The sequence below is a fragment of the Petromyzon marinus genome, chromosome 9, assembly GCF_048934315.1.
Source record: "Petromyzon marinus isolate PM22_M1 ecotype Great Lakes invasive population chromosome 9, UKy_Petmar_22M1.pri1.0, whole genome shotgun sequence".
Classification (NCBI taxonomy): domain Eukaryota; kingdom Metazoa; phylum Chordata; class Hyperoartia; order Petromyzontiformes; family Petromyzontidae; genus Petromyzon; species Petromyzon marinus.
Window position 1 is genome coordinate 12,665,097 of NC_133675.1, and position 144,179 is coordinate 12,809,275.

Here is a 144,179-nt window from a genome sequence, read left to right on the forward strand (position 1 = left end):
CAGGACAGATCATGAAATAACAACACGTGCAAGATTAAGATGGATCATCCACAAGGGACTGGAGAGGCGGCGGTGCCAAAACCGGGTGGGGGTGGGACGGATATGTCCCTATGCAGCAGTAGATAGAGCAATACAACACCATCACCGTATTTAAGACAGAGGTAGGGGAAGAGACAAAATAAACACACGCACGAAGCTTATGCGTATGGGATGACTTATATTTATAAAATCAGCTGACCACAGCGTGGGAAATCGAACTCATGGCATTTTTACATAAACAGTGGGATGTGAGTCCATGTCCCGTGACCCAGCCGCCCCTCGATATTCTCGGCCAAGCGCTCGCAGCAACAGCAGCTTGGCCCATGCTGTGTCGTAACATCCCGGCACGCACGCACACACGCACACACGTGGCCCCTCGCATTCGGTTAAAAAGAAAAACATTCACTTTGCTTATCACTCGCACACGGAGTAACCCCCAAGCAAACTTGTCCATATCGCACAGCAGCCGAGCCGCGTGCGAAGAATACCTTTGAATTTTTTTGCGTAAAAATTGCGCAGGATTGAAAAAGTGCCGTCTGCGCGAAATACATTTCTCCACCCGAGTTTAACGTTTTTTTCTGCTTTGTATCGTGCGTCGTCCGTAACGGTTCTGAATATTACATTTACAACATTAGATTCCTTAATTGTCCGTTCGTTCCACGGAGGATGATCTCGTGGGGTGCGGTAGCTGGGTGGCCCCTCCTGGTGCCGCCGCCGCTGCCGCCGCCGCCGCTGCTGCTGCTGCTCGTGTCGCTGGTGCCGTGCCTCCTCATCTCGGCGCAGGAGGCCGACCCGCGCCCGGGAGCGCAGGAGGGGGAGCCGTGCCTGCGAGCCGCCTCGCCTCGCTCGCCTCGCCGCTGCGCGGCGGGCCTCGAGTGCGAGCCCCTGGACGCAGAGGAGCCGAGGACCGGGGCCAGGCTCTGGGGCAGCAGGGGCAAGGGGTTGTGCGTGTGCGCGGCTCTGCGCGGCGTGGCCGTGTGCGCCAGCGACGGACGCACCTACGGCTCCGTGTGCCGTCTGCGGAGCGAGCAGAGGCGGCTCGGCGCCGGGGCGGGAGGCTCACTCTTCCCGATATTCAACGGCTCCTGTGAGACAGGTCAGCCACACACCCCCGCCACACAACACAATCACGCCGCACTGCTGACGATGATGTGATGGCATCTCGCTGAGTCAGCGGTGCGGTGTGGGTGGTGGGTTGGCTGATTTGGTGATGGTCGTATGCGCGAGTTTTAAAAGCGGCTGTCGAGCGGGGGTGGGGGGCTTGGTTGCGTGCCCATTGTCATCGTTACAGGTGGAGCGATTGATATTTTATCACCCGCACATCCGTCGCACTACGATTAGACTCAAGGATCGATGTTGTTTCATGAACGTGGCGGCCGCTAGTGGCTTTACAGGAGTTACGTGAACCCACTTGGTAGTACAACGTAAGGACTGATTGACGGGTGCCGAGATGTGACAGGGCACCGGAACACCCCGAGAAAACCCCACGGGGTGTGAGCGCGGTAATACTCGCTCCAGTCCAGACACACCGATGTGAGATCCACCTTTGCTGTACTGGCCTCTCTCCTGGCAAGCCAGGGTATGTCACGGCCATGGGAGTGTCACGACATTTGTGTGATCCACCAACCCTAGTCTCCACAGTGGTGGATTACAGCCGCGCGCCTCTCGGCATTGAAACAATATTTCAATGTTTTCTTCCACAGGAAATCTCTAAAACTACAATATAACGTGTTCAATCGCTTTTTTTAACGGCTCTCCGAACATCTCTATGTACATGTTCAAAGATACGGTGACGCCACCGTTAGTTGAACTCTTTCCAAGTTTCAACGTTATACGGTCGGCGGATGTGTGGAAATGAATCTTTAAGATGTGTGTGTATTTTGAAATCACGCGAGTGGTCTATGTGCGGCCGTGCAACGTTTGTAAACAAGAACTTAGTTTTTTTTAAACGTGGCAGGCAAATCCATTCTCGAGCATGTGCCTCTCATCACCATTGTACGTGTACAAATATGACATAGTCCGGTACTTCGAAACTTCGAAGTGTCACACTGCCGCATCGAAAGTTTTGCGAATGACAGAACAGGGCTTCATTGACTCACTTTTGGCGTGTCGTAACGTTACGTATCCTGCACTGAAGTTCCGTGGTGTGGGTAACTGAAAAATAACGGGCTAACAGGGTTCTAGTTGCCCGCTGGTTTAATAAACGTTGTTTCTGTGTTTTTTTCTTTCATATCCCATAATTAAATGTGTTTCAGCAACCCTGGTGTGTGTGTGTATATGAGGGCCCTTATGCTTGCAACATACTCGCACTGTAAAAAAACCGATCCCTTTTTCCACTATTTGATACTGACCGGAAATATTTTCAGCAAACCTCAAGATAAATCATTGTGCGTGTGAAAATTTTGCTTAATTTTTTTAAGTGAACTGCACTTGGTCCTTTAAGGAACATAACAACAACATCTACTACAGCATAAACATTCTTAAATTCCTCTACCGAGAGAGTGAAAACATGTAACTCGTTCCTTTTGAGCTTGTGCACGTTATTTGTCTCCTACCGCTAAGCCCCCACACTTAAGTCCACAAAAAACGCAGCCCACGTTCGTACCGTTCCATGGAGAATCTTATTTGACGTAGTCCCAGTTTGTATTGGAGCACATCTTCTCAAGGCACCGTGCTGCACTTTGTAATGGTTCGCTAAAGTTGGCATCGGACGTAATATTCTTATTCTGTTTTCCGTTTATAAATGGGAATGCTGTAAAAAAACTATTTGAGTAAATTTCGCCGTGTTGTTCTACTGAGACATCTGTGGAACCGTATCGCATTTTCGAGAGCCAAACAACACTTGGAGGGGGTCACAGTGACTGCGGTCAAAGCAATGAAGTGCCCAACCGGAGCCATCTGTGCATGGTAACCCCACCCCATCTCTGGGCATCCTTCCCGTCCAATTTTCCCTGCGTCTGGGGGTCTCTGCTTTAAGGCCCCTTTTCCATGAACGCACCGCCGCCTTCTTTGCTCGGTAAGCCAGGCAGCTATTTGCCAAGGCTTTAAGTGGCCTCCTCGCAGGCCGCCGCAGTGCAAGCTCGCATGTGTTCATACGCCCATGGAAATGCGTAAAGTATGATAGGAATCCGCGTTTAAATGGCTGTGAATGAAGTTGGTGAAAAATGAAAGGATGTGATGTATTTACGCTCGTGTTTATTCTTCGCGTTGTGTGCTGGGGACGGGCATTCCTTGGCTGACCTGGAGATCACTCTGCGACAAGCCGCCTCGTGGCAATGTTACTTGGCTTATGGAGTAGCTAACTGTGCTCTTTGCCAATGTCCAAGGGATTCATGCTGTTTATTGGCATTTAAACAGTAAATTCCTGTCTAATTGTTTCTCAGACAGTCAAAAGAGTGAAACCGCATTTAGATTCAGCACTAGTATTCGTTCTTCCATGTAATTGTTAGGCAAATTCATCCTTTTATCCACATTCATCTGAAAATAATATTGTGGGCAGGTGGAATTATTTTTGTCAATAGTCATTGCTAATAGGATCCACCAAAAGTGTCCACAATATCATCATGGATAAGCAAAAGAGTGTCCTGTCATCACATTTTTGTGTCTGTTAGACACAAAAATGTTAACTTATTAATCTTGTTGACTTTGCGAAGAAATACAAAAGCTATCTCATTATATATTTTAATGTAATTTAAAATAATCACACATTAGCAAAAAGTGCACTAATGAACGAAATGATACATGTTCCAGAATATTCCGTAATCCGTGCCATGTTTATAAAGTAACTCATCGCATTGTTACAGATATTGTTGAGTGAGCTCAACAATAATTCCTGGCCTGGACTTTGATAACCGTGGTTTGGATCTTTTTGTGCCCTTGCAGGAGCGCCCAACCCGGACAGCGTGCGGGAGAGGCTCAACTTCATCGCGAACGTGACGGAGCGGGCCCGGCGAGCCGTGGTGCACGTCGAGCTGCTCGCAAGGTGACGCCGTCACCGCCGCGCACTGCGCGAATAACCCGAACCTCCCGAAGCTACCAAAACTCTCCGATGCGTGTGTGTGTGTTTCTGGGTCCGGCACTGCCTGTTGTTGAGCTTTACACTGCGCAGAGTGGTAGCGTGCCGCGCCAGGAACCTGGCAAACCCGGGTTCGATTCACATTCATGGCGAACACCCAACAGTCTGTTCAGGTTATACTGGGGATCTTTGTCTTTGTGCTGCCTGTTGTTGTTGTTGTTCGGCACGATATATATCATCGGCCCACCTGCTGGAAGCTTCTTCAGGAACTGCGTCGTTGAAGTTTCCAGCGTGTGCAGCAACACTGGATGGTGGACGTCTGGCCCAATTACACAGTGCACGAAAACGCAGCAAAAACTTTCCAGTACAACCACAAATACCTACATATTAGCGAAGCAATTCATTTTCCTGGTTTAGTCAGGACAGTACTGGTGGTTTCACAATGGATGTCCCAGAGAATTTGCTCAAATTTGTATTTTGTCCTGGTATAAGACCGATTTGCCTCATACCTGAGTCATAATGCGTGCGAAGGGCGAGACTCACTGCTCAATAGCCACGTTATTGGGTGATTCTGCATTGGAAGTGGTGCATAAGCACAACAAGAATAACTTAACAAATGTTGGTGGGGCTAACAGAGGAAGGGGTTGGCACTTTACCATGTATCCTGGTTGAGCCGACCAGAATCATGGTGGCGTTAGGCCAGTGTTTCTTAACTCCATTCCTCTCGATCCACCACGGCCCATTTTTTCATGATTACCAATATGTTCCGTTCCTTTGCAAAGTAAAATGTTCTATTCCCGTTTACACTGCACGCACCTGATGGGTGGTCATCACAAAAGATGTGCCGTGTAGGGAGTCGCAAGGACTCGAGCTAAGAAACAAACCGCCCGCCACAATGTCGGTGAAATGACGCGTGGATTCATTGACTCGTATCGATTGTTAATCAAACAGCTAGAGGCATTGAATCGCGCGCGTGTAAGAAGACTCAATGTTTTTAGATTGGTATTTGTCACGTAGAAATAACTCACGCGAACCCAACACAGGATATGAGTCACAACACCAGAACGAGTAGGTTTATATTAAAGTTCTATTTTACTAACACAATTACCATGATACCATTGTTAGCTAATAATACCTACCATTTATCCAGGAATGTGTTTGTATTGTGCCAATACTTAATTTTAAGATGTTCTTTTTTATTAAAAAAAAATAAAAGTGCAAAGTTAATACCCCACTCAAATAATTAATTAAAAAACAACAATGTATAGCCCTTTGTCAATACACTTCTTGATGAAGGCCTCTCAATGCTATATCATTCATGAGGATGTACAGAATATCTAGATCTAACTTGAACACAACTGTTACGAATCTTTCAAATACATTTAGATTTGTTTTATTTCTGGGGCAAGTAAAAGTGCGTGCGTGCTGAAATGCACGTTTAGTCCACACGCGGTTTCGAAGACAATGCGTATATTACCAGATATTCCTTGTTTGGATGTTTTGACACAAGTATGTGTGATTCATGCAGACATGTTGGCTTTGCAATAGGTGCGTCTATTTAGTGTTCGAACATCTTAACATCTCCCGTGTTATTCCCATAAATGGCAAAGCCTATTCTTATTCGTTCATATTTTTATACCGTCCAAAAAGTTTCCACAGATATCCACGTTTATTCCGATCGAGCCAAAGGGCATTGAGATGCCACAGGGTTTTCGTAATATCATACCAAGGACTTTAAACACCTGGAATAATATGGATCACATATTGTTGCGCTTCGTGTGGTGCAGCACAAATCTGTGTAACTTCAGTCAACACCATCATCACAGAGGCCCCTTCTCGGAAGTTTTAGTTAGGATTCGTTGCTCTGTGATCTTGGCAGCCGCAAGCCCCCTGGTGGACTTTCCGCCTCCAATCAAAACACTTTACATCGTATTCCTAAAAACACGCACACATTTAGAGCATTACGACTGCAGATCTCATAATTCTATAAATACTACTTATTCAGTTGTATTTACTGACTGGAATTGTTTTTCTCTCTCACTCGGCCAAATGTTGAGGCACGTGTTCAGCATTAAGGAGGTATTTACTTTGTTCAGAGAAAAAAACTATGAATGTAGCCAAATATAATGTCTAATTATGTTTGTAGAGGTGTCACAAGCATAGACCTAAAAGTAAATTGCCGCCATCCTGATTAGCTCTGCCTGATGATATACAAGCATTTTATCATCATCATGGTCAGTCCACTGCTGGATGAAGGCAATTCTAAGCCACCGTCATTATCCACGATCTTATTATGTAACAATTCACTAAGCACCAACACAGAGAAGCAGAATTCATTGCTCCATCTCTGGGCGAACAATCGCTTGGACGCGGTCTATATCTTGGCTACCAGTTCGTCACGATTCTTCACCTTCGGTCATTAACCCCTTGTAGCGAGGTGTCCTTACTTTTATTAACAATTCGAAGCTGTCATTAATTTGCGTCGTTCTTAATCTGCTACTTCAGCAATTGTTTCTTGCTGTGGTTGTCCCACCTGATGACGAGTGCTTGTGTTGCGATCGAAACGTCGTGATATATTAATTTTCTACCTACTACGTGACTTTACCGAAGAACCAAAGAGTATGGATTCCTGCAGTCACGAAAGCTTCAAATCAAGATTGTTGTTAATCTGTTTTAAATAAACGTCATTAATCTGCGTACGTTCTCCAATCAATGTGTTCCTTCTTCATGTCTCTCAAAGAAATTCCATGCACGCTTCTCTCCCTGCTTCGTCGAGCACTTTTCACTTTTAGTTTAAAAAAATTGTAAATGACCGTATTTCTGAACCATATGTCATAGAGGGTCGTGCATACTGATTTAAAATGTATTCTTTCTGCACATTGCTACGTTACTTCTCATTGCCAAGTTCAGTTTTCCAAAGCACTCCAACCTACTCTGGTCTATCTCTTTATTTCATATTTTAGATTTATCTCCGCCTTAAATCGCTGTCCGAGGTATCCATATTCTGCTGTTTTTTTCCTAGTTGCGTCCCTCTGAGAGATATTTACAAATCGTTTATATAAACTGTTGCACGTGAACGTTGTATTTCTCATACCTATTCTGAGCCCAACAGTGCAGGCTTCATCATTAAATTCTTCTCACATTTCCATCGGGTGCAAACAGTGACTATGCCGCCAGGAAATTTGAGATGATTAATGTTGCCTCCTTTAATAGTTATCCCTTTGGCTCTCAATCAATCACAGTTTCAGAAAATGTATTATAGTCTCCAACTGCAAATCTGAATATTCTAACTCATAATCGTCTTCACTTTCAAAAAAGAGCTATTAACTAAGACAAATACCACCTCCGTGTTTGTACACGCGAATTATTATGAAGCGGCCTAGACCTTGGCACTTCCAGCAATCTTCGGCTAGCTATAGGTTTAACCTGGGTCCATTCGCCCAGACCTTGAGTGATGATCGAACACCTCCGATTAGCGCGGTTTGGCGACGTAGATGTCCAACGTACATACGTACGAACAAACATGGATGAGACACCCCACCCCCCGCCCCGCCCCCGATCTCCCGCAGGCACCTGCTGTTCGACCGCAACGTGTCGGTGTCCAGCGGCTCGGGCTTCCTGGTGTCCGAGGACGGCCTCATCCTCACCAACGCGCACGTGGTCACCCACAAGCGCGACTTGGTGGCCGTCAAGGTGCAGCTCACGAACGGCGACACGTACGAGGCGTGGCCGCTGCACGTCGACATGCACGCCAACATCGCCGTCATCAAGATCAACGCCAAGGTGGGATTTTTGGTTATTTTTGTCACACCGCCGAGTTTCTGCTGCACCTCCTTGGACGGACGTCGCGTTGCATGCTCTGCATCGGCCTCGTGTTGAAATACAACGAAAACATTTTTAACACGTAGGCTTTCGCGACCAATATCATCCATAATATAGGTTTTTTTGGAGGGTTGAGGGGGGGTTAGATAGCATAAATATAAATGTGTCGTTAAACCCGCCACCACCCGACACGGCCAATTAGTAAGGTTTGTCACGTTAACAGAACCCGCCAATTCGTTTCGAGTGCAGCGCACCCGGTGTGTTGGAGAACAAATCCACAACGTTTACAATCAGAGTACAACGACGGGTGGTGGCGGGTTTAACGACACATTCGCATTTACGCGATATAACCGATAACCCCCCCCCTATATTATGTAAAACCTATGAAAAAAAGACCAACGCCCAGGTGCCCGCAAGCTCGTGCGACGGCGCGCTCCACTCTCCGTGAAACTGGGGGGCTTCTGGGAGACCACTCTCGCATTCCGCTTCGCCGCAAGCGCGGGAGAGGTGTGGCCCCTTACTGTGAGCAGGCAGACAGGATCTCTGTAAACTTTGGTGATGGTTGCTTAGCCGAGATCTCTCGTTTGAGTTCTCTGCCCAGATGCAGGGCCCCGGTTTAAGCTCCGTCTATCCCATCGGATCCCAGAACCACCCCACTCCCTTTGCAATTTGCAACACCAGACAGTTTGAGGTGGTTTCCTGTTGCCTTCATCAGCAGTGTTTTTGTAGGTGACACTATCGCAATATTTGGTTTCTTGTTTGTTACGTGTTACCCCGACTTTATGCGATTTGGGCTATTGGTGGCATTCCATGAGGCAGAAATCAATTCAGAACGTTTGCAGAGCAGTCCATCAACCTCTGTGAGAGATTTATCCATGAAAGGAGATATCATGCAAATATTTCTGAAATCTCAAGTGGTCCCTTATTCATGCACAAGGGAAGAATTTTCCACTAACCCTGCTGAAGAGAAATGCTTCTTGAAAAATAGTTAAACCAATATTTTCATTCCCAGAACTTAAATTCAGCCCAATTAAGCACATGACCAAATTTTATACGGTCCTATTAATTGTGCAGTCATTGGTGCCCGGACCGAGACAATCAACTTCACCACAATCGCCGCTTGCAGTTTAACATCGTGCGCAGGACGAGTTGAGCTGCCCTGTAAACAGAAAAGACTGAAATGGTGACGACGCAAACATAATAAGAATGATAAGTGAGTGCATTTATAAATACATTAAAATATGAATGTATTAATGAATGACATGGGGGGCGGGGGGGGCCGAGCGAACGGCCACGTGGTGGTTCGTGCGGCCGCTTGAGTCTTTAAGAGCTCGGCCGACGTCGCTGCCGCCCCTCTCCCGTCACAGCAAAAGCTGCCGGTGCTGCGGCTCGCTCGCTCGGCCGAGCTGCGCCCTGGCGAGTTCGTCGTGGCCATCGGCAGCCCCTTCAAGCTGCAGAACACGGTGACGACCGGCATCGTGAGCACGGCACAGCGCGGCGGCCAGGAGCTGGGCCTCGACGACTCGGACCACGACTACATCCAGACCGACGCCATGGTCAACGTGAGGCCGGCCAGCCACACGCATACGCGCGCAAACGCGCACACGCACATCAGATAATAATCAGAGTTGCATTTGGTGTTCGCGCCGAAGGCACTGTGCGACGCGGGCGAACGTCGTCTGCCAGTAGGGACGACGACTTGGCGACGTAGCTTTACCCAAACGAAATCATTTGCATGCATTTTTCAAGTTTTGATTGTGGTGCGAATAACGTCACGGGATCTTTCACGTCCGCTGTCAAGCAGGCAGCACGTGTTGATCGGTAACGCACAGCCTGCAGTATTCGCCAGGGTGGCCAGTGGGGTCGAACCGTGGCACCTCCGCATCAAGCGGCGAATGCCCCTACCGTTCTGCTATGTCACCGCCACAGGCATCGCGTGACGCTCATTTGAAGTGAGTGAGGCCCTTTGACCTGAAATGAAGTGTTCAGTCCTGGGATTAATTCCAACCGGATATTTTTCCGCTCGTTGGTTACCTGGAGTCGGCGGCACTTAACTCGTTGCCACAGCCAGAGCGAGAATATTCTGGATGTGATTTTCCAGATCCGGAATATATTTCCCTGGTCATTGACCCGGACACATTTATTAAGTTAAGCCCCACCTTTAGCTCAATATGTGACATGAATGATCTCGCGAATTAGAAATGATAATCATTTAAACGAGTAACACGCACGGTATTTGTTATTATAATTTATAATAATAATATATTTTGTTTTCCATGTAACTGCTGCTCCTTGTTCTGTCACATTGGGACATCAAGTATGGGAGTGCTGGAGGGCCCCTCGTGAATCTGGTAAGAACCGCTTGTGAATTCCATCACACTTTCAGGTGGCATTTTAAAATAAAACCATCATGTGAGGCGAGTGAGTAGATCACAGGTTGGTGTGTTGCTGAGCTGGCACCACTGGGGCCTGGGTTCGAATGCAGGTAGCCGCTTGTGATCAAACTGGGTTCCTTATATTTTGATTTAAAGCTTTCGTGACTGCAGTAATTCATATTCTTAGTTTTTTCGGTAAAGTCACGTTGAAGAGAAACAACAAAATAACAAAATATATATAAAACAATAAAAAAAATTCTCACGACGTTTCTCACGTCGTGAGAATTTTTTTCTCACGACGTTTCTCACGTCGTGAGAATTTTTTTTATTGTTTTATATATATTTTGTTATTTTGTTGTTTCTCTTCAACGTGACTTTACCGAAAAAACTAAGAATATGGGTTCCTTATCTTAGCTTAGAGTTCTCAAGTGTAGCGAGTAGATGGTCTTAGCCTGCTCGTCAATTTGGCGATTATGCCGGCGCTGAGAATAAACACATTGATGTCGGTCAGTGTTTAGTAAAGTGCTGCTCCCTCCTGTGTGCACCAATGGTCACTTGAAGGGGGTTCCCAGAAGTAGCTCTGCGACATCTACTTAACATGGGCTCATCTCGAACACAAATGGTTTCACGGGTCTGTGGGAAATTCTAATGGATACTTCACCTCATGTCATCACAATTGGAAATAACATTTAGGACCCAAACAAAAGTATTCAAAAGTTGTCATACGATGGTAGTGGTGGAGAACTTCATCGTGAAATGCCACTTTCTCTACAATAATTATCCAATAAACATCCCTTACCTTGGCTTTTTCTTCAAATTGTCATACTGCATTTATTCAATGCTTCGTTGGTTTTGCCGCTGGAACTGGGGCGCGTGCTGGCGTTCATCTCCCGTTTATGGCCCTGAGCCAAGCGCGGCAATCCCTGAGTCGCGTAGTGGATGCACACCTCACTCCAAACAGCAGCCAATGTTGGGTCTCCACACGGGATATACTCATAGGCTATCCACTTCAGAGGGATACATCAGTCAGTGGAGTCACACTCTGCAATCACAGTGCTGCCCGGAACCAGCGTTGCTCACAGACCGCTGTTTGATTTTACGAGTAGCAAAAGTTTTGGTTTGAACAACACACCGGCGTGCTGTACTAGTGACGAATTGGCATGTTCTGTTTACGTGACAACGCTTACTAGTTGGCTGTGTCGGGTGGTGGCGGGTTTAACGACACATTTTTATATTTACGCGATCTAACCCAAAAAAAACCCTCTATTATGGAGCACAAGTTTTAACCGTCAACTGCATAAAAAAAATCTGCAATCACCGTAAGTAATCTGAAACCGCCTGACCCCACCGTTGGCAGGCTCCTCCACTGACATAAGCATCGTGCCCTGTGTGGAGAGGCCCGCTGTGGTAGTGATTTAATAACGGGGCGGTAATTCAAATCAAACCACGAGTACATTTGGTGTACGCGTCATTCTTACAGTGCAAGGCCATCGTGGAGGTGCTGTGTTTCACACACGAGTGCTGTACCAGCTGTGGTAATTTCACAGTAAGGGAAGGGGGGACGATGTTGCTTTGTGGCTTTACCCTCGAGTCATTTGCGAATTATTCCCAATTTTGGGGGGGGAAATTTGGACTGTGAGACGCCTGCACACATGGCCGACTGTTTTTTTTCGAGAAAAAAACCTCCCACAGGACCTTTACTGTCCATCTTTGAAGCAGATGGCGCTTTTGTTGTTGTTGTTTCGTTGATGCGCCCACAGTATTAACACAGGGCAGCCGCCGGGCTCGAACTGAAAATCGCTGCAGAGCGTGGCAAAACGCGCGGCCACTCGGCCGCTCGGCCGTGTCGTCGCCACCGAACGGAGTGGCGTGCTGTTCACCCGCAGGATGGCGAGGTGGTTGGCATCAACACCCTCAAGGTGACAGCAGGGATCTCCTTCGCCATTCCAAGCGACCGCATCCGAGAGCTCCTCCTCCAGCGACCAGACACAGGTACGGACATGGCCAGTTTGACACTGTAGGCTTTCGCGAACAATATTATTCATAATAAAGGCGGGGGGTGGGGGGGTGGTGGTTGGGTTAGATCGTGTGAATGCGTCGTTAACTAGCCGCCACCCGACACAGCCAACCGGTGAGGTTTGTGGCGTAAACAAAATGTGTCAATTAGTTACAACTTCAGCCCACCCGGCGTGTTGGAGAGTAAATCCACAACATGTTTAATTTGAGTACGACTTTTGGCTGGTAATTACATCCAGTATCATCGGGCGACTTTTGCTCTAATTGTGAAGAGATTCACGAGATTCACCTACTTCTGGTCTTATATAGACACGGTCACTAACCTGTACCCTTGATGCCCCCCTCCCCTACACATTGGCTGGCTGGCTGACCGTTCTCCTTTTCCCAAACTTTTTTGGGATGGGCCAAATGCTTTGGATGGAAGCTGGTGGGACACCAATGGTTATTGTGCAATTGGCAAGCGTGGCTGTGGTGTGCTGCTGAATGTTGTTTTGCAAAAATATATTTACCGAACTCACTTGAAGTGGCGTTAATCATGCCACGTGCTGCCTTAAACATTTACTGGCATTCAGGTTCTTTGAAAATAATAGGAAGACCCTTTGTATTGTTGTCAATAAATTCATATTTAGAACAGCATTTTTGTAGACAAGCTGCACGTGATAGATTCTAACCAACACTGGAGAGCTATAATCTGAATCGGACCATAAAACACCGTGTAAATCACCATCACATGGCACCAGTGTTGGCCGTTAAACAACAACAGCTCCAAAATGGAAAGCGGCACGTTTTGTGTTGCTATGAGTGCCCTCACCACGTGCATCACAACCGGTCATGCCACGTGGGACCACCGTGCACCAATTCCGATTAAAAAGAAAAAAAGTAACAAATTAATGGGGATCTGCACAAAGGTCACAGACAATATTTTGAAAAACATGAATTATAACTTTCGTGCGGTGACCAGATTAGATACTGGGAAAACTTTTTCCTCCTTATCTGTTTTACGCCTCGCTGCTTCTCTTTGTAAACACGCTAAAATGCCAATATTATTTCTACGAAAAAAACTATTCATATTCATAAGTTCAAGTTAATGTGGCTGAGCCCCCAACGGAGGGCACCGATTGGTTGTAACTAATAAACAGGCCAAGGTTGAACTAAAAAATAATATGGGTAAAATAATACACAGTCGAGGGGGGGCCTCATAAATCAACGCCCATTAGCGGCGCAAGTGGACGGGGAGGTCAGCATGCGCTGCTTCAAAGGTTCATATTTGAGAGGAAACCGCTGTAACTCATTAAATGTATTACATTTCCAGTGCTGTCTTATGCTGACCATGGATACATGGGTGTCTGGTCTCTGGTGAGGATTATTTTTGTACTGGACCAGCATATTTTTAGGCACTCCGAATCTACTACGGTGTGGACAGTTATAGCCGTTTGCTTACTAAACGACTTCGCGAAAATAAGGGAGTTTTGCATTTAGAATATCGTATGACCTTCAAATTGACCAAACTGGTGATTGTGCCCTGCGTATAAAACAGTAAACAGGATACGGTTGGAAATGTGAACACTTGGGGCTCTTTAAAAACGTTTATTTACGTGCGGCTGCGTGCGTGCGTGTGCGTGCGTGTGCGTGCGTGCGTGTGCAACATGCCTGTGACGTACGTGTTATTGGAAGGATGTATTCACCAACATTTCCATGGATCATGAGAAAATGTTTAGCGACAGTTTTCGCGCGGCGGCATGTGCATTGACTCCGTCGCACCAGCTTGCAAAAACAAGGCCGTACTGCTGTTGCAATTAACCTCACCCACATGGCATCGGGAGCTGTTTGCCAACGTTCCGATGTAACGTTAAGCATCGTGACCTTCATTGCTCGGTTTCGGAATTCATTTAGCTCCGATTCCCCGTTTGGTAAATGTCACACACGTGTTTGCGGAATTCGTATTGAGTAACGAACAGACGTCGGGCAAACCCCAGGCGAGTTGTGATGTTGTTGCAAAGTGCTTTTGTGGATTTGTCTTGTGGGCTGCGATGACTCGCTCATTGGACACGACTTTTTATAAATATAAAAAAATAGCCGCTTAAAAATAGATCCAGATTGAACACCTAAAGTATGACAGTGCTCTTCTGCTCCGTTATGAACAAGGAATTGTAACGTATTTATCCAGTAGGTGGCATGTGGTACGCGTTTGAGCAAGCTTCCAGGCCACTGGTTTAAAACAAAAATTATAATGAATTGCAGCCCTTTCGTCAACGCACTGCTGGATTAATGCCTTCTCAAATTGTGTCGGTCACGGGGGGGTGGTTTGACCAAACTTCGAACTCAGGCCACGGGGCTTCAAGAGTGCGGACCACAAGGCACTGGCAGTGCCCGCTTGTTTTCACGAGCAGTAATGTTTAACAATTACAAGCTGAGTCATCGGCCTGGTCATGGGAAAGAGGGGGGTCGGGGAGAGGAAGCAAAATGTATCTTCCCCCCTAACTTAATTAAATTGTCCCCCAGGCGGTTGTTTAAATTGGTCAACAACAGTGGCTGGCACTGTGGGGCGTTGTGGTTCGAAGTCTTGAGATATTCCACTGCCCACGAATGGGGAGAGCCTCCTCGTGTTTAAGAATCCCCAAGTAATCCACTGGTGCACGTTGCCTCCCCCTCCGATGGGACGGTCGCCCCTTGCTGAACAAGCCCTGCAAATAGGGTGACTAGTGGAGACACTCTCTGTTTAAGAATTCGTAGATTTGACCACTGCTGGCCTCTCCCTCCCCGCAAATACTTTATAAAAAATACTTCTTGCGATCCACCCCCATCTCCTGTTTAATATAATCCCTTGATACAATGCTGGTGTGAGCCCTCCCACACCGAACTCACGCAATCCTCCTCTTAATAAAGTGGAACTGATTTGCGTCCGCTGCTGTTTACTCATCTCAGGATGAACCTATGGGCTGCGCTGACCCGGATACCGCCTGTGAAACAACAGGGCCAAACGGATGGCCGGCTATTGCACTTGACATTTAACATTTCGGCCACTCTGTATTATGAATGAATGAATGATTTGTGTTGAAACACGACGATTCAAACAATGTTCTCGCTGTCTCACATGGCGCAGCGATGACGTGTGAGCATTCACTGCCCTGTACTCGAGCAATCCTAGTTCCTGTGCTGCATGCGGATCAACGAGACGACTATCAACGCTCATCGCCGCAAATACTCTCAGCGGCATTAAAAAGGGCAGGAAGGCGAGTCAGACGGTATTTCATTCCGCGTGTGAAAATGAGGGAAGGGGAGAGGTGGTGGGAAACTAGACCTTTTTTACGATATATTTTTTAAATGTTTAAAATGGATTTCATTAAAGAAGCTTCGGCATAAAGTAAAAAAAATATATATATAAAACTGAAACTCTACCCCTTGGAGTAGTTGGAAAATGTTGCGTTGACTTCTTATGTTGGTCTTGGCCCAAAAGCGTGGCACTGTCAAAATTAATCAATAGAGTGTTCGTACGGCTCAGTGTGAGGACAAATCCGTCCAAGTTTTTTTTTTGCTACAACGAGGGAGAGGTGTTTTTTGACCCCATACGAACGGTAGCCATTTGACGACATTCATTGCTTTTTTCGGTAAGATCGCGTAAGTATAAATGTGTCGTTAAGCCCCGCCACCACCCGACGCATCCAAATAAGTAAGGTTTGTCACGTAAACAGAAGATGCCAATTCGTTACTAGTGCAGCACACCGGTTGTGTGTTGGAGAGTAAACCCACGACATTTACCACAGAAAAAAATTGTAAATGTCGTGGGTTTACTCTGCTGTAGTAGTAACGAATTCGGTACGTTTTGTGTACGTGGCAGACCTCGCAAATTGGCTGCGTCGGGTGGTGGCGCGTTCAACGACCCATTTATATTTACGCGATCTAACCCAAACTCATCTATTATGCGTAACGACATTGGTCGCCAAAGCCCCACTACTGCTACTGCTAGGTGTTACATCCATTGCGTTGTCTGACTGCGTTGCTCAGATCCACACAGATAGGCGTACCACCGACATTGTCTCTGCAACTGACGTCAATCATTCAATCGCCAGATGTGGTATTTTGTACCATTCTCGTAGCATAGGGCTATGAAGAGGGTGCTGTGTTTCACGGTCGAGGATGCTCTGCCAATAACATGGGGCCACATCGCGACGCGGTTTCACTAAAGTAATTTGGCAGCATTTGTTTTCTTTCCAATTTGGACCGTCACGTCGGCACACGTGACCCACTCTTCGCATGCCATTGCTATACTGTAATAACTATGAAATATTGTTGCGTCTTTTGAAAGCCTCGGCTTAATTGCATTCACCAGCTTGATCAGACTGTTATATGTGGAACGATGGTGGGTTACTATCATCTTATGACCACGCGTGGGCAATTGTTTACCTCGGCATGAACCACGTTGCACTAAGCATTTAATTCAGCCACGAGCCCTCCATGTGAAAGAGCATGTGTTCATTTCAACTCGGTAAATATCAAGATTAGATCTTCAGGGGAATCAGGAAGGCATATTCCCCCCCCCCCCCCCGCCCAGCAGTTGATGTCTCCCAACTATTTTCTATTTGATGTATGACCTGGAACGTGACACGAAACGACCATGTTCAGGTCACAGAGGTCACACTTAAAATAAGTCCCGACATGTGTACTTTCAATGACGGAAAAGCCCGTGTGGCTTCTTCAGCATCAAACAATAATTCAAGCATGTGAATACAAATGTTGGACGTTAATGCAAATTAGTAAGATGGTAACTCGAGAAGTGATCATCTAGGACCCAGAACCTGGAGATTAAACACCAATGTACACATTAATTTAGTATTTGTACACGTTAAGTACACAGCTGAGCTCTCTAATGCTTTGATCCTGAATCATTATCACCCATGATCTATTCACTGCTAGATGAAAACCTCACCAAGCCATCACAATTTGCTCACGGTCTTGCAATGCAAAAATACATCGAGCGCCTCTGGGGAGTGTTCCATCCTTCAACTGACACGACTTCTTTAGTCTCAACCACCTACCACCATCCCTTCTCGCGACGTATCCCGTCACTACCTACTTACGACAATTCACAAATGGAAACCCATCAAAATGAACCACGTGATCCCTAACACAATTTTTTTCTTTTACCAGGTAAGGCTCACTGAGCTATATAGCTTATTTTTCAGAAGCGACCTGGACACAAGCTAAACGAAGTGGCTTATCACGTGGTAATGCATAGAAGCCAAATACTCTAAATGCGTGTTTCTAAATGTGGAGAGAAAAACCGGAGGAAAATGCACACGACCACGGAAAGAACATGCAAACTCCAAATATACAGGCGTCAGGGTCGGAATCGAACCCACGACCTCAGGCATGGGAATTAATCTCACCACCACAGCACCCCCAGTTCCCAGCATGGAATGGGCTTACAAAACCTTATATACAGATCACTGCAGACGAAGCACTATATCCGTGCACATTGTGTAAATATTATTTTACTTAACTTGACAGCAGACAAGCTGTCAGGCTTCCCATGTAATTCACTCTTTGTTGGTGTAACGTCAGTGTTTGATAGTTTATTAAATCGGGTCATGTAGATGGAGGAAATGACAAAGGGAAAAGACCACAATAATTATGCCATTACAAGGAGGTGCTCGATGTTTTTCCGGGCATATTTAAATCACACAAGTTCGGAATGTGGCGAGTTCATTCACGCATTCCCAGAAAGCAAAATTCCCTAAATCTAGCAGACTTATTGCACAAACATGTTCTTTAACACAATTCGTCGTAAAGGGAAATTACCGGTAATCAAACATTACAAGAAGTGTATTGAGAATAGAACAATGTAGGCAGCCTCCCTCTTTCTTCCCTGCCAGCCTGCAGGCTGGGGTGTATTTTGGGAGGTGTTTTTTTTCCAAGTAAGACGAGGCAATTTGTCCGATTGGAGCTGGTTCACCTGCCCCATTGAATCGCGCCCCATGGCTCTCGTGGCACTTTGCGGGCTGATCCGTGCCAGCAGAGAGCGAGGCAGGGAGGGAGGGATGGAGGCAGGGAGGGAGGGATGGAGGCAGGGAGGGAGGGATGGAGGCAGGGAGGGAGGGATGGAGGCAGGGAGGGAGGGATGGAGGCAGGGAGGGAGGGATGGAGGCAGGGAGGGAGGGATGGAGGCAGGGAGGGAGGAATGGAGGCAGGGAGGGAGGGATGGAGGCAGGGAGGGAGGGATGGAGGCAGGGAGGGAGGGATGGAGGCAGGGAGGGAGGGATGGAGGCAGGGAGGGAGGGATGGAGGCAGGGAGGGAGGGATGGAGGCAGGGAGGGAGGGATGGAGGCAGGGAGGGAGGGATGGAGGCAGGGAGGGGACAACGGCGCACCGTGCCAAGAGGGCTGCACAGAGGCAGATGGGCACTCGTCCAGACACAACACTCCTCTACTGTGGTGGTGGTGGTGGCAAGCTGTGGGATAAGGGGAGGGGGTGCGGGGGTAGTCCATGGGACGGGAGTCTTGGGACTGGCTTGGGTTGATCGGGTGGGGTTGGTGGTGGTGGTGGTGGGGGTAAGAACGCTCGGTGGCGGTGGTTGGAAGTTGGTGCTGGTGGTGGTGGTGCTGCTGCTGCTGTGCAGGAGGAGTTTTGGGGCGGGCTGCTGGGAGTGGGGTGTGTAGTTAACAGCGCGTGTCACTCAACGCTGACGCTCACAGCGCCGTGCGCCGAGTGACTTCCCATTCGCCTAAATAGCGGCGTCGGCGGGGCGTGAAAGCGCATTTGAGTCCTGGGGCGCGCGTACTCCCGCACGCACCTCGCAGGTCCATCCCAGAGCAGACGGAGGGGGCAACAGGGAGGCAGCAGCAGCAGCCGCAGCCGCAGTAGACTTCATACCAGGGCGCATTCATAGCGCTGCCATGGGCTCGCCAGGGCTCCACAAGGCGCTGTTGCCCGTCGCTTTTCTGCTGCTGGCCTTGGCCGGAGAGCGGGGCGGGTGCGCGGAGCGCGCAGGGGAGGGCGAGCCGTGCGTCTCCGTGATGGCTCTCGGGGGCCCCGGCCCGGCTCCCCGCGTGTGCCGGGCGGGACTCGTTTGCCGGCCCGTGGTGGGGGTAGCCGGGGCTCAGCAGCAGCAGCATCAGCATCAGCACGGCGGCAAGCGGCGTGCCAAGGGCGTGTGCGAGTGCAAGCACCCGGGGCCCGTGTGCAGCAGCGAGGGGCGCACGTTCTCCAGCGTGTGCGCGCTACGCGCTCACGGGGCCAAGGCGCTCCACGCGGGGCCCTGCCCCAACGGTATGGCGTGGCGTGGTGGGGGGACAGCGCACAGCAGTGGCTTGTGATTGGCGTTGTTTTCGTTGTTGTCGTGGACAATTATGTGGTTTGACTGGGTGGAAATAATAGCGATGGTTCACGCGGTGAGATGATGGAGATGTGTGGTGATGCGGTGAGATGAAGATACGTTGAGATTGTGGTGATGATGGTCCGGTGTGATAGCGATCCGGTGAAATGATGATGTAGTTGCGAAAGAAGTTCAACATACAGTACAAACATGCACTCATGGTGCTGTGTTGCAATAATTATAATTAGTATGAATGCATGATGATGCATTATTTGTTTATTCACATCCATTCTTAAGTACCATACGTATTGTAACAGCGGAACAATCACAATCTACATGTAAAAAATAATGAGCTCTTCTTTTTTACAAGAAAAAACAACCCTTAAACGGTAGTGTCATCGTGAGCCTACGGTAGGACAAATACCCTGGGATATAAACGAGCTCGTGTATGTGCAGAGTGGGTACCCGGTGTCACTTTTTTTCCGCAATTCCAGAGCGCGTGTTGTGAAAGTTAATATTTGGCGCCTTGGTCAACAGCAACTGCAATCATACCCCGGCTTTCCATTGTTTACCCACGAAAAGCCACACCGAGTCTCTAAAAACGTGTGGTTCTTTTTTTCAAGAGGGATATGTAACTGGGATGTTTGGCCAAATTTTATTAATTTGTCTTAGACTTCATGCGGGATACGCACAGATGGATGCAAGCATTCATTGCTGTTATGTCATCTTCCAGTCGCCACGAAGCCCCAGCGCACACAACAGCTGTTTTTTTTCTTCCAGGCAATCTCACACCAAAAATACTAAACAGGATCAAAATCTACTTAACTCTGCAATCCAACGGGATCAGGCGAAGGAGATCGAGTGATTCGTTCAACAGCTTCAGGTGTCGCCGTAACGCAGACGAGTGTGGCATTTTTCATTCCTCGATGGCGGCGGTTCGCGTGCATCTCGTTTTGTCAACAGAATAAAACCGTAACTCCGTCCTGCAAAGCGGGGTATAGAATATGCGTTGCGGTCTCGTGGCCATTAATGGGTTGTTGTTGAATCTAGCTGTGCGCAGTGTTACTCTCACGTACCTCAGTTTCTACCCCACACGCAAACACACCATCACCTGCAAACATAAAAAGGGCTCAATATGGACTTGACCGAGGACCCTCCTGAAAAAGATTTCTGGGACTCACAGACGATTACCTGGGTGAACAAAGTGCATTAATAGTAATACAATTATTGAAATTCCACGTGCAGAAACCTCGGAAGCGGCTGTAATCGACGCACAACACAGCCAGCCGTACACGGATGGGCGACCACCGGGCAAAAAACACATGATTTGGTTAAGCGTCCCAATTGGGGCATCGGCCCTCCTGAGAAAGCGGTGTCGAGATTCGCCGATAGGCTTTTCCTGGATAAGTGCACGGGCATCGGTCGCGTTGCTTCGTCACGGACACTGGGAGATAAAATTATATTCGGAGGCAGATTGAGGGAATTTAAGTGTGATGATATCTCACGCCTCCCCTTGATGTTCACGTGTCACGCAGCGTGCGATTACAAAAAAACAACAATGTGTGCTCCTTGCAAGCATGTGAGTCTTAAGCAGGCAACCTTTGTCTCTGTCTAATGCCACACGAGACGCACTAAAGTTAATAGCTAACGGAACCCCCCCCCCCGCAGCTGAGCAATATAATCCCATCTTGACCAATTGTGTGAGGTGCAGCAAGCAATAGCCTCAATGGTTAGTGCACTGTGCTATGGACCCGACGGCCTGCGTTCGGATTCAACGGCCACGGCTAACATCAATGTAATGTGTCAACCGGTCCTGGGTCTCCCCCCCCCCCTCCCACCCCCCCTTTCCTTCGCCAACCTACACTGACCAGCGTGGTGAAGTATGGTCGAAGCAACCTCCCACGACTGACATGTCGTCGGGAGGCCTTCATCCAGCAGTGGCTTTGTGAAATAACGAACGGCATCGAGCCCCAAAAAAATCTAATTACACCTCCTTTACCGACAATGCACACGCTCCACTGTGCTGAGATTCTATTCTACTCTATGGGGGCAATATGTTCAGGAGTTTGATGCCAATGTCGAGGTCTGCTCGCCATGAGAGGGCTTCAGGAGAGAGTTCGTGTACTTTTGCTCTTCCTCCGTTGGAATGTGGTTTCAATCATCTATTTTTTTTAAATTTCTTTTTATTATACTAAAGCACCAATGCCACGCCACCCGCGCCTCACAACCACATCACCCGAAATGTGCCAGGTCTCGTCACATCTCGCAAGCGATGCAGGATTTTGGGGCTTGAACAGCGCTTGGATTGGCAACAGCCATACCGTATCCCCTCGTTATTCGCGAGGGATACGTTCCGTAGATGCTCGCGAATAGCAAATTTCGCGGATAATGATATTGGCCGACGAACATCGAACGCACAACGTCCTCAGATGCTTCTAAAGCTTCGAGAAGTTATCTCTCTATCTCTTTATCTCATCACTTTCTGTCTCATCACTTTATCTCATCACTTGATCTTGTTACTTTCTCGCATCACATTCTCATAATTGTATCTCATAACCCTCTCTCTTTCGATGCAGTCGTGTAGAGTTCCATATGCGATTCGCAGATAGCCAAAATCGCGGATAGCAAGCTCGTGAATAACGAGGAAATACTGTTCATGAGACAGATTGCAATCGGCCGTCGCAGGGCGGAGTGGTGGGCAGCAGAGGGCAATGTAGCAAAATCGATTGTTGTTTAAAGAATGGCATAAATCATGGACCACATAGTGGACCACTGCCCGCTTCAATCATTCACTGGCAGCATGTCAGATGTCCGTCATCAGACTCGACCTAAAGACGTTCACTTGTTCACCAACATGGGTATATGAAGGACTTAGATACGTAGCGTGCTTCTTCTATAGAAGGATGGCTCTGCAGAAGTTTCGAGAAGTGCGCGTGTGAACGTTGTGTATGTAGTACCACTAAACGCAGTCAGTCCGGTGACAGGGCGAACATTTGCTGCCAACCCACACACGCAAGAATCTCATTATTTTCCCAGCCAGATTTGCGAGCCAGATAAGAGAGCCGGAGAGCCACCAATTTTCAGAGTTTCCAGCGCATTTGTTGCGTTTGCCAATCCGTTTTTGGACATGAAACCAAATTTGGCTACAGACGTGTGCCATTGATATCAGATGCGAAGTTTCTCTTATTTTCCTCTAGAATATCATCCCCATTGCGCTATCGGTGTTGTGTGTTCGCCCCCACTATAACCCATTCGGAAAACTCTCTGCATAGCAGTCGGTACTAGTGCAACACGTGGTGTAAGAGTAAAAACCACGGAACCAGATATGACGTAACTACTTCTGGGATCTCTCCAAGTGACCTGTGAACCACAGAGTTGGGGGGGGGGGGCAGCACTTTCCCACCACCAGATGGTTTTAAATATTATTATTTTTCCTGCGCAGAGTAGCGCCAACTTGGTCCGCACCGCCCTGCCACCACGTAGTCCCAAGCCCCTCTGTGTGATGCCATTGTCGGTACGTTACGGATACTCGGTATACAGTATTGCCTTGCACATGCTTAGGCTTTGCATGTCTATGTTGCCCACAAATCACGAATACAGTACTATTTGTGTTAGGCTTGAAGTTTATTTTGTTTAACCAGGTCAAAGCTCAAGAGACCAGGGTACTCTCATTTGCGAGAGTGGCATGGGTCACCAAAATGACAAAGCAAATAAAATAAAATAAATTACGGCAATAAAGTAAATAGAAAGCAGTAGACAGCAGACTGCAAAATATTAAGACATCAACAAGGTGACACAGACTTAAACATTGGTATAAAGTCCAATCTGTGGCTTTTAATGATTTACTCTGAGTTTATATAATGGACAAAAGTTTACCCTGAAAAGCCACCGGGGTCTTGAGACTTGAGTCAAGCAATCCAGACTCTGCTGATGAGATACTAGGTGTCAAAACCGGTCCAGAGTTTTGCTTGTCTTGAAACAATGCTGGTGAAATTGTATGCTCCCAGAAGACCGTGTGGCTGACGGCTTTGTAAAAATAATACTTTTGCATTTTTTTCTGTGGAGGCAAAGATATGTGGGGACATTGTTTATTTATTTTTCGTTATTTATATTCTCAGCAACGACGCTCGTGATTATTTTTAGTCTCGAGATGCTGTTTTATTTCCCCTCGAGACATTGGGACGTTTGGGCCATTTTCAATTACTGATTTTTATTTTGTTTCACGTGGAAGGAAACCGTGGGGCTCAGCTGATGGCTCTATCATCGTGGTGCCACGGTGGTGAGATGTTAACTGCCCCTTCTAGTATACAGGAGGTCGTGGGTTCGATCCCGACCCTGACGTCTGCTGGTCGTGTGGATTATTCTCCGGGTCCTCCCGTTTTTGCCTCCACATTTAAAAAACGTACTCTTCAAATTATTTGAACATACTCAGTATCCTATGTACATGTTCACGCATTCAACACAAGTTCAAGCATGACCTCAAATCTCTTTAGGAATGTATACACAGTACAGGTCATTGACTTTGAGACCAATTGTTACTGCTAAATATACACAAGCACATATATATATATAATTATGCTTCAAAGGGAAATCCATTGAATGGAATGTATATCCCTTGTTGGTGCCTAGGTTCTGCAACACGAAGATGCCAACGTAATTGTGTTTCCTTTATACAGTTACTACACAAAACGTCCCGGGGTGATAACACCAAGCAGAGGAATGCAAGGTGCCTGCCGAGGCCGAGATCCATGTTGGGGGGGGGGGGGGGGTGTGAGGGGGTGGAGGGTGGAAAGTCTCAAGCCAAGATTCCGTTTGAATAAGCAAACTGGCTGAGCAGGTCATGGTCACGGCAGCGCGAGTCGTCTGTGTGTGTGTGCGCGCCCGCGGCGTGGCCACACGGTTGAGCTTGTGGGTTGGGTGGCCCATGAGCAAGTTATACTGCCGAGAGATACGACCGGGCAATCGGACACGGGCGTTATTTTAAGGATCAGCTGATGGCTCCGTCATAGCCATATGAAGAGGATTTGGTTGGAAATAATTGAAGAGCGCCTTTTGTTTAATGCGAGCTGGGGGGCAAAGCATAGGCAGACGCATGGATTTGTAAGGCGGTTTTATTTATTTATTGTTAATGGCACTAAGTAAAGGGATTTGAGAGTATGTTTAATTCTGCAGCAGTGGCGGCTGCAGCTAAGATCAGTGGAGAGTAAAATCTGAATCCCTTCTGGTGTCCCCCAACACTCCAGTCAAGCCCCCTGTGGCCAACCGAGGCTGATGCGGTCGTTATGGTCAAAAAGGGCTGTACATGATTACTCTATGCCGGGGATGTAAACCGTTACTTGAAACTGAGTATGGATTCGTGTGAATTATGACATTTTAGTGAGTTCGTGCATGGACAAAGATAAAATGGGTAATTCAAGATGAGAAGTGGTGAAATCATGATTGAGGACATCAGCACTAAATAGGTATTTTAACTGGGCTGTATACTTAGTGGACGCTATAATGCGCCACCACGACGGGTGTCAATGAATCACACCAAGAATAATGTCAGCAATTATGTGCTAAGATTAGCTACTGCTTTGCCACATTCATTTTAGTGCCCTCCTGTTGGTTGCTTTGTTCCAGTTGCTTGTCGGCGCAACTGCCCCGATTTCAGCGGAACAGAATGGTTCGTGAAAATGGTTTGGTCATTCCGTTGTTGCAGAAATTCCACAATGAGGGGGCTGATTAATTAATTATTTGTCAATCAGGAAACTCGGTTCAGTCCCAGTCTTTAGGAGCAGTATAAGGTTACCACAATACATCAGTAAAATTACGGATAATTACACGCAACTGACATAATACCAGCAGAGCAACAAAAGAGGCTTGCTTTATTTGAGCTGGTGTGATGCCAGGACCTAATACTGTACGGGGCTTGCATACGCCCGTGGAAGCGATTAAAATAAAAGGGACATCATCTCAAGGAAAATTAAAGATTACTGTTTCACAGAATGGTAGTGGAACTAGTTGATGGGGGGGGGGGGGGGGATTCAGTGGAGTGTATTGGCTGTCTGTATGGTGGATTGTTGTTGCTCATAGTTTAAGCCCAGGGCTTTAGTATACAATGCAATGTGGAATTACTTAACGTCTAAATGCGACTGCCGTGCAGATCAGTGGGGTGTATTTATTCATGGAGAGATAGAGACGGCCTGGCATTGTTGGCAAACAAAGGGAAGTCTTCAATATGGGCAGGGAATGCACAGCACGGACGGCTGGGAAATGTGCTCACGATGCGGTAATGATTTGTTGCGGCAACAGGTTATTTATTGATTGAGCAACGCAGACAAAAATCCAATTCCGAGCTGCGATGTAAGTGAAATGAAATAAACATAAAGACAAAAGTGCGAAATATATCTACAATTGACCACATGCCAACAGATAAACGGGATGGGCAGATGCACACAAACGTAAATCATTGTGAGTATCATGAATAATAATTGTAATGTGCATCGTTCATCCAAAGAGTAGCAACTACCGAGGCTCTACTGATCCCGAGTTATTGCTAAGTCGCTCCATATAGTGTTTTTGGGGAAGGCTTTTTCCAGTAGTGAATAAATCATGGCCGTATGTATTATTAAATTATTTTACACGGTACGTATCCAACTGTGCTCATCGGAGGTGCGTTCATCACGGCTGATGATGACAACAATAATAGAGTACGTATATAATATTCTTTATATATAGTGGAAACCAGCGCCACAGCTCCAAATATTTTGCGAATTCATTAATCAATACACTATATTGCATTGGCAATGTTACACAGGGAGCGCATTAATGTAAGGCGATTTCCATTTGCCTGTATCCCAATGCAGCCTAAATGTCCGCAGTCTCACCGGATCTCAAAAGTTGAGCAAGGTCGAGCCCGCTTCGTGCTTATATTGGCAACCAGCAGGGGCTTGCCAGGTGTCGTAGGTGTGGGCCTACAAGGTGGCCAGGAGATGGCAGTGCTGATGGGGTGATCCCAGAGGAGTATTTATGCGCGGTGGAGTTTCTTGAACCATCGCGGTGCCGCCCGCATGATGCCAAATGCTCATTCGTGGTACTGGTCAAGCGTCTCAGTTACAGGGCCTTCCTGAGTGTTGAGACTTGGTGAGCCCCCCTTTTATGAATATAGCAAAATAAGAATTATGTATTAAAGCACTGGCTGCAAGTCTTCCTCCGCACCACCGATTTCTTTCCCCCGCACCTCCGATGAGCACGGTTGCCTACGTACGGCGCGAAAGAAGTCTAACGTCCAAACATATTAACACACACAACAGAATCCCAGTCCAAATAGACATGCTGGCGCCGCCGATTTCAGGCGCCCTTCGGTACTAATTGCATTCGTGCCCTGCGCTGCGCGCAGCATCGCCACACAATTGTCATCGAGACTACACCCTGTCAATGCGACGTTAAATCATCGCTGACAAACCTGGCATTAGCGCTTTGACGAACGCTCGACGTTCCTCCAACAACAACAACGAAACAACACATGTTGTGTATGAAAAACAGATGTTGCAGTGCCATGGGGTCCGGGTTAAAATTCTAAGTGTGTTTTAAGTTAATAAATAAATAAATGTGAACGCGTTGCTGCGTTAACGAGTTAATGTCACTAATACATTGCTATGCTTGAAGGGTAATGTATTCCCACTCGTGCACGGTTGTTGTTACAAGTGTGATTGACAGTGTGTTCACTCACGCACGTTGTGTGTGTGAGCAGATTGGCTTACGTAGTAGTTAGTGCACTTGCAGCACACAAACTGAATTATTTAATCGTTCGTAGTTTGTGTGTCGAACAGTCTGTGAGGCTTAATGGAAGCGGGAGGCATCTTTGCCCATGATCGGTGAATGTGCATGCCATTTTCTCTATGTGTGTGTGTGTGAATGTGCCTACGTATGTTCAAATGTGTGCACATGTTGTGTGTATGTGTTGATGTGCATTTATGTGGATGTTCCTTCATGTGATGTGCACACGTTCACACGTGTGTGTCTCGTGCAGTGTGTGAATCTGAACGTGCATGTGTGTATACGTGCCCAGATGCAATATATTCCACGTGTGTGCACGTGCTGTGTGTGTGTACGTGAATGTTTGCGTTTCGATATGCCTACATCATTCGCGTGCGACTGTGCGTTTTCTCGTGGGGAGCGGTTGCGTAGATTCCGACTCAGTCTCAAATGTAGTACCTGCTGTGATGCGTAAACACTTTGGAGACAAAGGCGGCTGATGCTGGCCACCCACCCCCTCGTGTGCCGTGCCGGCCTTCACATGCGCTCGCGAAGTCACTGGAATGATGCGCTCTCAAATCTAAATCGAAAACTCATTTATATTAGAACTGCCACTTCTGTCTAGTTTGTTGTCATTACCCCCGCACCTGCGATTTCATCACGGTTGGCTACGTACGGTGCGAAAGAAGTTCAACAAGCATACATACACTCCCACCTGAAGACGGTTGCTTGTGTGGCGATCGAAACATCGTGATCTGTTATTATTTTTCTTCTACCTACGTGACTTTACCGGAAGAACCAAAGAGTAAGCATGCATACATGCAACAGAATCCCATTCCAAAATGAACGTGTTGGCTCAGCCTATTTTCAGTCCCCTTCAATTGTATTCGTGTCCTGCGTTGTGCGCACCACCACCAACAACAGCCACCACGACGCTGTCATACATACGAACAGCACTCGCCCCAAGAGTCCCATTCAAAGGCTACAACGCTGGGGGATCTTTGTCTTTGTGTGTGGATGCAGCGTCCCCGTTCCCTCCGGAGCTGACGGCTCTGCAGGCGCGCCCTCTCGCCAGCATCACGGCCAGTGACGCACAGAGCGGTGAGGACCCCCCCCCCACCCCCAGCGCCGCGCCTGAACGCCGCACTGATTATTTAATTTACTTATTCATTAGCGGCCAGAGGTTCTCGTTTCACCCGTGATAGAGTTCGCGAGCTCGGGACGCCTCCGCCGTGAGTCGATACCGTCTTGGCACAGCCTTAGGGGGGGGGGGTGCAGGGAACGACTTAATGAGTCCTCTTGACAAAGGGAGCACCCTGCTATTGCTGTTACCTTGCTACCACAATCTGTCAAGGTTCCCACCTGCAGACACGGTCCACGTGGAGTTGTTGTTCTTTGTTTACTGTGACTCCGCCCCCAAGCAACTGATGTTGGCTAATCGGGGCGCCCCCCGTGTTGTCCCTCCCCCTATCTCTCTCTCTCTCGATAAGGCTCGCAGCCGCACAAGAGCCTTCGCGACAGGTTCAACTTCATCGCGGACGTGGTGGAGAAGATCGTGCCCGCGGTGGTGCACATTGAGCTCTATTCCCGGTGAGGCACAGCTGCGTGAGAGACCGCGGCGGTGATCTCCGAGGTGTGGTGGAGAGGGGCGTGTGCGGTGCGCCTCTCTCTGGAGAGGTGCCGGTGTTTGCATTGGCGGATCGTTTTCAAGTCAAAACGAGCCCCCTGCTCCCGAACGTGCGCTGGAGTGGCGTTCATATCCAGTAGTGGATCCTAAATCAGTGATGGGATTTCCATGTTGACTTTTAATTACCCTAGAGGCATGATGGGCTGAGTCGACTTCGATCAGGACTTCCATTCACAAACTTCCAAATGAGAGTCAACGTGGCCAGATTACCCCGAATACACTCAATCTTCACAGATCTTGAAAGCTTAACTCCCAGCATGGAAATAGATTGAATATAAGTGTGAGAAGCTTAAGATGTTATCTCCTTGTGTCCGTGGGTTTTCTCTGAGTAATCTGATTTCCTTCCACAAGCCAAACACCCATTAATTGAATGATCAAATGCCCCAATGCAGGACCCTCTTGACAAATATTATTGATACTTAGTGAAGCCTTCCTGCATAGTACATAACAAGCATTATTATTGGTACCATTACTTTTATTACGTCACTTTCCAGGGGAATATATTTATGTATGTTGAACTTTTATTCACTGTACATAACCACCCGTGCTAATCGGAGGCTCGGGGGAAGGACAACAAGCTAAACACAAAACGCAGTTCTAAAGAAATCAGTTTTCAATCTAGATTATTTAAAAATGCATCGCTTCAGTGGCTTCCTAATATCAGACGGAAGAGTGTTCCAGGACGGCCGCAGAAGCGCATCTGAAAGCGCGCGATGCTGCGACCGTCTTTGTTCGATGGCCAGCCAAAAGCCGCTAATGCAGTCTTCTTACGCGGCCAGGCACCCGTTCTTCAACCGGAACATCTCCGTGGCGAGTGGCTCGGGCTTCATGGTGTCGGAAGACGGCGTGATCGTGACCAACGCGCACGTGGTGGTGAACAAGCGCTACGTGAAGGTGCAGCTGCACGACGGCGAGTCCTACGAAGCCTCGGTGGTGGACGCCGACGAGAAGGCCGATATCGCTACCATCCGCATCAAGGCCAAGGTGACTTGCCGGCTTAGGGTTTGCCGCCTGTCCCGATATTCCTGTGACCACCTTACATTCCATGCAGCTGTCCTGGCAAATTTGTAGGTCTTCATTTGGACATTTAAAGTCCCCAACCTTGTGAGTTGTGAATAACACTCTGCTCAAGATAACGCATTCATATGGAGTTCTCCCCTCTTCCAGTAGATTCTTCCCTCCAACACTGGTCGTGGTTTTTTGTACGCTGGAGTTGGCAAGCCTCGTACAGGGCCTGTGCTGCTGCAACTGCCTCCTGGCATTGTTCTTTGCTGTCCCCATGTGGTCCTCACACCACTATGAATTGGCTGAAAGATGTTTGTCATTCTGCTGACAACTCGAGAAACTAAAGTCATACCATGATGAGTGGCACACCAAAAGGAAGCAAACATCATTTTTTTTTTATTTCAAGACAGTTTATTGTTTTACAGGACATTACATGACTTGGAAAACTGGGGGGGAAAAAAACACTTTATCGAAAATTAATTGGATGAGAAAATAATATATGAATGTATTAATGAATGACATGGGGGGCGGGGGGGGGGGCCGAGCGAACGGCCACGTGGTGGTTCGTGCGGCCGCTTGAGTCTTTAAGAGCTCGGCCGACGTCGCTGCCGCCCCTCTCCCGTCACAGCAAAAGCTGCCGGTGCTGCGGCTCGCTCGCTCGGCCGAGCTGCGCCCTGGCGAGTTCGTCGTGGCCATCGGCAGCCCCTTCAAGCTGCAGAACACGGTGACGACCGGCATCGTGAGCACGGCGCAGCGCGGCGGCCAGGAGCTGGGCCTCGAGGACTCGGACGCCGACTACATCCAGACCGACGCCATCATCAACGTGAGCGCGAGCGGAGAACCGGCTGGCCCGGGCGGCTTCGTCGTCGGTGATGACGGAGCTCGACTGCCGCCTAGGGCTTACGTTTCGGTTGCATCTTGGGTCTGTCCCGGTCAGCAACCCCGGAAAAATATATATGGGACTGGTACACCGCGAAAAAGAATACTAATTCATTATTTATTATTATCTATTGCACCTTCAATAGCGCTGTTTGTTGATGGTTGTTTGGCATTTTGGCCCTCTGAGCCTGTGGTCGGCAACGTTGATGTAAAATAAAAAATAAACTAATCATATGAGCTCATCTAATTCACCACAGCAATAATAATGAAAATCCCGTCCACCTCTGGCTATGTCTGCAGCTACTAATCCTGTGCCACCGACTGCAGGCTACCAGCGAACCCAGAGAGTACGCAGTGAGAGATTCAGGCCCCGAGTGTAACGCATTCACTGATGTTACTCCTTACCGGTTATTTTTTTTCCATTCTTGTTTTAGATCCAATGTGCACTAAATTAAAGTTGATTGTAAATGTGGGCATAATGGCAGTATAATGTATGGACTGATATACATATATGTAAAAATGTATATAAGTTGGGCAGTCTAACTTGAAACAGATATAAACAATTATAAACATTACAGATTTGCATTTATTACATATACATATTGCTACCGTTTTTTTCTTCGGGAGAGGACATTATTTTCCAACGTTGAGTTAATCGGAATCCAAACTATGACACTAAATGGCATGTGCATTGTGGGAATGAGAATGTTACATTCAGATTCATCGGTTGATGAGAAACTAATCAAGGACATACAATCGACGTTCAACAGCAATTACAGGTCTAGCTCACTCAAAGGCAGGAGAGGTCGCAGAGTAGACTCGGTAGAGTGAAGCTTGGTGTGGCTGTAGTTACTGTGGAGGCAATTATTCCTCCAGTATAAATAAAGATTCTGCTTCTGGATGAAGACTTTTATATAGAAGGTATAGTGAAACGCTTCAAGCGTGGAACGTGAACAGTATGCACTCGTGTTAATGCCATCCTTCACCATCACCTCTATTATTAAACATTCCGGGTCTTTAATAATATCGAGACTAAAGTGATTTATGGCAGCTTTATTTTCGAGTACCTCCATTCGCCCAAAATGTTTTGACCGCCTATCCGGCGTGCCTGAATGGTAACGTCGGTCTGTTACACTGTGCCCTTTGGTTTATCGATGTTACCGTTTCGGGGTGAGCGTGCTTCGACTCAATACTTTGTGTCAGTTCAAGTCTATTTATTTATTTATTTCCGTTTCATTTATTTGGTATAGCCCTGTGAGCCATTCGGCTCTTGAATCGAGTGCAACCGCAACAAACAAAAAAACAAAAACATGAACAAGAAAACATCTTAAAGTGACTAATGTGACTGTGCAAACAGAAAATCCAGGAAAAAAACATTATTCCTGAAACAGCAAAATGTTCCTGTCACCGGTATTAACCTGTGCGATTGTGTCTCTCGTTGCGTGTGGCTGGCCCCGTGGCGTTGGGACAGTACGGCAACTCTGGCGGGCCCCTGGTCAACTTGGTAAGTGGATTTAAAAAAAAAAATCATAATTTTCACGCCAGTGACATTTGCACGTACGTATGTTGAACTTCGTCCGCACCGGGAACGGAGGTAACGTAGCCAAACCGTGCTAATCTGGTTGCCACCTCCGACGGGGAAAAAGGATTATTCTCGTCAAAATAAGATTTGTCAAAAAAGGCGATTTAATTCACCCCTGGGAACAGTGAGCTGTCAGATACACACGTTTGTCAAGAGATCAGTCGTTGAAATTCAAGTCTCCAGTCAAACAAAGGTCTCAATCTCCTTCTATCTGCCAAGTTAGCCTAAATATTTAGGACTCTTACAGTTTTAATGACTCGTGCATTCTGAGCATCCACTTTTTTTTTAATCCATAAGCTTGTTTGCCAATGATAATGCTGATCACAATCTAACTTTGCTTAGCTTAATCATTGGAAGGAATGTGCTTGTCCTTGCTTCACTGGCTGGAGAAAGCAGATACATGTGAAACAATTACCTCACCACACTGGTCAGTGTCGATGGGTGAAGGTGGGGAGCATTGACGCGGGAACATAGAAGTGCAGTACAATAGATGTAGCTGCACTCTCCCCTGCTGCTCACTACGTCGCTCCACAGCCAACAACAATCAGTTGTGCAAAGTGGGTGACCCACTGCACACCTTATCACAGTTAGCTTCTGAGATATGATGGGATTGGGTACATTCCGGGTGATTTGATCGTACTCTTGATGACCTATACAGTGTACAACATAGTGATGTTTTTGTATTCATGATACATCGAGATGGAAAACAACTTTTCCCAAAAATCCGGAGTGCATGCAAAGCACTTGCATGTATGCGGCCTTAATTGCGATATGTAGAGATCATGCAGATTAGTGGCGTCTTGTGAAATCCTTGAGTGTGCATGTGGTAGGCATGGAATGCACTGCACGTGATTATGTCAGAGAGGAGATTGAACAGAACACAGCTTGTATTAAAAACAAAACTAAGAGGGTAATTCAGTGCTGCGGAACTTAAATCTTTACAGAAATGCACTACTCAAATGTAGTACTTTTCACGTTCTGTTCCTATAAATTTTTTTGTAAAGGAATGCTTGTAAAGTTTAAAGCTTCAACAGCCTATGCATTGCTTTTAATGTCTAGCTCAGATTGTTTTGCCTTAAATCTGGAAGTTGTTTTCCCCATGGGCTTGGCCCCGCTGCCAAAACGTTACACTGCTACTCAAGGCAATGTCTGCTGACATCACGCTAACGAGGTGGTGACAGTGCCCAGATAGCAGCAGCATCTAGGACATAACCTACCCCTCACTTACGTTGTAATTGTGCGAAAGTGCCCTCTGAGCTTCGCCACGTATCGCTGGAGTAAGAGCAGCAACCAGATAAACCTGAAAAATGTATACCGAATGTCAATTGTGGCTCCTTGTCAGTCCACTGCCAGTTAAATGCCTCCCCCACGCTGCGTCCGTCATTGAGGTTGTTATTGACCATACTTCATAACGCAGGTTCAGTGTGGGTTGATGAAGTGGACACCCAGGACAGGTTCAGATATCACTTGCCACTGATGATAGCCGTGGCTGGGATTGAAACTCAGATCGACGGGTTTGTTTCTCAATGAGATAACCACCGCATCGCGCCCTCAATGTATTATTGCGCCGCATTTAATCTAATTAGCCTTACCAAATTTCTTCGTGTTTAAATTTGGTTTGCGATAAGAATTAGTACCACTCACGTGTGCGTCACATATCTATGGTGATTTAGTGCTATCTGGCCGTTTGTGTTGCTCACAATATGAACCTCCATTTCCACGTGTTATTTGAATAATTCCTTCTTCACACGAATAGCCACGGGACCAGATGGCATCGGTCGTCTCGTTAAAGTCATCGCAAAGCCACACACGACAGCACAGCAGCTGAATAATCACAACTCGAAGCGACGTTGCAGAGCCAGCGGAATATTGTTAATTGGCATTGGACTTGCAACGCAGAGCAGCTGATAAGCAGGCTGGGAGATTACAGCAATTTAACCATACAGGGTGGTTGCTCCCTTTTAAAAACATGCTTTCATCATTGTGTTAAGTTTGGACCCCAATACATTTTTTTTAATGCCATGTTTTAAAGAAAGTGGTTTACAAAGCTTTATCTGTTCTTGATTTCAGTTTTAGGATTGATAAGCTAACCCCATTCATCTCACGAGAAAATGTTGTTTTCAAATGGTAAAAACGTTTGGGGAATATTAGCATATTCACAATTAAATACTGGATATGTTGAAATATTTTTGAATGGGAAAATACGAAATAATAAAGAACATCAAGTGTGTTTTATTTCCTTATTGCACCAGAATAGAGAGTAACTAATGGGAATTTGAGCAGAATTCAGCATATTACCAATTAGGACGTTGTAAAAATATATCCACTTTTGTATGTTGATTCACAGCATCGTCTGCAACCTTTGGTGACAGATGCTTTGATGAGAACCCTCATTACAACATTGATGTAATAATATTTTTCAACCCTTTGTAAATCCTTTCGGTTGTGGGAGTTGTTTTGGCCATACTTCCCCACCGTGGTCAGTGCAGGTTGGTTCAGATATCACTCGCCACTGATACAGCCATGGCTGAGAATCAAACTCAGGTCACGGAGCACATAGTTTCAGTGCACCAACCACTATTATATAATACAATCGAAAATAATACTGTCATCATAAATTGTCAAATACTGTAAGAACAATTTAAATCATAAATGTGTACTCTGTTTCTTTTAGAAAACATTCTGATACGATATGGAGCTGAGTATCCAGGCTCTCGGGTGTTGTGACCTAGAATAATACAATATGGGTGTTCCTCGTATAGTCCATATCTCTTTACGAGCGCAATCTTTGTAAGGATATCTGTGCGTTTCACATTCTGTGAGTTCCCAGCGAGGGAGTGCCGTGGTATTTCCTCACAATGTCCGATGGGCTGTTTGCATTGGCTTAGCAGACAAAGCGCCGCGAGATGCACGGGGGTCCTCGCGACAACTTCACGAGCAGGGTGCACGGGTCAGGGATGGTCTTTAAGCAGGCATGGCATAGCGTCGTGGAGCGAGTGGAGCCCAAGAGATGTACCGATATTGTGGGACGGTGAGCGCGCCGAATTCATCTCCCAGCGTTGAAGATTCTTGAAACCACCCCCCCCCCCCCAATCCTGCCCCTGTCCACCCAACAGCATAAATCTTTACAACGCGGTATGAAAAATAAGAGAAGGTTTTACCTATTTCTGGCAATAAAACAGGCGTTGGGATTTTAATTTAAAGTTTTCGTGACTGCAGGGATTCATATTCTTGGATCTTTCGGTAAAGTCACGTAGAAGGGAAACAATAAAATAATAAAAATACAACACAGGCAGTCATCATCTGATTGCTTGTGTTGCAGTCGAAACGTCGTGAGAATTTTATTGTTTTATATTTTTATTATTTTATTGTTTCCCTTCTACGTGACTTTACCGAAAGAACCAAGAATAGACGTTGAGATGTTCAAACACCAAACTGAAACCTTTTGCAAGGAATCAAGTTTACTGCATTAATCACACACAGTGCTTGTGGAGAACATGCAAACAAACAAACATTACTAGAGCATAATAATAGGGTTTTTCCCTTTTTTCTGGGTACAAAACTGAAACCTTTTTACAAGGATTCATGTCTGCATTAACCACAATACCTGCAGTAAAAATGCAAACAAAAACATACTATGATAATATATGCATTGTCCTCAAGTACAACAATAATATATTGCATTGTCCTCAAGGACAATGTATATATTATCATAGTATGTTTTTTGTTTGTATTTTGACTGCAGGTATTGTGGTTAATGCAGACATGAATCCTTGTAAAAAGGTTTCAGTTTTGTTGCCAGAAAAAAGGGGAAAAACCCCACTATTACATTTTGGTACTGGCAAAGGAGGTCTAATGATTACTAGAGCATGTTTGCAAAGGGTATCTCTTTGCCGTTTGAACATCTCAACATCTGTTTTATAAACAGAAAGGGTTAAACCGATTCTTATTTTCCATACTTTGATACTGGCAAAAAGGTCCCATGACATAACTCCTGTACACCACAGTTCGTCAGTCGGCAGGGTCACGCATGCTGGGGTAACACGTGGGTGCGCCCACCCAATCTGAGACACGTTTGGTTAGCATGGAAGAGTGGGCCAAAATACCACCTAGAGGGGCTCTTCAGAGTTCCCTCTCGTGGATGTCTTTTACGTCAGAGGTGCATCGGCAAGTAATTGCAGTGCTGCACCTTTACCCTTTTTTAAGGTAATGAATGTAGCATGATACGTATGTTCTCTGCAGCCAATATTGTGATTATAAATATATGTGTGGGTTAGGCCGTGTAATGGTCGGACCAGATCTCTGTCTTTAAGCGCCCTCCACCACTTGAAACAGCCTAACATTTTTTGTCACGTGATCCTTATGGCATTACCCCGGGGTACCAAATAATACAAACTGGCCGAGGCAATTAAATACTTTATTTCTGGGACACTATTTTTGTCCAGGGGTGTTACTCAACTCCGCGACTGGGGTAACCAATCAATCCGAAATCAGTGCCACACTCTGCGATGTCGAAACGCAGCGAGGGCGATTGCGCCGAAACCCTGAACGCTCGCACGCACCGCGGTGGTGCATCGTGTACAGCTCGTCGAGATGAGTCGATTGCCGCATCGCCGGCCATCAAAAGACTCAAAATGACTGCATCACGGACATTATGCGAGAGTCGGCGTACTGTGGTACTGCCATAAGGTTCACATGTATAAGCATTTAACGAGCCTATTATTATTATTCAGCTCACCGGGGTGAGTTGAGCAACAATACTCATAACAGAATTTAGGCAAGCGATACGAATAAATGTGTCTAATTTATTTAAAGGCAGGTGAGACCCAAATAGGACTATTTATTTTGCAAGTGAGACCTGCACAAAATAAATCAGTGCAGTAAACACGGGATGACAGGTCCATAGCAACATTGCACAACACGGTGATACGTGAATATTACGAATTAATAAAATGTTAATCATCATCAGCCATTGCGTATCCACTGCTGGATGAAGACCTCCTTGCACCCTGTATCGTATTCTCACGACCCGTGGTGTAAACGCTTTTCAGGACGGCGAGGTGGTCGGCATTAACACATAACAGAATTTAGGCAAGCGATACGAATAAATGTGTCTAATTTATTTAAAGGCAGGTGAGACCCAAATAGGACTATTTATTTTGCAAGTGAGACCTGCACAAAATAAATCAGTGCAGTAAACACGGGATGACAGGTCCATAGCAACATTGCACAACACGGTGATACGTGAATATTACGAATTAATAAAATGTTAATCATCATCAGCCATTGCGTATCCACTGCTGGATGAAGACCTCCTTGCACCCTGTATCGTATTCTCACGACCCGTGGTGTAAACGCTTTTCAGGACGGCGAGGTGGTCGGCATTAACACCCTGAAAGTGACGGCAGGGATCTCCTTCGCCATCCCGTCCGACCGCATCAGAGAGTTCCTCCAGCAGGCGCACGAGCGCCGCCTTCGAGGTAACCACGCACCTCTCAACGCCACATGCTGCAGTGGCAGCAGTACCACCAGCACCACCACCAACACCACCACCAGCATCACCACCAGCATCATCACCAGCATCATCACCAGCATCACCACCAGCATCACCACCAGCATCATCACCAGCATCATCACCAGCATCACCACCAGCATCCCCACCAACATCACCACCAGCATCACCACCAGCATCATCACCAGCATCACCACCAGCATCACCACCAGCATCACCACCAGCATCACCACCAGCATCACCACCAACACCACCACCAGCATCACCACCAGCATCACCACCAGCATCCCCACCAGCATCACCACCAGCATCACCACCAGCATCACCACCAGCATCATCACCAGCATCACCACCAGCATCACCACCAGCATCACCACCAGCATCACCACCAACACCACCACCAGCATCACCACCAGCATCACCACCAGCATCCCCACCAGCATCACCACCAGCATCACCACCAGCATCACCACCAGCATCACCACCAACACCACCACCAGCATCACCACCAGCATCACCACCAGCATCCCCACCAGCATCACCACCAGCATCACCACCAGCATCACCACCAGCATCATCACCAGCATCACCACCAGCATCACCACCAGCATCACCACCAGCATCACCACCAACACCACCACCAGCATCACCCCCAGCATCACCACCAGCATCCCCACCAGCATCACCACCAGCATCACCACCAGCATCACCACCAGCATCACCACCAGCATCACCACCAGCATCACCACCAACATCACCACCAGCATCAACACCAACATCATCACCACCAGCATCCCCACCAGCATCACCACCAGCATCCCCACCAGCATCCCCACCAGCATCACCACCAGCATCATCACCAGCATCACCACCAGCATCATCACCAGCATCACCACCAGCATCACCACCAGCATCACCACCAGCATCACCACCAACACCACCACCAGCATCACCACCAGCATCACCACCAGCATCCCCACCAGCATCACCACCAGCATCACCACCAGCATCACCACCAGCATCACCACCAACACCACCACCAGCATCACCACCAGCATCACCACCAGCATCCCCACCAGCATCACCACCAGCATCACCACCAGCATCACCACCAGCATCATCACCAGCATCACCACCAGCATCACCACCAGCATCACCACCAGCATCACCACCAACACCACCACCAGCATCACCACCAGCATCACCACCAGCATCCCCACCAGCATCACCACCAGCATCACCACCAGCATCACCACCAGCATCACCACCAGCATCACCACCAGCATCACCACCAACATCACCACCAGCATCAACACCAACATCATCACCACCAGCATCCCCACCAGCATCACCACCAGCATCCCCACCAGCATCCCCACCAGCATCATCACCAGCATCACCACCAGCATCATCACCAGCATCACCACCAGCATCATCACCAGCATCACCACCAGCATCACCACCAACACCACCACCAGCATCCCCACCAGCATCCCCACCAGCATCACCACCAGCATCACCACCAACACCACCACCAACACCACCACCAGCATCACCACCAGCATCACCACCAGCATCACCACCAACACCACCACCAGCATCACCACCAGCATCACCACCAGCATCCCCACCAGCATCACCACCAGCATCACCACCAACACCACCACCAGCATCCCCACCAGCATCACCACCAGCATCACCACCAGCATCACCACCAGCATCCCCACCAGCATCCCCACCAGCATCACCACCAGCATCACCACCAACATCACCACCAGCATCACCACCAGCATCCCCACCAGCATCCCCACCAGCATCACCACCAACATCACCACCAGCATCACTACCAGCATCACCACCAGCATCCCCACCAGCATCACCACCAGCATCACCACCAACACCACCACCAGCATCACCACCAGCATCACCACCAACACCACCACCAGCATCACCACCAACATCACCACCAACATCACCACCAGCATCCCCACCAGCATCACCACCAGCATCACCACCAACATCACCACCAGCATCACCACCAGCATCCCCACCAGCATCCCCACCAGCATCACCACCAACATCACCACCAGCATCACCACCAACACCACCACCAGCATCATCACCAGCATCACCACCACCAGCATCACCACCAGCATCACTACCAGCATCACCACCAGCATCATCACCAGCATCACCACCACCAGCATCCCCACCAGCATCACCACCAGCATCACCACCAACACCACCACCAGCATCAACACCAGCATCACCACCACCAGCATCACCACCAGCATCACCACCAACACCACCACCAGCATCATCACCAGCATCACCACCACCAGCATCACCACCAGCATCACTACCAGCATCACCACCAGCATCATCACCAGCATCACCACCACCAGCATCACTACCAGCATCATCACCAGCATCACCACCAGCATCATCACCAGCATCACCACCACCAGCATCACCACCAGGATCACCACCAACACCACCACCAGCATCATCACCAGCATCACCACCAGCACCAGCATCACCACCAGCATCACCACCAGCATCCCCACCAGCATCACCACCAGCATCCCCACCAGCATCCCCACCACCAGCATCCCCACCAGCATCACCACCAGCATCACCACCAACACCACCACCAGCATCACCACCAGCATCACCACCAACACCACCACCAGCATCACCACCAACATCACCACCAACATCACCACCAGCATCCCCACCAGCATCACCACCAGCATCACCACCAACATCACCACCAGCATCACCACCAGCATCCCCACCAGCATCCCCACCAGCATCACCACCAACATCACCACCAGCATCACCACCAACACCACCACCAGCATCATCACCAGCATCACCACCACCAGCATCACCACCAGCATCACTACCAGCATCACCACCAGCATCATCACCAGCATCACCACCACCAGCATCCCCACCAGCATCACCACCAGCATCACCACCAACACCACCACCAGCATCAACACCAGCATCACCACCACCAGCATCACCACCAGCATCACCACCAACACCACCACCAGCATCATCACCAGCATCACCACCACCAGCATCACCACCAGCATCACTACCAGCATCACCACCAGCATCATCACCAGCATCACCACCACCAGCATCACTACCAGCATCATCACCAGCATCACCACCAGCATCATCACCAGCATCACCACCACCAGCATCACCACCAGGATCACCACCAACACCACCACCAGCATCATCACCAGCATCACCACCAGCACCAGCATCACCACCAGCATCACTACCAGCATCACCACCAGCATCACCACCAACACCACCACCGGCATCACCACCACCAGCATCCCCACCAGCATCACCACCAGCATCACCACCAACACCACCACCAGCATCACCACCAGCATCACTACCAGCATCACCACCAACACCACCACCAGCATCACCACCAGCATCATCACCACCAGCATCACCACCAACACCACCACCAGCATCATCACCAGCATCACCACCACCAGCATCACTACCAGCATCACTACCAACACCACCACCAGCATCATCACCAGCATCACCACCAGCATCACCACCAACACCACCACCAGCATCATCACCAGCATCACTACCACCAGCATCACCACCAGCATCACCACCAGCATCACTACCAGCACCGCCAGCGCTGCCAATAGTACAACAAGAATCAGAATCAAAAGTGCATTTCCCGAGTAAAGCCCATTAGGCGAAGAAGCTCTTTTTCAAGGGCACTTCAGCCGGTAGACAACCTCCAATCGAGTCTGACTACCACCACCAATACTGGCAGCACCACTAGCACCATTATCACCACGATCACCAACAGCAACATTGTTACCACCAGGGGAATCAGCACCATCACCAATGGCACCACCAGCATCGCCATAACCACCAACACTAATAGAATTGCCAGCATAATTCTACGCCGCCACCACCACCAACACAAGCCACGGTTTTGAAATGAATTAGAAACCCACAGACAACCCAAGTCAAACTAAGTTGCTTAAAACATTCCAATGGAGATCTTTCTGCATAAAACATTTTTTAATGCCATTTCAGGAATTGAGGTACATACCTAACATATCAGTGGTGCAAAGATAATGTATTTATCATACTCTATGCTTAACGTAGAGTTTAATTTCTTTCTTTATTTTTATTGACTGGAATAGACTGTTTACCTGAAAGGCACCTGTGTTTACCCCAATGTAAAATGTTTAAACTAAGCTCAAAACTTTTCAAAGTGCCTCGATGTTCACTCGAGCGATGTTTCGAATCTCTCAAGACATGCCCGCACACCTGGATGACACCCTCACTCTTATCTTACTTCACCTTTGCTGTCCTCAATGGGCATCTGACACCTACAGCACTCCGCCGGCTTATAAATCAGGCGCTATTTCAGCAAAACTAATACTTTAGGGTACATTGAAATGTTAAATTGTTGCGGGGCTGTTTTTTGTTGTTGCAGGAGAAACCAAGCCAAAAAAGAAATACATTGGGATCAGAATGTCTACACTCACATCTCGGTGAGATCACCAGGACTTTTATTATCATACTATTGCTGTCACGTAGTGTGGCGTGTTATTGTATATTTTTACTCGGTGGTGCAGTGTCGCAGTAGTTAGTGGATTGCCCTACTAACTACAGGTGACCCAAATCTGGCCACAGCACCGCCAACACTGGCTCCATCATTGCCAATCAGCGACGAGTGATATCTGATGATCTGATCATTCTTAAAACCATGCGAACCAGCGTGGTGAGGTATGGTCAAACAACCCCTATGACTGACACAACGTGATACCTTCATCCAGCAGTAAACTGACAAAAGCTTCTCAATTATTAATCATACAAAGTCTATCACTTACTGTAATTACAAATGTATGATCGCAATGCATTACATATTGGCATATTATTCGTGTATCTCAGTTGATAGATACATATAAAATCGTTTTAATATCAAGGTGCCTGAGAGCTGAGATCCGAATCTGGATGTCATTTACCCCTGATCAACTCATACCTGTCAACCGATACGGTTTACCCCGTCTTCTTGTACAGGGAAATTGAGTTTTTAGCTCCATACGGCATACAGCCGTTTCAATACGGGCAAAATAAGTTGTCTATTTGTTTGCGTTTCTCCCTTGCGATGAGACTTTGTAGGACGAACGTTGAGATTTATAAGGGCACGGGGTGACCAATGAGGTCTGAATTGGTCTGTAATAAGGTAGGGCACTGATAAGGGGCTGACTGGTACATCAACTGAGTTCTCAAGTATAGCAAGTTGATGGTCTCAGCCAAGTTACCAACGAACGTTACAAAACATATCTCGTCAAATTTGGCTGTGGACTTAATTTGACTAAAACTCAACTCTAACAATCAAATACATCAATCTCATAGCAGTCTGTGGGGAAGCGTGAGCCCTTCTGTGCGAAGGATAACAATGCCACTTGAAGGATACTCCTGGAGAAGTCCTGTGTGAGATCACCCCCGCCGCCGCTGCTGTTCCCTGACATGCACACAGGGTTGAGCCCTGCTCGGTGAGATTTCCAAATGGATTCTGTGCCTCAACACATGCCGTCGAACAGCACAAACGAAATCAATTGGAGGAACAACTTAATGAATGCAGCGCTTTTCCAAAATCCTATTCGATTTGCGAAAAATCCCTACAGCAGTGGGAGAAGTTCAACATACATACATATATCACTCCTCCGCTGTGCACTCATTTCTGTTCGACAAATGTTCTTTTAGACGTTCGGTATACTGCTGCAATTACAGGTTGAGCACCCGGCACAGTCTGGCTATGATTAATCTTCGGTAAGCTTCACAACTTATCGAATTACCTGCTAGTGTCAAAGCAGCGTAGTTGCGCATTCATCTCATCTCCAACCCTAATGCCCACACCTGTGCGGAATTGTTGACAGCAGCGATTTTTAAATCACCGGACCGAACAGATTTGGAATGTTCATGATGTCACGCTTAGCACGAACAAACGCTGCGGGTTAAAACCTCGGCTGCCGTTTAATCCTCCTCGGCTCATCCTGCGCTTATAAAAGTGCAAACATTTCGTGGTGCCGCCATTCTGCACGTGTAAAACGCCACCCATGGGCTTCAAAACAAACTCGAAGAAGAAGAAGAAGAAGAACAACAAGAAGAAGAAGAACAAGAAGAACAAGAAGAAGAAGAAGAAGAGGAAGAAGAAGAAGATGAAGAAGATGAAGAAGAAGATGAAGAAGAAGAGGAAGAAGAAGATGAAGAGGAAGATGAAGAAGAAGATGAAGAAGAAGAAGATGAAGAAGAAGAAGATGAAGAAGAAGAAGATGAAGAAGAAGAAGAAGAACAAGAAGAAGAAGAGGAAGAAGATGAAGAAGAAGAAGAGGAAGAAGAAGATGAAAAGGAAGATGAAGAGGAAGAAGAAGATGAAGAAGAAGATGAAGAAGAAGAAGATGAAGAAGATGATGAAGAAGAAGATGAAGAAGAGGAAGAAGAAGATGAAGACGAAGAAGAAGATGAAGAAGAGGAAGAAGAAGAGGAAGAGGAAGATGAAGAGGAAGAAGAAGATGAAGAAGAAGAAGATGAAGAAGAAGACGAAGAAGAGGAAGAAGAAGAAGATGAAGAAGAGGAAGAAGAAGAGGAAGAAGAAGATGAAGAAGAAGAGGAAGAAGATGATGAAGAGGAAGATGAAGAAGAAGATGAAGAAGAAGATGAAGAAGAAGAAGAAGAGGAAGAAGAAGAGGAAGAAGAGGACAGAGATAAAAGACTGTACAGCTTGCAGTTAGAGCCGTGCGTCAAAGCGTCGCAGCGAGGTTTCAAAACGCGAGCCCCACAAGGGCAGCCAGCAAAGTGTTGGCACCTCATGGGGGGGGGGGGGGGGGCTGGGGCTGCCCTTGCGTCCGGGGGCAGCAGCGTAATAAGTAAAAACAAAGTTGGTTGTTTTCAACAACTGTAAGTGGGCGCGACAAATTGTTGCACCCTGCTCGGCCTGCACACGTGGAGGCCGGCCGTCCTACGGTGGCGGTGGTGGTGGTGGTGCGGTGGCAGTGGTGGTGGTGCTGTGGCAGTGGTGGCGGTGCGGTGGTGGTGGTGGTGGCAGTGGTGGTGGTGGTGGTGGTGCGGTGGCAGTGGTGGCGGTGGTGGTGGTGCCGTGGCAGTGGTGGTGGTGGTGCGGTGGCAGTGGTGGTGGTGGCAGTGGTGGTGGTGGCGCCTTCCAAGTCGACACGTGTGACAGGCTCGACCACGTCGCTGCCAATCCGCCGCCAGTGCACAGTCCTCGAGGCACTGTGCAGGGTGCTTTAAAAAAATGTTAACACTTACATGGGACTATCGTATTTTTTTGAATGGCAAAAGAACGGATAACAAACACACTGTAACGTGATAACAGATGTATGTTAATAGCTTCAGAAAGTCAAAGAGTCTGCACTTGTTCGCCATCATCGTCAACACATGGCCTAGACTCTACTCCAGGAGGTCTCCAGAGCCTGGAGACACATTTCTTGCGGTATTGTTACAAATTCTCGGAAGTGTTAACATTTTTTTGAAGCGCCCTGTTTTATGCGACGCTGTATGAACTTGGCATTGGTTTTGATCTTCGAAAGTTCGTCACAGAATAATAAGGATAATTTTTGTTTTCTGGCAAATGCCAATCCACTGCTGGAAGAATGCTTTGTTGGTCACGTGGGTTGTTTGACCATACTTCATGAGGAGCGGTCGTCTCGTGCTAAGTGCACTGCGCCACAAACCTGGCAACCTGAACTCAATTCCCGCTCGCAACCAATAATCACAGTGGCGAATATTTGAACTGGTACTGGGCCTCCTCTAGGTCGACTCAGCCTTACACGAGTACCTGACGCGGTGTGTAAACATCAGCACCGGGGAGACAAAGGCGGACGGGCCACCAACCCCCGTCGTTGGCCTTAATAGGTGCTTGTTAACAACACTTGCTCCAGCGGTGTGTTCTGGGCTTTGTAAAGGATCCGTATCTTTGACCACAGGTCACACAGGTCACCGTGCGTTGGTGAAGAGGGGGAGAGGGTGTCCAGTGCTCGTTCAGATATCACTCGCCACGGACGTTAGCCGGGGCCGGAAGCGAAAGTCAGGTCACCGGGTTTTGCCGATCACTGCGCCGCCATCGCCGCATCCCATAACGTTTCTTCTTAGTGTATGCAATTAAGCGCCATCGAATGTGCAACGTGATTGCTTCTGTGAGATCGCAAGAGTCATGCAAGTAAGTGTATGCGCAGGGGATCTCAAAAGGGAGTGCAGTCGTCTCAAGTTCAGCTTTTCGTTTTGCTTTTTCATGTTTGCCTCTGTATGTGTGCTGTCTACAGTATGCTGCTTTGTTTTTGCATATTGTGTGTGGTCTGCAACCACTTCCTTGCTGAGTAATCTCTTATTGTTATTATTATTTCAAATACCCCTTTGTTTTGGTACCTCGAGATGTACTGCTAGAGTTTCCACTTCTGAGGTACAAAAAAAGTGGGGCATTGTGGGAAGAAGAGTATTTTCTACTGGAAGAGAGAAAGAACACATGTACATGCTTTGTCTTGAGTGCTGTATAATTACGCAATTGACAAAAACCAGTACACCTAATGTCCTGGGAAGCTTTCAGGATAGGATTTTCTTGGATATCTACCTCAAAAAGAAGATGATCCTGGAAAACCAGAACAGGTGACAACCATATGTATTGCGCGGGAGGCTTGATACAAATGATAGCCGATGATGACGACGATAATGTCCGAATTTATCAGTAATGGCGGGCACCTGTCAGGGAAACGCGCCTCCCTTAGCACAAGCGTGGGCACCAGCTCAAAACGACACGTGTGGAAGCAGAAAGCAGCAGCAGCAGCAGCGGCAGCAGCGGCAGCATCAGCCCCGGAGATTAGGCTAATCCTCGTGGACCTCTCTCACCCAGGCTGATTAAGGAGCTGCGTCGCTACGGGGACATGCCCACTGTCAGCACGGGCGTCTACATCCACGAAGTCATCAGGGACTCGCCCGCTTACGCGTGAGTGATCGGCGGCAGGGGAGGCGACAAGCGGTGGGAGCGTGGCACGTTTTGCACAGCGCACCCTTCTGTCGCCTCTATCACTTCGATTTCCCGCACCTCTTGATTGGCACGGTTGGCTACGTACGGTGTGGAAGAAGTTCAACATACATATACATGTCACTCCACCGTTGTGACGGCCATGTCTCGTGCTCTTGTGAACTTCACTCGTTGATTCCCCGACCCCTGATGAGGACTCGGTTATCTCACCTGTACTGCGTTCAACCACCATACTGCATCTTACCTCGCACTGCTTGACTCTGGATTCCCCTCTCAGAATCTCTTTTCCCACGTTTTTTATAATCTTGTTCAAGTCGAGAAGCATTTTAACACGTCTCTATTGACTACGACTTTGATAGTGCCGTTTCCTCCTGGCCAATGGACGTTTTGGTCCTTTGGGTCTACTCCGGCTCTGTAGCTTCACGCTGAAATTCAGCAGAATGCAAGCGAACTCCCTTCATAACTCTCTTGTCGTTTTTGTTGATATTACCTTGACACGTTTCTCTTTACTCCATTCCCCCCCCCCCCCCCACCAGCGCGGGCATGCGGGACGGCGACGTCATCATCAGCATCAACGGGCAGGAGGTGCGCGACACGCAGAGCGTCACGGACGCGGTGCGGCGCGACGACACGCTCTCCATCGCGGTGCGCCGTGCCTCCGAGGACCACAAGTTCACCGTGCTGCCCATGCCCATGGACTGAGCCACGTGCCGCTGAGCGAGGACGGGGGGGGAGGGGGGGGGTCAGGTTTTCCATGCCCCCCCCCCCCCCCCGCCAGAGTCGGCACAGAGGAGGGGCGCAAATAGCTGAAACCTCTCACCATTTTTTTTGGCCTCGTTTCAGTGGAAACGGTGAGATCGACGCCTAACGACGGGGCGGCGTTGAAATTCACGTTTCCGGTATCTGCTCGGGTTTCTCTGCGTCCGCCCGCGTCAAAAAACGTCGGCCCGGGATCGTCCTCTGGCTGCTCTGTCCAATGCCCGTCTTCCCACCCTCAATCAAACAGCACCGTCGTACGGCTACGTACGGTGCAAAAGAAATCCATGCATACGTGCAACCCTTAGATCCCTCCCGACCACGCAAAACCCGGTTCGACCGTCTTCACTCCGGCAGGGGGATGGCAGTCAGGGCGGCACGCTCGTTTTCTTGGAGGAATCGCCAAGACGTGCACGTGGCTCTGAGTTGCGTGACCAATTTTTTTGTTCGAGTTGTGCGGTTGGTGGAGTTTGGCATCGCGGTTCAATGTTGATTCGTCTGTGCCTCACGTTTTGTGCTGATTCAACAAGCCCTCTTCTCCCCTCGTTATCCTTCCACCGCCATCCCATCCCTCTGGCCATTTGAGCGGATTTTTTTCTAAGAAGAGACGACCCTCAACTATGCACACAGCTATGCACCGCACACGTGTACGAATACAGAAGCACGTGCACAGGTGCACACGTGGAAAAAAAAAACGCACCCACAACACGCCAATTTTCACGATTTTGTTTCCATCTGAGACCTTTGCACAAATTATTGGAATATTTAGCTTGTGTGTTTCTAGAAAGGCAGACTACGTGATACTTTGCTACAGGCCAACCATGCACCCTTCTGTGCGTGTTTGCAAGGAGTTGTTTCAAACGACAAACTTGCCTTGTAGTTTTGACCATACAATCGCATTATCCAGCTACCAGAGCAAATATTTTGCATTTTTCACAGCGTAAGAACTATTATACACACTCAGTTCTTTGCATTTACTTTTAATATTGTTTTTTTTTTAAACAAACCCGATTGTTTTTGCATTCATTATTGAGTGTCAGACGATAAACCGTTAACCACTGGTGACTTGTAGGTAGTTGCACATTTACTTTGACGTGTATGCAATAGTAATACAAATCTTTATAAGCTAATGAGTAAAACTAAGCCTGAAAACCCTTTAGGATCGTAAATTTACACCTTTGAGCTCCAAAGGGCTTCTGAAAATTAAAAAAGTGCCTAACATTTGTGATTTATTGAAGCTGTTTCCAAAAGCAACCCAGAAGCACTGTGTAAACATTGCTGTGTATTTCCCTTATCGAGGGGCTCAAGCTTATATTTGTAGGGAAATTAAAATCTGCGAAATGATGAGCTTTATCGATCACAAGAGAAGAAAAGTGCAGTCTGGAAAATCACAAGTTTTAAAGAAGATGCCAAAATTTGACCAAAGCACACATCTGCTATGCGTTATATAAAATCCATTCAGCTTTTCCTGAAAAAGTGCATTGTGGTCTTCTTGTCTTACTTAGATCACTGCTCCACAGTCATCTATCACTGAATCACTGCTGCTGTCATTTGGTCACATTTTTAAAAATGTATTTTGGTGGTAATCCAAGACTAAGGGACCACAATGTACTTTTTCAAGTAAAGCTGTTTGTTATTTCTCATAATGCACAAAAGCCGTGTGCTTTTTACATATTTGTAGGGAGCGAAATAGGAGTGGGGTGTTGTGGAATTATTGATGTAGGTGCCGCACAAGATATGCATGTGAAAATTAAACTCTGGCAAGCACTGTGCAATACCCATGTCGTATGGGCTGCTCAATGTACTCTATTAGCATCTGTGAAATACCATCTGTAGGTGCTACAATAATGCATTTGCTGTATAGAGTCTGAGAACAGGGTCTTTATGAGCAAGGAGAAAGAAAAACACTTGAATCAATCAAATATGATGAACACAAAGTATGCTGTTTCCCTGCCAGTGCTTTGTGATTGAGTTTGGTTTATGTTTACCAATAAGTTCGGAAAGATTATTTTGGACATGCGTGAGTCTCTTTCCCTTCACCCGCTCTTTTCCTGTCAATCACGATGGGACTCGGTTATGCGTCTTGAAACGATGTTTGATCGACTTCTGGATGATTGTTCTTGCAGTCCATTGGAATTTTGCCTAAGCTCTTCTTAGCATTATAAAAACAATGGTTGTCCCAGGAAAACGTTGATGGTGGTGGTAGAGGTATGAATCATGAAGTGGACTGGCTGGATGGTTGCTGAGGTTCCATAACAATCAATATGTTCAGTTTCTGATCAATGCCTCACAGGCAACGAGCAGAATTAGGCCACCAAGATGGGATTAGACATGTCGTGCTTTTGGCCCTGATGGAGACAGCCTCCCCATGCCGCTCATATAAATGTATTTTTACACTGATTTTTTATATACTTGCAGTTCAGTGTTTTAATCCTAGAAATGTGCACAAATTCAGTTTAGATGATTATTTTTATTGCATTAAATAAGCACAATTTTGCTTCGTGTTTTCCACGCTAAGGAAATACGGTATATGTCAAAGTATTGTGCTCTCTAAAAAGAAAAAAAGTACAAAAGAAACGAAAACAATAAAAATGTAAGAAAAATACTTGTTTTTTTTTTTAAACACACATTTAGGAGTTAAACACGTACAAGTTGCTGAAGCGTTGTTGTTTTTTTCTATTGTTTTTTTTGCATAATTTTGTAAATAGTTACCGTTAAACATTTCAAATGTACATGACCCTGTATGGAAGCGTGCAAGAGCCCTTGTACAGAAAGGCCGATAATGCAGGCGCCGCAGACTTTGTTTTTTTAGAGTTAATGAACAAACCGAGCCGCGAGCCCAGCTGAATCAAGCATCGTTGTCGGCCACATGTGTGACTTCTAAGCTGTGGTGGGCATGTGGAACCCACGGCAATTGGATCGATCGGAGCGTAGCAAATGCGCTTTTGCTTTTAGTTTACTTGTAACAATTTAACACCCAATTTGCCCGGATGTTTTGGAATGCCAGATGCAGCGGACGGCTCGCGCTGTCGAGTGATGTGTTTCAATGGACCAGTAACAAAGGCTGAAGTTGGGGGGTGGGGAGTACCGAATGCCCCCTCGTGCGAGTGAAAGAACTGGCAATAGTTGTTTAATTCCCCTGCCGTTAATGTCTTGTGTTTGCATTCGCTTTTGTTCCGCGTGACTCCCATGCAATGCCAGGGGTAAACTAAAGTGCAAACGATTGTTATCAGGTCTCTCCGGCTTATTGTCATTTGGGCCACATTTAATGAATGCCACCTAGCCGTCGCTCACTGATCGCGTGATTCCGATGCGCTGCGAGACAGGTGCGAGGTGTCAGCTGAAGCCGGGACAAGCCATAAAACTCGCGGGATCTCCTTTTTATACCCCCTGTGCGGCAGTGACCACTTGTAAACAAAACGAGAAGCTGAGCAATAAAGTGCAAAAATGTCACCGAAATGCGTCGAATTATTCGTGTGGGCAAAAAAAATTGCGTGTGACAAACTTGTACGCCTTTCACAAGGCACACGTTTGCTGGAGTTGTGTTCTTCGCCTGTTTGTGGATTCATGCCCCAGCTTCTTAGTCGTCTACTCCACGTCAATCGTCCACGTGAAAGTTGGTTTGATGCCATGGAAAGAAGCATGTGGTTTGTGCTCGTTTTTTCTCTCTCCCTCCAACCCTCAGTAGCCACACTGTACTTTCCTGCTCCTGTATTGCATGCCTTCTACCCTGCAAGGGGAATGTTCATGAGGAAAGCGAGTATGCTGGGTAATGTCAAGCACGATCTAAATTCTGGACCGGGAAGCGCATTCTTAGAGGTATACTCGAATAAATGATCTTACAGTACTCGATTTAATCGCATCAGTGTGGCCACGAAGCATGAATTTTGTTTAACTTTGTTTCCAAGGGAAATGGCAACATTTTTATAAAACATGACAATAATTTTCTATTTAGTTAAATCAAGTACAATACAAGCAAAGTTAACTCATTTTCAAACCACAGAAGAGGCGAGCCACTTATTGGGAACACAAGGTTATATTATAGACAGGGATATACACCTAAAGACATTGATATACACCTAAAGACAGGGATATACACCTGATATAAGGAAACCTGTAGCTACAGTGAGGGAAAAAAGTATTTGATCCCCTGCTGATTGTGTACGTTTGCCCACTGACAAAGAGACGATCAGTCTATAATTTTAATGGTCGGTTTATTTGAACAGTGAGAGACAGCATAACAACAAAAAAATCCAGAAAAACGCATGTCAAAAATGTTATAAATTGATTTGCATTTTAATGAGGGAAATAAGTATTTGACCCCTCTGCAAAACATGACTTAGTACTTGGTGGCAAAACCCTTGTTGGCAATCACAGAGGTCAGACGTTTCTTGTAGTTGACCACCAGGTTTCCATACATCTCAGGAGGGATTTTGTCCCACTCCTCTTTGCAGATTTTCTCCAAGTCATTAAGGTTTCGAGGCTGACGTTTGGCAACTCGAACCTTCAGCTCCCTCCACAGATTTTCTATGGGATTAAGGTCTGGAGACTGGCTAGGCCACTCCAGGACCTTAATGTGCTTCTTCTTGAGCCACTCCTTTGTTGCCTTGGCCGTGTGTTTTGGGTCATTGTCATGCTGGAATTTTCAATGCCCTGGCTGAGGGAAGGAGGTTCTCACCCAAGATTTGACGGTACATGGCCCCGTCCATCGTCCATTTTATGCGGTGAAGTTGTCCTGTCCCCTTAGCAGAAAAACACCCCCAAAGCATGTTTCCACCTCCATGTTTGACGGTGGGGGTGGTGTTATTGGGGTCACAGGCAGCATTCCTCCTCCAAACACGGCGAGTTGAGTTGATGCCAAAGAGCTCCATTTTGGTCTCATCTGACCACAACACTTTCACCCAGTTGTCCTCTGAATCATTAAGATGTTCATTGGCAAGCTTCAGACGGGCATGTATATGTGCTTTCTTGAGCAGGGGGACCTTGCGGGCGCTGCAGGATTTCAGTCCTTCACGGAGTAGTGTGTTATCAATTGTTTTCTTGGTGACTATGGTCCCAGCTGCCTTGAGATCATTGACAAGATCCTCCCGTGTAGTTCTGGGCTGATTCCTCACCGTTCTCATGATCATTGCAACTCCACGAGGTGAGATATTGCATGGAGCCCCAGGCCGAGGGAGATTAACAGTTATTTTGTGTTTCTTCCATTTGCGAAAAATCGCACCAACTGTTGTCACCTTCTCACCAAGCTGCTTGGCAATGGTCTTGTAGCCCATTCCAGCCTTGTGTAGGTCTACAATCTTGTCCCTGACATCCTTGGAGAGCTCTTTGGTCTTGACCATGGTGGAGAGTTTGGAATCTGATTGATTGATTGCTTCTGTGGACAGGTGTCTTTTATACAGGTAACAAGCTGCGATTAGGAGCACTCCCTTTAAGAGTGTGCTCCCAATCTCAGCTCGTTACCTGTATAAAAGACACCTGGGAGCCAGAAATCTTTCAGATTGAGTGGGGGTCAAATACTTATTACCCTCATTAAAATGCAAATCAATTTATAACATTTTTGACATGCGTTTTTCTGGATTTTTTGTTGTTGTTATTCTGTCTCTCACTGTTCAAATAAACCTACCATTAAAATTATAGACTGATCATTTCTTCGTCAGTGGGCAAACGTACAAAATCAGCAGGGGACCAAACACTTTTTTCCCTCACTGTAAATCACATTTTTAAAAGTAAATCTTTATCTCACTCAAAGAAGCACCCGGTAATTTAATATTCCGACAGATCATTTTAATAGTTATTTTATGAAGTCATCTCATATGCTTGAGATATCTTAGGGGAAATAATACAATGCTCCCGCTTGTCATTCAGCGTATTGAAGACTTTCACTGTGTTCATACATTTGAAACACTGGACCATTCATTCAACATGCATTGGTATTTTGACCCATCGTTAGTTGGCATTTGCGTACAGATGCCCTCACTATAAAGAGCACCCTCCACAAAAAAACATCCGACATTCACAGAGCTCTCGAAAGACGTCCAGTGGCGATTTCGTTCCAGAGCCCTTTGTGTTTCCGTGCTGCAGGGGCTCATTCTAACGTCATACAACACAAGCGTGGGTTTAAGTAGCGTCTCAAGGCACTGGACAGAAACAGCGTGCATACTTATTTTGTTTTTACATAGACGCATGCAGCTGGTCAAAAGCATATAAAAAATATTTAATTGTTGAGAGTACTTTAAGTAACACCAATATGCGCATTTTTGATTTATATTTGGCTTTTGGAGTACAAAAAAAGGCCCGAGTGTAAGTTGACTACCAGAGCTCGGTAGAGAGAATAGGCTTCCCCTGGGTGGCATGGGTGTTTCTTCTTATTTGCTCACAGCTGCTATCCCAGACGTGATGCACTTAAGCTGTTTTGCTTGAGATGTCAGAAAGCCACAGAAACTTCCTCTGGAAAAAATATATATTTAACCTATTTGCTTTAACGCACGAAGGCCATAGGATGAAACCAAACCAGTCCCCCACGGCCTTCCACCACCCTGTAACAATGGTTAACAACAAAACCAATATAAGCCAATTTACTCCAGTCAGTTATAATCTACAAAACGGAGGAGTTGCAATCACTGGCGAAACGTCGTTTGGGGCGCTTGCGATTTCCAGCCACTGTCTGGGGTCGTTCATCTCCTGTTTGGGGCAGTTTTTTTTTTAAAAGTGTCCATTGAAGTTATGAGTCACAAGTTCAAAACCCCACGACAGCCTGTATTCACGTCAATGGATATTTCACGTGAACAATACATTCAATTCAGTCTTCGCTTCATCAAATAAAGATCATGCGCAAGACTCTTGGTGTCACATATTTAGTCAAAGGTGGGTTTCGTGCGATTCTGTGGTTCACCGGGCGTAATTTTTCCCGTCTGCGTGTGATCACAAGCCCTGCCCAGTGGCGCAAGGTAGCCACTCCTGCCTGGCACGTGTCTCCCTGGGAAACCCATTAAAATTGTTGCTGGAACCGCGCACGACCGTGATTCCCACGGCACTCTCTGCGAATGTATGTCATTGTTTGAAAGGTCCCCTGCCAAATCAAACACCCATTATTCGACAGACAATGCAGACCGATGCAGTGCTTCTTTTTTTCTTTGTGTATTTTCTAAACACAAGCGGTGCTAATTTGTCAGCAAGTTGTACATAGGTTAAACAACTATTAATTTATATTCACGTATTTATAACTTTACTATATGATTTACCCATTAAAGCCTCACTGAGACTCAAGGTTATTCTCCCCGGAGGATCCTGCGTGAGGATGTTTGACCGGCTCCACAATTAGTGTTTGGCACGTGGGGGTGGAAATCTGAGTACACGGAGAAACACGGAATGGACCCACGTGGACGAGGGGATGACACTCCACGCGGCTTCCTCCAGGTCATCCTGAAGCCGAATGTCTACACGCACGTGGTAAGCCCCGGTGGTGTACCCATGCAAACGGTAAACAAGCTCAAACCTGCTTAGCTGTTGAGCCCAGAAAATATCGGAGTGCATTTCGGGTGATTTGTAGGAATTCGCTGAACGACGGAGTCCCATTGTAAGCTGACTGTCAGAAGCGCATTGCCTCGCACCGTTTTGTTATTGGTAATGTAATAGCCCACTTTACTAAGACTTGCTTGTAATGTGTTATGCTTTAACGGAGGCGTACTTGCTTATACTGACGTGTAATTAGTGTAATAAAACTGAACCTTTAATAAGAAGCTGTGTTGATATACTCTGCGTAATCATAAATTACTCGAGCAAACGGTTAAGTATATGTAAATGTAGGTTTATGTGAAATGCATTACAACTTATATCGCGGAAGGTAGATCAGATCCTCGTGCTTACTTTAGCTGAATAAAAATCCCAAAGCACAGAAAATGCAGACTTGCGATGGCTGTAAAGGTACATGTATAACGTTACTTCATTATCTAACGCTTTTACTGAACTCTCAGAGGGATCGTCGCAAGCAAGCGGAAGCGAATTAAAATATATATAATCATCCCGATCACGAAAGCCTCCGACTGTTTTGGTCTCAGCAACCCAGAGCAAGGGACAAGAGTCTATCAGTGTCCCGACAGATTTCCTGTGCGCACCAGCAGATTTTCGTCTTAACGGCACCGCGCGTTTGTCCCATGCCACTTTGCTGCTTGTGCGATGGACTTCGGAAGTGATTTAAACCCCGACTCGGCCTCCCCCCCCCCCCCCAGGGTCAGCGAGGGGAAGCCGCTAAGTGTTTTGAGAAGGAAGGAACCGCATACGCCGCCTTCAACGCCTATCCATGTAGTTTTTATTCTTAGGGTGCAAGTCATCTTGAGCTGGCTGCTGAAGCGTATCCTTCCCCACGGTAGTTCTTACATACCTGTAACTAATTTGATGAATGAAAAAAAAATGTCCATTTTTAATTCACGAGCCCACCTACGGAATGTCGCACCCATCGCGAGTATCATCTTCGCAGATTTTAATTCGGTCACATTGAGCCTCGAATGTAGAAACGAACGCGAAACTTCACGTGCCTTTGTCAATCCGCTGCCTCAGGTGAGGTAGCTGAAACGTTGTTGTTGACCGAGAGTGTGTGGTGGTGCACGACTGTTGCATAATTGTTGGTGAATTACATTTTTGAAGAATTCACTGTAGCAGTCCCCTTGTCCACAACCGTGGTAATTATAATAAATGAGGGATGCACTCGGAAAGAATAAAAAAAAACATGAAAAAAATTATACAGCCCATCGTCAATTCAATGCTCTACTGTATGAGGCCTCCCGATGCCCTGTCAATTATGGGAATTGTTAAACCATACTTCACCATGATGGTCGTTTTAGACTGCTGAAGGAAGGTGCAGAAGCATTTCGGATAACTCTCTGCGGATGTTAGCAAAGGCCGGGAGTTGCGCAGGGGTCGCCAGGTTCATATCTTAGTGCGCTAATCACTGCACCACCGTTCCCCCCTAAATGTCTTGAGGCTCAGTGAGGCTTTTACGGGTAAATAATTGGCGTTACTAAACCAAATTAGCCTACACAGAGAAAAATACACATTTTGATTCACCTTCAAATCAATCCGTGTTGTTGCTTTTTAGGAGTTTTAAATGCGCTTAATAGATTTGAACTCAGGGTATTTATGAGGATGTTTTAGCAGTAAACCTCTTACAAACTAGATTATATGACAATAAAATTTGACATTTGTAGATATCATAAAATTGTGTTATCGTTCTGAAACGCGTACATAGAGTAATCACTTTTCATGTTGTCATACTTGTGCACAAAGACAAAGATCCCCGATATAGCCTGTAACATATTTTTGGGACAAGTGCTGTTCGCGAGCACCTATGAAGGCCGGAACGGCACACAAGGGGGTGGGTGGCCAGTACTACGCCCGGCCGCCTTTGTCTCCCCAGTGGCGCTGTTTACATTTGAGGCTGAGTCGACCCAGGGGAGACCCAGGACCGATTCAAATACTCGTCACTGGTGATGGCCGTGAGCGGGAATCGAACTCGGGTTGCAGGATTTGTAGCGCAGTGTGCTCACCACTACACTACTACTGCTCCCCACATTCTCACACGCACACACACAGTCATACGCACTCGCACAATGAAAACACACGAATTCATTTGGGCCTTTGGCAGGAGAGGTGTGAAACGTTTCGGAAAACTGTTAAATGTCAGTCGGCTCCAATGAATGATCCCGGAATAACGCGTGGAAATGCACTCTCACGCGTCGCAGCAGCACGGAGGTCATTAACGTAGCTCACCAACCGGGTTGCCCCCCCTCTGCCACTCTCTGTCAGCCTCAGGAGAACAATTCCCAAATTTGCGTCGGATTTGGTGGTTGTGCTCTGTAAAGCTTTCCGGCGTGTATAGGTACAATGTGAAGAGACGCGGCGCGAGAGTCTTCCAAACGTATTCGTGTGCGTGATTTTCGAGGCTTCGGTCGCCTGGTATTTGGGCGTTGGCACGTGTTTATACCACCCATAACCTCACTCGATTCGGTTGCAAAAACTCATGAGAATGATTCTGCAAGGTGAGGCCACTGGCGGTAATAGCGTTTGAGTGAATTTTTTCCCGTGAAGTTTCACCGTAAGTAAACTGCGTTGGTTCTACTCAATGTACACACTGATATTCATGATTTCTGCCACAAGGGTTGGCAGTGGGGTGTGTGACTAGGATGAAGGGATCCACCCACTCAGCGCCCCTTGTCATTTTTTGTTGTTGTGTTGTTGTTGTTGTCAATCTGTAGCATCCCACTTCAAGAAAAATGCCCCCTCCTCCCATGTTTCTTCCATTCCTTCCATTCCCTAAGTTGGTCTTGGTCCAGTGACGGCCTCCGAATTATTTGATTTCATCTCGCCACCCTCTTCCGCTGTCGTCTTCCTCTGCTACGTTTGTCTTCTCTCGGTATCCGCACCGTGGTTAATTCTGACCATCTCACTACACGGACTGGTGGCCTGGTGAAGATACTTGATCTTTTACTGAACTCAACGTCTCGGTTACACCAACATGCCGATGCGTGTTGTCAGCTGACCCATGGTCAACTTCCAACTGTGTCTGCGTCTGCCTTACAGCCTATCTGCGTATTGGGAGTGTGATTCCCAGTTCCAGACAATGATTCTAACCTGTTTATCACATAGGCTTTCGCGACCAATATCATCCATAATAGAGGATTTTTTTTTTGGGGGGGGGGGGGTAGATTCCGTAAATTGTTCTACCCTATCCACTCCCGTGAGTCCGATTCCCAATTTCAGAAAATTTTCTTCGAAGCTATCGGCCCATTTATTTTTTCCCTCCCACGTCCTCTGGGTCCCCGTTCCACCGATGCCGCCAATTCCAGGAAGATTGTTGGGAAATATTTGTTTTCCACCCTGACTGACCACGTCACGAGAACACGCCCACAATGTAACGTGTCAGGACAGTGGTGGGTGAAGGGGGCAACCGGCTCAGTGCCCCATGCCAGGGGGAACGGAGGGGGGGGAGGTGAGCGGGGAAGATTGGTGGGAAGGCAGAGCGATAGAAATAGCGGCGAGCACTATTAAAAGGACCCGCAGCTGCCATTTTCAGTTGCAATTCCGTTGGCCATGAGTATATCTTTGCGTTGTCGCCTTAGCTACGGCGACAACCGCGCGCGTTCCTCCTGCGTTGGCATTTGACCGCGCAAGTGCTGCCCGCATCTCCTCGCCCTGCCTCTCTCCCTCCCCTGTCGCTCTCTCCTCACCCCCGGGACCCTTTGCACAACACTTCACACCCTGCAGACGTGCAGGGGGGGGGGAGGGGAGGGTTATCGGCTGGGGTAAGCATCCAAATACTGAGCCGCCTCACGCGTCCACTCCGTTCCGACTTCCTTCCCGGGGGCAAATTCCCGTCCCTTTTTAATGTTTGGGAAAGATTCGTATCTGGCTCTGAGAGAGGCTTGCGACCTGTCTCAAGCGAAGTCCCCCCCCCTCTCCCCCCCTTTTCATTGTTAATGCGTCGAACGCATGCCTACCTATGTATATTATTTTCTGCCTCAAGGATAATAATCTTTTTGCCGTGGTAACTGCAATCTGTCGCAGCGGGCTTTCACGAAGCGTGACTTATTTACGCATCCTGTGTGTTTTTTTTTTGTATTAGGTATTTAGATGGTTATTTAGATGGTGAGGGGGGGGGGGAGTGGGTTCTTTAGATGGTGAGAGGGTGGATGGTGGGGCGTCGCCACCTCCCAAGTCGTGTGTGCGTCTGTCTGTCTGTCCAAGAGGTGGCCTCACAGCGGCAGTGGCCGGGGACTCTGTGAAATAACGATGGCGGAGTAGAAAACACGCGTCCTGTCTCTGCTTCACGGGGAGCAGCTGCTGGGCTTGGCTCAGCAATCGCCGCACCCATCCGCGAGCAGACGCCTGCCTCTTGTGGTTTTGGGACCTCTCTTCACTCGACGTGACCAGACTGTTTGCCTTGTGATGTTTCACCGCCCCCGCCTCACAACCCAGATGAGTCAGTCACGTTACTTTTTTTTTGTCAGCGTTTGTAACTCCTCTGTGCTATATCTGATCACACATTTGTGGCGCATTTAATTAAACGTCTGCGTGAGTCATGCTTTATCCCGCTGCTTCATTCGTATGGCAAACAAAGCATTTCATTAAGTTTTCAGTATGGGAGGATGACCGTGAGATATATCGTAAAGCAAAGAGATTAATAGACAAATATTTAGCAATGTCACATCGTAAATAGATTAAACCCGTTGCTGTGCCCAGGTCTGCTTCGTCCTATTGACATGGCAAATAATGCCTATGTAGATGTACAGCCGCTGCTGGATTGACAAGGGCTGTAATGGTCTTTAAAAGTATCTTATACTTTATACTGCACACACATGCATGGGAATTATAGGTCAGGGAATCTGGTTTACTTCCACGTGGGCGTTCACAATTTAGAATAACTTCAAGTGGAAAGGTCAGAGTTACATTTTAAATGCCTGCCTGATGTTTTACACAAAGTTGCAACTTTCTATAGCTTCTTCCTGGCCCACCGCACTGGGGATTCTTTAACGACATTGAGGTCACAAGAAAAAAAATAATTGCGTTTTTTTGTTGAAGGCCAAACTGTAGTCTATTGCAAGCAGGGGGGGGGGAGGTATAAGCACTGCCGTCTGTCATCGTCGTGCAGGATTGGTTCTGCCTGTATGGGTCACGGTTAAGTCTGGTCAACTGACAGCAAAACATAGCGGTTGATATTGTACACCAGGTCAGAGTCAAATGTATTTTTCTTGCCACGTAAAGGCATGCTGCTGGCATCTAACGGTTAGAGAAAAAAACCTGCCTCTTGCCATCCAGATGTCGCCAGTTCGATTTGACCTTCCGGCGTGGCAGTTGAAACAAAGGTGCACGTTTCTTGAAAAAAAAAGCCTGGGCCTCCGTCCGCCCAGCAGTATAAATGGGTGCGCCACAATCAATCGGCAGGGTTTGCGTCTGGTGAGGTAAAGTGCGGGTACCCCGACCTCTTCCAAGATGTCCTTCCAGGGTGGGACAAGTAGGCCAAATGCCCCCTTCACACGGGCTTTCTGACAGCTCCCTCTCAGCGAGGCCCCTTCGCCAGGAGTGGCGTGAGCACGCAATTGCAGGGCTGCGCCTTTAGCTAAAGGTAATGCATCGCACATCAGCGAGACTGGCACGGAGAGCAGTCTCCCTCACTCCGGGGACTCTTCATCTATCAAACGGAGCGTGGATGTGCGAGTGAAATTAAGTAAATGACAGCATCCTAGCCCTCATGAGTCACGGCTCAGCTGATCGGAGCCCTCGTGAGGTCAACTCAGAAGCCCATTGTGATCTGCAGGGTCAGCTGCGTGAGTGTGATTTATGCATTAACAGGAAGCGTCTCGCCAACCGCTCGCGTGTGTCACGCGTCTGTGCACATATTTACTTAAATGAATTCAAACTTTCATGCACCGTTTATGAAAGGAGCCTCCGTTTACATTTGCACAAACCCACAATGACATGCAACAACAAAAATCCTGCTCAAAATCGTATGTTAAATGATCCGATGGAAGTTAACCTTTGGGACATCTGTCGACTACTTTTGATCTTTTGTATAATTTGTCCCACAGCATGGGAATATAGTGTAGCTGGTTCTTGTCCAAAGATGACACCTCAGGGCCTTGGAATACCCCACATCCAGGCCATAATTTTGAATCGTAGGTGCTTGCTAAATGCATTTGTGAGTTGACAGGACCAAGATCACAAAAACAGGCGATTTTTTCAGGTTCTTTGAAAACCTGCACCTGGGAAATAATGTATAAAAGCTTCGACATTTTTCAATGGTTATCCATATTGGCTAATGCGTTTTTTATATGCACAAATATGAAAGGTATAGCTGGATCTAAGGCTTTATGAGACGTAATGTTGGCAATAAAGTCACAAGACATATTGCCGGCCAACAGAACATTTAACCGTTGTTTTAACAGAAGAATACAATTAATGAAATCACACAGTGTATAACAAAAGCTGCCTTGTTTTTTTACACGGGGAAGCATTTAAATGGACTTCCTGCAACGCTATTTGAATTACATCAACTTACATTTTCCCATGAAAAACAATGTAGACTTAGAAAGTGGAATTGCAATTACACTTGCTTAAAATTCCACTTCATTACCGTTCATGTATAATTATTATGGCCTTTGAACACCGTCCAAGCTGCATTGTAGGCTCATTACATAATCAAGAGCGCATAAAACATTGACGTTAATACAGAAGTAATTTAGGTTATTTAGGGCAAGAATAATGTAATGTGAATTAGTTTAAAACATCTCTAAACAGTACACAGTTATAGCATATATTCGTCTAATTGCATTTCGTATAATTTGCAAAAACTGCATTCGATATAACTTTTCCGAATGTAGCGACAAGACATCTTTTTCGTTACCACAGTTGTCCGAAACATCACACACACACACAAAAAGCCTCTGGGTGGTTTATTCTTGGAAATTATATGAGAAATCCGTGCCTTTGCAATTATACGTTTTAAAATTAATTCTTGCAGACGTTCCGAGTCAGCGCTTTCAGGATGCAGTGTGTTTCTGGCAGAAACGTGATCCCCCCACCCTTCCTACTCGATGTCTGGCTCCAAGCATTCCGTCTGGGCCACAGGCCCGCCTTGCCCGCAGGTTAAACCGAAGTCGCTCTGTGCTCACCCCATCAGCTCCCGTCTGGCTAATTCTGATAAATGTTGAACACAGAAATAAGACAAGGAGTGCGTGAGACAGGCTTTATTTTAAAAAAAAAATTGGAAGCTTGGGTGTCTGAGCTGGGGTATGCAGTTGTCATGCTTCCCTTAATTATGTACACACACTGAACATTTTTAAGTTGGAACAAGAAAAAGAAAATTGGGAATTTTTTGGCTTGATGACATCTGACAAGTGAAAGGTTCACTTTTTTTTCCACCAGAGTTATTTTTTAAAAGGAGTACAAAAATGATTCATTTTGTTTAATGTTCCAAAGCAACGATATGCTCCGTTTGTTTATGCAAGAACTGTCACAATATTTAGCGAATGGGATACCTGTGATGATTTTTTTTTTACACTAAACATTTTCTTATAATTGAAATGTTATTCTACAATGAGTGCACAGTTTTATGGAAGCAACATTTTTTTACAAATAATACATTTTACTATATTGTAAACTGTAACTATGTATGTGTGACCTTTCATACATATCATATATAGCCTTAGAGGTGTCGCATTCGTAGGTGATATCAATATTTCTTCGTATAAAAACTATGTCATGTACATAATTTCATGTACATCTTAAATCATGTATTCAGTTCCTGTAGAAGCTTCCAGCACATGGAGCGAAACATCGGACGTCATGTCGAATAATGCACGGTATAAGCCAAAATACACAATGGAAAGCTGTACAGCACAACCTCATAAGCCTACGCAGCAATATGAATATGAAAACATGCTTTTTCCACAACCACCACTACCAGATTAGTCATTCCCATAGATTTTCAGGACATTATATCATTATATTCTTAACTCTTTCGGTAAAGTCACGTTGAAGGGAAACAATAAAATAAAAAAATATATTTCATTATTTTATTGTTTCCCTTCAACGTGACTTTACCGAAAGAGCTAAGAATATGAATTGCTGCAGTCACGAAAGCTTTAAATCAAAATTATATAATTATTCATCTTTAAACGAATGCACGTCGTTCAAGCCAGCATTTAACGGGAATGATGATCGATTCACAACCCCATATTCACTTTGCCATCTTGAGAGGAAACAGATGGGACTGGAAGCTTCACATCTCTTCAAAGGAGGAGACAATTATTGATTGTGTGCCTCATAACTTGCCAGATGAAAACATCACGGCGACAAGAGCCAGAGTTCAAATCACCCAACATTTGTTTCACAACAAGATTGTCCAAAACTATGCGTAGAGCGTGATGCTTCAAGGTCTTTTCTCCATATCTCCCTTGCAAAAAAGACTCGTCTCAACAAGCGATTATCTTGTTCCAAAGAATATCCATTGATTTATATCCTCATTATCTTCAACCATGATCAATCCACTGCTGATTGAAGACCTCACGAAGTCGTCGCCACTCTCGTGATTCTGCGATACAACAATCCCATCAAGCACCTTCACATGGTCTAATCTCCACCACGGTGGTTATCATCTCACGTGTGGCTTCCGACTTTAGCTGCCATTCAGTCACCAGTCGCAGCCGTCCTCCAATCATCATTTCTAGTTACACACATGTACTGTCAAAGACCATATTGTTTTCTGATGTATATAACTTTCATCCATTATCTTATCCACGTGTTCCTCTGTTCGTCTCACAGTGTAATTCGAAGCGTGCACTTATAAGCGGTTCTTGGTACCTTTTTAGCTTTATTTCCATTTTCAAAGAAATATCCACATTATTGATCCATAAGCCACATTAAGTAAAAATGTGAATAAGAGCACTCGTAACCTGCTCTTATTCACATTTTTTATATCGTCATTTTGATGTCAGCCCACCTTAAATACGAGATATTCATATTTTCCAGCTGTGTCCCACTGACAGATAATTTCAATTGTTGAGCCAAATTCTGTTCTACGTTACTTTTGTTTCTGCTCATACAGTATTTATCTTGAGCCCCACTTTGCAGTTGTATTAATAACACTTAGACACTAGTGCATCACGATCAATCTTCACCTTTTAGAATCTCAGCAAAGATAGTGTGACTGCATTATTGAAGCAAAATTCCTTGTCACTCGGTCAGTTGAACCATATATTTCATTTGTAATAATGCTGCAGATTTCGATTTAAAGCTTTCGTGACTGCAAGGATTCATCTTCTTTGGTTCCTTCGGTAAGGTTACGTAGAATGAGAATAAAATAATAAAATAACACAATAAAATTCTCACGACGTTTCGGCCACAACGCAAGCGACAGGTCTGCACCTTTCACCTGAAGACGGCCGCTTGCGTTGTGGCCGAAACGTCGTGAGAATTTTATTGTGTTATTTTATTATTTTATTCTCATTCTACGTGACCTTACCGAAAGAACCAAAGAAAATGCTGCAGATCTTTGAGTTTCTATTTTATTTCACTTTTTAATTGTTTTATTTTTGTACCATTTTCTTGCATTTTATACCGTCCTTGTTCTAAATCAGGTTTTCCTTGAAATATATACTTTCTGTTGCAATGGGATCTTCGTCATCATTGTCAGCCATGGTCAAACCACTGCTGGACGAAGACCTGTTCAAACTGCCACCACTTCTCACAATCCTGAAATACAATAATCCATCCATCGAGCTCTTACCTGCTTTAAAATGAAGCCAATAACGTATTATTTAATGCACCACAACAAACTTCAACTGTGCGTGTGAGTAAAGAAAAGTATACGGAAAGAAAGGTTGCGTCAAATTGTGTGCTAAATGACGAGCTAAATAACCCGAGCATTAAGAAAACATGCTTTTCAAAACATGTACATGGGAGTTGCGTCCCAAGTTTTGATGCTTTACAGATGGCTCTGTAACTACTGTTATTTCCTGCAGGCAATGTATAGTCATCGCAATCTCAGGCCATGGAAAGTGTCTGGCTCCGAAGATGGGTGGGCTTTCGGTTAAGCCTACGATTGTTATGTAGCTGCCTTCTTTATGTCTGGCTGGCTGGTGGTTGGTTTGACTGGATGCGGGGTTAGACTAAGCTGCACGTCGCCAAGTCTGGGACTGTCACCTTCCCGCGCGGTTTGACAGCACACCGAGAGGGGTTTAAGTAGCTCTGAGTGAACTCAGTGAAGTGTTGCGCATATTCACATCTGTGCAGAAATGCACTCAGTCTCCTGCCATTGCTTCAAATGCATTTTTGTCACAGAATGTGTGAAATGGTAAAAAAAGCACACAGGTGCAGCCCTGACTTGTCTTGCTCATGCCACTGATGGCTGAAAGTTCCCTAATAGGGGGAGCTCGAGTGGTGATGGGGAAGGTAATTGATATTTTCCTTCATACCATCCAGACTTCGTGGTAGAGGTAGGAGTACCCACAAATGATCCCAACACGTGTGACCTGCTGATAGACTTTCTGAGGTGCATCCCGTGTATACAGTCGGGTAGACAGGCTTTTGATATATTGCACTATGACAAATTTATTATTGAGATATTTTTTTTCTCAGTGACAATAAAGTTCCGAGTCCAAACTGGAGGTTTCAGTTCGGTGTTTGCTTGGGGTGGCACAGATGCATGAATTTGTTGATTAATATTCATTCTTTAGCTCACGAAACAGCCATACAATTGTACGTGTAAGAATTATCTATTTACTTATTTAAAATGTTTGTTGTACATAATAGTTTCGCAATGCCTCTGCAGCAGCCAATACAAATGCTGCCATTCCTCGCGATGTGTAAAATTAATCAATTAATTGTTTTATCAAATTGCGGTGGTGCAGTTTGCAAGCCCATCAAATCAACCGCGTGGAGTTACAGCGGTTGTGCTGTGCAGTTATGTGATGTTGTCGGCGTGTTCCGCTTCATGTTCGGCACGATATTCAACGCTTTGCTCCGCGTTCTGTGAGCTCCTTCAGGTGAATAGACTGAGTGCATCAGAGAGGTAATTCATCAACTCACTGGGGTGGGGGGGGTGGAGTGCATCGCTTCACCCACAGTGTTTACAAAACTGTGTAAGTGCTTGCGCCCACACTGAATCCAGGGCCGCTTCGCACAGACACACCGCATCTAAATAAAAGCGCTCGAGGCTTGTCACCCACCGCCAGTGTCTCAATCAACCTTGAACACCCCACATTATTGTGGCCTTGTGGAGGACACCCAGAGGGCCTGCGCTGGCCAGCCAGCCGGCTAGGATGTGCATTAACATTGATCTTCGCTTCCACAAATAACACTCAAATCAGATAACAGAGTTTGCGCAGCTGCTTTTAAACATCCCGAGTGTGTCGCTGCTATGCCATAACTACTTACACGGTCTGCTTGGCAGATTTAACCGGCTTTGTTATGCCGCACCGAGCGTGAAATAACAATGGGAGAAGTCCGCGGCACGGCACGTGCAAAAACATTCGCCCTTTCAGAGTGCGTGATAGGTTCACGAAGCTCTCATCAAGGGCCTTTTTCTACCAAACACATCCCATTAGTCTTTGCTGAAGAGTTCGTCTGGAAATTAGGAGGAAACATTCGAGGTCCAATTGAGCTCCTGAACATTCTTTGAAAATGCCAAAAAAAATGTAAATGTAGTTTTGGTTAATTTCCTCTCAAATTGTTCAAAAGCTTTGTTTTGGATCATTCGCGTTATTCGGGCCGCATGTGCCACTGCCACTTTGGATAAACCAGGAGCCAAAGCCAAGATGAACAATCCCAGAATTATGGTCTCAACATGAACCCCATCTTGCCTCCACTCACCCATCTGTGACAAACATTTGTCTTTGTTCCGCGCGAGAGCACCGTTCACCTTACAACCTCGCGATACATGGTTGTTGGCGCCGCTGGTGAAAGCTACACTCGTGCGACTGTAAATGAAATGACAGATATAACAATGCAATTTCAAGGGGCCACAAACGTGTGCCTGTGTGTTTGTCATGTGCACAAAGTCGATCTCTACATTTAAATTGGCTCCGAAATGTCTAATTAACTTAAAAGAACCATTGCAGATCATTGGAACGGGTGCAAGAAATACAGCAACGTATGTAACAGGGCAAAAAGTTGCTTTCTAAATGTTTTTATTCAACAGAAAAAAAATATTGCCTTCAGAGGCCCGTGAGAGGTGATTTTTTTTTTAGTTTACACGACCTCATAGAAAAAAGTTAGATGACCTCAGAAAGATAAACTTTAGAAACTTGACACTTAATTGCATTGCTTCAATGACCAAATTTGTTCCACAAACACTGTGTCTGGCTACATTATTTTCTACGTTACAACAGAGAACCATAGTATACCCATTATAGTATTTGAACACAACACAGTTTAGTCATTGTTAACTTACAGACAGCATGGTAATGTGAAAATTATGAATTAACATCCGAGGCGACTAGGTACATGCTTTGAATTCAACCTGAAACGTAAATGAATTAGCCCAGATATAATATGACCAACAAAGTAAATAGTGCATTTTATACTTTACCACCATGGTTCAGATATTTTCAAAAAGTGCTTCCTTGTAATGTATGGCATAAAGGGGAAAGCAGAGGCACATCGCACTAAGAAGCTGGTGGCCCGTGTTCGATTTTCAACCTCGGCAAATATCTAAACCGGTCCTGGGCCCCCAACTCACCAATGTGCACCGATGAGAATGGTGAAGTATAGTCAGACAACCCACATGACTAATCCAGCAATAGTTTGACGAAGGGACGCTCATTTATCGATTGTGACAGCATAAGCAGCATTGGCCAAGATGACGTCTTGACCTTACACTTGACATGGCAATTTGCTCCTCGGAGGTACGTTGGGCACAAAGACTACAATTGTTAGCATTCAGCGTGTGCATCACCACTGTTGGACGGTTGCAGAGCCGATGTAGTACATCAGAAATGCATTTAGCAAGCGATAAAAAATAATTGGCGACAGTAAAAATGTAAACGCCTTGTTAGTCCACTGCTTGATGAAGGTCTCCAAACGCCATGTAATGTATGCGGATTATTTATTCATACTTCACCAGACTGGTGAGTGTGGCTCGGTGAAGAGGGTGGATGGTGATCAGGACTCGTTCAGATATCACTCGCCACTAATGTTAGCCGTGGCTGGAATCTAACTCAGGTTTCTGGGTTGACGGCGCAATGTGATCATCACTGTGTCATCACCCCCACCCCCCTTCCCCAGGAAAGATATTTGATGTCTCGATATAAAAAGCTAGAAATATTTTATGTTTGTGTGACAGAGCAGTCGTTATTTTGAGCAGGGGAACGCTGGTCTGTGGATAGCAGCTCCGTTTTTTTATCTCAACAATGTTTATATCACTACTGTTGGGACACCAGGAAGTGGCCGCATAAACATGTCATATATTCTAAACATCTATTTATTCTTACGCAAGTAAACCACATTTGTTAATGTTTGCTGTTAAACTGCAATATTTTAGTTTATGTTGAGTTGTGTTTTTAATTGTGTGATGTTTTCGTATTCCTTGTTAGCTTATCATCACATTCCTCTATGGAAAACTGACGAACACAGCAAGATAATGGATAATTTCACACCGAGTGCTATATTTTACTCACAAACATTAATCAAATCCAATTTTTTCACAGGACTTTGGTCATGAGACAGCTTGATTAGGCCCACACGTGCTCTCTGGTTCAATATTTAGTTATGGTTTGCCACACTTTAATACATTGTTTGACCCTTCATAATAATTCGCTCTTCATTAATCATCATCATCATCAGACAAAGGCAGCCTTTATGGTCTCTGGAGGCCAAGAGTCTCCACGTCTTATGTGCTCTATTTGTTGAGCATCTTTTACAAATGGTGCCTTGAAACCCTTCCTCTGAATTGTAGAGGGCATCAGCAAATCCCAGGTCCATTCAGAACCGTTCTAGCAGGACTTTTCTTTCCATCAGCACTTTGTTTAAAGCCTGGTTTCTTATTTCGACTGAAGCTGCACTGCCTGACACAATAGATACACAATTTGATGGTAGGTTTTTTTGACCTTCGAACTCCTGTACCTCTTTTTGTCCTTACAACGGAACTGCACCCGAGTTGGGCTCGCCTCAGGAGGCACCAGGTTATTTTTTCCACTGCAGAACCCGAACCGTGCCACTCATGCCACGCGCGATGAGTACGACAATACGTTTTAAACCCATTCCCTGGCCAGCTACTATTGGCTCTAAGCCATAATAATATATTTTAGGAAGCCAAAGTTGCATTATTTTGGCTCGGCAAATGACGGCATGCCACCTTACCGTGAGGGCCCTCTTGTGCAAATGTAAAGTGGGAATTGCACTTCGCAGTATCTCCTCTGTTTCCATATAGAGCTTTGTCATTTTCTGCAAACACAGTTTTAGGTTATATTATGATGGCATATTTCTATAGCAATGGTAATAATAGTAATACATTGTATTTATCCAGGAATGCCTCATTGAGTTTTGAGACTTTTTTTCAGGAGGGCCCTGCTACATGAGGGTGTTTGGTCGATTCACTTCATGAGTGTGTGGCTTGTGGGAGCGCTGAGTACCTCGAGACAACCCATGCACATGAATGGTTGAACGCTGAAAACTCCACACACATAGATTTAGGAGTCCGTTGTACAGAAGCTGGAACAGCGTCATTATCATTTGACCACACACTACCTGTGGCATTCCCTGGTGTAACAAAAAAACAGTTGACCCCACCTAAGAAATAAATGTCCTTCCCTACAAACTAAACCACACTGGAGGGCATCAGAGCAGATTTTAGTTAAAAGATTTCATGAACAAAATCTCGTACATTTCCAAAAAGTAGTTTGGCCCAGAGATGGACCCCGATCACTGTTGAGCCTGTGGAGCCTGCTGTGGAACCATTCGCTTGAACTTGTAGCTGATGGGCAGCAGCTTCCCCTCGGCCTTCATCTTGTCGACGTTCACGCGCGTCGCCTCGTCCATGGCGTGCCAGCACCGGCGGGAGAAGTCGAGCAGGCGTTCCGTCCGCCCGTCGTGCGGCCCCACCGTGGCATAGAGGCCTGGTGCCACGACCTCCAGGTCCACGATGGGGGCCGTGAGGGCGATGGTGTTCCTGTCCACATTCATCTTCTCACAAGCACGCTTCACGCTCCTCGTCTTCTGGTACACCGACAGCACCTTCTTATAGCGCCAGACGACGTCCTCCACCGACTTCACTGTTGCGGCGATACAAGAGAGCATTCAGAAAGATGCACTGGGCTATTACGAGCGCATCCACGCTCTTCCGGCCTGAAGACGTACTGGTAAAGTTATTTTATTTTTAAGTTTTTCTTCCGATTCCGTTCTGATGAAGTACACGTACATACACGTACGTCATTGAATGGGAAAGGGTTAATGTGTTAATATGTGGTGCCGCATTGGCAGTGGATCAGAAGACCAAATAACGAAACTCAATATTTTCCATGAACACTGCCTGAAACAAAATCAAATACATCATATGCTGGACCAGGTGGGTTATTGGGCAGTGGCTTTTCTTTAATTTCGCTTATTAATATCAGGCAGCCGCGTAATATTCCGATATATGGGAAACAGTATCCCAGTACATACAATGAGGCTTGTATGACCTTAATCCAAGTTGATTTCCTCCGCAGCCCAGCTGAACCACTCACAAAACACACACACACACGGTGCACATCTAGTCCGAAAGTTCGACTGATTCAAAACGAATTTCACAAGTTCGTGGCATCAATCCAAGCACTCGCCTCGGATGCCCTTGCGTAAGCCTTCCTTCCCGCAGCCCCCCTTGTTCGCCTTCCTGCAGCCTCGGTGGTAGTTCCCTGGAGGGCACGTGTGTCGGCCTGCCTCTGGGTCCATCCCGTCGGCCGTGTCTGAGGAGGAACTGCTCTGTGAGTTGCCAGGCGACGGTGGCGGCGACGCTTCGGCGTCCGCTGCGGAACGGCGCCGTTTTGGCAGCGGGGCCCTGTTGGAGCTTGATGTCTCCCCTGAAACAATCCACGCGCACAACAACAAAAAGATGATAAGGTGGTTGGGTGGCTGTATGGTCAGAGTATTGAGCGAATGCTCAACACAACAAAATCAACAACCGGACAATGTCTCCGTCACATCTCCGTCTCTCCACGTAACATATAAAAGTATCTTTTGCGCAACCCATGAGCCGCACAGAATTCTGGGAGTGCATCATTTCAGCAGTATTGATTTAAGACAAGCAAACTCTGGACTGTTTTCAGCAGTGTCTCATCAACAGTCAGCCTTGCTTGATTCAATTCTGGTGAACTACGATTGCACAGGCAAAGACCCTCTCTTTATGATATGAGTTCTAGTTAGAAACGTCACATTTGCATGTGAAACGCTGATTTATAAAGGGCATAATCTAGGCAGCCACCCACCTGGGCTCTCAAGTGTATTGAGGTGATGGTTTCTGCCTGGCCACCAAATGACTGTATGTATTGAATAAAATTTGGCTTATTTCAGATTTGATCATGAACATTGTTTTGCCTTGATGGACATGGTTTAATTCATATTCATGGATTATATAGAGAAGGTAACACAATGGCCACATCGGCAACTGGATTCTCAGTTACATTGAGTACCAAAGTCTGATGCTCAGTATTGTTTGGAATACAAACCACTAAGAAGAACACTTGTTTGAGCTATCAAGCAGGACTTGACACTTATATAACAATGAAATTATCACTGAGTCCCAAAACTATTTGTTTAAGGGTCATGTGTTGTGGTCAGTTTGGCCAAATTGAGCGATCACCTAATGGTACTTGGGAGGAAACCAGAATACCTGGAGAAGACCCTTGCATACAAGGAGATAATACTCAAAGCTCTACACAGAAAGATGCATATAATTAAATTACTGTACTGCCGTTAATTGGCATCTCACAGCCCAGCAGGTTTTGGAATTTCACAAACCTGCGCGATGCACCAACCCTTGCCTCCAAAGCGCTGGATCGCAGGCATGTGCCACCACGGGCAGCTATGCTCAAGCTGACTACACCACACATGTCGAGTGTCACAGTGACATTTTCATGGCCAGCTAGCATCATGGCTTCTTATTCTCTTGTTCTAAGCCAAAAAGGCCCTATCATTGCATGGGATCGGCCGCATTTATTGTCTTTCTCCTTGTACTAATATTCTGTGCCTTCGCTGTTGTTAAATCTAAATTTAACGGTTTTTCTTGGCCTGTTCTCTAAGCCCGATTGTCCAGCCCTAACAGCAGGAGGTAGCTATTCTGCCATATCGCTAGGCTCCACTCGGACCTTCCTCCACCATGTATTCCATTTGCTTCTCTCCCCACCCAACAGTTTTTTTAAGGTTGGGTTTTTTTTAGATGTGCCATACTCTGTGCCAGCAAGCACACCATGTGCTAGGGAAATTGGAAGGTCCTAGTCAGATCAGAGGCTGTAGAATGATCTCTGTGAGTTTGTGCTTCGTCTCATCCTGGTTTGGGGTAACCGGCACCAGGGGAGAAGCGATTATTTTGCGCATGTCCCAGCATCGTGGCAGTCGCCAAAAAAATCCAAAGTTCTGGCTGAGCGGCGCATTCTAACGCGCCGCTTCACATCGACCCGTCGGGTCACATGTTACTCGTCACGACAATGTGCCGAGCAGTGAGCGTGCCGAGTTACTCAGAAAATCAATCAGTTCAAGGAGGGTAAGAGTGGGCAAGTTGCGCACGTGCGATAGTTCTCGATGTCAAAAACCTGCCACAACAACGACAACAACAACAACAAAAAAGACAGAAAAACCTCTCTGCAGGCCAGCCGCACGCAAACGGCCGCCCGACTAAATCCCTGCGGTCGCTTTAAAAGTGCGCAATTCGCTTTTTGACGGAAAGCTCCTGAGCCACGGGGAAACTAAAATGACCGCGAGTTTGCGAGCCTACGTGCCCTTTGGCGAACCAGTCCAAAAAAAAAAAAAAGGACCTGGACTGGGTTACGAGATAATCGTCTTGTGCGCAAGCGTACACAATGGCACGTGTTGTTGGGCCTCTTCGGAGACAGCGTGGGGGAGAGGTGCGCGTACTTCGCGCGCTGCTGTTTTCGTTGGGAGCGTGCCCAGCCGTGAGCCAAGGCAGCCACGTGCACACTTTTTCTTTCCCGAAGCGTCCCGCGTGCCGACTCGACGCGCTGCGTGGTCAATGGGGGCACTTCTGTGAACTGTGCACGCGCCTATTCAGTGTGCCTCTGTGCGCACTACGCAAATTTTCCAACAGTGTTTGTATGCGTGCTTATTTTTATTTTTATTTGGGGGGGGGGGGGGGGAAACACTTCTCACAAACCTGCAGTTTGTTTTGAATTAAACAACTTCTCGGAATTAGCATATTTGGGTTAAGTAGCGTCTACCTGTTCCTTTCGATTAAAGTTCGAATGTTGTCACTTTGAACTGGACAGCTAAGTCAAGATGTATATACTGTGCCTGTGACACTCTTTACGCGAGGCCCGTTTGTTTAAGTGAATACTGCTCAAAAGAAGGGTGCATGACACATTAACGTTCCCTTACACTACCGACCATACCCCAACGTAAAACATGAATATGTATAACAAGGGGAGAGCATGAGGACAAAGCATTAATACACAGATTTTAAACCATGATACCTATTCATGTAAGATCTATGACCCAATGACCTGCAATGTAAGCGCCCAATCTTGTCAGATCATGGAAGATTGCGCCTGGATAGATCTTGCATGGGTGAGCGCCACGCACAGCAGGTGTCTTACAGGTTAAGCTGCGAGCAGAAGAGGACGGTGCAGGAAAAAAACTAAATTGTATTGTACTCCTCTATGCTCCCTGCCTTCACCAATCCGCAGTGGCCAGTGGGGTTAATTATGGTCAAATCCCCCACGACCTCCACGACGTGGGGATGGCCTTCATCCAGCAGTGGATTGACCAAGGGCTCTCTCTCTCTTTCTCTCCGCGCGTCCACACGTACATTACTGCGACAGATAGTGGGCAACGTCCGCGGAGCGGAGCGACCGGCTTTTTGTGGATTTCCACCGAGGGCGGCTTTGAGACGTGAGCGGCTCGCCTCCTTTGCTGAGCACGCTCTGTAGGAACTCCTTGTCTGCCTGGAGGTGCTTGTTGCTCCTCTCCAACACGGCGATGCGGTGCCTCGCCGCTTCCAGCTCCCTCCGCAGCACCTCCGCGTGCAGTAGCGAGCCAGGACGCTCCACAACGTCTGTCGAACGAGCGGAATACGTTCAACACGTAGGCTTTCGCGACCAATAATGTTTAAATATTGTTATCATTCTTACCAGGGAAGGACCGCTGATCATCATCGCGTGGAAATTTATGGCAGTCAAATACTATAAACGCGTGATGTTGATTCTAAATTTGGAGGGAAAAATCCACGCGACCACGGGGAGAACGTGCAAACTCCAAATGAACAGGCGTCAGGGTTGGGATCGAACCCACGGCCTCCTGTATACCAGGCTAGGTAGTTAACATCTCGCCACCCTACATATTATTATATTGTCCATCATAAATGTTTTTTCTTGGTTAGATCGCGTAAATATGAATGTGAAGTAGTAACTAATTCATCCTAGATTTGAAGTTTTTGTGACTGCAAGGATCCATACTCTTTGGTTCTTTCGGTAAAGTCACGTAGGTAAAAAATAAAATAAAAATAAGAGATAAAAATATAAAATTAAATTAAATGAATAAAAAGCTCATTAAATCACGACGTTTCGATTGCAACACAATCAATCATCTGTGATTTTCACACCTGATGATGATTGCTTGTGTTGCAATCGAAACGTCGCGATTAAATTGACTTTTATTTTTTATTTCTATTTTTTTTTACCTACGTGACTTTACCGAAAGAACCATAGAGTATAGTAACTAATTGCCACGTATTTGTTTGCGTGACAACCCTTTCCAGTTGGCTGTGATCTAACGATGAGGAACGCATTGCTCAACGCGAGTGGACTGAACAGTGGGGGCTCAATTTCACCTGGAGTTGTTTGGGGCTGAGCGCTGAAAAAGTGTTCAGTTGGCCTCTCTGGACCACCGGGGATGCGTGCTGAAAGGAAAGGAGGCAGACTTTAAAAGCACGTGGCATCCATTCGGGATAATAACCCATTTAAACCCTCCTCACATCTGAGACCGTCAGGCCCAGTGTCACCAGGACACACGACGAGTGAACTGTGTGAGGTCTTCCCCCAGTCAACATGCGCGGCTCCTAGGCCTCCTATATCTTAGCCACTGCCCCCCCCGCCCTGCCCCCCCCCATATATTAGCCCTTTCCCCACCCCCACCGCCTCGTCTGGTCCCACGCCTCGCGTGTTCGTTCAAGGAAAAGTTCAGCCAACCCTGTAACATCTCCAGAACGAGCCCTGTAAATTAAGACGCGGACGAGCTGTAGCGCCAGACTCTGTGTTTATTGTTGTTGGAATGTACCATACATCGGACATGAGAATAAAGAAATACCTTGAACAACAACAAACGAAGCCCAGCTAATAGTACACGCAAGAGGTGATTCGTAGACGGCGAAAGGCACGATCGTGACCCCGCACGTGTTGGGTCCTTCCCTTCGGGCCTCGCATGCCTGGTCCCCCTCGCGAAAGAGGTTTGTAACCTCAAGGTTTTAATTTTTTGAACCTGGTTAAATAGAGGTCAACATAAAATCGCGCCTTTTACCTGCCCACATAAATAAATCTCCTTGATTAGCGTGTACGTCGACCCGTATTAGTTTCCAGTGTGCTCGCCCTTTTCTCCCTGACGCGTTTCTCATCGCTTACACAGAATAGTGCTGGGATCGGGGGGGGGGGGGGTTTCTCGTGTTAATTCTTATAGCTCTTTTTCAGACGTGACCTGGCCACAAATGATAGCTCAACGAAGTGGTCTATCATCATGTGGAAATTTATAGCGAGTGGGCCAAATATTGGAACCAAAAAGGGGGCCGTCAACGCAAACACCGCGGCGATTGACATCCCGCGGGCACGAATGATCGGAGCTCAATGCGGCACCGGCGAAACCGCGCGGCTCCCGGCTCGCTCAGCACAAGCCCCGCACTCTGACCCTGTCTAATGAACGCGCCGATTGCTTGAGCGGTCCTTCTTTTTCTGCGCGCGCCTGTTTCAAATTGCGGGGATGTGGCAATGCTGTTCGCTGCCAAACGATTGTTGGGAGGACATAACACAGTCACGTGTGGGCATTACGTGTCCATGATGTCATTATAGGTCCTAAAAACGTCACAGGTGATTACCATTGAGTGTTATTGTGTAAGTTTTGCAAACCATTTATTTTCCTATTTTTATACATCCTGGAACAGTTCCCACCATGTGTTGTTTAAGCTCTCATGTCATTTTCACCTGTGTCATCTTTTGAATATTAAGTTAACGTAGGCGTATATAGGTGGGGCTTATTTCAGCCCATTGTGAGAGGTGTGATCAAAATATTACATTTCTGACGAACGCTAGTTGCAGTAAATAGCACCCTAATAGGTCATGGGCTGGATGACATAGATGGTCAGATTGCAAGAACGTGACAATCAATACCAGCGAACGGCCGGCAGAGAAAATACACCAAAAAATAAACCCGCATATCCCAGCCCCATAGTCTCCACACCAGCGTTTGAAAGATGGAAATCACAGCACCAAGTATACAGCACTAGAAGTGTTAAAAACACAACCCAACCACACACCCCACCCCATAGAACGCAGGTGAACACAGTGCACCTACCACCAGTCCTTGCAGCATGGGAAAGCTCTGCAGAATAGCTTGACATGGACACCTCCACACCTTTGCCCTCCTGATTTCCACGCGTGCGACCGAACACCACGTGATCGGTGGCGATGTGATGCGCGGTGGTCATGCCGTCTCCCGCAACGGCCTCCTGGCTGAACGCCCTCCACATGTCTCGCACTTCCCTGGGTCTCTTGGACCTGGCGGAGGTCATGGCCAGATCCCATGCGCCTTCGATCGGTCGCCGCGGTGAAAATCGCCCATTCCCAACTGACCCGCCGTGCTCCATGGTGCACAAAGAGCCTTGATACCCAGTTGTGTTGCCGGTACACGAGAGAAAACAAAAAATGTTCGTCTAATTCAACAGCGTTCGCCCTCCCAATGCCACTCGCCCAACGGAGTGGCGGCGAGGATGCAGATTTCCACGGATGTCACCTAGCCAGCGCATGTGCGAATCTGAATCGGGCAGCTCCTGAGTGCTTTTTAAATGGGGGGTACAGCTGGCCAAGAGCTTTGGGGGGTGTGCGGGGGGTGGGGGGCAGGGGGGGGGCTGCAGGGACGGGTTGGATTTTTCCATTTTGGTTAAAAGTAATGCTTGTATGAATATATATTTCACGAGATAATTACATAGTAACAGCGATGTAATTGCTAAGTAACGAGCTTTGTCCCGGTAATTGTTGGGTAATTACAGTAGTCACACGTAATTACAGCAATTACCATGTAATAGCACTCTGGGCGTTACTGCCGCCTGCCGTCTGGGTTTGTTTCGATGCGCAGCTTAGTGCCGCTATCGTGATGAGGAAAAGGTTCATTTTAGAGTCGGGTTCAGTTTGCTAGGCGGTTGTGATTTGTGCACAAGTGCTGCATTTCATGTAACGTTAGTAGCTGTGGCAAATTTGAGCCTCACGTCCAGAAAGGAGCAATTGTCATCATTCAAATCACAAGTCTAATTGCACCATCAAACCAACTCCTGTGATGACATCTTTTTTTTCCAGATTCTACGATTCGGTCTTGTATCCTGGAGATGATCGAACCAATCGGAGAAGCCACACGCATCATGGCTGTAGAGGTTTCTTCTTTTGAGGGATTTTTCAAACAGAATTCGGAAGACTCTGACGGTGGCGCGCCGCGGTGGTCTGTACGGCTGGGTTAGGATGTTAGGATTGGCCAACAATACTGCTCGGGAATGGGTCATGATGTTCTCCCAATTACTGTGGGTTTAAAACAAATCCACTAATTCCATAGTACGATCCATTAAATGTTGTCTGTGGGGGAAACCCCGACTGTGGAGTTATAATTGAGCACGGCATAGGGTGAGTTTTTCTGTAAAGGGAGAATTAAAAAAAAACCCTACTTCAGTGACTTGATTTCTGGCATGAGGAGAAGGACGGACTATCGCCACAGCCCCTTGCCTTCCATGACCATGATACCAACAACAACGGAAATTCAATTGCATCCCTCGCCACGGCCAAACCAACGTGGCCTCTGAAATGGACGCAACTTAAAAGGGCTGTCTTCATATATGAAGCGCGGTATGCTGTGAGAACTTCTACAAGACAAATCCGAACACCAAATGTTGCTTCTTGTGAATGTGGCCTCTGCTGCCCGGTGGCCCAGAGTGGCCTTGGCCTGCTATGCGGGCGTTGCGCTGTTGATGGCGGCGGAGTCAGGCAGAGGTGAGTGAATGTGAGGCGCAGGTGTGATGCGATCGCATGGTTGAGTGCCGGCGATGACAGCGTCGTGACACCTGGGCTCGTTGCACTCAGTGGAGCTGGCGCTTGGGCAGGCCCACAAATCGACTGTTGCAGGAATGAATACCCATTGAGGGTGATGTGAGCGACTCCAGCGATATTTGCAGGTCACTTTCACTGGGTGCCTGCCTTGGGTCGACTCAGCCTCAAATGGGTACCTGGTGCAGTTGTGTACATTTCGCCGCTCGGGAGACAAATGCGGCCGGGCGTGATGCTGGCCACCCACCGCCCTCTCGTGTGACATTCTGGTCCTCATAGGGTGCTCGCTGACAGCACTTGCCCCAATGGTCGGTTAAGGCGACACGGGGGACATCTTTGCCTATTACAGAAAGCAACACCATAGTGTTGCGCTGTGCACTTGGCGATGATTGGCATCCACACCTGTGCACGAAGCAGGTTGGTGTGGCACTCGTCGCTAATTGAAGACCCCGTGGCTTCCGTTGTTGCATGCGGGCATTGATGAATTCTCTCTTGTCAAGGTTTGACAGAACGTGCGAGCCGTGCACAGGTGCAGCTTGTTATGATTGCAACGCTTTTCATCCAGGGATCCGGGCAACACGCACAACGGTAACGCAGGGAGGGAGAGTGGTCTGCGGTGCTTGTGGACCCAGTTTACGAATATTTGACACAATGTTTAAAAATACAAATATATGTTCCCATTTGCAGCATTTAATCACAGTAGATTGTCTTGTATTCTTGGTTCTTTCGGTAAAGTCACGTAAATAGAAAACAAAACAAAAAAATAATAAAATAAAATAAACATCGAAAATAATCAAAGCAAAAAACCCACGACGTGGATTATCTCCATGATGTGTAATTCCCCATAATGCACCAACACAGTGTACAATGATTTAATATATACTGTATAGTACATACAATATTTATCTTTTCCCTGAACAGTGCCCCACTGTGAATATATATTTAACCTGGCCAATAACATTTGAGAACCCAGCAGTATTTGTTTAACAAGGCCGACTCTGCTGATGGATTCTAGTCAGTAAGAACCAGGTCAATATTTGCTTAAATACATGCTGCTAGATAATACAATGTACGTCTTGAAGGCCGCAGACCGATGAATTAAGTAGATTTCATGTATACGCGGAGAGACACATGTAAGTCTATTCATTTGTTTTATTATCCATAATGCTCCACAAAAACACATCACGAGTTGTGTGCAATTTTGTCCGGGTCCAACGGTTTCTCCCTCCACATTAAGAATCAACGTTTTGCGTTTAAAAGAATTTGGCCACGGTAAATTTCCACATGATGATAGGCCACTTCGTTGAGCTATCATTTGTGGCCAGGTCACTTCTGAAAAAGAGCTATACAGTATAGCTCAGTGGACCTTACCTGGTAAAATAAAATAAAAATAAACTGTTTAGTTTTGTTGTTGTTGTTGTTGTTGTTATAGAATTGCCTGAAACTAGATGACTATCCACACCCGTAACGTTTGCTGTGTTGCTTTCTGGCTGTGCTACTGGGAGCCCAGCGGTGGGAGGTCGCTGGGAGCTCAGCACGCCCTTGAACTTTGCCCACACGCATGGAATTCTGAATGCTGTGCACCCACCCCCAAAGTTTGCCTCTCGCTACATTTAGCTAAATTCTTCAGCCGCGACGTTTTGGCACAGCAACGGCAATAAACAAGGAACAAATCTTTCCTCTCAATGCCAGAGTGAAGAAGCCATTGCTCTACGTGCATGCTAAGAAATACAATTCCAAAGGCATAAAGATATGGTTGTGCCGGTTGTCAGGACAACCCTTATAATATTGAATGGCTGGCTATGTGCATATTAAGCAAAGTAAAAAAATGTAACGCGCGCAAATGTGTATTTCTTTTATAACGTCTCAACATATTTCACGGTCTCATAGGAACAGATAACATTGTACCGATTTCAACGTATGAAACCCTACAGGCCGCTCCTGCTAATTAGTAACTGCATGTCATGAGAGATTGACCTGCTCCTAAGTAAAATAATTAATCAATTTCCCCCATACCTTTCGTTGCCAGCTGCTCATTCAGTGTCGTAATAACCATCAGATTTAGCCACAGAAGAGTGGCAGGCATATATTCAATTGTAATCCTCATGATCAGCCATGATCAATCCCCTGCTGGGCGAAGGCCTCCTCAAGCCATCGTCATCTCTCACTGTAATCTTGCAATATAATAATCCACCTGCAAACGAGCTGATTTCATCACTCCATCTCCCTCGGTGGACGTTCTCTCTTCCATATTGAATGTTTTTCGTTCTCGCAGACTAAATACGGGGGCGTTTAGAGTATTTGGCCAGGTCACTTCTGAAAAAGAGCAATATAGCTCAATGAGCCTTACCTGGAAAAACAAAATAAAAAATGGTTTCATTGTTTAGTTTATAACATTCCTTGGCTGCCACTCAGTCACTATTTCTGACCATCGGCCATTATCTATTCGAGCAACATGTCCTGACAAAGTCTGCTTACTTTCCTTCAACGTTAATTTCAGAATTCACCTTTCAATGAAGTAATACCTTCACGATGATGGTTGCCATCTTTTGATATAATGCTGTGTAAATATGCACACGTGTTACTATTATTACATCTTGTAAAAAGCTGTGCATGTTGATATTCACAGCTAATGTGCTTCATACACAATTAAAAACAATTGTCAATGTTGCTTAGAATTACGCGTAAAAGTTTTGCACTCATTTTGATCTCGGCGTGTTACAAATATTACACGGGGGGAAAAAATGGCACGAAAAAAATGTTGCCAATTCATTTCACAGTTGGCATGAAAATAAAGACTGCTGCTGAAGGCTGTGAGGAAAACTTTCGTAAATGTCTGGGACAAATGTTGGCATCTTAACGGTTCTCACACAATGAGCTCCTCGTGGGAATACCCCCATGCCCAAATAAAAACATTTCAGCACTTGAGGAAGGAATGCTGTACGCTGAATTATTACTGCACTTTAAATAAATATCTGCAAATATTAACAACAACAAAAACACACACACACATTGCTGACTGAGAGAAAATATGCCGCTTTAGTGTTCATGCTGCCGTTGTGCTGGCCAGAGATTGCCTGTGCAAGTGGTGTAGGTGGAAGGGGAGCTCTGGTTGGAACAGCTGTATATGCTGTGGTTGGAACAATTGTACGCTGTGCTTGGAACAGTTGTATGCTGTGATTGGAACAGCTGTATATGCTGTGGTTGGAACAACTGGATATGCTGTGGTTGGAACAGCTGTATATGCTGTGGTTGGAACAGCTGTATGCTGTGATTGGAACAGTTGTATATGCTGTGGTTGGAACAGCTGTATATGCTGTGCTTGGAAAAGCTGTATGCTGTGATTGGAACAGTTGTATATGCTGTGGTTGGAACAGCTGTATATGCTGTGCTTGGAACAGCTGTATATGCTGTGATTGTAACAGCTGTATATGCTGTGGTTGGAACAGCTGTATATGCTGTGATTGGAACAGTTGTATATGCTGTGGTTGGAACAGTTGTATATGCTGTGGTTGGAACAACTGGATATGCTGTGGTTGGAACAGCTGTATATGCTGTGGTTGGAACAGCTGTATATACTGTGATTGGAACAGCTGTATATGCTGTGGTTGGAACAGCTGTATATGCTGTGCTTGGAACAGTTGTATATGCTGTGGTTGGAACAGCTGTATATGCTGTGCTTGGAACAGTTGTATATGCTGTGGTTGGAACATCTGTATTCTGTCCACGCCCTGTGCGGAACGAGTACGGGATTAAGTTTGTTCGAGGTCCGAGGCTGCTGTAGTTTTGGCGGCTCCTTTGTATTTTTAATTCCTTCCCTTTTACTGTTTCACAACCACCGGTGCCCGACGCAGCGGCTTTTTGCTGGCCATCGAACAAAGACAGTCGCTGCATCGCGCTCTTTCAGATGCGCGCTTCTGCGGGCCGCCTGGAACATTCTTCCTTCCGATATTACGAAGCCACTTGAGCTATGCACTTGTCAATCTAGATTGGAAACTCATGTTTGTTCACCCCCCCCCCCCCTTGCACCTGCGATGAGCATCGTTGGCTACGTAAGGTGCGACAATACACATGTATTGGACGAATTAATTTAAAACCATCCCTTAAAGCTATGAATTATTACCTGTTGTTGGTGGTGCTACTCATTGTCTTGGAACTAGGCAATGATTACTGACATGAAGTTAGACTAAAGAGTAACTCAATCAGCTTGGGAAAAGTGAGTCATTGCTGCATCATTAACACTATTTAGCTGTACTAAGAGCAATCGCATCAATCATGCATTTCTCCCTTCATTTCAGGACGGAGGATGAGAGAAACGGCAAGGTGGACTAAACGGGACATATTTGAATTTTTTTTGTTTTCTATTGCATAGTCCCCAGTTTCTGCTCTGTACCAAGATTAAAAAAACCCACACAAAGTGACAACTTGGCAATGTAACCTGTGCTGTTTTATCGCGTTTTAATATTGTCAAGTGCATGCAACGGCTTGCATGTCTCCCTTCAGACCCGTGTGCCGTTTGACTGCATAGCAGGCGAAAACTATTTTAAACTGTTTGCAATAACCACACGACATGGTGGAGAAGGGGGGTGCTGTCTTGACAGCAGTCTGCCTGCCCATCGAAGATTTTAACTCCCCGACATAGTTTCGCAATGTCGAGTACGTTGCCTTTGAGTAGGATTGGTAGCTCACTCCGAGCAATGCGGTGTCTTTCATGCCTACCTTTTGTAGCAAACAAGAATCACAGCACGATGCCAGTATACTACCTGTCATAGATTTCCCAAGATTGTCCGTTTTCCTTGTACAAGGTTGCCATCCTGGTGAAATCTGTAAGTAGTCCGAGGGCATACAAAAAAAAATCCATAATGTGTCAGTTATACAATGACTATAATCTTACTTATACTCGCCAGCAGATTTTCCAGGCATAAAAAAACATCAAGTCCATGACGGAACAATAATCTCAGATGGGACTTTACTATTGACAACGTTGCCGCAGAAACTCTGAGCAAAACGCCTCGCCAAATTCACCCGTTGCACAGAATAATTATGCACGAGAGGCGAACTTACCATACTTCCGTTCCCCCCCCCCCCCCCCCAAGAGCCACAGCCAAACCCAGAGCTCTAACAGCCCTCATTCATTGCCTCGCCCAGCGCAACGGGGAACTTCAAATTTTGACCGAGCCCCCCCCCAATATCTCGCCCGCTGGAACAAAACAGCTGTGTGGGTTGCCTCAACGACTTTGGCAATAGAGCCCCCGTTTCGTGTGGAAGCGAAGCGGCCTTTGTTCGAGACGTGGCACTGCGACGGTGTCAGGATGGCAAGGCGATGTCGGCGGGGAGTTTTTTTTACATCTCTCACGAAGAAGTGGGGGGGGGCTTTGACCCCGGTTATAATCGCAACGCACTCGCATGGAGGATTTGAACGGGGCGCTCGCTTGTAAAGTCAAGCGTCGGTGCTGCTTTTATTCCGTTGTCCTGGCAGGGTGGGGGAGGGGGGGGTTCCCTATTTTTTGTTCTTAGAAGACGTTTGAATTGGGTGGATGTGTTTCATCACTGTAGAGCACTTTGGGACAATTCTCTAATGTCTTTAAAATGAACACAGGGCCAGTCATGAAACAGAATCTAAAGCCCAGACGTTACGGGGAAATGTCAGCTGTTACCCATGACACACGAATTACTGTACAATACGGTTTAACTTTTCAACGTTAATTAATGATTACACGTTAATGGAATGGGCCAGTGAATGTAACATACAGGATTCGCATTCTTTTCATTATTTATTATTCCACGTACAGAGATTTTCTAGGGTGGAGTGTCGGCGCAGCGGTTACTGCACGGCCCTGTGAACCGGGAGGTTTTAATGAGCGACCAAGGCTAACATCAGCTGCGAACGCTCACAGAAGTGCTCCTGTGTCCCATATTAACCAACCTGCATTAGCCAGCGTGGTGAAGTATGGTCAAAAATCCCCCCATGACTTGCATGGGGACGCAAACAACCGAAATCAACAGTGGACTGACAAATGGCCGCCAATAATACATCAGTATAAATATGCAATGATTATCATGTGTGCACGTGCTGATTAAATATAACTAACGTATTGGTGTGGGCTTACTCTTTCCTACTTCGCGAGTTAGCCAGACTTTCAAGCAGTGTCTACCAGTAGTCAAAGATGAAATGCCATGTTTTGGTTATCGAGTGGCACTGACGAACCTATTGGGGATCTCCTGCCAAAATGTTCAACGACACGGCGTGATATATTGCATGCGGCAGGGCAACATATGAAGCGTCGTTACATATGCAGGTTAGTTAAAGTCATTTCAGGCCATTTCAGGTTATTTCAGGGTCCAGATTCTTGACATAAAAGCTGCGCGCGCGTGTGGGCCGGGTGTGTTTACTTGCTCACCAGATCATCGCAAATGCATTGGCCTCCACAAACCGGCTTCCAATTACATCTGCTAGCCCACACCTGGCATGGGGGCAATGTTGGGTGAAAGAACACAACTCAATGGTGGATGACTCCACTGGGTCTGAATGGAGTGTGAAAAGTGCCCTTGCTGCAGGGCTCTCGTGTGAAATGTAAAAAAAAATGCTCGTGGGTGTGAGGCAAGCCCCGAATGTGCTGAATGAGGTTTCTGTGTGATAAATCGGCCACTCACGGTGGCCTTCTACCGCATGGCAACGGCTCCAGCACCTGCCACGCAGAGCAAATGCGTTCGCGAACTGTGGGCTGCTACATAAGAAAATTCATTAAACCCATTTTGTCTCCAGCACCGTACAAACGCAGTGAGTGATATTTCTTTCGCTGCTGTTGTTTGCGAGCGTGCAACGGAGTTGTTGGTAAACTGAAATATGAGCCTTCATAGGCACTCCAAGACAAAGATCATTGACAGACTGTTGGGGCAAGTGCTGTTAGCGAGCACCTATGAAGGCCGGCACGGCACACGAGGGGGTGCGTGGGCGGCACCATGCCCGACCACCTTTGTCTCCCTAGTGGCGATGTTCACACACCGCAACAGGTACTCATTTGAGGTTAAGTTGACCTATGAGCCATCCCCCTAAACAAACACACGAGTATGCAGGAGTCAGTATTCTGGGCTTTGGACAGCTCAGAGTTTGATATTAAAGCTCTCACTGTAACATGCTGCACAGCTCGCAACTGGACAATTGGCACCTGCGTGCTACACCAATTATATTTTTTAAAGAGAGGATGAGGGGGGGGGGTTAGCTTTGTCCGGGGAGATTTGCGATTCAGCAGTGGGAGATGGAAGTGGCGTGATAGCTTGGGACTTCTTTCATGTTCCTGCCAGAAGCGTGCATATTTTTCTTTCACCGCAATTTGCCCTTAGACACACATCGGGGGTTTCTCTCTCGCTCGCTCGCTTTTTGTAATTTCCTAAAGTCCACAAACGATTCAACAGGAGAAAGTTGAATCCCATACAGAATGTTGGAAAATCATTCCTGGCTCTGTGCACTAGCTCATCTGCGATGCTCCCACGTGTGCGAGATTATGAGATTGGCTTCCAGACCAAACCCATAACGCACTGCACACCATCTCCATAATTATCACCATCACTTCATTGTTGACCTATTCGACAGGTATGTACTATGTTGAACTTCTTTCGCGCCGTACGTAGCCAACCGTGCTAATCGAGGTGCAGGGGAAGGACAACAAACCTTAAAAAAAACTAAAAGCAGTTCTAAAAAATAGTTTTCAAAAAAAGCAAGTAAAAGTGTTGTGGACGTTGCAATTGCAATTCATTTTCCTTCTTCTCACCATCGCTCCTGCCGGCCTCCTCCTCACCCTCTTGTTGTCCTACCATATTCTTTGTATTGTTTGAGTGCGGTGGCGAGAGGCTGAGCCAGCCCAGGTAGGGCACCGTCAGCATCACCGCGGTTGTGTCGATGGGATACCGTGCACCAGCTGGCGGTGGTCACCACCATCGCCGTGCCGTGCACAGTGACGAACTGGGGCAAGAAATGGGCCCAGGCGTTTTGTAAACACATCGGGCCCAAATCGCGGTGCGGTCTTATTTGGCCCATTTGGGGCTGGGTCAAACAAACAAAATACACAAATGGGCCGGTGAGGAATAATTTTTGTCCGCCCACTGAAAGCGTTAATAAGCAATGGAGCGTACACATTAGGGATAACATGATTTTTTTATGTTTAGAGGTAATAAAATAATCAAATTTAAAATTATAATTTTCTTACTCTTATCACATTTGCAATTTCCCCCTCGGAATGGAGCGGCCCACCGCTCATTTACCCAAACTTGCCCTGTCGCCTGTCCTTGCCTGGCCCGTGCACCAGCAGCAGCAGCAGCGTCTCTCCCCCCCCCCACCCCCTACAGAGCGAGGCACGAGACGGTCCGTGCGGCAGGTTCCATCGGAGGCTGCCTTCTCAATGTTCTCTCATTGAATCATTGTGTTATCACTCTCTCTCTCTTTCTCAGCAAGATGCATCTGCACAGAGATCACGCGAGATGCGAGGATACGCGATATTGCTGTTTGCCATCGCGATGCGGAGCACGTGTTCGCGTGCTCCTGAGCACGTGTTCGCGATGGGGAGCACGTGCCTTGAAACTCACATTCCAGACGACATCGTCACAGTGCGATCACTGAGCGCAAAGGTCAATCAGCCGCTGTATAATAATAATAAAGGCCTCTCCACCCTGTATCACTCCTGCCGCTTGTTTGACCATACTTCACCACACGAATCAGTGTGATGACCGGCACCGTTTCAGGTATCAATCACCACACATGTTAGCCCTGGCCATGAATCGACCTGAAGGTTGCTTTTATTCATAGCGCGGTGCACTAACCACTTGCGCCACCATTCCCACTGAACGTTTACTCAATCGAGGATCATCAAGTCAGGTTAAAATTCCCCTCGGCGGGGAGTTACCAATGGGAGTAATGAGAGCGTGCGAGTGTGTTTGTGTACATGTGTGTGTGTCTGTGTGTGCGTTAGGGGAGCGGTGGTGCAGCGGTTAGCGCTACGCTGCGCTACGAACCCGGCTTCCCGAATTCGACTCCTGCTCACGGCCGACACCAGTGACGATTATCTGAACCAATCCTGGGTCTCCCCTAGGTCGACTCAGCCTCAAATGAGTATCTGGTACGGTGTCTAAACATCGCCACTAGGGAGACAAAGGCGGCCGGGCGTGGTGCTGGCCACCCACCCCCTCGTGTGCCGTGCCGGCCTTCATAGGTGCTCGCAAACAGCACTTGTCCCAAAAATCTGTTACAGGCTATATGGGGCATCTTTGTCTTGCGTGTCTTTTTTTTGACAGCGCACATCCGCACCTCACATTGCAGCGCCTGAAGGTGCGACTCTGTAGCGTTAAAAACTAGAAGGATTCGTCTTTCCAATGCACCTTGGCGAGTGCCATCATGCCACACGCGGACATCCAGTGCCAGAGGCAAACGAGGTTGCCGCGTGCGTGACTTTGCTATCCAGGGTGGCTCCGGGTGCATCGGTCTCTTGGGCCCGTGATTAATTTACATATTTATATTTACGGTTAGCCGCTTGCCTATCCGCGGCTTGACGAAGGCTTGCCATGTCGTGTCTTTCACGGGGTGTTGTTTGACCATACTTCGCCGTGCTGATGAGTGCAGATTGGTGGGGAAGACGGAGTCGTGGGGGACACCGAACTGGCATCAGTCGCACACTGATGTTGGCTGGCTGTCGATGGGAATCAAACTCAGGTCGGCGACAGTGCACTGCGTTAAGAGCTCCCCGTCTGATCAATGTCTTCTTCCTAGCACACGATGATGTCCACAACTCTCCGGCATGGTTTCGGGTTAGTGCAGCACATCGTGGGATATTTCACTGCATGTGCAGGGAGCTTCTTCAGCGAGCGACCTGACGACGCTCCAGAACAGAGCTGTTGGAGTTCCCGGCATGTTGATCGAAACGTCAGACACCATGCCGGAAAACACGCGCTGCAACCCAAAAAAAACGCATTAGGAGAGCTGTAAGGCACAGGCGCAACTACCTCCGCGGACGAGTTGGTCAGTGGTGTTGTCTGCGTGTGTCCATGTTCCTTTATATTATTGTTTTTTTTGTCTTGAAATTAAGTACGCAACAAGGCCAGCATTCATAACAACGACTCGCCTGACAGAACGGAATGAGATTTATCTTCGGGGGTCACCGTGGGCTCATGCAGGATGAGAGTGCTGCACTTCCACTGTGATTCACTTCACCGTAATGAGCAGCGTTAATGCGTTGCACATTTGCGAAGCTGTTTGGACTCGCCGGAAATTTTCCACCCAACTTTTTCCTACGCAGATAACAGATGAGGGGATGAAGGCATTGACCAAATACAGAGAAGAACACAGGTAACCAGCGGTGTTGTTAGAACAAGATTGATTATGTGCAGATGTGCAGGAGGCTTCATGGGGGGAGAACTCAATTAACTACGGAGTGGAGACCGATGTCTTGGTGTGTGTCTCGCTGTGTGTCTTTGTGTGTACCTCTCTCTGCATGTGTGTCTGCCTATGCTGTTCCCGTGTCTGTGTTTTATCATTCATTCTTACCTGATGGTGGTTGCTTGTGTTGCAACCGAAACGTCGTATTCTATTATTATTCTATTTCATTTTCTACGTGACTTTACCGAAAGAACCAAAGAGTGAGAGGAAGAGAATGTTGGGAGAGATGGCGAGATTAAATCAAAGCGTTCGGAGGTCACTGGCTTTGTGGTTCCATCAATCACCAGAGCCTCAAGCAGTCCTGGCCTAGGGTCATCACCCAAGAGTCCTTATGCCACGCACCTCCGATTATCTCCGATTAGCGCTTTTGGCTACGCACGGTGCGAACGAAGTTCAACATACATAAATACAAATATTCTTCAGCTCACCTTGTCCCCACATACGTTTAACATGCGTGTGCAAATTTCTTTTTATTAAGTGTTCTCTAGCATCAACCATTTGGTGACAGCGCAATGGGGACATGGCCGAAGCAGGTCACATGTTCACCGCTCGTCGCAGAGGCTCACGGTTCGAATTTGAGCAGCCACCTCGGTTAATGCTGCGGTTGCATCGACTGTAAAAAATAGGCGGTGTCTGCTTCACAGTGCACGTTAGAGATCACGTGCCATCATTTGTGCCGGTGCCTTCATCTAAAATTACCCAGAAATGAATCAATTGGAATATTGCATCGCAATCATTGTCCCCTACTCTCTCTCTCCCTCTCTCCGACCTCGGCATTCTGGCACTCCCCTCTCCTGGATTACGGCTTACCTTACTTATCGCACATCATCCGTCCTGCTTGAATCACTCTCGATTTGTTGTTGTGTTTAGTTTGTTGTCCTTCCCCCACGCCTCTGATTAGCACGGTTGGCTTCAATGTCCATGTTCCCCAAGGTTCGGCTCGAGGTCCTTGACTATTCTATCTCTATATTTCGCCCCTCGATCTATTTTCTCCTCTTTCTGCTCTCCTCGCCATTTCTTTGTCGACGACACCCACACACCGTCTTATTCTCCTTACCTTCTGTCTCACCTGACCTTTCCTCTCGCATCTCCTCCACCTCCTGCCTGGCTGCCCTCCAAACTAGGATGGCGCTCCACTCTCTCTTAATCCCTTCAAAACATCATTCATTTTCTTGGCGGCCTCTGGCTCTCCCCCTCCCGTTCCCACCATCTCCTTCCCTCATTTCTCTCTCTCTCGCTCCTGCTTCCTCTGCTCTCTATCTCGGTGTCACCTTTGACTCTTCCCTCATTTGTTCCACCCACATTGCCGCGGCTGCTCGCATCTGTCACTTTCATCTCTTCAATGCCAGGAAAATCCGCCCTCTCATTTCACTTTCTGCCGCCAAAACTCCCGTTTCATGCTCTAATCTCTAACTGTCTGGAATACTACAATTGTCTTCTTCTCGATCTCCCTGCCTACGCACTCACTCCCCTCCAACAAGTAAAAAAATGTTTCCGCGCGGATTATTTTCAATCTACCATTTAATAATCACACTTCGCCTCTCCTACATCAACTTCACTGGCTCCCCGTTTTACTCCATCGCTGTATTTTCAAAGACCTGACATCATTATGTCTTTAAATCTCTCCATGGCTTTGCCCCAGCTTATCCTGCCTCTCTCACCTCTTTTTACAGCCCCTCTCATCCTCTTCGTTCACAATCTTCTCTCTCTCTGTCTCTGTCCCTCCATGTCCCTATGCCGAATCTCATTGTTGATCGTTTTCCCTCCTTGCACCATCCACTGGAATTAATTTCATAGCATCAACACTGCCCATAGACTCAACACTGCCCAGACTCAACACTGCCCATAGACTCAACACTGCCTATAGACTCAACACTGCCCATAGACTCAGCACTACCCATAGACTCAACACTGCCCATAGATATTCTTGTTTCTTTCGGTAAATTCACGTAGAGGGGAAACAAAATGATAAAAATATAAAACAATAAAATTCTCACGACGTTTCGACTGCAACACAATCAATCATCATCAGGTGTGAAAACCACAGCAAGAAAATTTTTAAAAAGTGGCGGTTATTTTTAAATAAAAAAATAAAACTGCCCATAGACTAAACACTGCCCATAGAATAAACACTGCCCATAGACTCAACACTGCCCATAGACTCAACACTGCCCATAGACTCAACACTGCCCATAGACTCAACACTGCCCATAGACTCAACACTGCCCATAGACTCAACACTGCCCATAGACTCAACACTGCCCATAGACTAACACTGCCCATAGACTAACACTGCCCCATAGCCTCAACACTGCCCATAGATTTTGATTTAAAGCTTTCATGACTGCAGTAATTCATATTCTTAGTTTTTTCGGTAAAGTCACGTTGAAGGGAAACAACAAAATAATAAAATATATATTTAAAACAATTTAAAAAATTCTCACGACGTTTCGACCATAACACAAACGGTCGTCTTCAGGCGTGTTGGTTTGTATAAATTTATTTTTAAACGGTTCATTTATTTATTTATAATAATAAAAAAACGTTAGCACCACGCGCAACGATTTGGCAGTTTATTTAGGACTAGTCCATCTATATTCTGAAAAGAGGAGGGGGGAGACGAAATTTTTTATAATGTATGCTGTCTGAAAGCCACTGTAAGCGTGAACAATCAATTAAGACCTGAAATGGTTGATCAAATCTTTCCAATGATTGCTAAGATAGAATCCATCTTCTCGGTTGAAATTGTCTCTGTGCTTGTATATGTGGATAGCCTCATGAACGAATCTCTCATGGTAGCCAGATGGCTTACAAATAACCTCTGTCTTGGAAAAGTCAATGGCATGTGAGCCTACTGAATTATAACAATGATCTGCCACGGCCGAGGTGTTGGTCCTACCGTGTTTAAGGTCTGCTTTGTGTTCACGAATGCGGTCCGAGACATGGCGTTTGGTTTCTCCAATGTAACTATTACCACAGAGGCAACTTAGTTTGCACACACCAGGGTATTGTATGTCCGGAATCACATCTTTTACAGACGGAACCAGATCACGGATTTTATGTAATGTGTTGAAACGGACCTGGATCTTGTGTTTATTCAAGATTTTGGAGATCTTTTTTGTGATCCCCGCAATGTAGGGTAAAGTGATGGTTTTGAAAGGCTCCTCAAGAGGGTTCTTCTTCATGGTTTGAGTGATAGCTTTGCGGATTGTATAGTCAGAGTAACCATTAGCCCTAAGAGCTTGGTGTACGTGCTTGAGTTCACTGCCTATGTGTTCCTGGTCGGATATGCATTGGGCTCTATGATACAGAGTCTTGATGAGAGAATTCTTCTGTGATGGATGGTGGTGGGAATCCGGTTTCAGATAAGCATCCGTATGGGTAGCTTTCCTGTAGACAGAGTGGCTCATTGAACCATCAGGTCTCTTTTTAATTAGGACATCCAAAAAAGGTATCTTGCCATCTATTTCGACTTCCATGGTAAATCTGATGGCTGGGTGTATGGAATTGATGTGGTCGAAGAATTGGTCTAGAGCAGGCCGGCCATGTGGCCAGATGACAAAAGTGTCATCCACGTACCTCTTCCATAAGGTTGGGCGCAGAGTGGCAGTCTGGATGGCATCAGTCTCAAATTACTCGACGATGGTAGTTATACAAAAATAAAAATAGATCCCACCAACAGCCTCGTCACACAAACCAACAAAATAATTTCTGATTCAACAGCATTAATTGATCAATCTAAACAGTTTTCGTTGAAACCTTCTGAAGCCAGGCCACCAAGATTATACGGCTTACCAAAAATACATAAAGTAGATACACCCCTTCGTCCCATAGTCTCTACTATCGGCTCCCCCACCTACAAACTAGCTCGTTTTTTGTCTGAAATCCTGCGTCCTTTCACTGGAAAGACCACCTCTGCGGTACAAAATTCTACTCACCTGGTATCGACAATCAAGGGTATTTCCCTGTCCCCAGACGACCTGCTTGTCAGTTTTGATGTAGTTTCTTTATTCACCAAGGTTCCTGTACCTGACACCATTGCAATCATTGAAGACTTGGTTCATCAAGGACTAAACACTGAGGTACCCCCCCTGGTGAGACACTGTTTAACCAATACATACTTCACTTGGAATGGAACTTTCTACAAACAAACTGAGGGCACCCCAATGGGCTCCCCCCTTTCTCCAGTTATAGCTAACATTTTCATTGAGAAATTTGAGACTGACGCCATCCAGACTGCCACTCTGCGCCCAACCTTATGGAAGAGGTACGTGGATGACACTTTTGTCATCTGGCCACATGGCCGGCCTGCTCTAGACCAATTCTTCGACCACATCAATTCCATACACCCAGCCATCAGATTTACCATGGAAGTCGAAATAGATGGCAAGATACCTTTTTTGGATGTCCTAATTAAAAAGAGACCTGATGGTTCAATGAACCACTCTGTCTACAGGAAAGCTACCCATACGGATGCTTATCTGAAACCGGATTCCCACCACCATCCATCACAGAAGAATTCTCTCATCAAGACTCTGTATCATAGAGCCCAATGCATATCCGACCAGGAACACATAGGCAGTGAACTCAAGCACGTACACCAAGCTCTTAGGGCTAATGGTTACTCCGACTATACAATCCGCAAAGCTATCACTCAAACCATGAAGAAGAACCCTCTTGAGGAGCCTTTCAAAACCATCACTTTACCCTACATTGCGGGGATCCCAAAAAAGATCTCCAAAATCTTGAATAAACACAAGATCCAGGTCCGTTTCAACACATTACATAAAATCCGTGATCTGGTTCCATCTGTAAAAGATGTGATTCCGGACATACAATACCCTGATGTCTACAAACTAAGTTGCCTCTGTGGTAGTAGTTACATTGGAGAAACCAAACGCCATGTCTCGGACCGCATTCGTGAACACAAAGCAGACCTTAAACACGGTAGGACCAACACCTCGGCCGTGGCAGATCATTGTTATAATTCAGTAGGCTCACATGCCATTGACTTTTCCAAGACAGAGGTTCTTTGTAAGCCATCTGGCTACCATGAGAGATTCGTTCATGAGGCTATCCACATATACAAGCACAGAGACAATTTCAACCGAGAAGATGGATTCTATCTTAGCAATCATTGGAAAGATTTGATCAACCATTTCAGGTCTTAATTGATTGTTCACGCTTACAGAGGCTTTCAGACAGCATACATTATAAAAAAAAATTCGTCTCCCGCCTCCTCTTTTCAGAATATAGATGGACTAGTCCTAAATAAACTGCCAAATCGTTGCGCGTGGCGCTAACGTTTTTATAAATAAATAAATGCATCGTTTAAAAATAAATTTAAACAAACCAACACACCTGAAGACGACCGTTTGTGTTATGGTCGAAACGTCGTGAGAATTTTTTTTATTGTTTTAAATATATATTTTATTATTTTGTTGTTTCCTTTCAACGTGACTTTACCGAAAAAACTAAGAATACTGCCCATAGACTCAACACTGCCCATAGACTCAACACTGCCCATAGACTCAACACTGCCCATAGCCTCAACACTACCCATAGACTCAACACTGCCCATAGACTCAACACTGCCCATAGACTAAACACTGCCCATAGACTAAACACTGCCCATAGACTAACACTTCCCATAGCCTCAACACTGCCCATAGACTCAACGCTGCCCATAGACTCAACACTGCCCATAGACTCAACACTGCCCATAGACTCAACACTGCCCATAGACTCAACACTGCCCATAGACTCAACACTGCCCATAGACTCAACACTGCCCATAGACTCAACACTGCCCATAGACTCAACACTCCCCATAGACTCAGCACTACCCATAGACTCAACACTGCCCATAGACTCAACACTCCCCATAGACTCAGCACTACCCATAGACTCAACACTGCCCATAGACTCAGCACTACCCATAGACTCAACACTGCCCATAGACTAAACACTGCCCATAGATTCAACACTACCCATAGACTCAACACTGCCCATAGACTCAACACTGCCCATAGACTCAACACTGCCCATAGACTCAACATTGCCCATTGACTCAACACTGCCCATAGACTAAACACTACCGATAGACTCAACACTGCCCATAGACTCAACACTGCCCATAGACTCAACACGGCCCATAGACTCAACACTGCCCATAGACTCAACACTGCCCATAGACTCAACACTGCCCATAGACTCAACACTGCCCATAGACTCAACACTGCCCATAGACTCAACACTCCCCATAGACTCAGCACTACCCATAGACTCAACACTGCCCATAGACTCAACACTCCCCATAGACTCAGCACTACCCATAGACTCAACACTGCCCATAGACTAAACACTACCCATAGATTCAACACTACCCAGAGACTCAACACTGCCCATAGACTCAACACTGCCCATAGACTCAACACTGCCCATAGACTCAACACTGCCCATTGACTCAACACTGCCCATAGACTCAACACTGCCCATAGACTCAACACTGCCCATAGCCTCAACACTGCCCATAGACTCAACGCTGCCCATAGACTCAACACTGCACATAGACTCAACACTGCCCATAGACTCAACACTACCCATAGACTCAACACTACCCATAGACTCAACACTGCCCATAAACTCAACACTGACCATAGACTCAACACTGCCCATAGACTCAACACTGCCAATATACTCAACACTGTCCATAGACTAAACACTGCCCATAGACTCAACACTGCCCATAGACTCAACACTGCCCATAGACTCAACACTGCCCATAGACTCAGCACTACCCATAGACTCAACACTGCCCATAGACTAAACACTGCCCATAGACTCAACACTGCCCATAGACTCAACACTACCCATAGACTCAACACTGCTCACAGACTCAACACTGCACAACAGACTCAACACTACCCATAGACTCAACACTGCCCATAGACTCAACACTGCCCATAGACTCAACACTGCCCATAGACTAACACTGCCCATAGACTAACACTGCCCATAGCCTCAACACTGCCCATAGACTCAACACTGCACCAAAGACTCAACACTGCCCATAGACTCAACACTGCCCATAGACTCAACACTGCCCATAGCCTCAACACTACCCATAGACTCAACACTGCCCATAGACTCAACACTGCCCATAGACTCAACACTGCCCATAGACTAAACACTGCCCATAGACTCAACACTGCCCATAGACTAAACACTGCCCATAGACTCAGCACTACCCATAGACGCAACACTGCCCATAGACTAACACTGCCCATAGACTCAACACTGCCCATAGACTCAACACTGCCCATAGACTCAACACTGCCCATAGACTCAACACTGCCCATATACTCAACACTGCCCATAGACTCAACACTGCCCATATACTCAACACTGCCCATAGAATCAACACTGCCCATAGACTCAACACTGCCCATAGACTCAGCACTACCCATAGACTCAACATTGTCCATAGACTCAACACTGCCCATATACTCAACACTGTCCATAGACTCAACACTGAACATAGACTCAACACTGCCCATAGACTCAGCACTACCCATAGACTCAACACTGCCCATAGACTCAACACTGCCCATAGACTCAACACTGCCCATAGACTCAACACTGCCCATAGACTCAACACTGCCAATAGACTCAGCACTATCCATAGACTCAACACTGCCCATAGACTCAACACTGCCCATAGACTCAACACTGCCCATAGACTCAGCACTACCCATAGATTCAACACTGCCCATAGACTCAACACTGCCCATAGACTCAACACTGCCCATAGACTCAGCACTACCCATAGACTCAACACTGCCCGTAGACTCAACACTGCCCATAGACTCAACACTGCCCATAGACTCAACACTGCCCATAGACTCAACACTGCCCATAGACTCAACATTGCCCATAGACTCAGCACTACCCATAGACTCAACACTGCCCATAGACTCAACACTGCCCATAGACTCAACACTGCCCATAGACTCAACACTGCCCATAGACTCAACACTGCCCATAGACTCAACACTGCCCATAGACTCAACACTGCCCATAGACTCAACACTGCCCATAGACTAAACACTGCCCATAGACTCAACACTGCCCATAGACTCAGCACTACCCATAGACTAAACACTGCCTATAGATTAAACACTGCCCATAGACTCAACACTGCCCATAGACTCAACACTACCCATAGACTCAACACTGCCCATAGACTCAACACTGCCCATAGACTCAACACTGCCCATATACTCAAAACTGTCCATAGACTAAACACTGCCCATAGACTCAACACTGCCCATAGAATGAGAATAAAATAATACATTGATAAAATAAAATAACACAATAATATTCTCACGACGTTTAGGCCACAACACAAGCTGCCTTCATCAGGTGAAGGACGAGACTGTCTGGTAGGACAGCGCTGGAGTGAAAGAGCCACGTTCAGATCACGGCTTTTAAGCTGTGTGAGAGGAACAAAGCGCCCTCAACTTTAGCACCAGACAGTCTCGTCCCTTCACCTGATGAAGGCCGCTTGTGTTGTGGCCGAAACGTCGTGAGAATATTATTGTGTTATTTTATTTTATCAATTTATTATTTTATTCTCATTCTACGTGACTTTACCGAAAGAACCAAAGAAAATGAATCATTGCAGTCACGAAAGCTTTAAATCGAAATTTAACTGCCTCTACGGGGAGGGATTCCACACATCCTTAAGATCATTCAACAGACTTCGGGATAAGAAGGCTCAACTAATCGAGTCTCTCACCTTTCTGAAGAGATGCCGCGACTCTAAGGTAATACCAACCGCATTTACACTAACCTCTGCTGTTGCAACTTCTCTCAATGCAAAACGAATTCTAGCTAGAACTAGCTTCGCTCTTATCTCGGAAAAAATCAGACTTACACGCACCGAACTCGATCAGTTAGACAAGACACTCTACAAATCACACTTAAAATTGACAGCAACAATGTCTACATCGGATTGGGAACATGTAGACAATATGACTACCTCTTCGGCTGCCACTATGTCGAACAAATGTAGGGACAATTTTATTTCCAAATTCAATCACCTCTCCAGCAAAAAATCGGATCCACACACCGAAAAGATAGACGTCAACAAAGTCGTAATTAATCGCAGTAACAGTTCCATTTCTGATGGTCTGAAATCCGTTTTAGCTAAAGGTCTAAACTTTGCTGTCACACCGAGACACTTACCGGTTAATGATATCATTGCCCATGTCGACGTTGCACTCAAGGGCTTGAGTCACATGTCTGCAGACGTAGCAAGATCTGAAATCGCTGCAACCCTCAAAAACGCTAAGTTGCCACCCAGCAACATCAGCAAAGACGAACGTTTTGAATTATCTCAATTAAAAAAGAGGGATGATATTGTCGTCCTCTCAGCCGACAAAGGCAATGCCACTGTCATCATGGACAAAACAGAATATAACAACAAAATTCAAGAACTATTCAACGATGGCAGCTATACAAAAATAAAAAGAGATCCCACCAACAGCCTGGTCAACAAAACGAACAAAATCATCTCTGATTCAACAGCATTAATTGATGAGATCAAACAGTTCTCGTTGAAACCCTCTGCTGCCAGACCACCAAGATTATATGGCCTTCCAAAGATACACAAAGAAGATACACCCCTTCGTCCCATCGTCTCTACTATCAGCTCCCCCACCTACAAACTGGCACGTTTTCTTGCTGATATACTGCGACCTTTCACTGGAAAAACCACCTCTGCGGTACTAAATTCTACTCACCTGGTATCGACAATCAAAGGCATTTCCCTGTCCCCAAACGACCTGCTTATCAGTTTTGATGTGGTGTCCTTGTTCACCAAAGTCCCGGTACCTGACACCATCGCTATCATTGAAGACCTGGTTCATCAAGGACTGCATACTGATGTACCCCCCCTGGTGAGACATTGCTTAACCAACACATACTTCACCTGGAATGGAACTTTCTACAAACAAACTGAGGGCACCCCAATGGGCTCCCCCCTATCTCCGGTTGTAGCCAAGGTATTCATGGAAAAATTTGAAACTGACGCCATCCAGACTGCCACTCTACGCCCGCCCTTATGGAAGAGGTACGTTGATGACACCTTTGTCATCTGGCCACATGCCAGCCTGCTCTAGACCAATTCCGCGACCACATCAATTCCATACACCCAGCCATCAGATTTACCATGGAGGTCGAAAAAGATGGCAAACTACCCTTTTTGGATGTCTTAATTAAAAGGAGACATGATGGTTCAATGAGCCACTCTGTCTACAGGAAAGCTACCCATACAGATGCTTACTTGAAACCGGATTCCCACCACCATCCATCCCAGAAGAACTCCCTCATCAAGACTCTATACCATAGAGCCCAATGCATTTCCGACCAGGAACACATTACCAGTGAACTCAAGCACGTACACCAGGCTCTCAGGGCTAATGGCTACTCCGACTACACAATCCGCAAAGCCATCACTCCAGTCATGAAGAAGGATCCTCTTGTGGAGCCACTCAAAACCATCACCTTACCCTACATTGCAGGGGTCACTAAAAAGATCTCCAAAATCCTGAATAAACACAAGATCCAGGTCCGATTCAACACAGTACATAAAATCCGTGATTTAGTTCCATCTGTAAAGATGCTGTTCCAGACATACAGTACCCGGGCGTTTACAAACTAAAGTGCCTCTGTGGTAGTAGCTACATTGGAGAAACCAAAAGACATATCTCGGACCGCATCCGCGAACATAAAGCAGACTTGAAACACGGTAGGACGAACTCCTCTGCCGTGGCAGATCACTGTTATAATTCAGTGGGCTCACATGACATTGACTTCTCCAAGACGGAGGTTCTTTGCAAACCAACCGGCTACCATGAGAGATTCGTTCATGAGGCCATTCACATATACAAGCACAGAGACAATTTCAACCGAGAAGATGGATTCTGGCTTAGTAACCACTGGAAAGATGTTTTAAATCATTTCTGTTCTTAATTAATTGTATTTTTACGATGACCCTCAGACCGCAGCTCTTTCGCCAGCATTGCCTCTTAATACCTCTCACACCACGGTTAATGGTATGGTTTTACAACATGGAGTATACTAGGGCCTCGCAGCTGTCTCTCTCCCCCTCCTCTGTTCCGACCATGGACGAACTCGTCCGTCTGAACGGGGCCCGTAGCTATCCGTGGTGCTAAAGTTGAGGGCGCTTTGTTCCTCTCACACAGCTTAAAAGCCGTGATCTGAACGTGGCACTTTCACTCCAGCGCTGTCCTACCAGACAGTCTCGTCCCTTCACCTGATGAAGGCCGCTTGTGTTGTGGCCGAAACGTCGTGAGAATATTATTGTGTTATTTTATTTTATCAATTTATTATTTTATTCTCATTCTATGGGCAGTGTTGAGTATATGGGCAGTGTTGAGTCAATGGGCAGTGTTGAGTCTATGGGCAGTGTTGAGTCTATGGGTAGTGTTGAGTCTATGGGCAGTGTTGAGTCTATGGGCAGTGTGTAGTCTATAGGCAGTGTTGAGTCTATGGGTAGTGCTGAGTCTATGGGCAGTGTTGAGTCTATGGGCAGTGTTGAGTCTATGGGCAGTGTTGAGTCTATGGGCAGTGTTGAGTCGATGGGCAGTGTTGAGTCTATGGGCAGTGTTGAGTCTATGGGCAGTGTTGAGTCTATGGGCAGTGTTGAGTCTATGGGCAGTGTTGAGTCTATGGGCAGTGTTGAGTCTATGGGTAGTGCTGAGTCTATGGGCAGTGTTGAGTCTATGGGCAGTGTTGAGTCTATGGGCAGTGTTGAGTCTATGGGCAGTGTTGAGTCTATGGGCAGTGTTTAGTCTATGGGCAGTGTTGAGTCTATGGGTAGTGCTGAGTCTATGGGCAGTGTTGAGTCTATGGGCAGTGTTGAGTCTATGGGCAGTGTTGAGTCTATGGGCAGTGTTTAGTCTATGGGCAGTGTTTAGTCTATGGAAAGTGTTGAGTATATGGGCAGTGTTGAGTCTATGGGCAGTGTTAAGTCTATGGGTAGTGTTGAGTCTATGGGCAGTGTTTAGTCTATGGGCAGTGTTGAGTCTATGGGTAGTGCTGAGTCTATTGGGAGTGTTGAGTCTATGGGCATTGTTGAGTCTATGGGCAGTGTTGAGTCTATAGGCAGTGTTGAGTATATGGGCAGTGTTGAGTCTATGGGCAGTGTTGAGTCTATGGGCAGTGTTGAGTCTATGGGTAGTGTTGAGTCTATGGGCAGTGTTGAGTCTATGGGCAGTGTTTAGTCTATAGGCAGTGTTGAGTCTATGGGTAGTGCTGAGTCTATGGGCAGTGTTGAGTCTATGGGCAGTGTTTAGTCTATGGGCAGTGTTGAGTCTATGGGCAGTGTTGAGTCTATGGGCAGTGTTGAGTCTATGGCAGTGTTGAGTCTATGGGCAGTGCTGAGTCTATGGGCAGTGTTGAGTCTATGGGCAGTGTTGAGTCTATGGGTAGTGTTGAGTCTATGGGCAGTGTTGAGTCTATGGGCAGTGTTGAGTCTATGGGCAGTGTTGAGTCTATGGGTAGTGCTGAGTCTATGGGGAGTGTTGAGTCTATGGGCAGTGTTGAGTCTATGGGCAGTGTTGAGTCTATGGGCAGCGTTGAGTCTTGTGTTGTGGCCGAAACGTCGTGAGAATATTATTGTGTTATTTTATTTTATCAATTTATTATTTTATTCTCATTCTACGTGACTTTAACGAAAGAACCAAAGAAGATGAATCATTGCAGTCACGAAAGCTTTAAATCGAAACTGCCCATAGACTCAACACTGCCCATAGACTCAACACTGCCCATAGACTCAGCACTACCCATAGACTCAACACTGCCCATAGACTAAACACTGCCCATAGACTCAACACTGCCCATAGACTCAGCACTACCCATAGACTCAGCACTACCCATAGACTCAACACTGCCCATAGACTAACACTACCCATAGACTCAGCACTACCCATAGACTCAACACTGCCCATAGACTCAACACTGCCCATAGACTCAACACTGCCCATAGACTCAACACTGCCCATAGACTCAACACTGCCCATATACTCAACACTGCCCATAGACTAAACACTGCCCATAGACTCAACACTGCCCATAGACTAAACACTGCCCATAGACTCAACACTGCCCATAGACTCAGCACTACCCATAGACTCAGCACTACCCATAGACTCAACACTGCCCATAGACTAACACTACCCATAGACTCAGCACTACCCATAGACTCAACACTGCCCATAGACTCAACACTGCCCATAGACTCAACACTGCCCATAGACTCAACACTGTCCATAGACTAAACACTGCCCATAGACTAAACACTGCCCATAGACTAAACACTGCCCATAGACTCAACACTGCCCATAGACTCAACACTGCCCATAGACTAAACACTGCCCATAGACTAAACACTGCCCATAGACTATACACTGCCCATAGACTCAACACTGCCCATAGACTCAACACTGCCCATAGACTCAACACTGCCCATAGACTCAACACTGCTCATAGACTCAACACTGCCCATATACTCAACACTGCCCGTAGACTAAACACTGCCCGTAGACTAAACACTGCCCATAGACTAAACACTACCCATAGACTCAACACTACCCATAGACTCAACACTGCCCATAGACTCAACACTGCCCATAGACTCAACACTGTCCATAGACTAAACACTGCCCATAGACTAAACACTGCCCATAGACTAAACACTGCCCATAGACTCAACACTGCCCATAGACTCAACACTGCCCATAGACTCAGCACTGCCCATAGACTCAGCACTGCCCATAGACTCAGCACTGCCCATAGACTAAACACTGCCCATAGACTCAACACTGCCCATAGACTATACACTGCCCATAGACTCAGCACTACCCATAGACTCAGCACTACCCATAGACTCAACACTGCCCATAGACTCAACACTGCCCATAGACTCAGCACTACCCATAGACTCAGCACTACCCATAGACTCAGCACTACCCATAGACTCAGCACTACCCATAGACTCAACACTGCCCATAGACTAACACTACCCATAGACTCAGCACTACCCATAGACTCAACACTGCCCATAGACTCAACACTGCCCATAGACTCAACACTGCCCATAGACTCAACACTGCCCATAGACTCAACACTGTCCATAGACTAAACACTGCCCATAGACTAAACACTGCCCATAGACTCAACACTGCCCATAGACTAAACACTGCCCATAGACTCAACACTGCCCATAGACTCAACACTGCCCATAGACTCAACACTGCCCATAGACTCAACACTGCCCATATACTCAACACTGTCCATAGACTCAACACTGTCCATAGACTAAACACTACCCATAGACTCAACATTGCCCATAGACTCAACATTGCCCATAGACTAAACACTACCCATAGACTCAACATTGCCCATAGACTCAACACTGCCCATAGACTCAACACTGCCCATATACTCAACACTGTCCATAGACTAAACACTGCCCATAGACTAAACACTACCCATAGACTCAACACTGTCCATAGACTAAACACTACCCATAAACTCAACACTGCCCATAGACTCAACACTGTCCATAGACTAAACACTGTCCATAGACTAAACACTACCCATAGACTAAACACTGTCCATAGACTAAACACTACCCATAGACTCAACATTGCCCATAGACTCAACACTGCCCATAGACTCAACACTGTCCATAGACTAAACACTGTCCATAGACTAAACACTGCCCATAGACTAAACACTGCCCATAGACTAAACACTGCCCATAGACTAAACACTGCCCATAGACTCAACACTGCCCATAGACTCAACACTGCCCATAGACTCAACACTGCCCATAGACTCAACACTGCCCATAGACTCAACACTGCCCATAGACTCAACACTGCCCATAGACTCAACACTGCCCATAGACTCAACACTGCCCATAGACTCAACACTGCCCATAGACTCAACACTGCCCATAGACTCAACACTGCCCATAGACTCAACACTACCCATAGACTCAACACTGCCCATAGACTCAACACTGCCCATAGACTCAACACTGCCCATAGACTCAACACTGCCCATAGACTCAACACTGCCCATAGACTCAACACTGCCCATAGACTCAAAACTGCCCATAGACTCAACACTGCCCATAGACTCAACACTGCCCATAAACTCAACACTGCCCATAGACTCAACACTGCCCATAAACTCAACACTGCCCATAAACTCAACACTGCCCATAGACTCAACACTGTCCATAGACTAAACACTGCCCATCGACTAAACACTGCCCATAGACTCAACACTGCCCATAGACTCAACACTGCCCATAGACTCAACACTGCCCATAGACTCAACACTGCCCATAGACTCAACACTGCCCATAGACTCAACACTGCCCATAGACTCAACACTGCCGATAGACTCAACACTGCCCATAGACTCAACACTGCCCATAGACTCAACACTGCCCATAGACTCAACACTGCCCATAGACTCAACACTGCCCATAAACTCAACACTGCCCATAGACTCAACACTGCCCATATACTCAACACTGTCCATAGACTAAACACTGCCCATCGACTAAACACTGCCCATAGACTCAACACTGCCCATAGACTCAACACTGCCCATAGACTCAACACTGCCCATAGACTAAACACTGCCCATAGACTAAACACTACCCATAGACTCAACATTGCCCATAGACTCAACACTGCCCATAGACTCAACACTGTCCATAGACTAAACACTGTCCATAGACTAAACACTGCCCATAGACTAAACACTGCCCATAGACTAAACACTGCCCATAGACTCAACACTGCCCATAGACTCAACACTGCCCATAGACTCAACACTGCCCATAGACTCAACACTGCCCATAGACTCAACACTGCCCATAGACTCAACACTGCCCATAGACTCAACACTGCCCATAGACTCAACACTGCCCATAGACTCAACACTGCCCATAGACTCAACACTGCCCATAGACTCAACACTGCCCATAGACTCAACACTGCCCATAGACTCAACACTGCCCATAGACTCAACACTACCCATAGACTCAACACTGCCCATAGACTAAACACTGCCCATAGACTCAACACTGCCCATAGACTCAACACTGCCCATAGACTCAACACTGCCCATAGACTCAAAACTGCCCATAGACTCAACACTGCCCATAAACTCAACACTGCCCATAGACTCAACACTGCCCATAGACTCAACACTGCCCATAAACTCAACACTGCCCATAAACTCAACACTGCCCATAGACTCAACACTGTCCATAGACTAAACACTGCCCATCGACTAAACACTGCCCATAGACTCAACACTGTCCATAGACTCAACACTGCCCATAGACTCAACACTGCCCATAGACTCAACACTGCCCATAGACTCAACACTGCCCATAGACTCAACACTGCCCATAGACTCAACACTGCCCATAGACTCAACACTGCCCATAGACTCAACACTGCCCATAGACTCAACACTGCCCATAGACTCAACACTGCCCATATACTCAACACTGTCCATAGACTAAACACTGCCCATCGACTAAACACTGCCCATAGACTCAACACTGCCCATAGACTCAACACTGCCCATAGACTCAACACTGCCCATAGACTCAACACTGCCCATAGACTCAACACTGCCCATAGACTCAACACTGCCCATAGACTCAACACTGCCCATAGACTCAACACTACCCATAGACTCAACACTACCCATAGACTCAACACTGCCCATAGACTAAACACTGCCCATAGACTAAACACTGCCCATAGACTAAACACTGCCCATAGACTCAACACTGCCCATAGACTCAGCACTACCCATAGACTCAACACTGCCCATAGACTCAACACTGCCCATAGACTCAACACTGCCATAGACTCAACACTGCCCATAGACTCAACACTGCCCATAGACTCAACACTGCCCATAGACTCAACACTGCGCATAGACTAAACACTGCCCATAGACTCAACACTGCCCATAGACTCAGCACTACCCATAGACTAAACACTGCCTATAGACTAAACACTGCCCATAGACTCAACACTGCCCATAGACTCAACACTACCCATAGACTCAACACTGCCCATAGACTCAACACTGCCCATATACTCAACACTGTCCATAGACTAAACACTGCCCATAGACTCAACACTGCCCATAGAATGAGAATAAAATAATACATTGATAAAATAAAATAACACAATAATATTCTCACGACGCTTAGGCCACAACACAAGCGGCCTTCATCAGGTGAAGGGACGAGACTGTCTGGTAGGACAGTGCTGGAGTGAAAGAGCCACGTTCAGATCACGGCTTTTAAGCTGTGTGAGAGGAACAAAGCGCCCTCAACTTTAGCACCAGACAGTCTCGTCCCTTCACCTGATGAAGGCCGCTTGTGTTGTGGCCGAAACGTCGTGAGAATATTATTGTGTTATTTTATTTTATCAATTTATTATTTTATTCTCATTCTACGTGACTTTACCGAAAGAACCAAAGAAGATGGATCATTGCAGTCACGAAAGCTTTAAATCGAAATTTAACCGCCTCTACGGGGAGGGATTCCACACATCCTTAAGATCATTCAACAGACTTCGGGATAAGAAGGCTCAACTAATCGAGTCTCTCACCTTTCTGAAGAGATGCCGCGACTCTAAGGTAATACCAACCGCATTTACACTAACCTCTGCTGTTGCAACTTCTCTCAATGCAAAACGAATTCTAGCTAGAACTAGCTTCGCTCTTATCTCGGAAAAAAATCAGACTTACACGCACCGAACTCGATCAGTTAGACAGGACACTCTACAAATCACACTTAAAATTGACAGCAACAATGTCTACATCGGATTGGGAACATGTAGACAATATGACTACCTCTTCGGCTGCCACTATGTCGAACAAATGTAGGGACAATTTTATTTCCAAATTCAATCACCTCTCCAGCAAAAAATCGGATCCACACACCGAAAAGATAGACGTCAACAAAGTCGTAATTAATCGCAGTAACAGTTCCATTTCTGATGGTCTGAAATCCGTTTTAGCTAAAGGTCTAAACTTTGCTGTCACACCGAGACACTTACCGGTTAATGATATCATTGCCCATGTCGACGTTGCACTCAAGGGCTTGAGTCACATGTCTGCAGACGTAGCAAGATCTGAAATCGCTGCAACCCTCAAAAACGCTAAGTTGCCACCCAGCAACATCAGCAAAGACGAACGTTTTGAATTATCTCAATTAAAAAAGAGGGATGATATTGTCGTCCTCTCAGCCGACAAAGGCAATGCCACTGTCATCATGGACAAAACAGAATATAACAACAAAATTCAAGAACTACTCAACGATGGCAGCTATACAAAAATAAAAAGAGATCCCACCAACAGCCTGGTCACCAAAACGAACAAAATCATCTCTGATTCAACAGCATTAATTGATGAGATCAAACAGTTCTCGTTGAAACCCTCTGCTGCCAGACCACCAAGATTATATGGCTTTCCAAAGATACACAAAGAAGATACACCCCTTCGTCCCATCGTCTCTACTATCAGCTCCCCCACCTACAAACTGGCACGTTTTCTTGCTGATATACTGCGACCTTTCACTGGAAAAAAACACCTCTGCGGTACTAAATTCTACTCACCTGGTATCGACAATCAAAGGCATTTCCCTGTCCCCAAATGACCTGCTTGTCAGTTTTGATGTGGTGTCCTTGTTTACCAAAGTCCCGGTACCTGACACCATCGCTATCATTGAAGACCTGGTTCATCAAGGACTGCATACTGATGTACCCCCCCTGGTGAGACATTGCTTAACCAACACATACTTCACCTGGAATGGAACTTTCTACAAACAAACTGAGGGCACCCCAATGGGCTCCCCCCTATCTCCAGTTGTAGCCAAGGTATTCATGGAAAAATTTGAAACTGACGCCATCCAGACTGCCACTCTACGCCCGCCCTTATGGAAGAGGTACGTTGATGACACCTTTGTCATCTGGCCACATGGCCAGCCTGCTCTAGACCAATTCCGCGACCACATCAATTCCATACACCCAGCCATCAGATTTACCATGGAGGTCGAAAAAAATGGCAAACTACCCTTTTTGGATGTCTTAATTAAAAGGAGACATGATGGTGCAATGAGCCACTCTGTCTACAGGAAAGCTACCCATACAGATGCTTACTTGAAACCGGATTCCCACCACCATCCATCCCAGAAGAACTCCCTCATCAAGACTCTATACCATAGAGCCCAATGCATTTCCGACCAGGAACACATTACCAGTGAACTCAAGCACGTACACCAGGCTCTCAGGGCTAATGGCTACTCCGACTACACAATCCGCAAAGCCATCACTCCAGTCATGAAGAAGGATCCTCTTGTGGAGCCACTCAAAACCATCACCTTACCCTACATTGCAGGGGTCACTAAAAAGATCTCCAAAATCCTGAATAAACACAAGATCCAGGTCCGATTCAACACAGTACATAAAATCCGTGATTTAGTTCCATCTGTAAAAGATGCTGTTCCAGACATACAGTACCCGGGCGTTTACAAACTAAAGTGCCTCTGTGGTAGTAGCTACATTGGAGAAACCAAAAGACATATCTCGGACCGCATCCGCGAACATAAAGCAGACTTGAAACACGGTAGGACGAACTCCTCTGCCGTGGCAGATCACTGTTATAATTCAGTGGGCTCACATGACATTGACTTCTCCAAGACGGAGGTTCTTTGCAAACCAACCGGCTACCATGAGAGATTCGTTCATGAGGCCATTCACATATACAAGCACAGAGACAATTTCAACCGAGAAGATGGATTCTGGCTTAGTAACCACTGGAAAGATGTTTTAAATCATTTCTGTTCTTAATTAATTGTATTTTTACGATGACCCTCAGACCGCAGCTCTTTCGCCAGCATTGCCTCTTAATACCTCTCACACCACGGTTAATGGTATGGTTTTACAACATGGAGTATACTAGGGCCTCGCAGCTGTCTCTCTCCCCCTCCTCTGTTCCGACCATGGACGAACTCGTCCGTCTGAACGGGGCCCGTAGCTATCCGTGGTGCTAAAGTTGAGGGCGCTTTGTTCCTCTCACACAGCTTAAAAGCCGTGATCTGAACGTGGCTCTTTCACTCCAGCGCTGTCCTACCAGACAGTCTCGTCCCTTCACCTGATGAAGGCCGCTTGTGTTGTGGCCGAAACGTCGTGAGAATATTATTGTGTTATTTTATTTTATCAATTTATTATTTTATTCTCATTCTATGGGCAGTGTTGAGTATATGGGCAGTGTTGAGTCTATGGGCAGTGTTGAGTCTATGGGCCGTGTTGAGTCTATGGGTAGTGTTGAGTCTATGGGCAGTGTTGAGTCTATGGGCAGTGTTTAGTCTATAGGCAGTGTTGAGTCTATGGGTAGTGCTGAGTCTATGGGCAGTGTTGAGTCTATGGGCAGTGTTGAGTCTATGGGCAGTGTTGAGTCTATGGGCAGTGTTGAGTCTATGGGCAGTGTTGAGTCTAAGGGCAGTGTTGAGTCTATGGGCAGTGTTGAGTCTATGGGCAGTGTTGAGTCTATGGGCAGTGTTGAGTCTATGGGTAGTGCTGAGTCTATGGGCAGTGTTGAGTCTATGGGCAGTGTTGAGTCTATGGGCAGTGTTGAGTCTATGGGCAGTGTTGAGTCTATGGGCAGTGTTGAGTCTACTGGCAGTGTTGAGTCTATGGGTAGTGTTGAGTCTATGGGCAGTGTTGAGTCTATGGGCAGTGTTGAGTCTATGGGCAGTGTTGAGTCTATGGGTAGTGCTGAGTCTATTGGCAGTGTTGAGTCTATGGGCAGTGTTGAGTCTATGGGCAGTGTTGAGTATATGGGCAGTGTTGAGTCTATGGGCAGTGTTGAGTCTATGGGCAGTGTTGAGTCTATGGGTAGTGCTGAGTCTATGGGCAGTGTTGAGTCTATGGGCAGTGTTGAGTCTATGGGCAGTGTTGAGTATATGGGCAGTGTTGAGTCTATGGGCAGTGTTGAGTCTATGGGCAGTGTTGAGTCTATGGGCAGTGTTGAGTATATGGGCAGTGTTGAGTCTATGGGCAGTGTTGAGTCTAAGGGCAATGTTGAGTCTATGGGTAGTGCTGAGTCTATGTGCAGTGTTGAGTCTATGGGCAGTGTTGAGTCTATGGGCAGTGTTGAGTCTATGGGTAGTGCTGAGTCTATTGGCAGTGTTGAGTCTATGGGTAGTGTTGAGTCTATGGGCAGTGTTGAGTATATGGGCAGTGTTGAGTCTATGGGCAGTGTTGAGTCTATGGGCAGTGTTGAGTATATGGGCAGTGTTGAGTCTATGGGCAGTGTTGAGTCTATGGGCAATGTTGAGTCTATGGGTAGTGCTGAGTCTATGGGCAGTGTTGAGTCTATGGGCAGTGTTGATTCTATGGGCAGTGTTGAGTATATGGGCAGTGTTGAGTCTATGGGCAGTGTTGAGTATATGGGCAGTGTTGAGTCTATGGGCAGTGTTGAGTCTATGGGCAGTGTTGAGTCTATGGGCACTGTTGAGTCTATGGGCAGTGTTTAGTCTATGGGCAGTGTTAGTCTATGGGCAGTGTTGCGTCTATGGGTAGTACTGAGTCTATGGGCAGTGTTTAGTCTATGGGCAGTGTTGAGTCTATGGGCAGTGTTTAGTCTATGGGCAGTGTTAGTCTATGGGCAGTGTTGAGTCTATGGGTAGTGCTGAGTCTATGGGCAGTGTTGAGTCTATGGGCAGTGTTGAGTCTATGGGTAGTGTTGAGTCTATGGGCAGTGTTGAGTCTATGGGCAGTGTTTAGTCTATGGGCAGTGTTGAGTCTATGGACAGTGTTGAGTATATGGGCAGTGTTGAGTCTATGGGCAGTGTTAAGTCTATGGGTAGTGTTGAGTCTATGGGCAGTGTTTAGTCCAGGGGTCGGGAACCTATGGCTCGCGAGCCAGATGTGGCTCTTTTGATGATTGCATATGGCTCGCAGATAAAACAAAATATTCTCACTTGTTTTAATCCATCCATCGATTTTTTCACTGCGCATGTCCTGTTCAGGGCTGCAGGAGCAATTGTCCATTATTTTAATTGGATGATACTGGCCTACGTTTGCCGTTGCTGGGTAAAACAGGTAAACGCTCCCTTTTGAATCAGTCTGAGACTGCGTCTGCTCGGTCATTAGCTCAAAGCTAACCCTTCGACGAAGAAGATGGCGAAAAGAAAAAAAGACGACGAGTATCGTACATTTCAGGACGAATGGACCGAAGAATTCGCCTTTGTGGAGAGAGCGGGTTCTGCGGTGTGTCTAATTTGCAATGACAAAATTACATCGTTGAAACGGTCGAATGTAAAGCGGCACTTCGACACGCGCCACGCTACCTTTGCATCAAAATACCCTGCGGGAGACAGCAGAAAGAAAGCGTGCCAAGAGCTTCTGAGCAGGGTGCAAGCTAGCCAGCAGCAACTCCGCGTATGGACCCGGCAAGGTGACTATAATTCGGCTAGCTTTGCTGGTTCTTTAGCAATAGTGAGGAACGGAAAACCATTCACAGATGGCGAGTATGCTAAAACGTTCATGCTGGATGTAGCCAATGAACTTTTTGATGATCTTCCGAACAAAGACAAGATAATCAAACGGATACAAGACATGCCTCTGTCGGCAAGAACTGTTCATGATCGTACCATCGTGATGGCAAACAAAGTGGAGGAAACGCAAGTGAAGGACATAAATGCAGCGCCGTTCTTTTCTCTGGCTTGGGATGAGTCAACAGACGTGAGCCATTTGTCGCAGTTCAGCGTGATTGCAAGATATGCTGTTGGTGACACACTGCGCGAAGAAAGTCTTGCTGTTCTGCCATTAAAAGGGTCCACAAGAGGTGAGGATTTATTCAAGTCTTTCATGGAGTTTGCTCAAGAAAAAAGTCTACCTATGGATAAACTTCTCTCAGTGTGTACTGATGGTGCTCCGTGTATGGTGGGGAAAAACAAAGGATTTGTGGCGCTTCTCCGTGAACATGAAAATAGACCCATCCTAAGTTTCCATTGCATTATACACCAGGAGGCACTTTGTGCTCAGATGTGTGACAGGCAGTTTGGCGAAGTGATGTCGCTGGTCATTCGTGTGATCAACTTTATTGTTGCCCGAGCCTTAAATGATCGCCAGTTTAAAACACTGCTGGATGAAGTTGTAAATAACTATCCTGGTCTGCTTTTGCACAGCAATGTGCGTTGGTTGTCAAGAGGGAAGGTGCTTAGCCGTTTTGCGGCTTGCCTGAACGAAATCCGGACTTTCCTTGAAATGAAAGGCGTCGGGCATCCTGAGCTAGCCGACACCGAGTGGCTCCTCAAGTTTTACTATCTCGTAGATCTGACTGAACATCTGAACCAGCTCAACGTGAAAATGCAAGGCATTGGAAATACAGTGTTATCCCTTCAACAAGCTGTATTTGCTTTTGAAAACAAGCTGGAGCTTTTCATCACGGATCTTGAAACAGGTCGTTTACTACATTTTGAAAAACTGAGCCAATTTAAAGATGCATGCACAGCAAGTGAGCCCATTCAAAACCTTGATCTCCACCAGCTAGCTGGCTGCACATCCAGTCTCCTACAGTCCTTCAAAGCACGCTTTGGAGAATTTCGTGAGCACACTCGTCTTTTTAAGTTCATCACCCATCCAAACGAGTGTTCACTGAACACAGCCGACCTGAATTACATCCCTGGTGTCTCCGTCAGAGATTTTGAAGCAGAAGTGGCTGACCTGAAGGCCTCAGACATGTGGGTGAATAAGTTCAAGTCACTGAATGGAGATTTGGAAAGAATCACACGACAGAAAGCGGAGTTGGCGAGCAAGCACATGTGGACAGAAATGAAAAAACTCCAACCCGAAGACCAGCTGATTCTCAAAACTTGGAACGCGCTTCCTGTCACATACCACACACTGCAGCGTGTGAGTATTGCTGTATTGACCATGTTTGGATCTACGTATGCATGTGAGCAGTCATTCTCACATCTTAAAAACATCAAGTCCAACCTACGATCACGTTTAACGGATGAAAGCCTCAACGCTTGCATGAAGCTTAACCTCACCAAGTACCAACCCGACTACAAAGACATCAGCAAATCCATGCAGCACCAGAAGTCGCATTAATGGTGAGTGTTATAACAACATTATTTAAAAGAATAAATTCAGAGGCTTATTATACTGACATTTAGTTGAATTCACTTTTAAAATATATTATATGGCTCTCACTGAAATAAATTTCCAAATGTTTTGCTTTCATGGCTCTCTTAGTCAAAAAGGTTCCCGACCCCTGGTTTAGTCTATGGGCAGTGTTGAGTCTATGGGTAGTGCTGAGTCTATGGGGAGTGTTGAGTCTATGGGCAGTGTTGAGTCTATGGGCAGTGTTGAGTCTATGGGCAGCGTTGAGTCTTGTGTTGTGGCCGAAACGTCGTGAGAATATTATTGTGTTATTTTATTTTATCAATTTATTATTTTATTCTCATTCTACGTGACTTTACCGAAAGAACCAAAGAAGATGAATCATTGCAGTCACGAAAGCTTTAAATCGAAACTGCCCATAGACTCAACACTGCCCATAGACTCAACACTGCCCATAGACTCAGCACTACCCATAGACTCAACACTGCCCATAGACTAAACACTGCCCATAGACTCAACACTGCCCATAGACTCAGCACTACCCATAGACTCAGCACTACCCATAGACTCAACACTGCCCATAGACTAACACTACCCATAGACTCAGCACTACCCATAGACTCAACACTGCCCATAGACTCAACACTGCCCATAGACTCAACACTGCCCATATACTCAACACTGTCCATAGACTCAACACTGTCCATAGACTAAACACTGCCCATAGACTAAACACTGCCCATAGACTCAACACTGCCCATAGACTCAACACTGCCCATAGACTCAACACTGCCCATAGACTAAACACTGCCCATAGACTCAACACTGCCCATAGACTATACACTGCCCATAGACTCAACACTAGACTCAACACTACCCATAGACTCAACACTGCCCATAGACTAAACACTGCCCATAGACTCAACACTGCCCATAGACTCAGCACTACCCATAGACTCAGCACTACCCATAGACTAACACTACCCATAGACTCAACACTGCCCATAGACTCAACACTGCCCATAGACTCAACACTGTCCATAGACTCAACACTGTCCATAGACTAAACACTGTCCATAGACTAAACACTGCCCATAGACTCAACACTGCCCATAGACTCAACACTGCCCATAGACTCAACACTGTCCATAGACTCAACACTGTCCATAGACTCAACACTGCCCATAGACTAAACACTGCCCATAGACTAAACACTGCCCATAGACTCAACACTGCCCATAGACTCAACACTGTCCATAGACTAAACACTGTCCATAGACTAAACACTGCCCATAGACTAAACACTGCCCATAGACTAAACACTGCCCATAGACTAAACACTGCCCATAGACTCAACACTGCCCATAGACTCAACACTGCCCATAGACTAAACACTGCCCATAGACTCAACACTGCCCATAGACTATACACTGCCCATAGACTCAACACTGCCCATAGACTCAACACTGCCCATAGACTCAACACTGCCCATAGACTCAACACTGCCCATATACTCAACACTGCCCGTAGACTAAACACTGCCCGTAGACTCAACACTGTCCATAGACTAAACACTACCCATAGACTCAACACTGCCCATAGACTCAACACTGCCCATAGACTCAACACTGCCCATAGACTCAACACTGCCCATATACTCAACACTGTCCATAGACTAAACACTGCCCATAGACTCAACACTGCCCATAGACTCAACACTGCCCATAGACTCAGCACTGCCCATAGACTAAACACTGCCCATAGACTCAACACTGCCCATAGACTCAGCACTACCCATAGACTCAACACTGCCCATAGACTCAACACTGCCCATAGACTAAACACTGCCCATAGACTCAACACTGCCCATAGACTCAGCACTACCCATAGACTCAGCACTACCCATAGACTCAACACTGCCCATAGACTAACACTACCCATAGACTCAGCACTACCCATAGACTCAACACTGCCCATAGACTCAACACTGCCCATAGACTCAACACTGCCCATAGACTCAACACTGTCCATAGACTAAACACTGCCCATAGACTAAACACTGCCCATAGACTCAACACTGCCCATAGACTCAACACTGCCCATAGACTAAACACTGCCCATAGACTATACACTGCCCATAGACTCAACACTGTCCATAGACTAAACACTACCCATAGACTCAACATTGCCCATAGACTCAACACTGCCCATAGACTCAACACTGCCCATAGACTCAGCACTACCGATAGACTCAACACTGCCCATAGACTAACACTGCCCATAGACTAAACACTGCCCATAGACTCAACACTGCCCATAGACTAAACACTGCCCATAGACTCAGCACTACCCATAGACTCAACACTGCCCATAGACTAACACTGCCCATAGACTAAACACTACCCATAGACTCAACACTGCCCATAGACTCAACACTGCCCATATACTCAACACTGCCCATAGACTCAACACTGCCCATATACTCAACACTGCCCATAGACTCAACACTGCCCATAGACTCAACACTGCCCATAGACTCAACACTGCCCATAGACTCAACACTGCCCATAGACTCAACACTGCCCATAGACTCAACACTGCCCATAGACTCAACACTGCCCATATACTCAACACTGCCCATAGACTAACACTACCCATAGACTAAACACTACCCATAGACTCAACACTGCCCATAGACTCAACACTGCCCATATACTCAACACTGCCCATAGACTCAACACTGCCCATATACTCAACACTGCCCATAGACTCAACACTGCCCATAGACTCAACACTGCCCATAGACTCAACACTGCCCATAGACTCAACACTGCCCATAGACTCAACACTGCCCATATACTCAACACTGCCCATAGACTCAACACTGCCCATATACTCAACACTGCCCATAGACTCAACACTGCCCATAGACTCAACACTGCCCATAGACTCAACACTGCCCATAGACTCAACACTGCCCATAGACTCAACACTGCCCATAGACTCAACACTGCCCATATACTCAACACTGCCTATAGACTCAACACTGCCCATAGACTCAACACTGCCCATAGACTCAACACTGCCCATAGACTCAGCACTACCCATAGACTCAGCACTGCCCATAGACTCAACACTGCCCATAGACTCAACACTGCCCATAGACTCAACACTGCTCATAGACTCAACACTGCTCATAGACTCAACACTGCCCATAGACTCAACACTGCCCATAGACTCAACACTGCCCATAGACTCAACACTGCCCATAGACTCAACACTTCCTCTGTACACGAAGCAGTCCCCTTCCTTAACCTCCTTTAGTTCCTCTCTTTCAAGCCTCACCACTTCTGTACTGCCCATTCTCTTCGTCTTCCCTCCCCTCGCCCCTCCACTCCGTTCCGTCCCTCCCCCTATAGCCCTGTAGTGACTCCCCACGTGCCCTCTGGTACGGTCACTCATTCCTCGGCCCTTGCACTGCCCTTGCCATATAGATCGCTCTGTTTGTCGTACCACATTTTAAACTTTTTGTAAAGCACCTTGAGCTAAGGCGCTCAATAAATGTAAAATAAGATGAGATACGATGAAGACTTGGCACGACCCTCGTAAAAATAGTCACGAGACTCGGTTGAGGCTTTCCCGAGAAAACAAGCAAAACAAAATACAACACAATGATCTACCCACGATGGACGGGGTGTAAATAAGGTACAAATCAATCTAGGACGTTGTTTCCTGGCTGTTCAAGTCACCTCACCATGGGCTACTATTGGCTGCAAAGTCAATGGTCTCCGGTGATATCCCCTGTGTTAGACTCGGAACTCTTTGTACCGTCACCTCATCAGAGACCAATGCGGTGATGCAACGGTTTGTTGCATTTCCCTGTGACCGAAGTTTGATTTCATGACCATGGGCGGGGAGGGGGGGGCGCACCAATGTCCTTCTCCCACTCGCCAATCCCCCACGCCACCGCTTCACCAGGCCTACACCAGAGACAGTCTTCGTTACGGCCTAGTCTCAACAGTGTCACACCAGAGAGCGCCAGAAGTACGTGTAGTTTATGCAGACTTGATTCCTTGCCAAAGCTTTATATTTGGCAATACAATTGTTTTTGGGTTATATCGCGTAAATATATAGATGTGTTGTTAAACTCGCCATCACCCGACACAGCCGATTCGTAAGGTTTGTCACGTACTGATATGTTCTGTTTACGTGACAAACCTTACCAATTGGCTGTGTCGGCTTGCATGTATGTCCACAGACCATTATCTTACCCACATTGTTACTGCTTCGTGCCACTGTGTACAATGGAAACAACAATTGCGTTCGAGGCAATGCTGGGAGTGCACCTCTCACTGAATTGCATCCAGGTTGCCAGCAAAACAATTCCCTTCCTTCCCCTGCAATTGACTACCACACACACGCACATCGGTAATTGTACGAATGAAATCCAAAACATATTGGCCAGCAGGGGTATTTAACACGTGTCGGAGCTTAACATGCTCGAACACCTCACAGTGCCACTCCTCTGGAGAGATCTGTTGGAGCCATCTGTATTGGATCAGCGCAAAACCTTTGCAGCTTTCACTTCCTGAACCTCAAGGTATTCTCTGCGGCTGATTCAGCTGCATGGTTAATGTTAGATACAGATTAAAGCAACTCATCTGCAGAATTTTGGCCTGTTTGGTTTATTTAAAACTATTATTGTTTAATTATGTAAGTCGGCTTTACTAAAAAAAATGTTTGACTTATATTTTGTTTCCAAAAAAATTACAACAGCGACCCTTGAACTTACTGCAATGTTTTGCATGAGAGACAAGGTTCCAAAGATGTTCTGTATTTATTTTTGGGTGAGGCCACATGGTAGGATTCTGCCAAAATCCTTGTCATTTACTCTCCAACACTGGATAAGATCGTCAGGTTTACAAAAAATATTATGTATACGGGGCCAATGTATTGATCACATTCTGACCAATAAAGTGCAATAGTGGCTTAAGACTCCTAATTATTGAAACTTTCATCAGCTTACATGAGCTTTATTTAACACGTAGGCTTTCGCGACCAATATTATTCATAATAAAGGTTTTTGGGTTAGATCGCGCTTATTTATAAATGTGTCGTAACCCTCCACCACCCGACACGGCCAATCAGCAAAAAAAGTGTCACGTTGACAAAAGACAAATAATTCACCACTTCAGCTCACCGGTGTGTTGAAGAGTTAATCCACATTTACAGTTTGAGTACGACGTTTCGCTGGTAAATACTTCCAGCATCATCGGGCAATTCGCCAGAATGGTAAAGCCCTCGCTTGCTCCCGGTTTTATATAGAGCAGCAGGGTGACGTCATCACTTAACTCATCAGGTGCAGTGATTAGAGGCGGAGGGGGGGGTAATGTAATTATATAATCATTAGTAATCAGTCATTGGTTATGATTAGTAATGAGTTGTAGATTAGTAATTCTTTAAATCAAAATGTAATGTGTATTATTTAATAATACGCTTCCAGGCCGCACTAAGCCGGTAGCTGTCAGAGCGATTAAAGTTATTCTTGTTCCTCTCAATTTCAATGGATTCTCTAATTAGTCTTTGCCAGTAATAATTAGTTTTACACACCACTGCAACATTGTCAAAATCAATTGAGTGTCCTTGTTGACAAGCATGTTCTGCCACTGCCGACAGTTGTGTTTGAGATAATTTAATATTTCTCTGATGTTCTTTTAGTCTTACGCTGATGTTACGTCCCGTCTGCCCAATGTAGCAGCTGCCACATGAACAATTAATCCGATATACACCTTCTGTTGATAGTTTAGGTAATGCGTCTTTAGTGCAAGATACTAGTTTTTGAATTTTGTGTACTGTACCAAATCTTACTGTAATGTTTTGCTTTTGCAAAACACGGGCTAATTTGTCAGTTACTCCTGAGATATATGGAATTTTTATTGTTTTAACAATCTGGTCGCTTTCAGTAGTATTGCTTTGCGATCGTGATTTGGCATTCAGTGCTCTGTTAATTTGAGCATTATTGTAGCCATTCTGTCGTAGTGCGTCTTTAACGTGTTTAATCTCTCTCACTAGACTCTCACCATCTGACACCGTTTTCGCCCGATGTACGAGCGTCTTGATAAGAGAGGATTTTTGAGCTGGATGATGATGTGATTCTGCATTCAGATAGGCATCAGTGTGCGTTTGCTTTCTGTAAACGCTGTGTGTTATTTTACCGTTTAGGCCATGTCCAAGCAAAATATCTAGGAATGGGAGTGTGTTATTCACCTCCATTTCCATGGTGAACTGGATGGCCGGGTTTTGTGCATTGAGATGATTTAGAAAATCATTAAGTGTATCTTTACCATGTGGCCAGACAACCAAAGTGTCATCCACATACCTAAACCAAAAGGATGGTTTTAATGTGCTCGAGGCAAGTGCTCTTATTTCAAAGTTTTCCATGTACAAATTTGCTATAGCAGGGGATAAAGGAGAACCCATTGCTGCTCCTTCCTTTTGTTTAAAGAAATCCCCTCTCCATAAGAAGTAAGTGTTATTTAAACAATGGCCAGCAAGTTTCGGAATATCTTTTTGTAAACCGGTATTCTTTACTAGTGTATCAAGTAATTTAAGCGATTCGTCCACTGGAACCTTAGTGAATAGAGAAATAACATCAAAACTTACCAGAATATCATCAGGAGTAAGTTTAATATCTTTAATCACATTCACAAGATGTTCTGAATTTTTTATGAATGAAGATGTCTTACCGATGTAGGGCTGAAAAAAATTCAGAACATCTTGTGAATGTGATTAAAGATATTAAACTTACTCCTGATGATATTCTGGTAAGTTTTGATGTTATTTCTCTATTCACTAAGGTTCCAGTGGACGAATCGCTTAAATTACTTGATACACTAGTAAAGAATACCGGTTTACAAAAAGATATTCCGAAACTTGCTGGCCATTGTTTAAATAACACTTACTTCTTATGGAGAGGGGATTTCTTTAAACAAAAGGAAGGAGCAGCAATGGGTTCTCCTTTATCCCCTGCTATAGCAAATTTGTACATGGAAAACTTTGAAATAAGAGCACTTGCCTCGAGCACATTAAAACCATCCTTTTGGTTTAGGTATGTGGATGACACTTTGGTTGTCTGGCCACATGGTAAAGATACACTTAATGATTTTCTAAATCATCTCAATGCACAAAACCCGGCCATCCAGTTCACCATGGAAATGGAGGTGAATAACACACTCCCATTCCTAGATATTTTGCTTGGACATGGCCTAAACGGTAAAATAACACACAGCGTTTACAGAAAGCAAACGCACACTGATGCCTATCTGAATGCAGAATCACATCATCATCCAGCTCAAAAATCCTCTCTTATCAAGACGCTCGTACATCGGGCGAAAACGGTGTCAGATGGTGAGAGTCTAGTGAGAGAGATTAAACACGTTAAAGACGCACTACGACAGAATGGCTACAATAATGCTCAAATTAACAGAGCACTGAATGCCAAATCACGATCGCAAAGCAATACTACTGAAAGCGACCAGATTGTTAAAACAATAAAAATTCCATATATCTCAGGAGTAACTGACAAATTAGCCCGTGTTTTGCAAAAGCAAAACATTACAGTAAGATTTGGTACAGTACACAAAATTCAAAAACTAGTATCTTGCACTAAAGACGCATTACCTAAACTATCAACAGAAGGTGTATATCGGATTAATTGTTCATGTGGCAGCTGCTACATTGGGCAGACGGGACGTAACATCAGCGTAAGACTAAAAGAACATCAGAGAAATATTAAATTATCTCAAACACAACTGTCGGCAGTGGCAGAACATGCTTGTCAACAAGGACACTCAATTGATTTTGACAATGTTGCAGTGGTGTGTAAAACTAATTATTACTGGCAAAGACTAATTAGAGAATCCATTGAAATTGAAAGGAACAAGAATAACTTTAATCGCTCTGACAGCTACCGGCTTAGTGCGGCCTGGAAGCGTATTATTAAATAATACACATTACATTTTGATTTAAAGAATTACTAATCTACAACTCATTACTAATCATAACCAATGACTGATTACTAATGATTATATAATTACATTACCCCCCCCTCCGCCTCTAATCACTGCACCTGATGAGTTAAGTGATGACGTCACCCTGCTGCTCTATATAAAACCGGGAGCAAGCGAGGGCTTTACCATTCTGGCGAATTGCCCGATGATGCTGGAAGTATTTACCAGCGAAACGTCGTACTCAAACTGTAAATGTGGATTAACTCTTCAACACACCGGTGAGCTGAAGTGGTGAATTATTTGTCTTTTGTCAACGTGACACTTTTTTTGCTGATTGGCCGTGTCGGGTGGTGGAGGGTTACGACACATTTATAAATAAGCGCGATCTAACCCAAAAACCTTTATTATGAATGAGCTTTATTGGTCAAAATTTGAACTATGCATTGGCACGAATGAAAATATCTTTGTCAAATCAGTTTCAAAGACAATGCATATATTATCAGAGTATGTTTTTGGTTTACATTCTGACCACAAGTATTGTGGTTATTGCACACATGATTCCTTGTTCAAGGTTTCAGTTTGGTGCTTTAACATCTTAACACCTGTTTTGTTGCCAGAAAAAGGGGAAAACCTATTATCATCTTTGTAAAAGTTTGGCATAAAACCACCACATGGTCGAACCAAAAAACAAATATGGATCATTGTATTGGGTACGAAAACCTATTTTTAAGTCCCATAGACGGTTAGCACACATGCTCCTTAAAATTAAAATTTTACCTTTAAAAAAAGTTGATTTACAATTGAATATGATTACTTGATAAAAACATACTCCTAACACATAAGGCCCTTTGAATTCAAACACAACTCATTATTCAAAACCATTCTCACAAATATTTGCTGCAAGAGTGTACGACAATTACGAGCTCCTGTATGCCGATTAATTACTTACTTCTGAAAAATTGTTACATATTTACATGTCTGCGGATTGAAGGAAACAGGCTCTAATTTTTTTAACACCTCGGACATTGAGTAACCTCGCTAATGCTTCGTGTCGATACGCAGCAGAAATCCAGCCATCACATTTTCTGTAGAACAATTCCAGGCGAAGCAATTCTAAGAATTTGCGTGCGTAGCCACAAGCTGCAGAAGCTCACGCGCCTTACAGCTGGGACGTGCTGACAATCTGTTGACATTTCGTCTCTGTGTGCAGTGCCATGGGAATTGTGATCGGTTTTTTTCATCGCGGGCAAAATGTAAATATATTTCTTTACGTCAACCTGTCGCCAATGTGCGCGGTACAGCCTTGCGAGTCTGAAGAAAAAGTCTACGTTTTAAAAAAAAAACAGATCACTGCTGTTTTTATCTCTGTGACCCAGTGTGGCAAGAAGCTTCATGGAGAAGCAAGTGTTTTTGAATGTTCTGACCCCCGGGAACGTGGAGGGGGGGGGGTCAGAAAGGGCACTTCTGTTGCCATGTTGAAGTTCAAACCATTCAGCTTGACATCCCTCCGGTCGTGCAGCCTGGGTAGCCGGTTTGGGAGTTTCAGGTGTCCAAGCGTGCAGCCAATGTCACCATCATATTACAAAGGCCCTCGCATTTGTGGAGGCAATGATGTTTTGCAGCAGCAGCTAATTTTTTTTACTTAAATGAAAGTATTGCTTTGCATTGGGAATATATAATTTCACCTCGATAATGAATTGCTGATAATATAATAGCATAAGAAAGAATACCGTTTACAGTGTGATGATAAGTGCTAATATCTAGTCCAAGAGCTTTGGGAGATGTGGGAGTGGATATCATAGATTGCAGTGGATCTTCGAGATTGAAAGAGATCTCAGAGATTGGAATGGATCTCAGAGATTGGAGTGGATCTTAGAGATTTAAATGGATCTCAGAGATTGGAATGGATCTCAGAAATTAGAATAGATCTTAGAGATTGGAGTGGATCTCAGAGAATGGAGTGGATCTCAAAAATTGGAGTGGATCTCAGAGATTGGAATGAATCTCAGAGATTGTAATGGATCTCAGAGATTAGAGTGGATCTCAGAGATTGGAGTGGATCTCAGAGATTGGAATGGATCTTAGAGATCGGAGTGGATCTCAGAAATTGTAGTGGATCTTAGAGAGATATTTGAGTGGATTTCATTAATTGGAGTGGATCTCATAGATTGAAGTGGATCTCATAGATTGGAGTGGATCTCATATATTGGAGTGGATCTAAGAGATAATTGGAGTGGATCACAGAGATTGGAGTGGATATCAGAGAGAGCTTGGAGTGGATCTCAGTGATTGGAATGGATTTCAGAGATTGGAGTGAATCTCGGTGATTGGAGTGGATCTCGGAGATTGGAAAAAGTGGACGAGTTGATCACTTGGTAACGTGCCGTTGTTTTAAATTGTTCAAATTATTCGCACTGTGGAATCTCTGCTAGTGCATAATTTATCCAAGCATCTATGCAATGTCCCAATGCGATCACAAATGAACTAAGTTATAAAGTTTCTGCACAAGAGCCTGGAACTATATCTTCTAGATTAAATCCAGTCAAATAGTGTTCAGCCTATACCCGTGCATGTCCACTTAGATATGTAGTGGAGTAACACGCGCATACAGGGGAAAATGGTAAAGACACGCAAGTGATGGACAGTGGGGTCATGTCGGGCCGGCCAGGTGCGGCGGCGGGGAATGGTGAGGTAATGATGGGCCAATTAAGCTATGGAGATATGGACGGCTGTGATTGGCTGGGGTTGTTGTCAAGGGCAAGGTGGCGCCAGAATGTCTGGGAATAGAGGCAGGCAACAGGTGCAGGAGGACGAGGGGCGTCGGGGGCACGTGGCTAAGTCATTGGTGAGTAATGAGACCAGGGATATAAGGGGGAGACGGGAAGACAGAGGGGAGTTGTGATTAGGGATGGAACGACGCAGGTGGGAGAGAACGGGGAGAAGATGTAGGAGACGGAGCAGCTAGCAGTGGAGAGAGACAAGCAGAGACAAGCAGAGACAAGTGGAGACAAGCAGAGACAAGCAGAGACGAGCAGAGACAAGCAGAGACAAGCAGAGAGTGACAGAGATACAGAGAGAGAGAGTACAGAGGGAAGCGGAGACACAGAGAGAGACAGGGAGAGATAGACGGCGCAAGACAGAGAGAGACAGAGACGGCGAGTGAAATAGAGAGAGACGGAGAGAGAGTAGAGAGGGAATCGGAGACAGAGAGAGACAGGGGGAGATAGACGGAGTGAGACGGAGAGAGATAGAGACGGTGAGTGAGATAGAGAGAGACAGGGAGAGATAACCAGAGTGAGACGTAGAGAGACGGAGAGAGACGGAGACAGCGAGAGACGGAGAGAGCCAGAGACAGCGAGTGACGAAGAGAGACAAGGAGAGATAACCAGAGTGAGACGTAGAGAGACGGAGAGGGACGGAGACAGCGAGAGACAGAGAGATACAGAGACAGCGACTGACGGAGAGAGAGAGAGACAGAGACAGCGAGAGACAGAGAGAGGGACAGAGACAGCGAGCGATGGAAGGAGAGAGAGAAAGACAGGGGAGGAAGCGGAGCGAGCGAGACGGGCAGAGCGCGGTGAGTGAGCCGTGGAAATCAGAGAAACTGTGGAGTTATCGACGGAATGCGGAGAGTTGTAAATAAAGTGGTGTCGGAGAAAAGAACAAAGTTGTCCGAGTGAAGTCTACCACTACATTTGGTGTCAGAGGTGACTATGGAGCCATGCCGACATGTCAAAGAAATCGGCTAAGAGAAAGAACGTGCCATCGGACTCGTCCGACGACAGCAACGACGTGGACGTGAATTCCCGCGTCCGGCCAAGAAGGTGCTGTTCCCCCGGGGGACCTGGTCCACCAGGTGTCTGCGGGGCGGGAGGATGGACCGAGCAGGGCCGAGACCCCGGGGCCGGCTGGTGAATGGAGAGTCCTCATGGCCCAGTGGGAGGCCAGGCTGGCAACGCTGACAGAGGCGTTCGACCGCTTTATGGCAACGGATCGGGCGCTGCCGACGGTGTCAAGCCATCCCGCAGCCATTCCCGCGCCGCCGGAACGCGCCAACGAGTGAGCCGCACCCCCTGCGGCGCTGCCAGCGGAATCGGACGCCGATGGGGCACCACCCTCGGGTTCGAAATGGCTGCTTCACGTCCAGCGCTTCGAGGCCAAGGTTGGCGATTGGACGGCATTTACGTGACGGTTCCGAGCGGCGTATCAATCACTCGAATGGACTGAGAGTGACGCGCTGCGGGCCCTGCCGACTGCCCTCGACGACGACTCGCTGGCGACGTTCAATGGGATTCCGGCCGCCGTCCGATCGACGCTGGCGGGGGCGTTCGCAGCGATGCGGATCGTGTACGAGCCGCGTTCGGTCGCCAAACATAGATTCGAGCAAAGGAAGCGGGAGGGCACGGAATCTTCCCTCGCATTCCGCAGCGCGCTGTTGGCCTTCACACAGGCAGCCTACCCAGCGATGGACCAGGAGGCCCTAGACTCTCTGCTCCAGGAGAAGCCATTACTGTTGGTGAAGGAGTTACGCGTCGTCCTTTCGTTGCCCGACAGCAACAATGACGACGACGACATGTCATCTCTACAAATCGCCAGGAACATCCAAGTCAACCTGGACCTCCGTGACGACCCACCGGTGGCAGGGGCACAGCCTCTGATGGTGAGCGCCACCGTGTCCGGGGGCGCGGTGGAACTGGAGGAGACGCCGCCGGCTGCAGCGCCGGCTGGATTGCCACCTGCAGGGCATGCCACGTCGCCCCACGGTGTACGGAGTGCGGACGGAGAGGACACCTCGCCCGTGACTGCTGGCGGTGCAGAGGCGGTCTTCCAAGGGCACCGACCAACTACAACCAAGGATTTCCCCCGCTCCGAGGTTCCCAGGCAAGTCGCGGTGCATTCAATACACGGCCGCTTTTCCCACATCACCCATCCGCGCCATCTCACCCGATAACCGCTCATTCGTACGCTTCGCACAGTCAGGTTGTGTGGGGCACATTGGTGCATCGTGTTTTGGGTGCCGCACCGGGCTCGTCAGACGTGATGGCGCTTGTTCAAGGGTTGATGGTCAGGGTCATTGTCGATGCCGGAGCTTCAGCGACCCTCATCTCCTTACAGACCTTTCGTTCGTTGCCAACCTCGCCCCAGGCCCTAGAACCGGTTGACGGGCCGTGCATAGCGGCAAATGGGGGTAGCCTCGGGATTTTGGGCCGTATGGTTGCGACAATCCAGATTGGGGAGATGTGCGTAATGGGATATAATTTGGTTTCCATGGCCTTGGCGGTGCCGTGTTTGCTGGGTACGGATTTTTTGCAGAGGATGCCGCTCAAGATCTCCATAGAGAGGGGTTGTTTGGAATTGCCGTCTGGGAAATGTCTTAAATTTTTGGGTACACCATCTAAATTCGCGGTGGCGAATGCCGTGGTGCAGGCCGTGGTTAGCCACACCGTGCGTGTTCCGCCTGCCACGCAGATGTTCGTGCCGCTGCGTTTCAAAAAAAGCTTGCCCTTAGACGATCCAGGGGGGGGCATATTGCTGACACCCTCCAACGCGTGTCACGCACGCCCACCTTGGTCGGGGCTTTAACGATGGTACCGGCGAATTGCAACCCCTTTATACAAATTGTCAATGCGGGGCACGAGCCCATTGTCATTCAGGAGGGCACCACGCTAGCACATGTGATGGCGGCGCCGGGTTCGAAGGGGGAGGCGCGCTTGGCAGCGGGAGAGGGGGATGCATTTCCGTAGAGCGACGATGACCCAGACTGGTTGTGGGATCTGTACATGCAGAACCCTGAACTGATGCCTGTGCAACGGTCGCGTCTCCATGGGCTGCTTTTGGAGTTCAGGGATGTTTTCAGTTCGGGCAAATATGACGTTGGTCGTACGTCCCTGTTGCGGCAACACATAGACACTAGGGATGCACCCCCGATTCGCCTAAATACCCATCGCATGAGTCCGCTGGAAAAGGATTGTATTCGGCAAACCGTGAATTAGATGTTGGAACAAGAGATCGTTTCTCCTTCCTCCAGCCCGTGGGCGGCTCCCATTGTACTGGCTAAGAAACTTGACGGGTCCATGCGATTTTGTGTTGACTATCGAAAACTCAATAAGATTTCTGTTGCGGATGCGCACCCGCTCCCACGCATTGATGATTCGTTAGACGCCCTGTCCGGCGCGAAATTTTTCTCGACCCTCGACCTGTTGTCGGGCTTTTGGCAATTACCCTTGGACGAGGAGACCGCTTTCCGAACACCGCAGGGATTATTCCAATTCAACGTGCTCCCGATGGGGCTCCACTCCGCGCCGGCCACCTTCCAACGCCTGATGGAACGCGTGTTGTCCAGATTGCAGTGGGAGTCGTGCTTGATATATCTTGATGACGTCATTGTTTTTAGTAAACATTTTGACGAGCATTTACAGCGGTTGCGTGCCGTCTTTGGCCGAGTGCGGCACGCTAACTTAAAATTTAAGCCCCAAAAGTGCCATTTGCTGAGGACGTCTGTTAAATATTTCGTCACGTTGTTAGCGCATCAGGGGTCGCCACCGATCCGGACAAAACGAGCTGCGTACGCACGTGGCCAATGCCAAAAACGTTATCGGAAGTGCGTAGCTTCGTGGGCTTCGCGTCGTATTACCGACGATTCATTAAAGATTTTGGGGTGACGAGGAACAGCGTTCGTTTGAGACACTTCGGGGTGCTTTGGCGGACGCGCCGCCGCTTGGATATCCGGATTTCACGAAAATGTTTATCCTTGACACGGATGCCAGTGACACGGGCATAGGCGCCGTCTTGTCGCAAAATGTTGACGGTGTTGAGAGAGTTGTGGTGTACGGCAGCCACGTGTTGTCTCCGGCTGAGCAAAAATATTGTGTGACACGCAGGGAACTGCTGGCCATCGTGCACTTTGTTCGGCTGTACCGACCGTACTTGTAGGGCAGGGAATTTTTGATCTGCACTGACCACGCGGCGCTGCAATACTCCTTGCGGGTTGACCAGCCTTCGGGCCAGATGGCCCATTGGCTCGAAATCCTGCAGGGGTATTCCTTTACGATTCAACATAGAAAAGAGACACGTCATGTCCACGCCGATGCTGTGTCGTGGTTGCCGCAGCCGACAGGTTCGTGTCGGTGTGCGGAGGGCTCGCTGCGTTGCGGTCCACCGCTGCAGGTCGCTACAGCCGATTCGGTTCAAACGGAAGGGGTTCCCGCTGAGGAGTCCGGTATATTGGGGTTGACGCTGGCCCATTGGAAACGCCTATAGGCGGAGGATTCCTCCCTGGCCAGGATGAGGCTTCAGGCCTCTCGTTCAAAGGGATCGGAGGATCGCCCCTTCCTGCGGCTTGTCGACGGTCTCCTCGTGCGCTGGGACATCGAACTGCAAAAATTCTGTATTGTTGTTCCATTGCAGTTGTGAGGGAAGCTCATTCACGATACGCACGAGAAACTGATGCATTTGGGTGAAAAAAAAACGCGCTGACCTTGGAGAAGGAGTTTTACTGGCCAGGCATGCATAACGATGTACAACGATTTATTTAGTCCTGCCACGAATGCGCACGGCGGAAAGCACCGACGCAACCATATCGCGTACCGTTGCAATTGATACGGGTTTCCCGTGTCAACTAAATTGTTGCCCTAGATATATTGGGTCCGTTTCCCGTCACCCCCAGGGGGCACAAGTACTTGCTCGTGGGCGTCGAGTACCTTACTCGCTGGCCTATAGCGTGGCCACTAGTGGACCAATCTGCGGGGTCAATCGCGGAAGCTTTCCTGCAAGGATACGTCCTTGATAAGGTGCCCCGGAGCACCTGCTCACCGATCAAGGCAAAAATTTCTCTTCCCAGTTAATTAAAGAAGTGTGTGATTTGCTGGGCACTAAAAATATTCGGATGTCCCCGTACCACCCGCAAACTGACGGGATGGTCGAACGCCTGCATAGGACGCTAACGTCTATGCTATGCCAACAGGTCAACTCCACGCAGAATGATTGAGACCATTACGTTCCGGCAACCCTAGCCGCTTACAGGCTGGCCCCGCGTGCCTCGATGGGGTACTCGCCCTTCTATTTAATGTACGGTCAGGAACCAGAGGCCCCGGCCCTGGTCAGATTGGGTGTACAGACGCAAGGGAAGTCGTCGACGGTGGCATTGGACCGTCTGAAGGAGGCTAGGGAAGCCTCGTTGGGTAACACCGCAAGGCGGCAAGCCGCCAACGAACGGTTGCATGGTACACAGTCTCCTCGGGAGCCCTGGTGTGTGGGGGACAGAGCTTGGTTGCACTGCCCCATGGTGCCAGTGGGAACGTCTCCAAAGTTCCATCGGCCCTGGCAGGGTCCCGTCGAGATTGTGGAAACTCACCGGGACCAGAGTGTACGGATTTGCTTTGGTCACCGCACATGGCATGTTCATCCGTCGCGCCTTAAGAAATTTATACCGCCCTACGACGCGTCATCTCCCATCCCAGAGCGGCCTGTGTTGGATGTGTCCGACGAGCCTGTGGTATGGTCGCATGTGAACGCGCCTCAGCAGTCTGCCTCCCGTGTGCCTGCAGGAGCCGCCACTATTAACTCGGAGGAAAGGTTCTGGCAGATGTTCTGGCCGGAAGCCGGCTGGCCAGCCGCGACCTCAGGAGACGGCCCGGGACGCACAGGAGCGGGGTGCGATCACGCCGGCGGATGATCGCTGTAACGAGGAAGGGCACGCGTCGAAGACAGGACGCAGGAACCTCCTGTAACGAGGAAGCGTTCCCCGCCCTTGTCCCATGTTGACCCATTCAGGGGTAATGGGCCGGCCGCTGGAACCCGCCCCCGAGGAAGGACTTTCCGTTGAAAATACGCCTCGTACGACTGCTGTACACATGTCATTAAGCGACGCCATTGTTGTTAATTGTTGTGTGATGTTATTGTTGCTCACCACTGTTCGAATGTCGGATTGTTGTTGTAGCCGGGACGGCTAATTCTTTCATCCTGGGGGGGGGGGGGGGGGGGGGGTGATATAGTGGAGTAACACGTGCATACAGGGGAAAATGGTAAAGACGTGCGAGTGATGGACAGTGGGATCATGTCGGGCCGGCCAGGTGCGGCGGCAGGGAATGGTGAGGTAATGATGGGCCAATTAATCTGGGGAGCGATGGACGGCTGTGATTGGCTGGGGTTGTTGTCAAGGGCAAGGTGGCGCCAGAATGTCTGGGAATAGAGGAAGCAGGCAACAGGTGCAGAAGGACGCGGGGCGTCGGGGACACGTTGCTAACTCATTGGTGAGTAATGAGACCGGGGATATAAGGGGGAGACGGGAAGACAGAGGGGAGTTGTGATTAGGGATGGAACGACGCAAGTGGGAGAGACCGGGGAGAAGACATAGGAGACGAAGCAGCTAACAGTGGAGAGAAACAAGCAGAGACGAGCAGAGACGAGCGACAGAGATACAGAGAGAGAGTACAGAGGGAAGCGGAGACACAGAGAGAGAGAGGGACAGGGAGAGATAGACGGAGCACGACAGAAAGAGACAAGGACGGCGAGTGAGACAGAGAGAGACAGAGAGACGGAGAGAGCGTACAGAGGGAAGCGGAGACAGAGACAGGGGGAGATAGACGGAGCAAGACAGAGAGAGACAAGGACGGCGAGTGAGACAGGGAGAGACAGAGAGACGGAGAGAGAGTACAGAGGGAAGCGGAGACAGAGAGAGAGACAGGGGGAGATAGACGGAGTGAGACGGAGAGAGACGGAGACAGCGAGAGACGGAGAGAGACAGAGACAGCGAGTAACGGAGAGAAAGAGAGAGACAGAGACAGCGAGAGACAGAGAGAGACACAGACAGCGAGCGACGGAGGGAGACAGAGAAAGACAGGGGGAGATAACCAGAGTGAGACGTAGAGAGACGGAGAGGGACGGAGACAGCGAGAGACGGAGAGAGAGAGAGAAGACAGCCAGTGACGGAGAGAGAGAGTGAGACAGAGACAGCGAGAGACGTAGAGAGGGACAAAGACAGTAAGAGACGGAGAGAGAGACAGAGACAGCGAGAGACGGAAGGAGAGAGAGACAGCGAGAGACAGAGGGAGACAGAGACAGACAGGGGAGGAAGCGGAGCGAGCGAGACGGGCAGAGTGCGGGGAGCGAGCCGTGGCAATCAGAGGAACTGGTGGAGTCATCGACGGAATGCGGAGAGTTGTAAATAGAGTGGTGTCGGAGAAAAGAACAAAGTTGTCCGAGTGAAGTCTACCACTACAGATATTAACATTGCCACTGAACAGATTTGCATGCATTAAATTCGTTTCCATATATATAAGAACAATTTGCTGCTGGCAATTGTTTAAAAGGTATGGCAATCTTTTTTTATTAATAAGAAGCCAATAAGAGTTTTTTTTAAATGGCAATATTTTTTATGAGACTTTAATCATCGCTAATGTAAATAAATATATAACTTCTGCAACAACAAAAATGCATCAATGTACAATTTGTGTTCCCGTAAATGCGAACAGAGCGTTGTTTGTCATCGCCTAATAATCCCCGCTGCTTTGACGTTTAAGCCAAACCTAACAACCACAATTACGCTCAACTTTATTACGATAATTCTTTTCCCAGAATCTCGCACCAGGAGGCAGGTGCAAGGTAAAGTAAATGCTCTGTGCTCGCTATCAAAAACATGCAGGAGGCGGCGTAATGAGCGCAGAGAGAATTATTGTGTCGTGCCAGCCCATGGCATTTTCTCGCTCCATTAAAAAGAATTACACAATAATTGGTCGTTTGTGTGTTTGCTCAGTCTGTGCGTGTTAAATGGCTTCTGGTTTCGGATTGTTAAGATTCCAGGCTCTACTTAAGTATTAGTGTTCCCAATTTATAAAAAAAAAAAATCTTGGCATTGCCAGTGACAACACTTTTGCACAGGTTATCGGGTTTTGGAAAGTAAAACTTGCTAAGGTTTTTCATTCTCCCTGTTGTGTAACTATGTATGGGAAACAAGTCATATAATCCTTACTAAAGACTGATGATTAGGATGTCAATTAACTTGCGCATAAGTGTGAATGTGTTGCTAGATTTTACTTGGCTTCTTTTTTACATGGTGTTTGAAAATAAATTGCTTGCACAAATTGTGCCTGAGAATTGTTGACACGTGTGCGAATGTACAGTGTACCTTAATAATACTACACCACCACCTTTTAACAACCCCACTATTTATCTCAACCACTATCATGTTAAATACAATATCATAATTTCTGTAAAGCACTTTGGAATAAAGCGTTATAAAATAAACATAGATAAGATAATGTATCAACATCCCTTTGCAATCAACTGCTGGTTGAAAGCTTCCCCGGATTGCATAGGTCATGGGAGTTGTTTGACCGTAGTTTATGAAACTCGTCATTGTGGGTTTGCGAATGTTTGGGGAATGCTGGCATCTATTCAGGTGTCGCTCACCGCTAAAATCGCCCACGGTCGGGAATTAAACTGGGTTCACGAGCGTAGTGCACAAACCACTGCACCAGCTTTCCTCCAATATACAGTAGACAAAAAGTATAATGATCTTTCTCTGAATTGTTTGGAATTATATCTGCTAACATCAGTAAAGGCCATTTCCTGACCTAATATGTAAGAAAACCAGTTTTTATTGTTGTTGCGGTAATACTATTTGCACAAGATGCACTGTTATCTCTTTATTTTAATAATGGCCTCAAAAGTATGAAAAAAAGCGTAGAGATATGCACGTTGGGAATTGCAATTAGAGACAAAGTGGAAAACATCAGGGAACAAATGCACATTAAAGCCATCATGTTGAAATTAAAGTAAGCGAGCTTGGATACGACACATTGCTCATTGGATAATGGCCAATTCATAAGACTGGTGATGGAATGGCAGCCAATCAAAAGCACATGCCCAGGAGGACGACGACAGTGGAGATGAACCAAATATATCTGGTCATGTGTTGGAGCAAGATGGGTTGGAGCATTCTGGAATCACGAGGCAGTGACATAGCAGTGGAGTGTGCAGGCAGTGTAACTGCACCGGGGCCTATGGGCCAGTGTGGCTGAGGTTCCGTGCTACAGAGAGGGGGAAGGACAACAAGGGGCTCCATTTCGTTATTTGCATGAGGTCCCATTGCCAACCACACTATGCTACTACTATACCATGACGAATCATATCAGCCTGGGGAGACTTAAATCCAGAGGTGGATGACCTATGGCTGTTGATGATGAATTGGTGCTTCATAATTCTGACCAAAGGCAAACAAGCAGTTCCAGAAGAAACAGAAAAAACACAGTGCTGGACAACATCGGAGGAAACTGTGATGCTTATGTTGAGTAAACAGCACGCGGTATTTAAAATGGAAATTGCTTGTTTGTGTAATTACAATAACAGTTGTATTTTTCCCGTAAAGCATAGGAGCTGGGAGAGGCTCCGGGATAGAGATTCGTACTGGGGAACATGTGGCCTGCGGGCAAGGATGATGACTCCTGCCAGAGGCTAAAGCAACACAGCGCATGCCCTAGGGACGGAGGCACCGCAAGTATTTTTTGGAGTAGAAGAGTGGAAATGCTGGTTTGTGTTTTTATTTTCATTTCAGTGTTATAGACAGGCCTGACGATAGCAGTTGGGTGAGGGGGAATAACTGTACCCGGGCCTCAAAGTGCAATGCAATTTTCGTGGTGAATGTTTCAGCCACCTATTTCATACATGACAAGTATTTGGATCTAATCTCCGTCCTCAATAAATATTAATGAAAGCGAAGTGTGCTTCGTCGATATTATAACTTCGGGTATAATCTAGGATGTGGAGAAAATCCTCACGTTGACAAGGGTTTGGGTTAGCATCATGTATCGAAAGTGGCACATTTCTCGTGACGGACCTGTATTAATTTTGCCATGAGTAACTTTAGTCTCATTTACAGTGCTATAATTTGACGTGGACAACGTGTTTTTTAAGGCCTGTAAGGCAATAACTTTGGGAGTTGGATGAGTGGAAGAGCTGAGATGGCACCACTGAGATGCTGACTTTAAATCTGAGAAGGTGCCTGAGATTAAACCAGGCTCTCAAGTGTAATTAGTGATCCCAGCCAAGTCACAAGAAACTGCACCAAAAAAAGTTAATATTACATTTTATTTTGCATTTCATTTTGGCCAGATTCTTGATCTGGAAAAGAGGTACTCACGCTTTACCCCACTACACGTCACCTGCCAATCGACTGTGGTGTACCCATTTATGCTGCTGAGTGGACACAGATGAGTGGATTTAAGCTCATTGCTTCAACTACCGAGCCAGCAGACGTAGAACCGGTGACCTCTGGATTGTCGGTTCCAGTGTGCTAATTATTGCATACAACATGACAGCATCAAACACAGCAATTCTACACAAGTAAATGGACATTTTAATTTCTGAATTCGATATGAAATGCAAACTGAGCTTCTTTGTGCATGGTTCGTTAACGGTACTTGCTGAGGGGCTTGCAGTGGGGTCCGCCAGAGGGCTTGGACAGATTTAAGGGCGTGGCCAACATGCAAGGTCTTGAGAAACAGTTGGCGCTTGCGCCTAAAACCCCTTGTCCTCGCAGGACCACATCTGCGCGCGGGATCAGGCACCCAATGTGTCCCCTTGGTGTTTGGCCGCTCGCCGCCTTTTAATGAACTTTAATTGCATTTCCAGTCATGCGGAAAATTTCACAGGAAAATGGGATCGTTTTTACTCACCAGCCGTCCATTACGTTTTGCACAATGAATGACAAATGCACGAGCATACGCCGTGCTCAGCTGTCTCCCAATGTTACACGTGTTTGAAGTAGAGGATTTTTTAAAATATATTTTACGCTGCCAACTTTGAAAGAAATTTACTTAAAGCTTTTAAAATTTGATATGTAATGAAAAAAGTAATAATGCTGTGGTCATTCTGAAGCCCACTCTTTAAATATTGCAATACAAGCCACATTACACACTCTCCATCCCACCTGCAGTGTATTACGGAGATTACAATATCTGATGTTTATCTGGTATGAAAGAAGAACTAAACTTGTTCATTCGCGCCCAATAATATTTGGAGATGGATGGGTTGATCAATTATTTAATTGATGACTTCAAAGGGCATAAAACAGTTTTAGGTGGCTGTTGTTTTCTCATTATTGTTTCTCAAAACTTTTTATACCACCCCTCAAAAATTATAATGACCACAGATATTTACAATTTGATTACATCTGCCCTGCACATTTAACATCAATATAGTGAGTCTACATTGGTCAAAATCTTCCCATGACTCCCCACATGGCATGAAAAGCCCTCATCCGGTAGCAGATCGACAAAAAAAGTCTCAACTTGTACGTCTACTGTGCATTTACCTGTTTATTATTATTATTGTTCTGACTTTAACGTGACCACAGCTGCCGTAAAAAAATACATTAAACAAAAGACTGCTGGCTTATTAATTTCTCTTTTCTGGGTCTGGCTTTTCGAATTCACTGCAGACGCTGCACCGCTGTGGTCCACACTTCACCTTGTGCAAAGCTTTGAACGGCAATGTGGCCTCTAACCAAAATCGCAGTTGTGCCAGCCTCTCGTGAATCGATTTGATTTAGCGCGGCCGCTCAGGAAGTCAAGGGGACGGTGAAGCCAAAACATCGGACGGATCTGCAGAAATAGGGAAAGTCTACGAGTATGCTTTTGTTCGTCGCCCAACTCCAGCAAAAATCGCATACCAGCACACGATAAGTAACGTTGGTCAGGGCAAGATAATAATGTGAATGTAATAACATGGTTAATTTTCTATTTAGCAGTACTGTATATATATTTTTTAGACTTAACTGAGGGGCACCCACTTTTCCTATTATGTTGTGAGAGTATTTTTTTTTACATTGTACAACTTGCAAACACATTTGCTTGCTACACAGTTAACTTGCTAACCGTGAACAACCCCCTCACATTTGAGATCGCAAATAGGGCAAAACTAATGTGTGTTTTCTTACTCGGCACCTCATTAACTTGGGTAGTCACAGATTGTAACACTCAGGGTGGCTTGTAAGCAGCGAAACTTAAAATAAATAAATAAATCGAGCTCTGGAGCAAGCAACAATGCAGCGTTTCTTGCCGTCCCCATCGTGCCTGCCTGGCCACACTGTCCCAAAACTCGGTTTAAAAAAAACAATTATAATAATACATCCACCCCTTTTAAATGTGACGCGCACGTGTGCATCTTCTCCAGAATGCAGCCCTAACTGGGTTCTCTGTGTGTACGAGAACCCACACTTATGACCTTCGCAGATCACGTGACCTTGCGTTTTTATGAAACTCGCCCCCACGCCCACAAAAAAAGCCACAAACTGCAACATCAGAACATTTGCACTGCGCTCCGACATTCCTGGGCACCCGGCACTCGCAAGACTCGGCTCGCATCCCCATAACTCGAGCTTTTCCGCGCTTTGACTCACAAACTCCACAGTTATTTATGGACAGTATTTACAGTTTACCAATAAGGTAGAAGATAGGGTGCTTCAAAACAATGTTAACACTTAGGAGAATTTGCAACAACACCACAAGAAAAGTGCTGCTGCCCCGGGGCTCTGGAGATCACCTGGAGAAGATTCCAGGCCACGTGTTTACAATGATGACCAACAAATGGAGACTCTTTGACTTTTTGAAACTATTAACATTACACTGTTATCATGTTACAGTTTATTATCCGTTATTTTTCCATTGAAAACGATAGTCCCATGAACATCGCGGCTCTTGTTATCCTCAGTGTTACCTGCAAATTTCACTCGAGCGTTATCTGCCCAACGCTCCGCATAACAGGATGAATTTGCCGACCAACTCCGCGTATCCGCATCAACGGGGATTTGGCCATGGCGATGCGGCGGGAGAAGATTGGATTTTTTTACGCACAGAATTGACCGTATTCCCGAGAGTCACGTTGTCTTCTATGCCACGGAGTGGGAACGGGGAGGGAGTTTCTGACTCGCTCGTGCAGCCGGGGGGGTTGGGAGGTGGGGGTGAATGCAGCACCCACGGTGAAACAAAAAACTCCACCAGTTTGCGAAACCAAAGAGCTCTTTTGAAACAGCTGGTTTTGTAACCTGGCACATTGAGGCCCTCTTCTCATTATACAAGCCACGTTCGGTTTTTTTTGAAGGGCCGATATATATTTTTGAAAGCGCACCATATGTCCAATTTCCCCAAATATGTCAAGGCTGGGGCAGTTTCCTGCGACGTTTTTGTTGGGAAAATGAACGGTGCCAGTTCGACACACAGCACCTTGTTTAATTAAATATGACTACTGCGACTGATGCTGTGCCATTTGAAAAAAAAGACTGCATTGCCTGTACAGGTACTCCCACCTCCTCCCAGACGTCTGGCCACCGTGGAAGAGTAGACCAAAATACTCCAGTAGAGGGGCTCTACAGAGCTCTGTCTAGTGGAGGTCCGTTCTGCCGGCAGCAGCGTGAGCAGATCATTTCAGAGCTGCACCTTTTACATCTCCAGTGCATGGCTCTGTGAAAATAATGTTGTAATCATATGGGTTCACTAAATATACCTCATGTGAAGGAAAAGCTGAACAATGCCTATTGATAATTGTATTCGTTTACACATGCCATGTGATTGCAAATACGTGTCTATGTTTGGCTGCACACACAGACAGAAGCCTAAGTAGCATTCTAACGCCCCAGAGATTAGGATAATCATAACCAACTCTACCGAGCATTCCCTGCCTTTGTCTTCAGTCCACCTGTATAGTCTGTAAACAAACAATTCTCAGAAGCAAATCTGACTTAAGGGGTGAATGCTCTCTTTTCATATTATCCCATATGCGCTCTACAACAAGATAAGTCAATCACAATTTTGGTTTAAAAACGCAGTAGGATGTCGCGACCAATATTATCCATAATGGAGGTTTTTTAGGTTAGATCGCATAAATATAAACTGACTAACCTCTAACGGGAGGATACTCTTCTTCAAACAAGGAATTGGCATGTTTTACTTACGTGACGGATGGTGGCGTGTTTAACGACACATTTGTATTTAGGTGATCTAACCCAAAAGCCTCGATAATGAATCACAATTTTCTTTGTAAGGATTATTCAGAATTGCTCATCTTTTTTTCACCCAAGGTACCCCAGGCGCTAGCTAGAGTCATGCGATCATTTACATGTAAAAACTCAGCACGAACCTTCTTTGAAAGAGACGGCGAAAATTATCATGAAAACAAAATGATAAAACCAAGACAAAAACAATGAAATTGTTGATGCAATGAAATTGTTGATGCAATGAAATTGTTGCTATGAATCAAAATCATTATTCAAATATCCAGCGGGAGGAATTATGTTATTCGCACTTATCGATGTACTGTGTCTTGCTAATCGGATCCTCCTCTTTGTTTTACTGGGGCGGAGGCCCCGTAACCCATGGCATGACAAAAGAAGTGTTTTGAAATCCGTGTCTATGTCATATGGAGTTTTTGGCAAATATTTAACAACAGCATTGCACAAGCCCGTCTCACTTGGGCTGTCTCCTACGGTCGCAAACACGAATGACGCAACCAAAACCAGCCCCCACTACCCCTACCCCCCGGTCTTGTTGTTGTTGTATCTCACGGAACAAAGAACAGCTCGATGCCGTCACGTCGAGAAATCCACACTCAAGGCAGAGAGACGGGAGGTTGCGTGGTTGTCGAGGAATCTGTCGGTTTGGTCTTCGGGAGGGGCTCGGTGGAGCGCGGCCTGCCTCACGTGGCCACCCACAAAACCCAGGGGCTCACCAAGTTGGGGACGGGGGGACACGATTCTGGCAGTGGTCGGTGGAGCAGTCCAGCTGCCGCCCTGGTTAATACCGCGCCGAGAGTGTCAGCCGCATGAATACCCACCGCCTGCTTCGCAGACGACGTTAGAGATTGCCCATGGTGTCATTCGCAAGAGTAGGTCATTGTGTGCTGGTGACATGGTCCAAAAGTTGGCAAATTATAAAAAAAAATACCCGCACATTACTCGATTGGGCTACACATGGCAAGCATCTCTCCCTGCTGTCAAGACTTAGCGGGACCCTCCTGGAAAACAGAGTCATAAGACTCACTGAGGCTTTCCTTGGTAAACAAATGTTATAATGTCGATATTTCAAGGGCTCCGAGTGAACCGACACACAGCTGCGGGAAGCAAGTCGGTAGTGTGACTTTGTTAAATAGTAACCGAACGAGGAAAGATACGATCTGCTTTTGTCCATCATGCCGCCCGTGCATATGTGTGAAGGCTGCGATGCCCATCGCTTAATTGTACACATTTTGTTAAACATCCTCCAACAATTACGGACGATTTGTATCCTATCAAATGAAGCTTGAAAATTAGATCAGTTGATGCGTGTGTGTGTGTGGCGTAGTGGTTAGCACATTGCGCTATGAACCTAGACACCCGAGTTCGATTCACAGCCAACACTAGTGACGATTATCTGAACCGGTCCTGTGCCTGCCCTAGGTCGACTCAGCCTCAAATAAGTACCTGGTCCAGTGTGTATATATTTCCACTAGGGAGACAAAGGCGGCCGGGCGTGGTACTGGTCACCCACCTCCACGTGTGCCGTGCCGGCCTTCATAGGTGCTCTCTAAGAGCACTCTCTCTAACAGTTTGTTAAGACTGTACGAAGGATCTTTGTCTTGTGTGTTTTTGTGGAGCTAAGTCATGGCTACACTCTCAGAAGGCAGAAAAGGTGGTGGTAGTGGTGGTGGTAGTGGTGGTAGTGGTGGTGGTAGTGGTACCTCCTCGCGGTGCCGGACGGGCAACTCTGTCGTGGACAGCGCTGTGGGGGGAGATCCAATTTTGATTGGCTCCTCCCCTCATGGCATATGTATCCACCACAGGGGCTAAACGGGGGCTCTGGACGGGTGCGAGGGGCTGGTAACCCCTCCACCTTCAATTAATTACCACGAAACTACGAATTAAACTTAAATATGTAACAACTAAGCTTGTGCCGGAGGCCCCGGGGGGCCAGGCGTCTATGACGTCTCCTGGCCAAACCCCAATTGGCGGAGCCAGGAGATTGAATACCTACCCTCGGGGCTACTCCAGAAACAACGAAAAGCCACTACGGTTGGCCACGTGGAATGTTCGAACGCTCACTGCAGAGGAGAGGCTGCCACTCCTCTGTCGGGAGCTGGACCGGTACCGCCTGGATCTATGCGGCATTCAGGAGGTCCGGTGGACCGGCTCTGGCTCCTGCCACCATGAGGGGTGGACAGTTCTCTACTCGGGGCAGCAGACTGCCAAACAACAGGGTGTGGGTCTTCTTTTGAACAAAAGAATGAAGGGGGCGTGGGAGCGTGGCGGTGAGGTGTGGGAAGCTGTAAGCCCCAGGCTACTTTGGGCTCGCCTTCCCATCAACCGGAGGCGAGGAATGGTGGTCGTGGTTACTTATGCCCCCACCGAAGATGAACATCCGTGGAGGGATGCAGGCAAAGCCGATGAGTCAGATGCCTTCTATGACCTCCTGTCACAGGTGCTGGCTAAAGTGGCCCCTCGGGATAGAGTCATCATGTTGGGTGACTTCAATGCCCGAGTTGGTCATGATACTGGCACCTGGCCTGGAGTGATTGGAGGGCATGGGCCAGATCAGCTCAATAACAACGGTAGGAGGCTGCTAGATTTTTGTGCAGCCCATGGGCTTGTAATTACCAACACGCTGTTCCGGCATCGGCGCATCCACACAACATCATGGATGCATGCCGGGTCCAAGCAAGAACATCTGCTGGACTACATAGTGACGGACCAGCGAATGCGAGCCCATGTCCTTGACACCAGGACCTACCGTGGAGCTGATCTGCCCTCTGACCATCGACTAGTCATCTGTAAGATGCGCCTGCCATTCTTCCACTCCGGTGGTGGGTGTACACCCAGGACCCCATTCCAACCTAAAGTGGCCTGGTCTCAGTTATCTGATGAAAGTTGCAAGCGAGAATTTCATCATCGCTTGCGGCTGGGATTGGCATCGTCCCCGACTCCTCCTGATGTCGAGGGTAAATGGGCGAGGTTTAGGACTGTGACTCATGCAGCTGCAATGGCTGCTTTGGGTACGCGGTCCAGACCTCCCCAGACACCCTGGATGACAGAGGAGTTGTTCACGATGGTTGAGAAAAAGCGACAGGCCCACTGTCATCGGCTACAGAGTCCCACGTCAGAGAATGAGGAGGCTTACCGCAGCCTTCGCTCGGAGGTTCGGAGAGCCGTGAGGCGCTGCAAGGATGGGTGGTGGTCGCGGGTTGCTGAGGAGATGGAGTCTGCCTCAGTGGCCCGTGATCACAAATCTCTATTTAACTCCATCAAAAAAGTAACCTGCAGCGCCACACCTATTACCATCATTAGGGGAAAAAACGGCGATCCAATTTCCGACCCCCAGGAACAGGTTCGCAGATTTGCTGAGCATTTCTGTGAGGTCCTGGGGGAGGGAAAATCCCTCAGCCAGGAAAACATCGTGGCACAAAGTGAGGATGACCCTGCTGAGGCTGCGGTGCCTCAAATATTGGATGAAGTCACCCCCTGTGAGTGGCTGGCTGAGGTGCCATCTGCTGAGGAAGTATTGAAGGCGATCCGGAGTCTGAGACCAGGAAAGGCAGCGGGCAGAGATGATCTTCCAAGCGAAATGCTGAGGGAGGGTGGCGTTTGTGCACAGACTGCCCTATATGACATCATAACAACAGTCTGGACCACTGGACGGGTTCCGCAGGATTGGAAGGATGCCCTGGTGGTCCCCCTTTTTAAGAAGGGGGACCGCACAGACTGTAACAACTACAGGGGCATCTCACTCCTCAGTGTGCCGGGAAAGGTCCTGGCAAGGATTATTCAGCATCGCCTTGCCAGGCACGCTGAGGAGAGGCTTGCGGAGCCCCAATGCGGTTTCAGGAAAGGGCGGTCCTGCACAGATGCCATATTTTCTGTCCGTCTGCTACAGCAGAGGTGTAGGGAATTCCAACAAGACCTACATCTCTGCTTTATTGACCTGGTCAAGGCCTATGATACCATCAGTAGGCCTGGGCTCTGGGTCGTTCTTCGTGCTTTTGGAGTACCTGACCCTCTGCTCACGATCATTAAGGACCTTCATGATGGTGAGCGGGCCCGGGTAAAACTACGTGGCCGGGAGTCAGAGCCATTCCCTGTACACCTTGGGGTGCGACAGGGATGTCCTCTGGCTCCCACATTATTTAACATCTATTTTGACCACGTAGTTCGTGAAGCCTTCAATAGCTGTACCGGGGGAATCTCCATATGGTACAGATATAATGGGAGGCTAATCGATGCCCGGGTGCGGTCAAGGGATGGCTCCCTATTGCTCAACCACGTTATGTATGCTGATGACTTGGTAATAGCTGCTCAGTCAGAGGAGGAGTTGGAGACGCTGCTGCTGAGACTGGAGCGTGCCACTAAGAGGTGGGGCCTTACCATCAGCCCCACCAAAACCAAGCACCTGCCTGGGTATTTTGTACCATCGGACACTCCACCCCCACAACTCCCAATCGGTGATGGGGCAGTTGTGGAGAGAGTGGAGAGTTTCCCATACCTGGGCAGTGTGCTTATGACTGGCACCAGTTTAACCGCAGAGGTCTCACTCCGAATCAGTCGAGCGGCAATATCTTTTCATCGGTTGCGTAACGCTGTGTGGAAGCTACCTGGTCTGTCGCTCCGCACTAAGCTTCAGGTCTTCTCGGCCACGGTCATTCCCTCCCTTCTCTACGCTTGCGAAACGTGGACCCCCCTAATGGAACATCTTCGCCGGTTAGAAACATTTAGGCTGGCCTGCCTACGATCCATCCTGGGTTTAACCAGACTGGATTGTGTGAGGAGCTCACAAATCCTTGAAAGATCTGGGCAGGGTCCCATCGGTGAGCTCCTCCGGCAGGCAAGGCTGCGATGGCTGGGTCATGTAGCCCGCATGCCCAGCCACCGCATGCCGAAACAGCTTTTGTTTGGCCGGATTGAGGGGGCTAAGCGGGCGCGGCACGGGCTAGAGAAGAGATGGAGTGATGTGGTACAGGAGGACGTGGAGCTGAGTGGACTTGCCGATGACTGGTACCAGCGGTGTCAAGATCGGCCTCTGTGGAGGAGGCTCGTGAAGGATGCTACTGGGCAGTTGGAGGCAGTCGCCCTCCAACAACAACGGAGGGCGGAGGAGCGACGCTCACAACAGCGAGCGGAGCGCCGGGTGGCTAAAGCACAGCAGGTTGGCACAGTAGGGGGCACAGGTGGTGCATCAGCCAGTCATCTCAGTCAGTCGACCCGTGGCACCTGGGTCTGCCCCGTGACCTCCTGCCAGCGGGCGTTCGACACTTCACGTGGCCTCAGGGTGCACATAGCCTGGCACAAGCGTCGTGGTGACGTCACCGCCACTTAGTGGCGAATGGCGGTTGTTGTTGTTGTTGGTAGTGGTGGCAGTGGTGGTGGTGGTAGTGGTAGTGGTGGTAGTGGTGGTAGTGGTGGTGGTAGTGGTGGTGGTAGTGGTGGTGGTAGTGGTGGAAGTGGTGGTGGTGGTAGTGGTGGTGGTAGTGGTGGAAGTGGTGGTGGTAGTGGTAGTGGTGGTAGTGGTGGTAGTGGTGATGGTAGTAGTGGTGGTAGTGGTGGTGGAAGTGGTGGTAGTGGTGGTGGTGGTGGTAGTGGTGGTGATAGTAGTGGTGGTAGTGGTGGTAGTGGTGGTGGTAGTGGTGGTAGTGGTGATGGTAGTAGTGGTGGTGGT

At 46.8% G+C, this 144,179-nt stretch overlaps 2 protein-coding genes across 5 annotated transcripts; one reads left to right on the plus strand and one right to left on the minus strand.

Moving 5' to 3' along the window:
* Positions 1–367: 367 nt before the first annotated feature.
* On the plus strand, positions 368–51,266 carry LOC116940498 (serine protease HTRA3-like). Of its 2 annotated transcripts, XM_032950402.2 has the most exons (15): positions 390–1,135; positions 3,922–4,021; positions 7,624–7,837; positions 9,244–9,438; positions 10,195–10,227; positions 12,138–12,243; positions 28,343–28,420; positions 28,810–28,909; positions 29,786–29,990; positions 30,640–30,834; positions 32,362–32,394; positions 37,838–37,952; positions 42,489–42,546; positions 46,926–47,018; positions 47,594–51,266. In XM_032950402.2, exons 1-15 carry the CDS (start codon positions 706–708, stop codon positions 47,757–47,759), a joined length of 2,121 nt encoding a protein of 706 aa, XP_032806293.1. In that variant the 5' UTR covers positions 390–705; the 3' UTR covers positions 47,760–51,266. The 2 variants fall into 2 exon arrangements, with proteins under 2 accessions (XP_075922030.1, XP_032806293.1); XM_076065915.1 differs by lacking the exons at positions 37,838–37,952; positions 42,489–42,546; positions 46,926–47,018; positions 47,594–51,266 and adding an exon at positions 37,524–37,817 and having other exon boundaries at positions 368–1,135.
* A 17,345-nt stretch (positions 51,267–68,611) lies between these two features.
* On the minus strand, positions 68,612–77,535 carry CCDC106 (coiled-coil domain containing 106). 3 transcript variants are annotated; one of them, XM_032950399.2, is made up of 4 exons: positions 77,067–77,535; positions 75,337–75,405; positions 71,120–74,562; positions 68,612–70,573 (listed from the first exon to the last, which is right to left on the minus strand). In XM_032950399.2, the coding sequence occupies exons 3-4, from the start codon at positions 71,229–71,231 to the stop codon at positions 70,224–70,226; spliced, it is 462 nt and encodes a 153-aa protein (XP_032806290.1). In that variant the 5' UTR covers positions 71,232–74,562; positions 75,337–75,405; positions 77,067–77,535; the 3' UTR covers positions 68,612–70,223. The 3 variants fall into 3 exon arrangements, with proteins under 3 accessions (XP_032806290.1, XP_032806288.2, XP_032806289.2); XM_032950397.2 differs by lacking the exon at positions 68,612–70,573 and having other exon boundaries at positions 71,235–74,562; XM_032950398.2 differs by lacking the exons at positions 68,612–70,573; positions 75,337–75,405 and having other exon boundaries at positions 71,235–74,562.
* Positions 77,536–144,179: the final 66,644 nt, after the last annotated feature.

Bases quoted from the DNA above. Each gene is read 5' to 3' on its own strand.
- CCDC106 (XM_032950397.2), bottom strand. From the start codon at position 77,358: ATGGAGCACGGCGGGTCAGTTGGGAATGGGCGATTTTCACCGCGGCGA. The intron at 75,406-77,066 runs GTAGGTGCACTG...CTTTCCTTTCAG, and splicing joins CCATGCTGCAAGGACTGGTG to CACGCATCCCCGGTGGTCCA. The intron at 74,563-75,336 runs GTGAAATTGAGC...CTCGTTCGACAG, and splicing joins TCAGCCCCAAACAACTCCAG to ACGTTGTGGAGCGTCCTGGC.
- LOC116940498 (XM_032950402.2), top strand. From the start codon at position 706: ATGATCTCGTGGGGTGCGGTAGCTGGGTGGCCCCTCCTGGTGCCGCCG. The intron at 1,136-3,921 runs GTCAGCCACACA...GTGCCCTTGCAG, and splicing joins CAACGGCTCCTGTGAGACAG to GAGCGCCCAACCCGGACAGC. The intron at 47,019-47,593 runs GTGAGTGATCGG...CCCCCCCACCAG, and splicing joins AGGGACTCGCCCGCTTACGC to CGCGGGCATGCGGGACGGCG.